The 144,179-nt window shown below is 38.9% G+C and overlaps 1 long non-coding RNA gene across 1 annotated transcript; it reads left to right on the top strand.

Annotated features, from left to right (window-relative positions):
• Positions 1 to 39,331: 39,331 nt before the first annotated feature.
• Positions 39,332 to 116,123, top strand: LOC142105966 (uncharacterized). Its single transcript, XR_012679728.1, has 3 exons — positions 39,332 to 39,441; positions 80,902 to 80,998; positions 116,048 to 116,123. It is a non-coding gene; the product is annotated as an uncharacterized LOC142105966 (long non-coding RNA).
• Positions 116,124 to 144,179: the final 28,056 nt, after the last annotated feature.

Here is a 144,179-nt window from a genome sequence, read left to right as displayed (position 1 = left end):
CCCAGAACTCGTAGCTCGTCGCAAATGGGTTTTGCGATCGCGCCCGTACAGTTTTTGCGTTCGCGAAAGTAAACAGGCCCGGCAGCCGAGCATGCGCACTAAACTTTTGCGTTCGCTACGCGCTGAAAAGGGACATACATTCCTTGATGACTCAGGCCCATGATGTTTTGTGTATGCAATGCAATAATCACAGAAATGTAATCAATATTTTATTAAATCCAAACCATGCATTTAACTACTATATAATATATATAGGAAATATAATAATCTGAAATGATTGATCTTTAAAGCCTTTTGCACGGAATGGTATCAGAGTATGGTAATTAATATTTTTTATATTTTTATATTTTTATTTTTATGACCTGTCTCTTGCCATCAGCAGGATTCTCTACTTTATTACAAATGAATTGTGATATAAATATAAATAACTCATGACCAAAAGTTTTCCTTGTTTCTTATTAGCAAGATGAATAGTACAAGATGGTTTCACTCCCTTTGACATATACATATCTCTTTATGCATATTTATAAACATTATACATAACATTTATGTTTTCAGAATAAATATACTACCAACTGAAGGTGTGTTGTATAATATATGCTAGAGCAAATACAGCATACCACAATAGATGAATTGCCAATAGGAAAAACATAATGCAGAGTACAATTCTTTTTGGAGCCTGCACTATATTCTCCAGTGGAGGGCAAACTTGCATTAAATATATAATCCTGCTTGTTAGAAATTCATCTTTTGTAAAATTTATGTTCATATACATCTGTGAAAGTGTCTCCTGCTGCAAATGTGACGCAATTGATTATTTTTCACCATATATATATATATATATATATATATATATATATATATATATATGAAAAAGCATATTTCAACACAGTTGCAAGATTCATTCATTTGGAAATGGTAGAAAGTACAATGTTAATATAAACACTGTAGTGTAATTAGGGTGCCTATAAAATGATCATGTAGCAATGATTTACATTTGTGCTATTGTGCTATTACATTTGTATTTTACAGCAGAGATGTTGGGCATACTCAACGGTATTGCAGTAGTAATGTAAGATGTAGTAGTTAAGGTAATGCAAAGTCATTTCTCTATACTTAAACTAGCAGAAAAAGCTATTTGAAGGAAACTGAAGAAAGCTGAGGTACCATGTCCTAAATGTGTAGATATGTTTACTCTATCTTCTATAATGAAAACACCATTTTCTGACTCTTTTTGGTTATTACGTGTCATTTTAAAGACTATAGAGCAATTTAATACAGCTTAACACTAAATTCTTCTACTACCTTTATAGAGCTCCTCCCATTGATGTCAAAGCAAATAAAATGCAGATACTTAGAACATATTTTTTTTGCAAATGCGTCTAGTTGAATGTCATGGCATATGTAGGTGAAGTCCTACTTTCCGCTTTCAGAAAGTTCCTCTATACAGATATTTTACATGACCACGATTGGGACTTGTTCCTAGCACACAAGAGGTTTAAAGAAATTGCAGTTATTCTTCCCTGTCCCCACACAGCTGCTTCTTGTTGGTATTTGAAAGGGAAACAGGCAGGGCTTAATGGAGACATTGCAATGATGTCATTATGCCCCACCTCCTCACTCACTATCTCCAGAAAAATAATATATATAGTCATGGAATGGGAGAGGGTACGAAGAGTTGTCTTTCACCACCCATCCTAGCACCTGGAAGCTCATCGGCACCCTTGTTTGAAAGAGGGGTGTCTCCTCTTTGAAAATGTACAAATTTCTCCCGTCCTGGCTTGCAAAAAAATCAATGGCGCCTTATTTAAAGAGGGGAGTCCCATCTTTCAATTGATATGTACACTTAGTAGTTATTGTTTTGTGATCACATGTGATCACCAGACAATAACACCATACACTATAGAAGAAATTAAAGAATCCAGTATAGGGGAGAGAGGCATTGTAATGCACAGGTCTCCCCCATAATGGCATCCTGGTACCTAGAACCCTCATTTGAAAGGATGGGAGAACAATAATACCCTACACTACAGGAAGCCATAAGAAGTACAGGAAAAGAGAGGTAATAATGCCCACACCTCCCCATCTTGCCCTGAGTAAACTGAAGGATACCCTCATTTGGTGTTATAAGCTGTCTTAATTTTTGCAAAATGATATGCCTTGTTAGGCTATCCATATTGATCGTACATTACTTTATGCATTTCATTCAAGATGGTGCACACTAACAAAAACATAATAATTTTCAAGGGCAGAATGTATCGTGAAATTCTGTGTGTAGAATCCTGCCCTTTGCTTGTTTTGGAATGGTGGATTGATGCCAAAGCAAGAACCACAAAGTATTTTTAGTGGTGTTTAGAAAAAAGAATTTTCCTTCAATTTCAATGAAAAAAACACTTTTTGCCCCTTTTGGTTAGATTTGTTTAGCAGCGACAGAAGTTATAAGTAAAATAATGGTAGTTCCTGAAAATGCAAAGTCTTATGAAAAAACAAGGTATAATTTGTGGGTACCAGACATAAAAGTACTGACGATGTTGGAATGCGACCCACCCAAAAAGTGTCAACATAGGCTCAACTGTGAATGGGGTTTAAAACAATCAAAATGTTAGTTGAGATATTTTGTGTAAAATTATTGTAGAAAAATAGTAGTATAATAATGTGTATTCATATATATCTAGTAATCTGTGAAAACTCAAGGATTTTTTTAGTTACGATGTGTTTTCATTAGCAACCATAAAGATTATGACAAGGTGAATGCCATAGGGGATGTTGCATAATGTCAGAATTCAGTAGCATCATTTTTGAAATGTTCAATATGATGTCATCAAATATATCTTTTGATAATATCACTTATTTTAAAATAATGTTGTCATCACTCCTTTGGCCTCCAGTACCACCTCTATGCCGATGACACTCTACCTTTCATCTTCTGATCTCTCAATCTGAACAGCTTCAAACAGGCTTTAAAAACCCATGTAGTCTTGAAAGCCTATTAGTCATTTGCTTAACTACTTCACCTTGCCGGCTACCTCTCCCTCTTATCCCTTCTTTCCCATCCTCCTTCTCTTACTCTCATTCCTTGCGACCTTATCCCGATCTCACCCCTTGTGTCTTGGTATGTCTACCCGAACCATTTGATTGTAAGCTCCCTTGAGCAGAGCCCTCTATCTCCTCCTGTATCCACCACTCTTAACTTTGCTCAACAGCTACTCTGCCCACCTCCTTCTTGAACTTTCTGCCCACCAACTTCCCTCTTGCTTTTCTTTGCACCATTTTCAATGGCTCTTAACCTGTTAGCTGCACCCACACTTGTGGGCAGAGGATTCCAGCTTGTACTGAATATTCCTCTCTCACCCTCTGAGCCTTTCATATTAGCATGCTTTGAGTTACAAAGTTCATAGTGTTACTTGTTTATTATACTGTTTATTTATATCAATTATTTCTGTTCTACCTTGTATTGTCCTACTGTTGTTGTACCCTGAACTGCGCTGTGGAAATTTCTGGCGCCTTATCAAAAAAGTTTTATATTATTATTATTGTTATTATTACTATTATTATTATTATTCATAATAATAATAATAACATTTTAAGATTAGTAATAGCCCAATTCCCTGGTCTGGTCGCTTTTAGTAGAGTGGGTCATGCTAAAATATTGGATAGACCCTTCTACAACTTGCAACTAACCCTAGCACTTAAAAGTGTAGGAGCTCTTTAAAGTCACAGTGGTGTTGGGGTAGTAAAGGAAACAAGTAAGACCCTACGTAAATAGTAACCTAGACAACTCTCTAGGGTCTCTGTGTAACAAGTATGTGATCCGCTTTTTTAAAACACATGTAAATCATGCTTAATATGTTGTTGTATATGGGTCTAGGTGCATTCTGCTCTTGGAAGGGTATGTCCAATACATATGTGGAATATAAAGTCTCAAAAGAATGCACAGAAAAAAATGCACAGAATGCACAGAATGCAAAGAATGCACAGAATGCACAGAAAAAAAATTCTATTAATGTCACCCGTTAATAATATAGTCATTAATACTAAATATGTTTTAAAAAGTAGTTTTTCTTTCATAAAATACATTTATTAGGATATTATGAATGTCTGCAATCAAGAGCAACTGTGAAAATGCATTTTATGTAAACACATGTATACGCAACCGCCATCACTAGTAATCGTCACTGAAACTCAACCTGTAATTGGTGCAAGTGATACGACTGAAAATCACGTAGATTAATTGGATGTTGCTGAGATCTTCTGGTTCAGGGCATATGCCGAGCAATTTTACGCAAAATACACCCCTTAATTAATAAGACCCAAAATGTATATTTGTTTTTAAATCAATTTGAAAATTTTAATTGTAAACAGATGGACTCCAATCAAGTGTATGAATTCTGATCAACACAACATTACTCCAAAGTATTGAGGTGCATCTGAGAAAAGGTAGTGAATGCTTAAGCAATCAATCATTGTAGTTTATTAATTCAAGTGTTTGAATTTGTTTCGAAAAATAAATTATATTGATATTATTTTGTGTTGATCAGTGCTCCCAAATAAAAAATTTTGTCTAATTATTTAATTTGATTCTTAGACTGGAAGCCATTTGGGCAAGGCCATCTTTACCCGTAATATGCAAGCACTTTAAAAATGAAATAATATTAATAAGAAAAAACAAAATTAAACTTGAAAAATGTCAAAGGGTTGAATACTTTTTATAATCACTATATAAAAGAATAATAGAATACATACTTTTACATACAATTAAGAAGGGAACACAACATTATAATTGTTTTTTTATAAATCAATGTGATTTTCTTTTTCTTGAGCCATTGTACTATTTACCCTGCAAAGGTTCCAGAGATAACTATCTAAAATAGTTGAAATATCAGTTTGGTAAAGTTAGTAATTTGGCTACCTATTAGGTTTTGCTAAAGTAAAAAGGTTAAGTGAAGACCATTCCTCAGTTATTAATGAATTTAAAGACTCTCATCATCTGTATGTCCTTAGTGCCAAATGAATTTGAAGAATCCCATCATTTTTATGTCTTTAGTCTCCCTCGTTTGATCAGGCTCTCCCCTAGACTATGTAGCTTCAAACAGGCTCTGAAAACTCACTTATACTTAAAGGCCTACCAGCCATCCGCCTAGCAATCTCTCTATGCTTGATTACCTCACTGTCTCTCATCCTCCCTCCCTCACTGCGCTCTACTTGCCCTAGACCACCCCCCTGTCCTGACTCCCCTAGTGTATGCTTTCCCTTTAATTTGTAAGCTCTTGTAAGCAGGGCCCGATTCCCTCCTGTCCCTACCCATTACTTCTGCTTCTGTTACTCTGGTACTAGCTATGCTTGGGGCTTTTGGAGTTTTAGTGATATCCGTTTATTCTGTACTGTTACACTTTGTATGGTCTATTGTTTGTATTCTGTATGTCGCTACAGACACTTTGTGGAGCCTTATAAATAAAGAAGAATGTTAAATAATAATAAATGCAGAAAACATCACGTTTATTCTCTTTCATCCTAATAGCCCAAAATAGCCCAGATTTGAATTAGTATAAAGATAATCATTCTACATTAAACATTCTCAGTGAAAATGCTGAAACTGTTATGAAGGAACTTGAACACAAGCAAGTCCAGCTCATATTCGGCGCTGCGGAAACCTTGTGGCGCCTAACAAATAAATGATAATAATAATATTAAGAATTATTTTGACATAATTTCAAAATATCAGGTAAATGTGCTTAAAGAGATTATACTGACACATTGCTTAATTTAAAAAAAAAAAATACTTATTTTACAGAGTACTGAATAAAATAATGTTACTTCTATACTCAAGCTGCTGTATAGATTTTCACCAAAGCTATCAGTTACCTGGCTATGTCTGGAAAGTATTCTAAATGTAAAACAATAATCTATTTACCAGGTATACTATGTAATAGATAATATTTATTTCTTCCTAAACTGTAGTAGGTCAGTTTTAAAGTATGCTAATTACTTCTCTATATTTGAGCTTAAATATTAGGCTAATTACAGAAAAACTATCATCTGATTAGATGTTATATAGAAGAAGCATTGTTCCAACAATTATATGCTTAAGGTTTTAGCAGAAGTTCCATTATAAGCCCAATTTCCACCGGTTAGTATCTGTGGCTTAAGACAAATAATCCTCCTTAATTTGAAATAAATATTTAGTCTAAATTCACAGGGGTATTTTATGAGTGGGCAATTGTGCAAGATGTGTCATGTTTCCACCCACCCTAAACTCAGAATTGTATACTATGCAGAATTTTTCCTCCACTCAAACAGTTTCTTTCCATTAAGTCTTCACCACATGGGTGCAGATGTGTGCCTCTGCCCCACTGCACAAGTAGTTCGGGCTCATAAAGCTTTCCACTACTTCCATCCTGGTTTCTGCAAGGGAGGAGTGAGAATGAGCCATCTGAGTTCTGATGACTGGTGCAGTATAAAAGGTGGTTGTGGTGATGATGGAGGGGGCTCATCGTCCTTCAAGCCCTCAAAGGGAATGGCACTTGCTTCCAAAAGTCCTTGTTTTTCCACTGTGCCTGCTCTCCTTAATGGATTATGATCTGGTATTGGTTGAATACCCCATACCTCCTCACATAATTATGTTCTTTGTTACTCACTAGTCCCCACTGCCCCTGTCACCTAATTCATCTGTGTAGTTCATGGACTGTACAATCACTTTGAACAGCAATTTTAAATTTCAGTTTGGGTCAACCAGCAAGGACAAGTTTTCTCCTGTAGCTGCTCAATGCATTGAGGGGGTGATTAGGACTGGCTATGGTGCTGGTCTCCATTGTGGTTCTTCCAAGTATGTGGGGAACACTCCTTAGTTACTGTAAGTTCAGTAGGAACAGGAGGGGTGGTTGACAAAGCTCTTTGGTTTTCTCAAGTTGAAGGTATATTGGGGTTTGACCAGCTACTTTGCTGGTTGTTGAGGATCAATTCTCTCCTATCCAAGGGTACCAGCCCCATGGAACTTAGGAATGGGTTTGGGTATTCTGCTGAATACTTGTTTCATGTTGGCTGCATATTTTTTAGAATCTTGGGCCCCTGGGACTATCCTGGTCTCCTTACTCCTGTGCTATGTTCCCCACCCACAGTAAACTGGCCTTTCTCTGCTCTTTGGAAACATGATGTTTATCTGCTCCCAATTAATTTCCCTGTGCTAGTGAACGGCTTATATAAACTCCTCATCCTGATCCAGCAACTGTGGCTACAGTTCCCTGGGGGCTTTCTCTTAAGCTAAAACCTTAGTAACAGAATTCCTGTTGCAGCTCTTTTATTCTGAGTCGGGGGTACAAGTTTATTTAGAGATTAATTTCTACAGTAGCCTTTATCACTGGTTCTTCAGGGGGAAATTAATTAGTATGGTAATCATTTTCCTAGACCATGTGCTATGAAATTGACGTGTCAGGGTGTTAGCAGTACCTTACCTTATTGATGGGTGCACATTGATTGCAGCCAACATTTAGCACCTGTTGCAAGCCAGCTGAGAGGTCCGATCATGTCATGGTTTCCATCCTAGAACTTCCAGTAGCCCTTGGTATATGACCACCTCAACAGGCTCCTTGCCTTCTTTTTCACCTGATTGAAAGGGCACTACACAATTAGCTGAGTCCTATAGCAGTAGGAGCTTTCTAAGGGATTGTTAGATTTCAACAAACACATTTTCTTGTGAGTGTACCCAGAAACCTAGCTCTCTTGAAAGATTCTTTATCCACCAGGTAGACATAAGGATAATATTTTAATTCACCATCTTGGGGCCAAGGGTAACCGTCCTCGAACTTCATGCTCATAGTATGACTATCTCATCTCGCTCACTATATTACACTCACAGTTCACACAGAAGGAAAAGGAGTTTAGAGAACCTTTTGCTGCTGTTATATGTAATAAGTTGTTGTGCAATGTGTAATCCATTTTTCTCATTTACAAGTAAAGCACACAAAAAACTTTTCAACATCTTTATAATGCAAAAAAAGGAAGTGCAATATGCAGGTGTCAGTGTAAAAACTACAGAGTGTGATGATGGGTTCCAACGGTATCTATCAATATATGCGAATCCAATGCAAAAACTAAAACATATAGCTTAGCTATTAGAGAATGTTTATAGCCTTCTGCAAAGGTAACTTGTGGTGGTGCTATTTCGGGAGTGGATCGGGTACTGTAATAGACTGCATGTTGTGATGTGGTGATTTGCCTGTGTAATTTCCGTCTGAATGTTGTCTCCTGACTCCTGTTTCTGTGTCTCTCCAGCTTCTCAACATCTTTACCATTATTGAAAAATAGTTTATTTATATTTGATGCTCACCAGCTTCTTCTTGGGATGGTTGTTAATTAGTGTCATTGACATTTATCCCTTGAACTAGCTCTTGGGGAAGGATCTGGCGGAGCTCATCCATATATTCTGAGAATTTTATTCTGCGTGGGGGACCCCCACCTGTTCTTGTTGTTGCCGCCTTCCTCTCCAGCCAGGTTTTCTTTTAGACATCTATTTATGAACAAGGACTTCCTCCTACAATGGGACTCAGACCATTTCTAGGCCATCACTGCATTAACCTTCTCACACACAGAGGCCCATAGCTGCTTCTTTTGCCTCATATTGGTCTTAGCAGCACTGCTTCCCTGTAATCTGGTCATAGCAGGGCATAATTGCTGATACTAGTACACAGTTTTCCTTGTGGGAAAACTGAATACTGCGGCCTGCTTTTGTCTTCTGGACCTGGCTTCCTTCTCCTGCCTCCACTATTCACTCCTGTGCGTCCTCTATCCCTTCCTGTGCTGCCTCTTCTCATTGCTTTTACTCCTCCTTTTCACTCTCCTCCACTCTCCTTTAACGCTCCATCACAAAAAAGCACTACACTAAAAGACTAACACAAATAGTACTCACACAACAACACTCACTCACAAACAACACGGACAGTAATAACAGCAAAAGACACAATAAAGAATACACAGTAATATGAAACAAAATAGAAAAAAACAATACATATTTCAAAAATTAATTTAGAACAGCACCACTTACTCACAGATAAGCTCTCTAAGCACTCGCCTATTCTCCTCTCTCCTATCTACTAGCTCCTCACAACCCTATCAAAGTAATGGAGGAACAGCAAAGCCTTTTATAATGCTAGTGATGTCAAAATGAAGGGTGAATTGAACTATCCAACAGAAAAGCACCAAGCCACAGTCTCCATTTCAAATTCAGCAGGATTTTAGAAACTGACACAGTTTATCCACAAACCAACATGGTTTACTAGCGTTTTCCTGTTTTCTAATCCAATAAGCATTACCTGCAGTTTGACACAGGGGCCTCAAACTGCTGGATGCAGCGTTTTGAGGCACCAAATCACCAGCAATTGATGGTGATGTGTGGCGGATTATTACCACCTAACAAAGTGCCGTTTCATACATGTATCCCTTAGACCAGTGGTTCCCAAACTTTTGCAGTTCGCGGCACCCTTAGAGTCTCCATAATTTTTTTCAAGGCATCCCTCCAAAATAATTACTGAGCAGCCCTGTTTTAGAAGTAGTTGAGTCAAAAAAATGTAATAAGTATTCATGTCAGGACAGAAATATATCACAATGTCCCCCTCCTCTGCCCTCCCTCAAGCTGTCTAACTCCTCTGTCACGATGTCCCCCTCCTCTGTCCTCTCTCACGCTCCCTTTCACTCTGCCCCGCGCCAGCCATACAAAAAACAAACACATAAACTTACCAATCCTCGCGTCACCGGGACACAGCATCCTCCTCTCTCACGCAGCTTGTCGCAAGCTGCGTGAGAGAGGAGGATACTGGGTTCCGGCGCCGCGCGGATTGTTAAGTTTATGTGTTGTTTTTCTATGGCTGGGCCACGGCACCCCTGTGACAGCGCCGCGGTACCCCTGGGAGCCACGGCGCACACTTTGGGAACCGCGGCCTTAGACACATAAAAACGCCATTTAAAGCCATACTAGAGAGTATGATTTGAGACCTTTAGTCGTGTTGCCTAGGAACCACTGGTCAAAGTGGAAAATTTGGAGTGGCAGTAAGGACATTTCAAAGTGGCAGTATGAAAAATCTAATGGAAATGTAAGCTAATGGAATTTTAGAGTTTTACAATAAAGGCAGTAAGGGAAGTGGAGGTATGGCATACCACCTTATATACTACCACTTTGACCACTGCTAGGAACGTCATTTTTTCAAATCTACCTAATCATAGCTTTAATAGTAATTCTATTCTAATAATTTAATGTACTTTGTTGAATTTAACTGTTTTTGAATAATTATGTGGGTTGTCCATAAAAAAGTAAATAGATTTATGATGTACAAAGAAGATTCTGTAAAACACTTATGTTGGTTAATGCTTAAAAGGGTTTCATAATAAAGAGTTAATTTTTAAAGCAATTTAACTTTCTTTGCAATCCAAAAATATATCCATTTTATAGCAATTGCCAGATGGAAGAATGTGTTATCTAGATACAACACCACAGACAGGTTGTGATTAGTGTTAATAATATTGGCTTCAAATTAATAGATGCAATGAAGCACAAATGTATAATTTTCTTATAAAAGGAAAGTGCTATTCAGCACCAATTAAGTAATGTCAAATAGAATGTTGAAAAGTTGAGAATGTTCGTTCTTGTAACATCAAATTTTACTTCACACTTTTTAAAATCAAGTCACTTTCTTATTACTCAAAGAATATATAAAATAATGACACTTCGGTATTGTGAAAATAAATCATTAAGAAAATAAATACCGATATAGCGCCTGACATAATTATACATACAGTAAGCTAGATATATTATTATAAGAAATTACTTTTAAAATAAGATGATATGATATTCAGTGTTCATCCTACTAATTTACTATTTATTTTAATCTAAGATGAAAGGTTGAAGACCACTAACATTTTGGAGTTCCATAACATGTGTCTCAAAGAGAAAATATGAGGACTGCGCTAAGAATGGATGTGTATTATCACCACTCTATTATGAAAAACATGTGTTGCAATTCCCCTTCAATAAAATTAGGTCACATTTATTTCTTAATGCATAATGTACAGTTAAAAAACATATTTATATAAAAATGCATGCAAAGTACCAATACTCAAAATAACAACAGAAACAGAGGTAAGCGCTCATCTAATATGCAGCCCCTATAATACAATCGGCAATATATAAAACAGAAAGGGCGCAATGGACATGTATTGTATAAACAATAAAATCGTACAGACAATAAAAAATTGTACAGACAACAAAAATGTTTATAGCTCCTTGTGAAAAATTGTAAGTGGAAGTACCGTAGAGTGGTATACCGGATAGCGTGAGGAGGGGAGAGCAAATAAAACTAATTTGTACCCTAGAATTCCCTATGCGTGATGGCAGTCCTCGGCAAGCCGTCCAGGTAAAATGGTGAGTCTGCTATGGATAGAGACTCCGGAGTGTCCGGGTATCTCGTGTAGCCGCGTCTTGAAACGCAGAAGTGATAGATTGATCCGCACAAGTACGGTGGCTGATTAGGTACAAAAGTGTGAACCAACGCGTTTCATCCGGATAGGACTTTCTCAAGGATAGGGAATTCTAGGGTAAGAATTAGTTTTATTTGCTCTCCCCTCCACACGCTATCCGGTATACCACTCTATGGTACTTCCACTTACAATTTTTCACAAGGAGCTATAAACATTTTTGTTGTCTGCACAATTTTTTATTGTCTGTACGATTTTATTGTTTATACAATACATGTCCATTGCGCCCTTTCTGTTTTATATAATACTCAAAATAAAATGGACGAAACTTCTCAGAGACACTTTGGGAGATGTAGTTTTCTGAATGAGTGAATTCAGTAATATATATACCTGTGATTTGCAGGGTGTTATAGATGCAGGCAGTGGCAAAACGTATGCCATTGCACGGAGAGTGGAAGCTATGGATCCCAACTGGTGGAAACACATCATGTAGTGGGGAAAAAAATACAAATCAATATCACCACCATGTACTGTGTTTTGTTTTTTGAACTCTAATGTATACATGCCTAGTAAACTATGTCTATTATTATTATTATTATTATTATTATTATTATTATTGTCCTAGTGTCTATCCACAGTGCTGTACATAAAGGGGATTATAATGCAAATACATATTGCATAATCAAGTAAAACAGATGATAAAGAAGGCCTTACCTATCTTTCAATTTTCAAATTAATGAGGGGTGAAGTGTTTTTCTTAATACTTTCTGTCTCTGACTAAACAATAGTAACATTTTTGTCTTGCACACTTCTTAAATACTTTTATGTTGTGGGTTCCATCATGACTGCTGGGAGACTATCCCATGGATCCATCATCTTTTCTGTAAAAAGTTATCTTACCTTAAGGCTATAACACATTTTATTTTGTGTTTATTCTCTTTTAGACTAGCTTTATGCTTTTTTTTTTATCTTCCTCTTGGGTCTGTCTATATTTCTTATTTGCGGTGTTCTTAGCAATTCCTTGGGGAACCATAGTGGCTTTTTCTCCATTTTGCTTTTACTTCCAAATTTCCAAATTTTTTTTTTATACTAATATATCCTTTATTGGGGGAATCATAATACAGAAATAAAATGTACTATAATATGAAAAATAAGCTAATAATAACAATAATACATTTATTAGTTTATTCCAGTGTTCTTTCACTCCACCTACAAAAATCCACCTTGAGATTCAGAATGTTACTATTCCTGGCTGATTTTGCAATTGACATTTCATATAATATTCATTTAATTTCCTCATTTGTGTTGGTGGCTTAGAATTTGTTCCTAGAATTTAAAAAACAAAATCCCTCTAACCCGTTTCTAGACACTCTCAAACACTCTCAATCATATTTTAAAAATCCTGTAATAATGTTTGTTATATTTCAGTCTTTACATATTAATATCCACAACCCCTTTTTCTAATCAGAATATGCATGCAGAGGCATAGCTATATTCCAATCAATGTTACCATTGTACCATGACACAATAATAGCTATGTGATCTAAACTATATTTGACATGTGTGTGTAATCATTAGGGAGGTTGTTTTCGAAACTGTAAGCATATATGCACATAGCATTTAAAACCATATCACTTTTCCTTAACTTGCCATTATTACCAATACTCTACTGATCATCTTTAGGGGTGCAGAGGGATCTGCCATTTTTGGTCTCACCCCTTTAGTACGTTTAGATAATCATTAATGATGCATCTGAACGCCTCACTAAAAGCTCTGTACCCTAATATCATGATGCAGTCTCATCTGAACATTGTCTTATCCTTTCAAACTCATTATAGACAAATGCAAATCCTTCCTCCCTGAACTATTTTGTAACCAAGTGTTAAAGTATCTGGAGCAAAGCGTCCCATCTTACTTCATATGACTATAGTCAAAATCTTTGAGAAGGTTACTGGCATCATGTCAGGGCCACCAAGAGGAGTTTTTTGCCCCTATACAGCAACTTCCTCAAGCCCCCTCCATAGTTCAACTGAAAAAGGCTAAGAGAGCGCTTAAACCAAATAATAAAATTTAATACAATCTCATGCTACTAGCAAAATAATGCCACAATAAATCAATATAAAATATATTAAAATGTAATTAAAATGTGTAATTCAAATTGCGTAGGCTCATATAAGAATAAGAATATATAGTGATATAGCACAATAATCATAAACTCAATGATCCTCCAAAATATGTTTTCATATATTCATTGAATTTGTAGAATAAGTAAATCCTTATTGATAACAAAGTTACTATTTGAGAATATTTGCCATATTTGGTGCTATGGGTTGTTCCCCCATTCCTAAGGGTTCTGCATTTTAACAGCTTATAATACCGTCCAGCTGAAATTGTAACTTTGTTATCAATAAGGATTTACTTATTCTACAACTTCAATGAATATATGGAAACATATTTTGGAGGATCATTGAGTTTATGATTATTGTGCTATATCACTATATATATATGGTGTTGTTCATAATAATCTTTTAATATTTTTCTATATATCATCTTGCTTGAATCTATTGTTTTGGATGTAATATAATATATTCTCCATTGACATATGTCTAAACCCCAAACTATACTTATTCTTATATTGAATTACAAATTTTAATTACATTTTAATATACCGTATATACTCGTGTATAAGCCGAGTTTTTCAGCACATTTTTTGTGCTGAAAAAAGCCCCCCTCGGCTTATACTCGAGTCCCACTTACCTGGTCTCCGTTTTCCAGTCTCCCCCGCTCATCTGCAGGCATCTGCAGCCTCTGTGGATCACTGTCAGCCACCATTTTATTGTAGCCCGTTTTTGTGTGTTCATTGCACATGGAACAATAAAGTTAAATGAAAAGAAGCCTGTCAGTCAAAGCTAAAGACCGGGACATTTCCATCTAGCCCCGCTGGTCAGAGACACATGTGAGTACCCTGACTTGTCCACTGCAATTATTTGCAGCAGTTTTATAAAGTCCAATATTTTCATTTTTTGTCACCTATTAATAAGTGTCTGAAGATTCTTTTGCATAACTGTGAAATCATTGAAAAGTCTAAAAACATCCCAAACTTCAAGTATAATAAGGGTTAAATCACACAAAGCAAATTGTATTGTTCTGTTAAAATGTTTCTTCCAGCAAACAAAATCAAACTTATCTTTATCTGAGCTATTATATCAAATTCTATTTAGTGTATGCAGCATCTTTTGCATTACTAAAGCCTAAATTACTATACTGTTCTGAACACTTAGGAGTAACTGCTCATCACCTTCTAAAGGCGAATAAACTTAACTGGCACATGTATTTAGTATCCACAGACTGTCTCATTGATTTATATATTAATGATCTGAGTTGTCTTTAGTGAATGTTATTTATATCTGTGTTCACCTATTAGGCTTGATACCAAGTGCAGAGGATTTAGTTTAACCATTTGTGTACAATTTATTAGGATATGGGTATATATTATGTACTTATAAAATTTTATTGATGTTTAATAACAATAAATTTTGATATATTCATTTACAACCTCACGTTTGTATTATTGGGAGCCCAGTGTTAACGATATCCAGCACTGTTTTTATTTTTGAAACTTACCAGTAGCTGCTGCATTTCCCACCCTAGGCTTATACTCGAGTCAATAAGTTTTCCCAGTTTTTTGTGGTAAAATTAAGTGCCTCGGCTTATATTCGGGTCGACTTATACTCGAGTATATACGGTAATTTATATTGATTAATTGTGGTATTATGTATGTTAGTAGCATGAGATTGTATTCAATTTTATTATCTGGTTTCAGTACTCTCTTAGCCTTTTTCTTTTGTGTTATTGACATTGGATACAGATACCAAATTTATGGTGAGCTGCAGTCCAAATTTAGCACTGTTATTTATTGGTCCTTAGTGCCCATTTCTATTCTATATCTTTTGACCTATCTATCTTGTTTGAGCTGCTTATCCATTGTGAATTATCTGGCTTTTTTGCACATTTAATTTGATTTATATACCATGTCTTCATTGAGATGTGTGGCGGACAGGATTGAAAGAAGACAAGGGTATTTATCCCAATCTACATCTTCTCCATATATAGAAAATAAGGATACCAAGCTTGATATGTATAGACAATCTAATTAGAATCATAGGGGGGTATTCAATTGTTCCTCCGGGCGCCGCCGGAATGAGCGCGTTAAAACTATTACCGTTAATACGGTAATTACTCGCTCCATGAGCTGCGAGATGAAATTCAGCGAGTAAACTATCGTATTAGCGGTTTTTAAGTGCAAGTTTACCGTATAAACGGTAATAGTTTTAACGCGCTCGTTCCGGCGGCGCCCGGAGGAACAATTGAATACCCCCCATAGTGTATGGCCGAAACCAGACATTGGTGGGACCAGATCTCGCTTCAAAAGTACCTTGATGCTAACATCATCCCTTGGGAATTAAGACTATTTAAAACAGCCTCATTTCAAGATTATCAAAATTTTACAAGCGAATGCAATACAGTTCTGGATAATTGTTCAATTAGTTTAATAAAACTCCTCATTAGATATAGAACTTCCAAAGTGGATTTGATCCAAAATAAGATTGAAAAAAATCAAGGGCCTGTTTAAAACTTTTGAAAATGATGAGGGTTTTAAAGATAGGGATTTAAAGATAAACAAAAAGGTGGAGAATTTTGTTTTTTTTTAAATTATGCGTAAAGACAACAAACTAACTAGGGATCAGGAGGATTATAAGAATGATTCAGTAAGAACATACAATAGAAAATGTAGAGGTCAATGAGACAACACAATGAGATCTAGATCAAGAACCAATCATAAATATGCACGGTATGCAAATAATCAATACAAGAACAATTCTAGATTTCATACTAGGTATGGTGCTAATGGTCTCCATACCTCTGGTCCCAGACCCTCTCATTCTGGCATGAGACTTAGGGATAGCACTGGCTACAGTTCTAGAAGGGATTATTCTGATCCAGACCCTGGAATGGGCCATACAAGAGAACATGGCATTCTGCAGATTTACGCGAATCAAATGTTGAGAAAGAAGTACTAGATTCAAGTCATCTAACCCAAGAGACACTTCTAAAATCAGTGGTGGTACATTGGAGACTAATGCCCCTGCTACAATGACTCCGTTATAAGAGGGCCCTCATTATCTAACTTATGCACAAAGAGTCAAAACAAGAAATTTACACATTCCCAAAATAATAAGGCAAGAGACTATAGAGGATGTAGAGAAGGAGTTTTTAAATCATACAAAAAACACACACCGACATTAAGTAAGAAGGGTATTTTTAACCTATCCTCTAAAGTCCTTACAAACTCCAAATTTAAACTCCTGAAGAAAAGACTAAAATTTGCTCCGGAACCAAATTTATTTGATCTCTTTGTTGATCTTAATAGAAGGCTACAATTGCATTTTGCTCATGTCATTGGGATTGTTTTTTGAGATTTATAAACCCAGGGTTTAGAGACAATTCTTTGGACCTTAGAATCTACATATTTACTACTCATTGCATATTCCAGTTTCCCATCGAGAATAAAATTAAAACTCCATTGGATAAGTATTACAAGTTCATTGACAATATTTGCCATATCTGGTGCTGTGGATTGTTCCCCCATTCCTGAGGGTTCTGCATTTTAACAGCTTATTATGCCATCTGGCTGAAGTAGTAACTTTGTTATCAATAAGAAGTTACTTATTCTACAACTTCAATGGATATATGGAAACATCTTTTGAAGGATCATTGAGTTTATGATTATTGTGCTATATCGCTATATATATGGTGCTGTTCATAATAATCTCTTAATTATTATTTTTCTATATATCATCTTGCTTGAATCTATTGTTTTGGATGTAAAATAATATATTCTCCATTGACATATGTCTAAACCCCAAACTATTCTTATTGTTTATATAAACCAATGCAATTTGAATTACAAATTTTAATTGCATTTTAATATATTTTATAATGATTAATTCTGGTATTATGTATGCTAGTAGCATGAGCTTGTATTAAATTTTATTATCTGGTTTCAGCGCTTTACTAGCCCTTGTCTTTTGTTTTATTGACATTGGGTACAGTTCCCAAATTTTTGGTGAGTTGTGGTCCAGGAGAGCACTGTTATTTATTGGTACTTAGCGCCCATATCTTTTCTATATCCTTTGACTCCTCCATAGTTGCCTATGACAGAGGTAAATGTGCCACCAAATATGGCAACCCTCCCCCACATTGGGGTTGAGGCACAGTCACATTGGCCATTGGGGGTGTTGCTGTTCCTCTTTGAGGGCCTGCTTATTACTTAAAAAGCACCAGGTTTATTCCTACAAAAAAAGTACTACATTGCAAAAATATAAAAATAAAATAAAATATTATTATAGTAAGTGACATGTAAATGGACAATTGTACTAAACAATAGATCAGAGAACTCTTCCCTGTACCTAATGTGTCTTTCTCTAAACAAAGTAATGTATTAAAGTCTTTACTCTAGGCATTAATGTTATCATATCATTTGAAAAGGATTTTTAGTAAATCAATTATTCTATACCTAAGGCAGCTCCCTAGCATGGAGTGGCTCCAATAGCCGCAGTGCACCTCCCACAGCAAACTGGAGGAGGCAGTCAGTCACAGTTCCTATCTCACAAGATGCAGATGTCATTGCACAAGTTCTATTATGGAATGACTAACCAACCTGACCAAACAGTAACACCCCCTCGTGACGCATGACAATGTAACCAAGATCCAAATAAATGAATCTTTAGTGCAGACTTGGGATGACCATGTGTGGGCTCCGGTACTTAGTACACCCCACACTTGGTGCTCCTGGGTCCTGCCAAGCGCCTTACCTAACAGACAAAAAGCTCCATGCATTGTTCAAAAATTGACATTTGGACAGTAGCTGGAAATTTCCGTACTTTAGATCAGCTCTGTTTCTACCTCCCACGTAGAAATTTTCCTAGAAATATTAAACTTCTAAGCATTTGTAAAGGCAGTGGGAAATTATTGTATTGGTGCTAAAGAATGTCATTACAGGAAGAACTAATCATTGCTGTTGCCACCTTTGATACTCTATGGTGGTTTCCTCTGTTTCTTTGGTAACATCAGCTGCCACTAACCAAGGAGAATAATTCAGCAGCAAGCATCACACTAAAGAAAAAAATGTACTATGCATAGTTAATCTAAATAGACAGATAACCACAAAACTGCCTGTGCAGCATGAACCAGCAGAGAAAGGATGCTTAGTCATGATAATTGGTAAAGGACAATTATGGTTGCCAGCAGCTTACTGTTTTAAGATTTCTACAGTGACTAGTTGATGTTTTGTGTTTCTGCCTTCTGCTGTTTCTCTTTGCTCCAATAATTCTACACTACTGGCACTGCAAGCTCAGAGCCGGATTTAGACCTTAATGGGGCCTTAGGCAAGAAACTGGTTTGCCCCCCCCCCCCTCCCTGAAAAAAATCCATAGCCCCTCACACACACACACACAATACAAATGCGCTGGTCCCTCACACACACACACAATACAAATACGCTGGCCCCTCGCGCACACAGACATACACACACATAATACAAATACGCTGGTCCCTCACACACACACACACACACACACACACACACAATACAAATACGCTGGTCCCTCACACACACACACACACACACACAATACAAATACGCTGGCCCCTCGCACACACAGACACACACACACACAATACAAATGCGCTGGTCCCTCACACACACACACACACACACACACACACACACAATACAAATACGCTGGCCCCTCGCACACACAGACACACACACACAATACAAATGCGCTGGTCCCTCACACACACTATACAAATACACAGGCCCCTCACACACACTATATAAATACGCTGGCCCCTCACACATACTATACAAATACACAGGCCCCTCGCACACACTATACAAATATGCTGGGACCTCACACATACTATACAAATATGCTGGCCCCTCACACACACTATACAAATATGCTGGCCACTCACACACACTATACAAATACGCTGGCCCCTCACACACACTATACAAATATGCTGGCCACTCACACACACTATACAAATACGCTGGGACCTCACCCACACTATACAAATATGCTGGGACCTCACCCACTATACAAATATGCTGGCCCCTCACTCACACTCACACACACACACACACACACACACACACACACACACACACAAACACACACACACACTACATAAATACAATGCCTGCCCACACACAGAATATGTACATAATATAACAATTTTACTTACCTTTCTATTGCCTTTTTCTCTTCTCTTCTTTTCTGTTCTGTTTTGTTTTGTTCTGTTTTCTTCTTTCTTCTATGTTGCGCTGCCGCTGCTCCTGTCTACTCCAGAAGTGCTCCTCGCCGAATGCTCACTGGAAATGACATTGGACGTGATGACGTCAGGCCCGACATTCAGTGGGAATGAGGAGGAGAGGAGAATACTGGGGCCGCTGCGCGATCAGGTGACCGTTTTGTTTTTTTTCTTTATTAAATTGGCCGTGATTTTTTTTTTACTATGCCGGCGAATGGCAGGCAGAGGGGAGCGCTGCTCCTCCTTGCCTACCCCGCACACCGTCGGCTCTGGGGTGGCCCTCTGGGGACCGTTAGGCCCTAGGCAGTTGCCTAGGTGGCCTAGCAGTAAATCCAGCCCTGTGCAAGCTGCACAAAAATGCTAGTTGCCAATGATTGCTTTATTATTGGAAGCTGATAATGCTGCTACCTAACACTAGCCACTAATACTTTCCCCACTAGCAACTGCTGTTGCAGGAGGACAATATAGCAACTCTAAATCAAACAGTGAAACCTTAATACTTAGAATGTTATATGCATGTTTGATATCCCTGTGCTCAGTAGAAGAAGCTGATTATATTTTCAGATACATATTTAGGATAGCAATAATTGTGTAAAAGTAATGAGGTGAAGAATTCTGGCTAAGGGTGTGGGTTCAACAATTTTTTCTCTATATAATGCCCATTAAATAAAAAAAACTGTTTAAATCTTATCCCGAAAGGGAGCTGGATCAGTTGTGTAAAATATTAATTAAAAAGTTCTTGCCTGAAACTTGGGAAATCATCCAGTCATGAAGTTGTTAAAAACTGATTTGCACTGAACATAATTGTAAAGGAACAGAGAAAATATCCTTGAAGTCTGTTCATAATTATTAAAAGCAACGACTATTCAACTGAAGCCACTTTATTTTGCCATGTAACCCATATTTAATTACCATACTTTTTGAATATTTACTACCTGCTGTTCCAAAGTACATTATGAACACTCTAAAAGTGATGACCCTTTGAAGTGTGGTATAATCTTCACAACATTATGATCAAATTCATTCACAAATTGGACAAGGCACTATTATTCTGAATATACGAAGTGTCACAAAAGAAAAATTATGCAGAAGAACAATTTAAAATAATAATGTGTTGGAAATATCTTAAAGTCCTTTTCTACTTGAGTAAAGTAAAGGCATTGTTCAACACGTGAGTTTTAAATTAGATGAATAAAAGTATGTGACAATAGTGTAAAACCAAGAGTGGTACTAATTTATTTAATAATGGTAGGGCTTTATCCTGCAAGTACTAAAGACCATCCACACTACAGTATCCTCTGTCTGACATAAAGTAAAAAGAAAACCTGAATACAAGGAAAATGGCTTTAGAATTCAGCTGCATTCTTGCACTTTGCATCCATTAAAACAATTATCAAAGTGGCACAAAAGACTGGCTGACCGCTGTATTCTTTGTGAAATTACAATAAATGTAAGCCTACTATTAAATTCATATATAAGACGTTAGTCAAAGGTTTAGCCAATGCAAAGCCATGTTTTTTTTCGAACCATTAACCTTTTTTTTTTTTTTTAATGGAGGTTATTTAAAACCTTTTGCAGTGATATTAGGATCACCGACTTGTAAAAGCATATACACCGATCAGCCACAACATTAAAACCACTGACAAGTGAAGTGAATAACATATGATTGATTATCAATGTCACCTGTCAAGGGGTGGGATATATTAGGCAGCAACTGAGCAGTCAGATCTTGAAGTTGATATGTTGGAAGCAGGAAAAATGGGCAAGGGGAAGCATTGGAGCGATTTTGACAAAGGCCAAATCGTGTGCTTTTGTGTGTGTATGTGTGTTCTCTCTCTCTCTATCTATATATATATATATCTATATCTATATATATATATCTATATCATTGAACGACAACGTGATGAAGGCAGTGTGTCAATTGTGAGAAATTTTGGAGCTTATCTGAAATGTAGATGGACCGTATAAAATCACAAGTCAATTTTTCTTTTCTATTGTCACATGAAGGCACCCCACTGTGTGCTGACTCGAGTCAGCATTTTCACAGTGGGAAGAAGCAGAAAGGGATGATTGCATTATCAATCCTAGCCCACACACACACACACACACACACACACACACACACACACCACGTCCACGTGTGTGTGGTAAATCCCCACACAGACCTTGCCGCTGAGGAGTCTGGGAGTTTCCGGATCTGGACTATAATAGCCAGACCTGGGACTCCTCCTCTTGCTGCCTGCCTGCCCCTGGACGACAAATAGTTTACTACACTACAGAAATGCTCTCTGAACTACAGAAAAGGGTTGGTAAAGTATTGGAATAAGGGAGCTCCCTGCGCTACAGAAAGGAATAAGTATTATATACAGTTATTTGCATATATATATATATATATATATATATATATATATATATATAAATATATTAGACATTTCCCTGGATTACAGTAAGGGAATTTGATAGAGAGAGATTTATATATATATTTATATATGTATTGATAACTGTTTGTCTCAACTATTTATGATACTAATTTAACTATTTATCTGATATCCAACCATTGCTTAATATATATTTCCTGGAATGGTTAAATTAATATTCTTATAAACTAATTATTATTAAAGATATATGTGTAGAGAAAATAGTGCAAGGATAGTGTAAGGTTGAATAGTGTAGGGAATAAAGCTGGTGAGCCAAGGGTTAATTCTTATATTTATATACTATGTTATGGATTTGACTCATATTATAATATATATATATATATATCTATCTATAAACTGTAAATATGAGGTTTTTTGTGTTAACAGTAAAAGACTTTAATTTGAATACATATATATGTTATGAGTATTGGTTATCTATAATTGATATATATTGTGAGGTAAGCTGAGATGCAGTAGCTATTGAATAAGTAATTCTGTTAGGCTTTAGTGTTATTTAGTGTGGTGAAAGGACTGAACAAGGCAGCGTTATTAAGGGAAAGTATATAGAAGTGTGAATGTATAATGAATCTGAGAATAGAATAAAAAGACAGCAAGCGCAATTAATATACCAGAATAAAGTTAAGTATCACTAATATATAAGAATTGGATAGCATTTTACAGGCTCCATTTTGTTGGTGATTAAATATGATGTAGAAACGATTGCCTGTAGAAAAACCACACAGGCAGTCAAATTATTATCACCCACTTGAGCGCATAACAGTCGCCCTTATTCATCATTAAGTTCATCAAGAAACTGATACCATATATTAGTCGGAGGTCAGATAGCATGCATGGGAACATATTTTAGAGCCAGATAACATTAAGCGCCATTTTGTTAAAGACTGAAAAGAGATCAATGGGCGCCATTTTGTTGGTGATAATATGAAGAAAATACATAAACCGTCGCCATATTGTCTAAAATATTATGAATACAAAAGAACATCATAAATTCTAACATAATCCACTAATTAATTATTCTATCTAAGGATCAAATATATACATAATTTTACAATAAGTACATGATTGTACTGTAAATACCTATTTTTTTCAGTGGACAGATATGTATATTAATAGACACATATTTTCATATAAATACATAACTCTAACCTAAAATAAATGCTGAAAATCACTAATTCCATAAGTTGCGTAAAATTTACAACAACATTAATAAATTAGACTAATCAATACACTTCAATAAATAAATATCACCACAGCTTAAAATGAATATGCAGAACAGGGATCCAATTTCACGGTAATATGAAGACAACACTGCAAATCACATCTGAAATATAAAAAGAATTAGATACAAAGTGAAAGAAAAAACATCTTAATATCAATGAGTGAAGGGTTCTATTTCAAAAGCTTCTCCACTGGATTTGTATGGAGGCACACAGATAAGCTTGACTGTTATTCATTCATGTATGGGCATTGTATGTTTTTACTATATAACTGTTCCATTAAAGTTATTTATTCTGGCAGCTGCATTTATTTATATATGTCCCTAATTAGCTTTATTCTGGTACGCTTCTAATGAGAGGAACTCTTTGTGCTATTTTAAGCCTAGAGTATACGCCATTGTGTTTCTTTTTCTGAGTTTTAGCTTCTTCTTGCTGCATATTGCTCGACCAATATATGGGAAAGTTTGTCTTGTGATTCTCTACGACCCATCTACATTTCAGATAAGCTCCAAAATTTGCTGCAATTGTTACGTTTCCCTAATCACATTATCATTCAAATTTGGATGTCATAATTTTATACACTATGGGGGAATTCAATTGACTGCTTGTTATACGTGAGCACTATTATCGTTCATGGTGTGGGGATGTTTTTCTGCACACTGTACTGGCATATTGCATATCATTGAAGGAAGGATGAATGGAAAAATGTACCGAGACATTCTTGATAAAAATCTGCTACCATCTACCAGGATGCAGAAAATGAAATGAGGGTGGACATTTCAGAAAGACAATGATCCCACACAGTCAAGAAAACTCTTAAATGGTTTCAGAGAAAGAGAATAAAGCTGCTAGAATGGCCCAGCCAACCACGTAACTTAAATCCGATTGAAAATCTATGGAAAGAATTAAAGATTAGAGTTCATTGAAGAAGCCCACCTTCAAGATTTGAAGACTATTTGTCTCCGGGGAATGGGGCAAAATCACACCTGAGCAATGTATGCAACTAATTTCTCCATTCAGGAGGCGTCTTGAAGCTGTCATTACCAACAAAGGCTTTTGTGCAACGTATTAAATACATTTCAGGAAGTGTGTTCAATACTTTTTTCCTGTGCCATTTCACATTATTGCACAAAACTTATGGTCTATGGTTTGATTTCTTTGCACGTGTGGAATGCAAGGGTTGTCGCTATTTGGTGTAAATTTAATTTCAATAGTCACATTAAAAATATATTTATTGTGAAAAATGTTGATGTGTTCAATACTTATTTCACCCAATATATATATATGTCTATATATATATATATATATATATATATATATATATGTATATGTGTGTGTATATATATATATATATATATATATATGTGTCTGTGTATATATATGTATCTATCTATATATATATATATATATATATATATATATATATATATATATAAAGAAAGTAGAAAAGGAGAAATAGGCGCTTAGTTACATGTGATACCAGGAAGAGACAACTTAATAATTTCAACCCAGTGTATAAATATATAAACACCATAAAAGTGTTGAAGAAGCAAATATAACATACAACTTTGTACAGTAGGCAGCTCCTTAGTTTTTAGCACTTATTTGCAAGTAGAAAGGATAGAATAGCCTAAATGCGCTCAACTACTGTTGAAGGTCTGGGGTATGACAATATATGTTGCCAGGTGGTGGTGTAAAGAAATAGTAATGTGGAGATAAATCAGTTGGATAACAAAGTGGGTTAACACACTGAATGCATGACATAGCACAAATACATACATACAGGATCCAACCAAATAAAACAAAATGAAATAAAACAAAACAAAATACAAAAACAAAAACAAAACAAGATCAAAATCAAAATTAAATGCAGATGAATGTGAAGAAAAGCAAATGCCAATGTAAATACTGACTGTAGAGATTCAGTATAAATATCAATTGTAACGGGTTTATGGCAATGGAATGAAAGGTATATAGTGACTGTCCATCAAACTTGGCTGTGAGGCTGATGGTAGCTCAGCTATCCTGATTTACATGCCTATGTAATTACCTTATGATAGATGTAAAATCGCTCAGCAGCTGTCTCTTCGGTGCATCATGTGGTGCCTGGTCTCGTTACTGCCAATGTAAATCTGTGGTGGTATGGGTCGGGTTGGGATGTGGAAGAAAAAAAGAATAAAAAATGACAAATTAGGAATAATCTTAAATTCAAAATCTCGCCGTTTTTTTTCCACTTCCTGTTTTGCAAAAGTCACAATTTTTCTGCTTTTTTTCGGAGAGCGTAACTCAGTGTACAGGAGGTCTAAAGACTTGGGGTGTGTTTTATAAGAAAGCTATTAGGGCTGAGGAGTGCCTTTGAGGGTTTACAATTTTGAGAAAGTTATGGTTTTTCCTTATGCACAATCTACAATGTAAGAAAACGATTGAAACTCTTCAATTCAAACTGCAAAAAGCAATGAAATTACGACGATTAAGGCAGAAACCTTAATGGACGTGTTTCTTGCGCAGTACAGACATGGTATGCCATCACATCCTGTGGTTAGATGCAGATTCAGCACTATCATGGAGTGAGATTGCTGTCACTCACAAAATGGGGGAGCTGGTAATTCACAGATTTGTGTGTTCACTGGAATATACAGATGATAGTCCCCACAGCCATCCCTCTTAGTCCTGATTTATGGATGGTAATTTATATTAGTCTGTATGCAAGTTTGGAGCTACATACATACATTTCTGCCTTAATATTTGTAATTTCATTGCTTTTTGCAGGTTGAGTTGAAGAGTTTCAATTATTTTCTTACATAGTAGATTGTGTAAAAGGAACCTTAATTGGACATGTTAAACCGTAAGGTCTTTTGTCTATGGAATATATATATGTATATATTTATATATACATATATATACACGCACATATATTATATATATTATATATATATATATATATATATATATTAGAGTTGTTGACTGACCCCCGTGTTTTGGTTTTGGTTTTGGATCTGGATTAACTTTGTGGTTTTTTTATTGGTTTTGGCAAAACCAACCTCGCGTTTTTTTGGTTTTGGTTTTGAATCCCGATTTTTTTTCTAAAATCCCTATTGCTTGCGAGCAGAGTTCTCTTACCTCTCTGTCTATATGTATTACCCAGTACTGTCTTATTAATGTTTGTTCCCAATTGTAAAGCGCTACAGAGTTTGCTGGCACTGTATAATAAATGTTGATTATTATGATGATGATGTTAATAACAATTTGTATGTATTATTATTAGAGATGTTCACTGACCCCTGTCTTTTGGTTTTGGTATTGGATCTGGATTAACTTTGTGTTTTGATTTTGGCTTTTATTTTGGATCCCTATTTTTTTTTCTAAAATCCCTATTTTTTTTTCTAAAATCACATAATTTGGCTCTTTTTTTGTTCCATTCCTTTATTATTATAACATTAATTTTCAATCATTTCCACTCACATTTTTGTCAGATGACAAGAACTCTGTTACCCCTTCTGTTTCTGTATGAGTAATGGCACTGAGCAATGTCACTGGAGACTGGAGTGTGACAAGAACACTGCTTCCCCTGTTTCTGTCTGATCAATGGCGCTGGATCTCCTGGGGAGGGAGGTAGTTATGGAATCCAAAACCTGTGGGATCGGACAATGCAACAATGACGTTTTGCCTGAATTCAGATCCAAGGATGCTGAAAAGTAACGAGCCGGATCACAAGCCTACTTGGATCCCCTCAGGCGCAGGCTGGGAGAGGGATGGCCGGGGGTTCCTGTCATGTGATGAGGCCGCCTGTGCGCTGGTGAAAATGTGCTATATTGCACCCGGGGGGTGGCCGGCCGGCCTACCCCCCGGCCCTAATAGCGGTCTGACCGAGCGGTCCGGGGGGGGCGCTGCCCCCCGGGCCAGCCCGCCCCTGGATCCCCTAATTTTTAATTAGAGCATCTCTAATATATATATATATATATATATATATATATATATATATATACATATATATAAAAATATATAGGAGTGAATGCACTCAGTTATCAACCGCAAGCAAAACCATGAAGGGGCTGTGCATAGTCCATATAACAAACAGCATATCTATAATTGTTCAAAAGAAATGAACAGACCAGCACCAGCAAAATCATGTAGAATTTTTTTATAGGAAAAAGTAAAAAAAGAAGAAAAAAGGTAATACATTACAAAACATTTCCTGCCCAAGAATTGTTTCTGTTCTAATTACTTTAATCAGAGGTGTTTTTTTTTATTTTTCTGTACCTTTCTATTAAACTATTTCTATATGATTTTGCTGGTGTTGGTCTGTTCATATTCTTTGTCATTTAATTATATTATGGCCATATACAAATTATTATCTAATGTCCCAAATAAAATGACTTTATGCCTGATACAAAAGAAACAAATTTGCTTTTCAATGTTGAGGTATTCAATCCTTATATTTGGACACTACTGGGCTTCATATTAACCCAAAATGAACATGCATGGAGTACCCATATGTCCTGGATTCTCAAGACAGTCCTAGGGGTTAATTTACTAAACTACGGGTTTGAAAAAGTGGAGATGTTGACTATAGCAATCAATCAGATTCCAGGCCTGATTCATTGAGGATCTTAATTTGAGAAACTTCTTATTTAAGACTCCTGGACAAAACCATGTTACAATACAAGGGGTGCAAATTAGTATTCTGTTTTGCACATAAGTTAAATACTGACTGTTTTTTCATGTAGCACACAAATACTTGATAACTTATTTGTACACTGAAATTTAAAGTTGATATTTGTGTGCTACATGAAAAAACAGTCAGTATTTAACTTATGTCGCAAAACAGAATACTAATTTGCACCCCCTTGCATTGTAACGTAGTTTTGTCCAGGAGTCTTAAATAAGAAGTTTCTCACGTTAAGATCGTTAATTAATCAGGCCCCTAGTTATTATTTATTTAGTACATTCTGCAAAGCTATAATCTGATTTGCTCTTATAGGTAACATCTCCACTTTTTCAAATGCACAGTTTAGTAAATATACCACCTAGTTTTTGATACTGTAGCTTATGGAGATCAATTGTGACCTTGTAGTACCTCACAAAGTTGAGCATCTAATTTAGTGCAGTTATACCTCCTTTCATCCTCTGTACACACTTAGGTGTATGCCCAAATGAGCAATTATATAGTATACTTAAAATGGTGAGACTCAAAAACTCTAGCGTTGCCAAGGTTAATAGTGTTTATAGCAAGCACCCCCATTCTTTTTTAATGGTTTTTAGTAAGGGTTGGACATTATAGAGCCGCCACTTCCTCGAATTGCCCCCTTAATGCCGGCTATGTGAATCACACTGCCTGCATTTTCTCCAGTCGCCGTTTATACCTGCCCTGTTGGAAATGTTGCCTGTCAGTGTTTAGTTTTAAGTTTGTAATTCATGTAATCTTACATGTTGGTATTATAGCGATCAGCAATTTAGTGTCACTATAACTATTTTGTTTTGAAGGAGGGGGTAGTGTGTGTTGAAGGGGGGGGGGCAGTGTGTGCTGGTGGTGGTAGCAGTGTGTGCTGAACGGGGGGGAAGTGTCTGTTGAAGGTGGGACATTGTGTGCTGAAGAGGGGATAGAATTTAATGTAAAGGGGAGACAGTGTGTGCTGAAATGGGACAGTGTATGGTGTAGGGGGGTAGTGTGTAATAAGTAGGACAATGTGTGTGGAAGGGGGGACAGTGCTGGTGGGGGGTAGCAGTGTGTGCTAAAGGGGGGGCAGTGTTTAAAGGGGGACAATGTTTGCTGAAGGAGGGGTAGTGTATGCTGAAAAAGGGGAGGAGAGAGGCAGTGTGTGATAAAGAGCATAGTGTAATGAGGGGGGCAAAGTGATAACTGGTACAGTGATCTAATGTCTGGGGGAAGAGCAAGTGGAAGGTATGTTAGGGGAGTTAAGTTGGATGATGAATTGTCTGGGGGGGTTGGTGATGAAATAACTTAAGAAGTGGGTGATGAAATTGCAAGGGGAGTCATGAAGGTGGTTGAGTAAATGTCTGCTGGGGGGGCATAATCTCTGTATTGTGAGGTGTTCATGAGGATGCTCTCTAAGGTGCCTAACCATTGAGGGTTTGTAATCTTTGTACATTTTCAAAAACAGAACCCCAACTTTCCAGAAGACAGCTAAACGACAACAAAGCTGCATGAACAAGCAAGAAAGAACTGCAAGAACTGGTAAGAGATTATGTCTAAATTTGTTTGCTGGAAAATATTCCTGAAATTTCCTTTAACGATTTGAGGGGATGGGGGGATGCTACGGGTGCATTAGCCTAGGGTGTACAGAACCCCTAATCAGGTCCTGTGAGCAACTCACAACTTTCTGGTCCCAGGATATTGAACTGGGGCAAAATCATCATCATCAAAATGTATTTATATTGCACCATCAAATTCCATAGTGCTTTGCAATCGGGACCAAAGACAGTAATAAAACAATACTGGGTAATACAGACAGAGAGGTAAGAAGGTCCTGCTCACAAGCTTACAATATATAGGGGCTAAATGATTGAGAAGACTTATAGCTTAGTGCTGGTTGTCCTGTGCTTCCCTTTTTGGTGCTGGGTTGGAGGTAGGGCAGAATTCCACCCCCCAGCCTAGTAATGTAGAACTATTTCCACACTTCTAGTGCTAGATAGGGGGACATTAAATGTGGCTAAGAACAGGGCATGGGGGTTCTTTTATAGAGATATGGGTCCACACCCCATCCGGTTAGACTTCTGGGCAGAATTTCATTATGCAGACACACGAAGTTATCTAATGGGTGGCTTGACATACACAACCCCAGGATTACAGTGACACTACTATCGTGTTGGGCTTTCTTGCTTTATGCAACCCCACTTTGTTTTATATTTATTTATTTTTGTAAAGCTTAAGTAACCTACTCACTATTATGTAGCTCAATGTTACAAAGTGGCAGGAGAAAAGTTCATTTGAATGTGAGTTTAATTGAATATAATGTAAACATACACAGAAACTGATGATCATATACAGTGAAAGAGGTTGGCTCTATTAAAAGAACCATGAAACCCAAAACTTATTAAAAGTGTTGTCTTTCTTCTGTAATTCATAGCTGATTTTCTCCATTTGAGTGATGAACTAGATGTATGACCTACATCGTGCAGGGGGTAGCAGAGGAGGAAGAACCAGGGATCTTTGGGAACATGGCACTGAAGAAGCGAGGAGAGGAGACCTGGTACAACTCAACTCTCTAATGAGCAGGGTCCTCCATACTCTTTGTTTTCATGTCTGCATTTATTCTGTCTACCTTGTACGTCCCTTTTTTATGTATGTCCCGTTTTCCCTACTGTACAGCACTGCTGCAACATGATTGACAAATTCTACTACCACTACCCAACCCGCATACACATTTACATAGTGAAGTTTTTAGAGCCCCTGTGAATGTGGACGCTACTCGGCAAGAGCAGCAAACTCAGGTGCTACGAGTTGAAGAGGCACAGGAGGAAAACACCTAAGGAAAGCATTAGTCCAGGTGAGGCGTGACAAGAATGTACCACCTGAACCAGCTCTGCAGAAAATGTCACTAGCTGATGACATAGAAGCATATCTGGTGTCCCTTGAGAGGGCAGCAAAGAGGGCAAATTGGTCTACTGAAGTTTGGGCGAAGAGGCTGCCGCTAGCTAAGCCCTGCGAGCTTATATGGATCTGGATAGGGATCAGGCCTCTGATTATTTATTCTTAAGGTCTGAGATATTGGCTCGCATTGGGGTTTCGGGAACAGGCAAAGCACAGCGCTCATACGTGTGGCGCTATGGCAAAGACAAACTGGTCAGAGCACAATTGGCTGAGCTTTTTGAATATTTTTTAAAAAACGGCTGCAGCCAGAGAAGAATTTGCCTACCTGGATTGTCAATGTTTGGCGATTGTTCATTGTATGCAGGGGCTGGACTGCGGTCTTCCAAGATGGGAGCTGCAGTCGGACCCACGGAGTTATGAAGAGCTTACCACAGTGATAGAGACATCTTGAAATTCACAGCAAATTACCAAAACACCTGCATTTGTGCCAAAGTCTATGCCACGTCAAAAGTCAGGTTTGTCAATACTTGCTACAGGGCCCAAGGGTGAAACTGTTACTGACAGTGGGCTGGTTACAATGGGGTCTAATCCGAAGTGCTTTCAATGTGGTGAGCCAGGTAATTTCAGGGCTGAGTGTCCTAAATACCAGAACCCATGGACTGTTGTGCACGTTGGGCCTGCTTATCCAAGTTATTATATTATAAGTCCCTCATCAGGAAGTCCTTGTTTTTATTTCGAGTAACTGTGCTTATCAACCAAATTCTTGTCTGGCCAGACATGCTGGCAACTGATACAACGGTTGGAAGCCTGGTCTTAAAGGACCTGCCAAAAAACCCACAACATCTGGACCTTACTCTTTGGGAATGGCAAACCAGAAAGCTATACTGGAGGTCACAGCAGGAGTTCCTCAAAAGTATCCACGGCAGGGATCCATGGACAGTCCAAAGTGGCATTGGCTGGTGACATCACAGATAAACCCACCCCGCCTGTCAACAAAAATATGGACTGGTCCACAATACCAATTTTGTTTCCTCTGTAGGACTTTGCTTGTGACCAACTTGACGATGCACCTTTAGAACATGCCTTTAATAGTGTGACTGAGGTGAATGGCGTAGCAAACGCCGTCCAGCCTGCAGAAGGTATACCATATTTTGTTGTTAAATCTAACTTCTGCATAGAGTTGCTATTGTACAGGGGTTAAAGGTAGAACAATTAATAGTTCCTCAGGTTCAAGTACCCGTAGTGTTAAAAGCAGCACATACACATGTCTTTGAGGGAAACCTGGGGGAAGATAAAACACGAGAACGAGTTCGTCTCAGGTTTTACACATGTCAGTGAAAAGGTATTGATGGTCCTGTCCCATGTGCCAGAGAACCTGTCCCAAACCCATGTACAGGGTGCCTCTCATCCCAATACCAATTCTACAAGTTCCCTTTGAACGGATTGCCATGGACCTCGTAGGGTCACTGGCACCAATATATACTAGTGGTGCTTGACTATGAGACCCGATATCTAGAGTCAGTTCCCCTATGGAACATAGCCTAGCACCATAACTAAAGAACTGGTATTGATGTTCACACGCTTGAGAATACCAGAGGAAATTATCACAGACCAGGGCAGCTCTTTCATGTCCAAGCTGATGAAGGACATGTGCCAGTTGTAAGGGGTGATGGCTATTCACTCATCTGTGTACTATCCACACACTAACGGCTTAGTGGAGACATGCTCAGAAAAGTCGTTGCGCAGGGAAAAAAAGACAATCTTATCCCCCATTTGTGGTTTTCCATACGTGAGATACCTCAACAGGATTTTAGTCCCTTTGATTTATTGTTTGGGAGACAGCTCAGGATTATATTGGATATGTTAAAGAAATGGTGAGAGCAGCAAGGCCCCAATGAGTCAAATCTGCTATAATTTGTGCCCCAAATGTATGAAAGGCTAGGAAAGATAGGGGCTCAATGTATAACAGAATGTAAAAGAGGCTCAGAAACGGCAGAAGAGAAGTTATGATAAAAGTGCTGTAGTTCTTTCAAGCCTGGGGACAAGGTCATAGTCCTGGTTTCTACTCAGTAAAGCAATTTTTTTGCCCACTGGCAAGGTTCATATGAAGTCCTAGAGGTGTCACTATTTAATTCAGAGTTGTTGTTATTGTTATGAGATCAGTATATTCGGATCATGGACATATATATTTTTTATTGTTACTTATTATTTTACATATTTTATGGGGCATATTCAATTACGATTCCTGGCTGCGCAAATAAAGCATCATTACGGTAGCGCAATATTGCGGATCTCAGTGTGCACCCCTATGGGGTGCGCACAAAAATCCACGATTTTGCGGTACCAGGACCTGTGCGGCCGCGCAATTGAATATGCCCCTATATTTTTTATACTTTGTTATGGCATTTTATGTATTTTATGCTGTACTGAATTCATATATCTTATTATGTATCTATATTATGACCTCAGGAAGTACCTGGTAAAATAAGGGCACATTTTTTTCCCCCTTAATTTTAATGAGCACACTTAATTACCCACATTAAATATGGCTATTCATACTAAAAATGGCCCTTCAAAAATGGCACCTAAAGATATTGTTTTAAACACGGGCATACACACTATTTGCACCTTCCCGGTTGCTCTACTAATAGTAGTCCGGGCCCCTCCTGTTTCAGATATCACTTATACGTTATCTACATAGCTATGATATCGACGCATGCCCGACAATCAAATGATATCAGGGCGCATGCGCAAAATGGCGTCACAGCGGATCGAGGGCGCATATCAAAAATGGCGCCATACACGATATTTATCACGGACACTGTCACTGCACGGTTTATTTCCTCCTGATGAAGTTTCTGCAGAGAAACCAAATACGTACAGGCCGCAATCACATCTATTTGAATTAGGTCACATTGCCTATCTCTTGGGCATTATAGAGAATCTACTCCCTTATTGAGCTTCTGTGCGGAGATCTTTGGGGAACGTCTTTATGTGCCTACTGGGGATGTAATAACTGACCAGTGAACCTGCATTCATATTCAACAGATAAGCTTATTATTTAGATGTCTTCTGTGAGTTTGCATTTTATACTATATACTGATTAAATTGATTTTCCGCAAAATACTACACTATATGGTCTTCTCATCCTTATATTTCCTATTTGGTGAGCGGTTGATATTAATACAAGTGGTGGTATAGTCATAATTCATGACTATAAGAACGTGTATACAGATACCTGACTAACATCTTCTGCGAGCGGAGAAAACACTGTGAGAAAAGGGGAGCTGTAATTCAGTGACCACAGAGCAGTCACACAGATAAGCTGGTTTATTTCTTATCTCTGGTACGCTCATATGTTTGGAGTTTTGGATAACACACCTGTCGTGTCAGCACTATATATGGTTTCTCTATGTCTACATTGGTGGTCACAAAATGAACTTCACTTCTACAACAGATATATGAACTGCATGTCTGGTAACCTTTTGGTGGCACCAATAAGAACTAGTTCGGGTTGTCTTACATCTGATATCCTATTTTTCACTATTATTTATATTTCACTACTGTTATATGAACCTTTTCACCTGAAGGCGCTGTCCTTTACCTCCTAACTATTTAAACATATATATATATATATATATATATATATATATATATATATATATATATATACAATGTAGCAGACAAGATGTAAACACTGGCGCTCAACACAGTATTGTATAAATAGCTAAATCAATTCAATCCCACATATACACCTCTTCCATGTAAGGAGGCAGCCTTCCTTCAAAACACTGGCTGGTAAGGCCGAAAATAAAATGGCATAGGTACAACAGAATGAAGGCGCAATGGTGATGTTAACAGATATTACTGAACAAGGTGGGTAAATAATAAATAAGCATATGGATTCAATTCAAATCTCTGGGTTGGTATTCAACAAGATATACAATTCATCCAGTCTTAATCCAAATGTAAGACAGAGTAACCAGTCATATCAAAACATGAATGTACAGGATTCCACTCTAAAAACAGGGTGGAATAGAAAAGTTCATGTGCAACTCGTACACACTTGCTAGGCTGCTGTATCACAATGGCCATTACTAAGGTTGTTCAGTATGGCCATAGACTTAGAGGTTTATTGGATGTACAAGACGCCCTCTAAAAATTGTGTTTATTGTGTTTTTGTTAACATTTTATATTACTGTTTTTATATACTGTATTTTACAACTTATGCAAATTGTATTTATTAACTGTTATTTTACTATTAGACCGACACATCGGTTTTATATGGCTTTTATATCTCTTTTATATGTCCCTATGTAACACACAATATCCCATATTGCCTATTATTATAATGTGCCATTCCCTTGTCTAAGATGCCCATTGTTGGCCTCATACATGGAAAATCCATGTCAGGCGTCCTCATCCAAGAGGGCCGCCGCACTTGGATTCCCCCAGTCTGCTTTATACACTACAATCTGCCCAGGACATGAATTACTAATGTCCTGGGACAATGACCCCTATGCTTTGATAGCGTAAAAATTATCCATGAGTATCCCAACACTCGCGTGATCGCAAGTGCCCTGCACATGCGCAGTAGCATCCCTTATCTAAGATGGCCACTATTGCCTCATACATGGCAAATCCATGACAGGCGCCCTCACCGAAGATGGCCACCGCACTCGGATTCCCCCAGGCTGTCTTTTACACTACAATCGGCCCAGGACAAGAATTACTAATGTCCTGGGACAGGGACCCCCATTCTCTGCCAACATCAAATTATCTATGAGTCCCCTAGCACTCGCGCGATCGCGAGTGCTCTGCACATGCGCAATAGCATCTGCGCACTGCACATGCGCGGTACAGGTCGCGCACTGCGCATGCGCAAAATGGCCACCGCCTAAACTATATAAACAAGCCCTAAACATAGGCAATAGATGTCTTTTCCTCCTGATGAAGTCTACCCAGACGAAACGCGTTGAGGCATTACTATCTCTGTATATGCTAGTTAGGTCATACTTCCACCCTGACCATTTTTGATGTTATATACCTGATACTTCTGTGCGAAGATCGCCGGTAATACCCAGAAACCTTCCAGGGATCCATACTGGTAAAAGTTGACTAACTGCTGAGTACAGATAAGCTTTTATTTATCTTGCTGAATGTGAGTTTGCATTTTTATGTTTGCTGAATAAATCCATTGTACATAAATTACTACACTATATGGCTCCTTTATTTTTAACATTCTGGCTGAATGGAGTTTGAGAGCGGTACTTCCATTGAGACGTCGGTCCGTGGTTAAGAAATATTGTCTATTGCGGTCGCTGTATTGTCCGTTCCTGACTTATTAGGCGGAGCTGAGATTCCCCCTTGGAGACCCTGATACAGATAAGCCAGTTTTACACTATTTTCTGGTACGCTCCCAATTATTGGTTTTTTTTATATTTATCTGGTATACATAAATTACTACACTATATAGCTCCTTTATCTCTATTTATCTGGTTGATTGGAGTCTGAGAGCAGTGTATACACTTGGAACATCTGCCGTATCTAAGAAATATCGTTTGTGGTTCCTGTTTGACCGTTCCTGATCCACTAGGCGGAGCTGGGATTCCCCCCTGGAGACCCCGATACAGATAAGCTGGTTTTATATTACTCTCTGGTACGCCTTCATCTATTGATTTGTATTATCTGATGAACTGAATTTTTATATACCTTTTGCACATTTCTGTCCTCTGATGACAATGAATTGTAGCTGTGATACAGCAGCCTAGCAAGTGTGTACGAATTGCACATGAACTTTTCTATTCCACCCTGTTTTTAGAGTGGAATCCTGTAAACTCATGTTTTGATATGACTGGTTACTCTGTCTTACATTTGGATTAAGACTGGATGAATTGTATATCTTGTTGAATATCAACCCAGAGATTTGAACTGAATCCATATGCTTATTTATTATTTACCCACCTTGTTCAGTAATATCTGTTAACATCACCATTGCGCCTCCATTCTGTTGTACCTATGCCATATATATATACAAGTTAACCCGTGCATGATACTCATGAATTCTAGTCAAATCAAGATACTTAAGGTCTTAAAAAGGTTCTTGTCATGCATTTGGACCTAGCCCAGGCCTCCTCAGGGGAAGATCCTTACTTCCCGACGCAAGCGCCCTTTTTAATGTGTGTTCATGAGGTAAAATTACCTCACGAAAATGAGTTTGACCCCTCAACTCGTAAATTTAGCCTTTACTACCCCTCCCACGGTGGGAAGGGGGGATGATGGAAGTTAACTGACTTGACTATTCTAATTTTTTTGTCAAATAATGTCAGTATACCAAATTTCAGGTCAATTGGATGAGCCCTTTCTGAGAAAATAGTTTTTTCCACACACACACACACACACACACACACACTAACGCATGCCTCTACACATGTGTGCTCATGAGGTAAAATTACCTCACGAAAATGAGTTTGAGCCCTACCAAATTTCAGCCCTTTTTGAATTTTTTTCCCCACACACACTAAGAATTTAGTAGGTCAGTGTATAACTCTGCCCAGCAGGTAGCGCTGCAACTTGGGTTTTTGTTTTCCACACACAGACGCCACTAAGCATTTATATATTAGATATATATATATATATATATATATATATATAATTCGAGAGAGAGAGAGAATCTACATATGTTTACATTATTTACATCATGTTAATGAATTATTTAAGCAGGAAATGAATTGTCTTTTCATGTTCATAGTATAATGCTTAAACTATGCTCCTTTGCCCTTCGTTGATTCTAAGGATGTTGTAATTATCTTCACTTTAAGCCTGGGATGCTGTCTAAATATTAAACATTCTGGTGTTTCATTTCAGAGTAAAGTTTAGAAGTAAGAATTAATGTGCGTAGGCAGATATGATCTATAGAAAGGACATTGAGACAAGAGCACAAAGCAAACTGTCCCACAACAGCCCAATTTATAATAAAAATAATTACAATTGATTAATCATTCAGTTAGTAAAATGATTGATCAAAAATGTTGCATCCTCGTATTTTGCATCTTCAAAGGAAATGTATATTGTGATCATTTGCTGCCAGCTCTAAATTAACAACATAAATGGTCTCTTAATGGAAGGAGTTGCTCTACTTCCTGATAACTGAAGTTGGGCTGGTGATACTTTGCTGAGCCTTGGCTTGGTCCAGATGTTTCATTCTCAAGCTGAGACATGTTTGCACGCCAAAAACCCCAAATACGTGGAGTGAGCAAAATACCAAGGATATGATCTCTTACAAAATGGCAAGGTCAAATTCATCTCTTCTGCTTTATATAGCATCTGCTGAGGCATAGTGTTGTGTGGGAATGTCCGTATTGGCATAGGTATGGTCCACTATCATCACCATCAAAGGGATATGACAGGTATGTATAAATGAAATGAAAGTAGCTCCTCTGAGCCAATCAGTGAGAAAAATGTTTAAAAGTCTCATTCACTTACAAACATGCGTTCTGCAAGCTTTTCACTGGCAGAGCTCTGGGCCCTGACACAAGTCATGGACCACATACTTGGACCAGCATCCGAATATGTTCAGAATGCGAACAAAAATAAAGCCTATAGGGTACATTAAACTATTTGGGCCACACAGCATTCAGCATGTGGAGTGTTCCGCAGTTACAACACAGATGGAGTGACCTCCGCAGGAGACAACTGCAGCTACTTGCAGACATTTGGAGGGAGATTGCAAGGCGTCAGTTTGCTATTACAAATAAAATAAATTTAGATTTTTATCTGGACCATGTAGTTATCCCACTGTTGAAGATAAAGTAGTATATATAGTAATGTTACTTGTAATACTCTACACACAACAAGGTACAGCACATGCTATGTAATAGTGATATGTCAGTATTTTGGTTGCATGTGTGATTACATACAATTGAAGATATTTAAATAACACCTCCTATGTCAAATCTATATTCAAGTGGTGTAGCGGTGTTTCTAAAAGATTGTGCAATGATGGAGTAATACTCCATGTGTGGTATTTGTTTGTAACCATTTAATGAAAGGTCAATGGGTGTAACAAAATCACATTTTTAAATACACTAATAATCATAAAAACTTTTAAACAAGTTAAAGGAATATCTATTTATCTATCTATCTATCTATCTATCTATCTATCTATCTAAATATCTATCTATCTATCTAAATATCTAGGAGAAAGAGTTCATATTTATTAAAATAAGAGTGTGTAACTTACTTTTTAAAATACAATACTGCCATTGTCGCCACCAACAGGAGGCCAGGGGGAAGGGGACAGAGGAGGAACCCCTGATAGAGCCACAGCAAGAACTGCTGAAAGAGACCCAGAATGCCCAGCTGATAGGTCATGAGGAGACAGGGAGTATCTTGAGTAAGTATGTAGTAAGTAAGCAGTAAGTATCTTGATTTAATAATATAGTAGTATATTTTAATGTGTTGTTTCTGGAGAATATATAGGCCTCACAAATATTTATTTGATAATTCTGTAGTTGCCTAGGCCTAGGCAAATACTGCTATTATACAGGTGCATGAATAAATGGGTCCAATAACTGATTGCACTTAAGTAAAATTGCCCCACCACAATACATCTGCATGTGCTTTCAAAATGGGTAGTACCATGTTAACAATAAAATGAATCTTTAGGATAATTTATGGTAATATTGCTCCTCTGAACTCTGTAGAGCTAGAAAAATGTGTGACAAAATCACACCCAGAGAGCAAATATATGTTTATAATATGTAGCAATGTTGTGATATTTAAATGTAGTATTTTTATGTTTGTTTGTTTCTTGGGCAAGTGTAGAACCTTTAAGAGTTATATGTACATTAAAAATAAAAAAATAGAAAAAAAAACCCAAGCATATTTTCAAAATTTATTGAAGTAATTAAAAAACATTATTTGTAATTTCTTCTTTTTTGCAATTTGTTAAGTGTTTGATTTTAGATGCTTTTTTTGCATAAAAGTTGTGTGTTTAATTTTGAAAAAGCAAAAGTGTACTAATGAGACATATTTCATACTAAATGATGTGATAAATAGGCATTTTTTTGCATGGAAAAGTGCAGGGTAATTATGCAAGTCATTGAAAGGGTTAATATTATTTAATTGCCAGGAAACATCAGCGTTTTAGGATAATTAAAGGTAATTAAGAAAATGCGTGCATGTGTGTTCCGATGTGAATTAGGAGTAAATTTACAGGTAGGGAAAAGTGTGCTATTTCTCTAAATGCAATATAAAAAAAAAAAAACGCAATTAAGCTTACGTGAGATTGATATCTCGTAAGTGATTTACTACCTTATTCACATCAAAATATATTACTCAGATATGTCTGAATTTGAATATTGGCATATGTACGCACCAGTTATGTGCTTGTTTTAAAAATGCAACTTATGAGCAAGTAGCGTCCGGATTTGAATCAATCCGATAAAGTCATATACAACCTCAAACTAAGTCACTGTGACATTTGATGCATAGAAGCATGACAAGGATTTGCAACAACATGTGAAGAAGATATGCTTCTTGTAATTGAGAATATTAATATTGCATAGGAATTTGAGAAACGCTCTAAAACTGTTAGGTATTTTGCACACATATTCTTCATTTATAGTCAGATGAAAGATCAAGGAAGTTACATTATTATCCATTGTACTAGAAAAGGTTAACAATAAAACTGGCAGCATATTGGCAAAGATCACTGTGAAAATTACTTGGAGAATTAAATGTTATTAAAAAATATCAATTTATGAATGTGTTATTGGGTTGTTTGAATATTACTGCTCTACACTGTAGATGGCCTTATTATACTGTTCTATGGAATGTATTAGTAGTCCTCTGCCCATATATTTAATTATATACGTGCCCAGTCTGTTAACACTGTTTTTGTGTGATAAATATTTGTTTTTTGGGAAGTGATTTGGATCACAAATAATGAAGAGCATGTTAACTACACTTCAGATGTTTATACTAAGTTCTAAGTTCACAAGAACATTTGAAACATGCTGATCCTGACAATTAAACAACTTTAGTGCTGAATTGTCCTCTCTGGTGCTCTGCATTTTTTAGAATCCCTTGCAGCCTCATTGAGGTGACAGAGTGTTGTGATTCTGTTTGAATAAAGTAAGTTAAATAAACACAAATAGTCACAATGTCATCTAAAAAGTTAAAACTTAGTGATTGTTCTAAGTGAGCAAAGCATTCAAACCAAATTTATAACTTTGATATTTGAACAACGCATAGCAAGGATGATATCTTCTTTCAGCACCGATACTGTATTAATTCAGTAGGATTAAACTGCCTTTTGTTGGATGTCCCTTAGCAGTGTTCTTTCAACACTAATTTAATAAAAAAAAGGAGGCTTCAGTGAAGAAAGAACCCTAAGGGCCATCTGGAAGACGAGTGTGCATTGTTTCAAATTCTGTATTCATCAAATATCTGGAGAGTAAGGACTGGTGCTGAGTGCAAAGCAGCCATAAAACAGACTTTCCAATTTTTTTGAAGGTCTTGGATTGCTTCTCTTCTTGGCTATTCTCACTCCTGTGACAAGTCATGCTTAGGAGTAATAACTGCTCTGTGAACTAAAGGCATTACACTTGACTGCGTGTAGAATAACAATGCTTGACATATTTTTATATATATTTGCTTTTACATGGTTTTCAATGATTAGCAAATGAATAATACACACACAGATGCAGGCAAACATACACACAATACATTCACTGTATTATTCAATTTTAAACAGCAGTCCACCATCTGAATGGCCCTACCATGAAATGCAACACATTGACTGTCACTCCCATCAATAGTGAAAAGTGATATTAATAAATTATTAAATACTTTTTTATGACATTTTTACTGGTGTTGGATTCATATATTGACATCCCTAACAAATCAGGCTTGAATGACATCACAATGTCAGCAGAGGTGATTCAGCTATAGGATACGTAGGGATGGTCTAGATCAGTGATGGGCAGACTACGGCCTGCAGGCCAGATCCGGCCCACTTAGAGGTTCTATCCAACCCGCCCAGAGCTGGATTAAGGCTTTGGGGGGCCCGGGGCACTTAAGACAGGGGGGCCCCTAAAATCTAAAATTAAGAGCATAGTGTCTTCATTGGGTATAAGGCTGTAAGCATTGACACATCCTGCATTACGACACCTATAGCCCGCAGTACGACATTTACAGCTCTCCCAGAGGGCTCGCCTAGCTTGTCTGCACAAGAAAAGTCATTACTTCCACAAACTAAAATACTTCACATTAAAACAATCATCAAAACCCCCACATTAAAATGGGCATTGACACCACACATTAAAAATGCTACTATACCACACACTAAAACTAGCAATGATACAGCACACTAAAATTAACAAAAAAAAATAAACATTGATAACATAACACCAATTTTGACACACACATATATATATTATACATATATATATATATATATATATATATATATATATATTACTACAATTTTATTCAATATTTATTCAAAATTGCTAATGGGTGTGTTGATGCACCTGCATTGTTGTGTACACCATTGAACGGACACCAAAAATTAGGATTGTCCCACTAGAATCACAACATTTCACAGACTCTGCTGTTCTCTCCTACCTGTTCTTCTCACTTTCACCACCTGTGCTGCAGGTTTCTTTAGTTGCAGCTTGCCTGGATCCTGGAATGTTGGAGGACCTATTTGGAAAAAAAATGGATACATTTAGAAAATTACAGCCTGCCCCGGTGTTAAATCTGTACCATCCACGAATAATAATTAGTCCTTCCTCCAGCCCCAACATTAAAATAATAGTATTCATATTTAATAAATAAACCTATTTCCCTCCCTACAAACAGGTCCAGCAATAAATGAATAGTATTTGCATTTCAGAAATATACGTATTTCCCGAACCTGTCACTGCCATTAAATAATTCATAGGCACATTTAATAGAGACCTCATTCTCCCCAAACTCACCCCCAAACCACCCCATCTTAAATTAATAGTCCCCACTATTGTGCCTCTCTCCCGCACTTTTTCCTCATACTGTGCCTGTCTCCCCATTTTTCTCATGCTGTGCCCCCCCCTTTTTCCTTACTGTGCCTCTCTCCCCTTTTTCCTTACTGTGCCTCTCTCCTCCCCTTATTCCTTACTGTGCCACTCTCCTCCCTTTATTCCTTACTGTGCCTCTCTCCTCCCCTTATTCCTTACTGTGCCTCTCTCCCCTTATTCCTTACTGTGCCTCTCTCCCCTTATTCCTTACTGTGCCTCTCTCCCCCTATTCCTTACTGTGCCTCTCTCCCCCTATTCCTTACTGTGCCTCTCTCCCCTTATTCCTTACTGTGCCTCTCTACCCTTATTCCTTACTGTGCCTCTCTCCCCTTATTCCTTACTGTGCCTCTCTCCCCTTATTCCTTACTCTGCCTCTCTCCTCCCCTTATTCCTTACTGTGCCCCTCTCCCCTTATTCCTTACTGTGCCTCTCTCCCCTTATTCCTTATTCTGCCTCTCTCCTCCCCTTATTCCTTACTGCGCCTCTCTCCTCCCCTTATTCCTTACTGTGCCTCTCTCCCCTTATTCATCACTGTGCCTCTCTCCTCCCCTTATTCCTTACTGTGCCTCTCTCCTCCCCTTATTCCTTACTGTGCCTCTCTCCTCCCCTTATTCCTTACTGTGCCTCTCTCCTCCCCTTATTCCTTACTGTGCCTCTCTCCCCTTATTCCTTACTCTGCCTCTCTCCCCTTATTCCTTACTCTGCCTTTCTCATCTCCTTTTTCCTCATAGTTTGCCTTTCTGCTTAATTCCCTTTTTTCACTTACCTTTCTATTAGCTTTTCTTTTCTCCTCCTCTCTTCTGTCTTCTTGCTTCCTCTCCGCGCTGCTCCTCACTGAATGACAGGCGTGACTTGATGACGTCACGCCTGTCATTCAGCATTAACAGAGCAGAAAGGGAGGAGGAGGGACGCCTGCGCGGCCGCGATTAGGTAAGTAAATCTCTAGGGTTTTTTTTTGCTCCCCCACCAACAAAGAGGAATAGCCCAGAACCGCCAGCAAACCCCCGCCCCCCCCCCCCCCCCCGCCGCGAAAGTAACAAAAAAAATTATGGGCAGAGCTGTCAGACAGCAGGAGCAGGCTAGGTCATACGGGGGGGGGGGGGAAGCCGCTGAGAGAGGGGGGCCCGGAGCGGTTGCTGTCAGTTATAAACTGACAGCAGGAAATTTCATGCAGCGGCGGGGGGCCCTTGGAGAGAGGGGGGCCCGGGGCACGTGCCCCCTGTGCCCCCCCCTTAATCCGGCTATGAACCCGCCAATATTTTAAAAAATTTCATTACAATATGCATAAAATTATTAGGGCCGACCCTGTGTGTCAGAACCTTCATTTTTATGCCTTCCCAGCTATTTCCTCCATTACACTTCATCCTCCTTCCTAAAAGGACACTTCACATGTCAATCACTCAAACACCTGCCCGCCCCTAATGGCTGAAAGTCATGTGATAAGAGATGGGCTGGGCCATATACTAAGGCGGATTTCGATTGGCTGTTGTGTTGTCAGTTAGTTGCTCACCAGAAAGACGGATCTAGAACAACCTGCTGAAATAAGTGCTGTGTCTGTACGATTGCTGCACTTTTAGAGGTAACACTGCTATATAACACCCTCCCGTCCCATTCAAAAAATTTGTATTATATATTTTGATATTTGAGTTTTTTAATAAATTATATTGGCCCGCCTAAAGTTTTTCTTTTTTATTTGGCCCGCTCCTGAAAAAGTTTGCCCATCACTGGTCTAGATTCACCATGAGGTAACACAGAAATACTGAGACAATAAGGAACTGGAACACAGGCAACAGTTTTTACCACCCACTATTAAAAGGGCCTAAAAATTCTTGTTGCGATATCCCTGTGTCACTACCTTGACCTGCTACATTGAAATAACAACAGTATATTGAACAAATAGAAAACAGCAGCTGCCTAATTATTCATCAAAAATACTGTTGGAAGCTGCAGGTGGATTACCTTTGTCTAATATTGATATTTTTTGTGGAAGTGTGCATGGAGAGGTTGGGAGTAGTATTACCAAATGCATCAGGTAGCAACAGTGACAGGAGCTCAGTTGTCTAAAATGATTACATGCGTACAGTGTTATATTTATTTTTCTTACGTCTTTTGCTGTGCATGAAATTCATTTTGTTTTATTTTATTTCAAATATCTTCTTCCAAATCTTAAGCATTTTCTTTTATATTTCAGAGATTGTTTTTAACAACTGTGAGAGTTCAAATTATTTATCAATTTTAAGTTTTAAATGATTTTATTATCCAGACTAGGAGCTTCAAAATTCCATATGACCAATGAACTGGGGGAGAAATCATCACTAGTATAGGAGTTTAATTAATTGGATGAAGGTGGTAATTAATAATTTCTGTACACTGCAGTAATGCGATTTATAGGCAACACAATTATTATTGTAGCAACATTTAAATATGTTTAATGTATTTTCTTTCTTAAAACATAGACTATAAAGTGGTGAAGAGGCTAATTAATGTTTTCAACATCGAGTTTGGTATAATTCTGTTTGCATGAGAATGTTTCCGGTATTATTTATGTATTTATTATCTAGTTATAAAAAATATCACTTTTCATACACAAAAGAGCAAATCCAGAGATGTCATAAAATAACCGGTTTATACAGGTCTAGAGGTTTGAACCTGAGGAAGGACACCTGGCCACTTCAAGGAACAATGAGCAGAGGAATCTACCAATGGCACGTCGAGTTCTTGAAAGGTCATGATCCATCGACCTATCAATGTGGTGATGTCACTGCTTTTTACAACCGTACAGTGTATAAATTGTTCACCTTTGGCTTTAGATACCAGAGCGTTCTGATAGAAGCTTGTGTTAGTGCTAACAGTGCAAGTGTATGCATGCTAAACTTTGTCTTGTAATACTTTGCGAATAAAACCTATGTGTTTTGCAACCACAGCGATCACATCAGAGAATATTGCAAACGATACATATAGATGCAGCACAAGCTGGACATCTATTGAAACCAGGAGACTATAACGGCACTAAGAACCTTGTATTTTTGATAATATGCAGATTTTCCAGCTTGGCTACTGGTTCCCTTTATTTCCATCAGGGGGAACTGAAAAATTGTTAGGCAGGAACTGTGTTCTAATGTATCTTTTTCTAAAAAAAAATCTGGACTTTTCTTTTTTTTCTGTTTCTTTATTAGAATTCTATTGTATTATTGTATTGTGGCTTGCTGGTGCTGGTCTGTTCATTTTACTTGAACAATTGAGTATATGAAACTCACTATATGAACTATGCACAGCTCTTTTTATTACTTAGATAATTGAGTGAATCTCTCTCTCTCTCTCTCTCTCTCTCTTTATTTATTTATATATATATATATATATATATATATATATATATATATATATATATATATATACATATATGTAAGAGAGAGAGAGAGAGAGAGATTCACTCTATTATCTAAGTAACAAAAAGTGCTGTGCATGGTTTATATAGTTCATATATATATTGTGGCAAAGAGGCCTATTTGCTACACCTCTTCTGCATTGGGAGAGGTAAGGTCCCGAGAAGTATTCAGGAGAAGGCTGCTGTCATGTTTAAACATTTGCTGCCATGATAAACTCATGATCTAATAAGGTAATTGTCACTCACCGGACTGTGAGTGCCTCTTCTCCCGTTGTTAGGAACTGTGGCCGCCCGCCATCCTGACGGTCTGCGCATGCGCAGCCTCTATGAACTCTTCAGACCTGTTGCTTTTAGTTAATTGGCTGATCAGGCAACACTCCCTATTTAAAGCACCTGTGGTCAATACCTCGTTGCCTGATCTTGGAGTCTCATTCCCTGTGAGTCTCTGAAGGTGTTCCTGTGTTTCCTCGTGTCTTCAGCTCCAGCTGATTCCTCACTACTGCATTGCCGGTTTCCAGACCGCTTCAACTCTCCTGTGTTTCATCATGTCTTCAGTTCCAGCTGATTCCTCGCTATTGCATTACCAGTTTCCAGACCGCTTCAACTCTCCTGTGTTTCATTTTGTCTTCAGTCCCAGCTGATTCCTCGCTACTGCATTGCCGGTTTCCAGACCGCTTCAACTCTCCTGTGTTTCATCATGTCTTCAGTTCCAGCTGATTCCTCGCTATTGCATTACCAGTTTCCAGACCGCTTCAACTCTCCTGTGTTTCATTTTGTCTTCAGTCCCAGCTGATTCCTCGCTACTGCATTACCGGTTTCCAGACCGCTTCAACTCTCCTGTGTTCATCGTGTCTTCAGTCCTAGCTAATTCCTGACTACTGCATTGCCGGTTGCCAGACCGCTTCAACTCTCCTGTGTTTCATCGTGTCTACTATTCCTGCTGACCTCCGCAAGAATCATCATTGCTCCTCTCGTGTGATGTTCTCTATCTGTGTGCTTCACAGACACGGATTACTGCTACCACTCTCCTGTGGTCTCTACTCGTGTCGGCGTTCAGCCACTCAGCTATCCCTGTGTTTCTCTCGTGACAGCCTGCTCAACTGAACCGCGGTATGCTTATCTTTTATTGACTTCACCAGCTTATTGCATATCCGCTTGGACTGTGTTCTGCTCATCTACGGAGTCCTCTATCTCACGAAGTTATAGATGCTATTGACTTTGTCTCATATGTCCTGGATCTCAGTAGTGACTTTGTATCTCCAAGCAGCGCTAGTCATTTGCTATTGTATTATATATACCATTGGAATCAAGTTCCTTGTGCTCTCCAAGTTACTTTTGATGCTCCATTCATCTACCCTAGTGCCTATCCTCACCTATATATGCAGTGGTACAACTTGCTGAACGCAGACCACTGACTCCCTGTTTCCTATTGGCACCAGTTACAAGTTTCCTCACTATAAGCAGTGGTACAACTTGCTATACGCAGACCACTGACTTCCCCGTTACCTACTTGCACCTGGAACCTGTCCCATCACTAAAAGCAGTGGTACAACTTGCTGTACGCAGACCACTGACTTCACTACCTCCTATCTATCCCTGGACATTCCTCTCACTATAGCAGTGGTACAACTTGCTGTACGCAGACCACTGACTTTCCTCACATCTTCACGTTCATCAAGATCCTCGTGTTCATATTGTTTAACTCATAGCCTGTTGCTGCTAGTCATAGACTTTCCTCTAGCATCCTCTCACCATCTGCTGATTCTCCTATTCCACTAGTCACCCTGCTACCAGAAGACCACTGTGTGCATACACTACTCTGGTAAGACTACATCTGGTGATATCCTGGGCAAAGACTCCTAGTGCCCGTGACAGTAAGATCAGGCCATGACAGACCCAGGATCGGAACCCTCAGCTAAAGAGATGCTGCAGTATCTGGTTACCCGTATTGAACAACAGTATATTCGCCAACAACAGTTGCTGCAATGTTATCAGACTTTAGCCTCCCAAGGAACTTCTGTGCAAAATACTGCAGCCACTGTTGATACTCCTGTGTCATCACCTGTTTCCCCAGTGCCATCCCAGGTGTCTACTGCTTCCACGATACACCTGCCTACTCCTTCAAAATATGATGGAGACCCCAAAACATGTAGGGATTTTTTGAATCAATGCTCTGTCCATTTTGAGCTTCAACCTCACAATTTCCCTACTCATCGTTCCAGAGTGGCCTATCTCATCTCCTTGTTTTCCGGACAGGCTCTTGCATGGGCTTCCCCTCTATGGGAAAGAAATGATCCATTGCTACAAGATAGTGCCAAATTTATTTCCACATTTCGAAGTGTATTTGATGAACCTGGTCGTGTTATATCTGCTGCATCCAGCATCCTCCGTCTACGCCAAGGATCTCGCACTGTAGCTCAGTACGTCATCCAATTTCGGATACTAGCCTCTGAACTTCAGTGGAACACTGAAGCTTTGATTGCCGCCTTCTGGCAGGGGCTTTCTGATAAAATTAAAGATGCACTGACCTCACAAGAATTACCTTCTTCCTTGGAGGATTTGATTTCTCTTTGCCATCGTGTGGACATGAGATTTCGTGAGAGAGATTCAGAAAAAACAACTTTCCATAAGGCACCTCTTCGTTTAGGACCTCAAGTTCGTCAAGCTCCATCTCCAGTAATACCTATGGAGATAGGTCGCTCCAAATTAACTTCAGAGGAAAGAGACCGAAGAGTAAAAAATAGACTCTGTATCTACTGTGCTGATTCTACTCACATGCTCAACTCATGTCCTAAAAAGTTGGGAAATGCCAGACCCTAACTAGTTCTGGAGAGGTGAAGTTAGGGTCTTTGGAGTCCTCTTCAAGTTCCACGAAATTAAAAGTTTGTGCTTTTGATGTTACCATTTCTTTAGCTACCAAATCCTTTGTGTCCCAAGCACTTATTGATTCTGGAGCTGCAGGAAACTTTATTTCTAAATCCCTCGTGAATCAATGGTCCCTACCAATGGTTTCTTTAAAGGTACCTATTATCGTTACTGCAATCGATGGATCACGTATTTTTAATGGTCTCATTACTCAGAGTACGTCTCCAGTAACTCTTCAAATTGGAGCCTTACACCAAGAAAAAATTTCATTTCTAATTCTTCCTGTTACTACCAGTCCTATTGTTCTAGGCCTTCCCTGGCTTCAAATGCATTCTCCTCAGATTGACTGGAACACTCCTCAAGTTACGTCTTGGGGCCCTGAATGCCATCATCATTGCCTTACTCAAGTTGTTCCACTCAAGATACAGCAATCCTCTATTTCACCGTGTCCACCGGGTCTTCCTCCTCAGTATGCTTCCTTTGCTGATGTATTTGATAAGCTTCAGTCTGAACGTCTTCCTCCTCACCGTTCTTGGGACTGTCCGATTGATCTTCAGCCTGGCAAGACTCCTCCTAGGGGTCGTGTGTATCCACTTTCTTTACCGGAGACTCAAGCTACATCTGAGTATATCAAAGAGAATCTCCAGCGAGGATTTATTCGACCTTCTTCCTCTCCCGCTGGAGCAGGATTCTTCTTCATGAAAAAGAAGGATGGGTCATTACGTCCTTGTATAGATTATCGTGGACTCAACGCCATTACCATCAAAAATCGGTATCCCATCCCATTAATTACTGAGCTTTTTGATCGCATCAAGGGAGCCCGGATCTTTACCAAGTTGGATCTCCGTGGTGTTTATAATTTAATTCGAATCAGGTCCGGTGACGAATGGATGACAGCTTTCAACACCAGAGATGGGCACTATGAGTATTTAGTTATGCCCTTCGGGTTGTGTAACGCCCCCGCTGTTTTCCAGGGTTTCGTTAATGAGATCTTCCGGGACTTGTTATATGTTTGTGTCGTCGTCTATCTGGACGACATATTAATCTTTTCCCAGGACCTGGCTTCTCATCATCAACACGTGGCAGAAGTCCTTTCCAGGCTCCGAAAAATTAGTTATTCTGCAAGTTAGAAAAATGTTCATTTGAGTTGCCCCAGATTCCATTTCTGGGATATATTGTCTCCGGAGTCGGTCTTCAGATGGATCCAGACAAGGTGAATGCTGTATTACATTGGCCTCAGCCAACTACTCTTCGTGCAATTCAGCGTTTTTTAGGCTTTGATAATTATTACAGACGCTTCATCCAAGATTTTTCCTCGATTGTATCTCCTATTGTGGCCCTAACCCGTAAAGGGGCTAATACGAAACAATGGTCCTCCGAGGCCCTTCAAGCTTTCCAGTTTCTCAAAGAGTCCTTCTCCTCCGCTCCTGTTCTTCGACAGCCTGATGTGACGCTTCCCTTCTTCCTAGAGGTAGACGCCTCTAATGTTGGCTTAGGAGCCATTCTATCCCAAAGATCGTAACAACAAAAATTCCATCCTTGTGCCTTTTATTCTCGGGGTCTTCTACCTGCAGAGAGAAATTATACCATTGGGGACAAGGAGTTGCTGGCTATAAAAACAGCATTAGAGGAGTGGAGATATTTGCTGGAGGGAGCTCGCCATCCTGTGACAATTTTTACAGATCATAAAAATTTGTCATATTTACAGTCTGCTCAATGTTTGAATCCTCGTCAAGCAAGATGGTCTCTTTTCTTTTCTCGTTTTAAACTTATTATAACCTTCAAACCAGCTGCTAAAAATAAAAAAGCAGACGCCCTATCTCGGGCATTTGTGACGTCCACAGACGTTGAAGATGGTCCTAACCACTCAATATTAGATCCCAAATGTGTTTCTCTGGCCGCTTCATCCACTAAGGTGCTACCGTTTGGGAGAACTCTCGTGCCTCCATCCCTTAGGAAAAGAATCCTGTCGTGGTTTCATTCTTCACGTTTTTCTGGACATGCTGGTGAACGCAAGACTTTCGAAATTCTTTCTCGTAGTTACTGGTGGTCTTCCATGAGGAAAGATGTCAAAGATTTTGTGGCTGCCTGCGAGTTGTGTTCCCAGTTCAAGACCTCCCGCAGAACAACGGCGGGTCTACTTCAACCACTACCCGTTCCTTCCAAGCCTTGGACCCATATTAGTATGGACTTTGTTACTGATCTTCCTCCTAGTAAAAAGTGTAATACAATTTGGGTAGTGGTAGATAGATTTTCGAAGATGGCACATTTTGTTCCTTTGACCGGTTTACCTTCTTCATCTACCCTGGCTGATCATTTCATTAAAGAGATTTTCCGTATTCATGGATGTCCTTCAGAGATCGTTTCAGATAGAGGGGTGCAGTTCGTTTCCAGATTCTGGCGAGCCCTTTGTAAGACCTTGGGTATTCGATTATCACTTTCATCCTCCTACCATCCTCAATCAAACGGACAGACCGAGAGGGTCAATCAAGATCTTGAGACTTTCATAAGGATGTTCTCTTCAGCCAACCAAGATAACTGGGTCGATTTGCTTCCATGGGCTGAATTCGCCCATAACAACATGTATCATGAGTCATCTTCTAAAACTCTGTTTTTTGTGGTTTATGGTCACCATCCGTCTTTTCCGGAATTTCCTGCCCTCCCGCCCACCCAAGTTCCTGCTGTAGAGACTGTTTGTCAGACCTTTAAAAATATTTGGTCTCAGGTCAAAACCTGTTTAAAGAAGACATCTGCCAGATATAAGTCCTTTGCAGATAAAAAGAGATGGGCTATTCCACCACTTAAAATTGGAGATCGTGTATGGTTATCAACCAAAAATATTCGTTTGAAGGTCCCATCTATGAAGTTCGCTCCTCGTTTTAATGGTCCATATAGGATCATTCAAGTGATAAACCCAGTTTGTTTCAAACTTTTACTTCCTAAGAACCTTCGTATTTCCAATGCCTTCCATGTGTCATTGCTCAAACCTCTCATTATCAACCGTTTCTCTGCTCCTCCTTCAGCACCTCGGCCAGTTCAAGCTCTTCAAGAGGAGGACTTTGAAATCACACATATATTGGATGCAAAAATTTCGCGAGGTGTTCTTCATTTCCTCGTTCATTGGAAGGGCTTTGGCCCTGAAGAGCGTTCATGGATTAGGGCTGAGGATCTCAACGCCCCAGCTCTTCTAAAAAAGTTCTATTCCAAATTTCCAGGAAAACCCGGTTCCATGTGTTCTGTGCCCACCTTTAAAAGGAGGGGTACTGTCACTCACCGGACTGTGAGTGCCTCTTCTCCTGTTGTTAGGAACCGTGGCCGCCCGCCATCCTGACAGTCTGCGCATGCGCAGCCTCTATGAACTCTTCAGACCTGTTGCTTTTAGTTAATTGGCTGATCAGGCAACACTCTCTATTTAAAGCACCTGTGGTCAATACCTCGTTGCCTGATCTTGGAGTCTCATTCCCTGTGAGTCTCTGAAGGTGTTCCTGTGTTTCCTCGTGTCTTCAGCTCCAGCTGATTCCTCGCTACTGCATTGCCGGTTTCCAGACCGCTTCAACTCTCTTGTGTTTCATTGTGTCTTCAGTTCCAGCTGATTCCACGCTACTGCATTACCAGTTTCCAGACCGCTTCAACTCTCCTGTGTTCATCGTGTCTTCAGTCCTAGCTGATTCCTGACTACTGCATTGCCGGTTGCCAGACCGCTTCAACTTTCCTGTGTTTCATCGTGTCTACTATTCCTGCTGACCTCCGCAAGAATCATCATTGCTCCTCTCGTGTGATGTTCTCTGTCTGTGTGCTTCACAGAGACGGATTACCGCTACCACTCTCCTGTGGTCTCTACTCGTGTCGGCGTTCAGCTGCTCAGCTATCCCTGTGTTTCTCTCGTGACAGCCTGCTCAACTGAACCGCGGTATGCTTATCTTTTATTGACTTTACCAGCTTATTGCATATCCGCTTGGACTGTGTTCTGCTCATCTACGGAGTCCTCTATCTCACGAAGTTATAGATGCTATTGACTTTGTCTCATATGTCCTGGATCTCAGTAGTGACTTTGTATCTCCAAGCAGCGCTAGTTATTTGCTATTGTATTATATATACCATTGGAATCAAGTTCCTTGTGCTCTCCAAGTTACTTTTGATGCTTCATTCATCTACCCTAGTGCCTATCCTCACCTATATATGCAGTGGTACAACTTGCTGAACGCAGACCACTGACTCCCTGTTTCCTATTGGCACCAGTTACAAGTTTCCTCACTATAAGCAGTGGTACAACTTGCTATACGCAGACCACTGACTTCCCCGTTACCTACTTGCACCTGGAACCTGTCCCATCACTACAAGCAGTGGTACAAATTGCTGTACGCAGACCACTGACTTCACTACCTCCTATCTATCCCTGGACATTCCTCTCACTATAGCAGTGGTACAACTTGCTGTACGCAGACCACTGACTTTCCTCACGTCTTCACGTCCATCAAGATCCTCGTGTTCATATTGTTTAACTCATAACCTGTTGCTGCTAGTCATAGACTTTCCTCTAGCATCCTCTCACCATCTGCTGATTCTCCTGTTCCGCTAGTCACCCTGCTACCAGAAGACCACTGTGTGCATACACTACGCTGGTAAGACTACATCTGGTGATATCCTGGGCAAAGACTCCTAGTGCCCGTGACAGTAATTTGATTAAGGGTAGGAGCTTTGTGTATTAAAACCTGTCCGTTTAGTTGTCATATATGACCGATGCTAGAAGACCCGAATGGTGTCCAGTTAAGGGACTAAGGGCTAGATTTAATGTCAGGCGTGATGCATGGCGGCTTGAAGCCACCATGCATCGTGGCGGTTTTCCGGCGGGTTTGCATTGCAAACAGCTGGATTTACTAATGGGCGCATTTCAGCTTCAATTTGAAGCCGTCGGCGATGTCACGGCGGGATGTAATGCTCAAAGCCGCCGGCGGCTTTAAATAGAACATGGCGCTTTTGCTTTAAATGACGGCGCTTTTGTGTGAAGGCGGTTTTTTTGAAAATTACACCTGTCTCCTGGCCTGTTACTATTGGCTATTTTCAAAGTCAGGAGATTTGACATCACAAGCCCTATATAAACCACTGGCCTGACACTTTTTTCTCTGATAGGGTTTTGAGGAGTTTTGTGAGAGGAGTTTGGAGGATAGTGGTTTGCTGAGAGTTGGTGAGAGTTGGACTTTGGTGGATTGGTGGAGCGATATCTGATTGAAGTGTGAGTAGTCCTGTGGTTTTTTCCTGTTGTGTACATTTATTTTCTCATTTATTTTCTGTCTTGTATTTTTTGTATTTGACTTGTCCTTTGTCTGTGTTACTTGTGTGTGACTGTGTGGAGAGTGTGTCTGTAGGTAGTGTAGTTTGTTCTTTGTGTTTGTAAGTCCTTCAGTGTTTTGTGTTTTTCTGTCTTCTGTGTAAAAATATCCAGAGATAGGAGGGGAGAACAGGCTGAGGAGAGGGAGATGGAAGTTGAGGGGTCAGAGGAGGGAGAGGGAGAGGTTGAGGAGACAGGACAGGGCAGGAAGACCAAGACAGGGAGGAATGTGCGCTTCTCATATGATGAGAATTGTGTGTTGGTGCACAATATCATTCCCTACTACGAGGTCATCCTAGGCAACCTGGCAGCCCGGACTCCTCTAAGGCGGCGTCACCAATTGTGGGGGCGTGTCTGTGATGCCGTGAACGCGGTGGGCCCACTGAAGCGGAGAGTGGCGCACTGCCGCAAGCACTTCTCTGATATTAAGAGGAGGCTTAAAGAGAAGATGACCCAGGAAAGGAGGTCTACAAGGCGCACGGGTGGTGGCCCCCCACTTCGTATGGAGTACACCACGTACGAGGAGGAGCTGCGCCAGATAATGCCGGCTGAAATTGTAGAGGGCATAAATGTGCAGGACACAGATTCGCCCTCTTTTGGCCAAGTAGTTGGTGAGTGATTTGTTTTTTTTACCCTAACAGTTTTTTTAATGTTTTTCTCTTTTTTAAAATGCTTTTTTCTTTTTTTAAATGTTTTTCTCTTTTTATAAATGTTTTTCTCTTTTTTTAAATGCTTTTCTCTTTTTTTTAAATGTTTTTCTTTTTTAAACTGATTTTCTCTTTTTTTAAATGCTTTTCTCTTTTGTAAAAGGCTTTTCTCTTTATAAAAGTTTTTTTTTATTTGTTTTGCATTTTTTTTCGTTTTTAAAAGTGTATTTTTTACTCTATTAGTTTGTAAAGGATTTTTTTTTTCATAAAAATAATTTTTTTTATTCGCAAACACATTTTTGAAATAAACAGTATATTTGTAAATTGCTTTTTGCTGCAAATACATTGTATGCTTTTTGTAATACATCCAGATTCGCCAGGACCGCAGGTAACTCCCAGTCCGAGGTCTACACCTCCACCTTCAGCGAGAGATTCATTCTCTGAAGAGCAAGCAGATGCGTGGTCTCTGTTTGGGGAAGAAATAATAGAGTTAGATGTTTTTCTGTGCAAATGTTGGTGTCCATGTTATATTTAGTGATTTTTATATGTTTTCCAATGAGAACATAGGGCTAGATTTACTAAACTGAGGGTTTGGAAACCTTGAGATGTTGCCTATAGCAACCTATCAGATTCCAATTTTTTTTTTTTTTGGCCATTCTGCAAAATGTCAGCTAAAATCTGATTGTTTGCTATAGGCAACATCTCCACATTTTCAAACATGCAGTTTAGTCTATGTTCCCCATCATGTACTACACAGAGGGAGAAGTAAAATAGTATTCGCTTACCCCAAAGCACGGCCTTGCAGCATTTTGCTACAAGCACCCTCATTGTTTGTATTTTAAATTATTTACATTTAGATCCCTTCACTGTAACGCATAGGCAAAATGAGATTTTACTCCTAAAACATATGAGGAGCATCCTTCAGCAGGTCGCAAGAGGACAACTAATCTGGAAGGTAGACATTGTTAACCATTCTTTAGTTGTTAAAGGTTTTTGTTTTTGGTACAGTGTCCAGAATTCAATTGACAAACATGTTAGTTCCTATATACTTACCTTGGTTATTTCACCACAGGAACCTTATCATCTCTGCAAGGCCAGCGCCAGTCTGCGCATATGTCACCTCCTGACGACACACAGGAAGACACAGTCATCACTTTAGAGATGGTAGATGTCTCCGTGTCTATGCGCCAGGAACAAGCAACTGCCCCTGCGGAACAGTCATCCGAGCATCAAGCTGCAGCTCCTCGGATGGATACAGGGCGAGAAATGGCCCAATCCATTGCAAATTTCCAGGCACAACAGTCTCAGTTTATGGACAGCCAAACAAGACACATGTCACAAATTGCGGCCCATTTGAGGCGGATACACCGCTCAAATAGTCAAATCCCTGCTGGAATCAACCGTCTGGCAAATGCTTTGGAACAAACCAATGTGCAGCTGGCACAAATGTCTGGGGCTGTAGAGGCCTTACATTCCACAGTACGTGAGGGGAATGCCAATGTCACCTGGCTGGCAGGGCAACTACATTCTGAAATTGTAGCCCGTTTACCGGCACCTATGTCTTCAGCCACCACCAGTGCCGCTAGTACGCCTAGCACATCTCTACAGAATACTCCTCCAAGGAGAGGTGCTCGCACCAGGGGTGGGCGAGGGAGGGGAGAGAGTGGCACCAAGCATAGCAATATGCCTGCAAAAAGGCGTCGCTAGTACAATGTTTATTATTGCTTAATGTTTTCAAAAGTTACTGTAAGCATTATACGTTATTATTTATTGTGTTCTGCAATAAATGCAGTTAAATTTCTGTGGTGTCAGTCTTTCTTTTCTGCACATTAAACAAGAGTATACAGATGTTTTAAAAACTATGCACTAATTTCACTTAAACATTGACCTCTGACTGTCACATTCCAGGGATGTTCATATTTACCACATGAGGAGTACACACTATCCTCTTTTTAAAGGTTCCAATTTACAAAACATTTTACATAAAAAACAAACATTGCACTCACATAAAACACATTTTAGTGCAATAAATTGTTATCATACTATGTACTTACACGTAAAGTAGTTTGTAATGAGATGGTCTCTAATCTCCCTTCCGCTCTCTGTGCTCTGCACATCACCAGATGTGACATGGAACCTTTCTCCTTCACTGTCTACTGCAATAATCGGTGGGGTAAGTTGATGTAAAGCCAGGTTATGCAGCAGACAGCAAGCCAGGACAATCTCAGATACCTTTTCAGGTGCATACATAAGCACCCCACCAGATTTATCAAGGCATCTGGTTTTTTAAGAGTCCAAACGTACGTTCTATGACACCTCTAGTGGTTATGTGTGCCTCATTGTATTGGTGCTGTGCAGGAGTCTTAGGATGCAGCAGAGGAGTCATGAGCCAGGAGCGACACCCATATCCTGAATCTTCTGCAATAAAAGTAAAATGTTAGCTACCATTTAATTTGAGCATGTTGTACAGCAGTTAGCATATGTGAGGCCATTTGAGCAATGATAAGGGATATATAAAACATGCAAAGTACATACCCAAAAGCCATCCCTCCGGCATTTCACCTCTTTCAAATTTGGCATAAAGGGTAGACTGTCTCAGGATAAAGGCATCATGACATGACCCAGGATAGCCTGCAACAACACTCAATATACGCTGGTTAGCATCGCAGACAACCTGCACATTCAGGGAGTGGTAATGATGGCGATTAACAAAAATCTCTGCCCTGTGGTGAGGTGGTCTCAGGGCAATATGAGTGCAATCTATTGCACCCATTACATTAGGGATACCTGCGACCCTATAGTAAGCTCCCTTGAGCTCATGCCACTGTGACTCCTGGCTGGGGAAGCTGATATATGTAGGGCACACTCTTTTATGGGCACCTAAGACCTGTCCAAAATGCCTGGAAAATGTCGGCTGCGTTATGCCAATCACTCTGGAGGACACAGATTGAAAGGAACCTGTTGCCAAAAAGTGAACTGCACACAGTAGTTTGTGTAGTCCTTACACTGCATTAGAGCGGCTGGTTGTAGGCTCCAAATCATCCTTCACTTGCTCATACAGTGCCATGTGGTTAGTACAATTGAGCCGAAACATTTGAACTACCTCCACATCAGCCAAAGACTCCAGATTCAAACGCACTGGAAATGCACGTGGAGTGCGGGGTCTCTGCAGGCTCCGCGGAACAGATGCCAACTGCTGTTCATTGTCCTCCTCCTGGCGCCTTTCTGCCTCCATCAGATAAAAAGCTGCAAACATACACTGGCAAGAATGCACCACATTACCTGCAAAAGCCATTCTCCAACAACCCCAAACCTGCCAAATAATGAGGGGCCCTTTTTGTAAGCATCATGATTAACTGCTGCCCAATAGACGGTGATTGTCTGTGATTGCTTCAGGCAGAAAAAACATTTTTCACATGTGGATTGCATTAGCATTAAAATAAGGGTTAACTATGTAATGCAACATTGCCCATCCTAATTTCTTTGAGGCAACAGTATTCTAGTGGATTTTTGGAACGTAAAAAACAACTAGAAAAGGAAAGGTGAAATGAGATTTTACTATGCAATCATACTGGGTGAAAAAATAATGCAAAAAAAACATAACAGTAGCCTGAAATTTCATGACACTTTGCCCATTTTCTATACACAGTCCTAATGGGTCATTGGACATGAAATAGGCCTTTCTCTTATGGTCTGATTGGCAAAATACCTGAAACAGCACACTGTTTGAACCATCACGCCGCTCACAAGCAGCGCTTTCATTTTGGTCTTTTGAATGGTGGTTTTCCGGCGGCTTTATAAACCCCCTAATAGTAAATCCGGCTGTTTCTATGTTGAACATTGTTGAAACCGTCATGGCGCTTTACACAGAGGCGGGTTTGAAAACATCTTTTCTGGTCGTTTGGACGGCGGGTTTAGCCTTAGTAAATCCGGCGATGGCTAAACCGCCGCCAAACCCGCCGAAAGTCGGCGGGTTTACAAACACGCCTGATAGTAAATCTAGCCCTAAGTGTCTAGCTGGCATTAGGGTCACCAGGAGGTGCAGGCAACTGGACTTTGGTGTCATCCTTACAAGTGCTGTTGTTTACTGTGATGCAACCAATAAAAGTATGTTTGATTTCAAGCAAGAAGCTGTCGGTGTCTGATATCTTTGGGGAGTCAGTGTCACAAGGTGTCAGAAGTGCTATATATATATATATATATATATATATATATATATATATATATATATGTTATACTTATTACAGAAATATTCAGAAGTATGTCTATATGTCTATACTGGCGGCTTTTATTTGTCCTTTTGCTACGGTGTAGGGATCTATTTTTGTAGAGCTTTTCAGCAGGATACAGAGGGTTTTCATTAAATTACTGATTTCAGTTCTCCAGGATTAAAGCAAAACAGCAAGTGTTCAAGCTTCAGTACAAAAATGATATCCTGAGTGAGTATACTGATTACTTCTTAGTCTCATTTTGTGGACACAAACATACAAAGTCACATATATTTCTCTTTCTGTCCATATACAAAAGTCTGGGTAATGTTCCTATATATTTGTATTTATCTAAAGTTTTCTACACATATCTAGGTAGACTGTTTTTCTGTTGACAGAAGAACATGAATGTACTGACAGGGTATACCAAAGACACTTCCTATTTTATCTATAATTTGAATCCATTTGGCATAACATAATTATATTTGTTTCAGATAAAAAAGTAAATCACATAAAAATTGATTAGATTTGTTGGCTTTATGAAATATGGGAATAAAATTTGGGTTAATGCATTGGAGGGTCTTGATATAATGAAATTTGCTGCATCGATCAATCTTACTTCTGTGAATTATGTTGGGGTTTTTTTTCGTTTAGTTTGCCAGAAGCTTTTGCTAAGATAATTTATATTAAATCCCATTGCAGTGGTACAAATCAGGAAACATTAAACAACTCAGATAAATGAGTTTTCAAATAGAGTTCAGAGTTTGAAGCTAATTATCAAATTTTAAGGTACATGCATGCACATTCTGGGCCCGATTCATCAAGGCAAGCAATCTGAGAGCAACCTGCATTTTCTTTTACAAGCACATATTTAGGTTTTGTATACTTCCAAATTCATCAAGGCTCGGATCTCAAGATAGGTGTGCTGTTGAAAATGGGGGCAGGTCTGCTGTGCTCTACTGCACAAGACACTGCAGGGTATGTCCAATAACTATGTGGATTATAAAATCGTCAAAGAACAACCAATAAAAAAATATATATATATACAAGTTAACCCGTGCATGATACTCATGTATTCTAGTCAAATCAAGCTACTTAAGGTGTTAAAAAGGTTCTTGTCATGCATTTGGGCCATAGCCTAGGCCTCAACCACCAACCACTCCCCACTGTCACCCCGGCAACCACCAATCACTCCCAACTGTCACTTCTCCTTCAAGAAATATATATATATTTTTTTAAATCTTTATAAACACTTTTAACAATTAACAAATTAAATTAACAAATTAAAATCATCTTAGTATACCAAATTTCAGCCCTTTCTGATTTTTTTTTTCCACACACACTAAGAATTTAGTAGGTCAGTGTATAACTCCGCTCCAGTCATTAGCCAAACCCAGACTCACCCAACTGACTGCCAAACTGAGTAGTGTGATTCGTCACTCCACAGAGCACGTTTCCACTGCTCCAGAGTCCAGTGTTGGTGCGCTTTACACTGCTCCATCTGATGCTTGGCATTGGTCTTAGTGATGTGAGGCTTGCATGCAGCTGCTCAGCCATGGAAACCCATTCCATTAAGCTCCCATCACACATGTTTTGTGCTTACATTAATACCAGTGGAAGTTTGTAACTCTTCAGCTATGGAATCAGCAGAGCGTTGGTGACCTTTATGCACCATGAGCCTTAGCAGTCAATGACCCCGCTTTGTGATTTTGCGTGGTCTTCCACTTCGTGGCTGAGTTGCTGTTGTTCCTAAACTCTTCCACTGCACCAGTGGAAGCAGTTCTGGCATGAGACAAGAAGTAGGCCATTGTCATGCCTTGACATAAGACCAAAAAAGCCACTTCTTATGTGTGGAATTATTTCTACCAAAATCCTGACAACAGTTGTCTAGCCATGTGTAATGGATGTAAAGCCACACTCAGTCGAGGGAGGGACCTTAACCATCTTGGAACCTCATTCATGTTACGCCATTTGACGAGAGTTCATGGCAAGGTGTTGGGAAAAGCTGAAAGTTATGGTAAAAAATAACAACAAGCAGTCCATCATCAGCTAGGACCCTTCTCTCACCTACATCCTGACGCCTGCAATCTACACCCACAACACTGTCCTCATCAATATCCTCAGTAGCAATTGGAGTTAGCCCTGTATCCAACTTGATAAGGCTCGATGACTCCTTCACTATCCTTGATTTCTATGAAGAATTCTTGAGCGTTAGTCCAACTGCTGCTGCTGTTGTTGCTGCTGGGGGTGAATTTTCATCCCATAAGCAGTCCAAGAAGAAGAGCATTAGTACTTTACAACAATTAACTGTGAAACAATATTTTGCTAGAGGAAGCAAGTATGACAGCAGTCACCCAGTTCCAAAGCGGATCATAGATGCCATGGCTACTATGCTACTGTTAGATCTGCGTCCAATATCCATTATAAACGCAGCTGTTTTTTCACAGTTAATTGAGGTTTTGTGTCCCCATTACAAAATTCCATCGCACACCATTTTTTGAAGAAAAGCTATTCTTCAACTGTACCAGAACGTTCGTAAAAATGTATTCATTGGGCTCAAAAATGCCATTCTACCCACTGTACACTTAACCACAAATATGTGGACAAGTGAAAGTGGCCAAACCAAAGATTATATGATTGTGACAGCCCATTGGGTTGGTCATTCACCTTCTCAAGCAGGAAGAGCAGCAGCATGTACACCACTACGTAACATTTCTCACAGGCAGGCTACTCTTTGTATCACCGGCTTCACTAACAGGCATACAGCTGATAATTTGGTACTAAAACTAAGGGATGTCATTGATACATGGCTTATACCACTTGGACTCTCCCCAGAATATGTCATTTCTGATAACACCAACAATATTGTGCAAGCATCACAGCTGGGTGAATTCCATCACATTTCCTGTTTTGCTCACACAATAAACTTGGTGGTGCAGAGCTTCTTGAAAAATAACCGTGAGATGCAGGAAATGCTTTCAGTGGCCCGTAAAATGTCGGTACATTTCCGGTATTTTGCCACAGCATGTAGGAGATTGCAGCAGCTCCAAGAACAATTTAACTTGCCCTGCCACCAACTTAAGCAAGAGGTGTTAATAAGGTGGAATTCCACCCTGTACATGCTTCAGAGGATGGAGGAACAGCGCAAAGCCATACAAGCGTATTGCACAAGCCATGACATTGAGAAAGGAGGGGGAATGTATTTCAGTCTTGCACAGTGGAGAATCCTTTCTGTGCTGTGCAAGGTGCTGAAACCATTTGAAGTTTTCACATGTGAAGTGAGTTCAGACTCTGATAGCTTGAGCCAAGTCATTCCCTTATTCAGCTTTTGGAAAAGCAGCTTGACAAACTGAAGAGGTAGATGAAAGAAAGCAATTCCGCAAAGTATGTTGTCCTTGTAGATCAAGTACTTAATTCGCTTTGCAATGATCCAAGAGTTATTAAAATTTTGAAGTCGGATCACTATGTTTTGGCGACTGTGCTTGATCCTAGGTTTAAGACCTACATTGATTCTTTGCTTCCAAATGACCGAGATCTGAACTGATGCAAGAAGATCTTGGTCAGCAAGTTGACTACTGAGCTGGTCCTTGGCTTGACGACGTCTCCTCCTTCAGTTTCTCAGGCAGCTGCTGCTCGTAAGAAATTGCACTTTCCAAAGAGAAGTATGGATGATGCAGGAGGCAGACCACAACAGTTTGACATCTGGTATGGTTTGAAAGATTTTACAAAAAAAAGTTTGACCTCAGCCATAACTCCATCCGATCCTACTATTAACATGCAAAGGATGGTGGAGGATTATTTTCAAGAGTTAATTGAAATGGAAATGTCAGACAGTCCCTTTCCATATTGGAAGGAAACACAAGCCATTTGGAAACCCACGTGCAAACTTGCTTTGCAATAAGCTGCCCACCCTTCAGTGTGTACTCAGAAAGAGCTTTCAACACAGCCGGGAACCTAATCAATGATCGACGTAGGAGGTTACTTCCTAAAGATGTGGAAAAGATGATGTTCATCAAAATGAACTACATCTTCCACGAGGAAGGCCTTTACCGGCAAATACATCCAAGTACTGACACTTCTCTAATGGCGGATTCCAGCGGAGATGAATTAATAGTCTGTGATGATGATGTGCATACTGATGAGGGTGAGGATGGTGCTGAAGATGATGACGACATCATCTTGACAGTGTAGAATTCATTTCACACCACTGTTGGTCTAACATGCCTTAAGCCAATGATAGCTGGTTTAGTGGGTGCCCAAACAAACCAAGCACTTCAGCCACAAAAGTGGCAGCCCTCGTCGCTGAAGTGCTTGGTTTGTTAAAGTGTGCATGTCCTTTGTAAGATCCAACATATGGGTGAGTGGGAGGGCCTAAAGGCAATTAAATCTTGCACCATTAATCTTTCCTGGCACTGATGTGTGTTTCTGCCATTACTCTAACAAGCCCTTTGTTAGCTTGTTTAGGGAGGGCCATGTTGGACTTGCACTTCACCCACAAAAGTGGCACTCCTTGTGGATGAACTGCTTGGATTGATCAATTGTGCATGCTACCTCACGTAATTGTGGGTGACATTGTTATCTTGTTTATTGGGCAAAAGAAAATAAGCACTTCAGACACAAAAGTGCCACTTCTTGTGGATGAACTGCTTGTCTTGATCAATTGTACATACTACCTCTACTAAAATTTAATGTAAATCACTGGAAATTAGTGTTAGGGAGGTTAGTAATAATGTAAGTACAAAATAATAACGAAATTATGTAATTTTACCCCAAAAAATGAAATTTAGTAAAAAAATTGCTAAACAAAACCAAAACATGCAAGGGCGGTTTTGGCAAAACCAAAACCAAAACACGGGGGTCAGTGAGCATGTCTAGTCCCAACAGGTTTTAGTTGCCTTAGCTAAACGTTTTACAGTATCGCCAATCTTAGAATCTATTTCATTGGCAGGGTATTTTTTTTATTAAATTGTGAGTTCTCATTAAAACATTTATTAGAAAATGCAAGCTGTTTTTGGCCTAGATCCTGAGTCAAGATGTATAACTTGTTTTACCAGAAAAAAATGATTTTACTAACAGAGATGATCTGGCACCTAGCAAACAAAACTTATATAGTCCTTTATAACAAGAACAAACAACAAGGAACAAAGGAGGGTGTATTACAAGCAGCCAATAGGCAAATTTTTCCGTAAGAATGACAAATTTCAAATGGAGATTGTATTTCATACCATCCTATCACTATAATGCTGCCCAGTTGCATTAGAGAATACAAAGGTTCTTAAAGTATCTGATATAGAAGGACAGCTAAGTTAAAGAATATAGAAAAAAGTAAAGTGTGGTACTATATTTATTTTTGCTAAATATATTTATCTATTGTGACATTATTTAGGAAGTGCCCAGAATGTTGGTGCACAGAAGGACAAAATGGTGTCCAACTAGCAAAATCAGGCTTTTTAAACAAAATTATCTTTAATTATCAGTCGCTTATCAGCAAAAATAATGAAAACAATAAACATCTTTCCATTCAAGTCACTACTTCACTGCTTGACCCCTCCTAACCAGTCGGCTGTTGAGTCACTTGCCACTATTTTCATGAATGACTCAGTTCTTATATTTCTGAGATCATCTTCTGTCAGTCACTATAATCACTTTACTTCACTTTATTTCTCTTCATGGCAGGTAGACTTCCTTCACCTAGTCTTTTTCTATGATTTTCCTGCGTCTTGCAGGACATACAGTGGCACCACACTTAGCTGGGCCTTTCATTATAACCTTCAATTTAAATGGGTAATATCTTTTGAATAGTAAAACTACTGCATCAAAATTTGAATATTGGCAATATTTGTCTTTCTCAAATTAGAAACTTAAAAAGTCAAAAAAGGTTTCCATGACATTTGGTGGTATCCATTAAGCTTTTTGGGTGGTTTGTGTGCTATTGTTTGAATGAAGTTTCTAACATTTACCAAATTTAAGTGTAAAAATTAACATTCATACATCAGTGCGTGCTGTTTTAACTGTCAGCAAGAAGACAGCAAGATGTGAGCAAGATGAGACAGTTTGTCACCGGGTAATGCCCTGTCCGCCTGCTCAGCATACAACTACTTTATGCTGTTGGTGCACAGTCCTCCTTCCTCTATCTCTTAGTCTGTGGCTTCCTGCTTGCCTCCATTCTCCTTTCTCACATCATGACACTGACTTAGTCACATGTAGATCTGCCCATATTTACACAATCACACAAATGAGGTCATTGGCTTTCACAAGATTAGCGCAGTTATCTTTTTCTGATCTGAATTTTCTGATATCTAATTGGCTATAGATTGTTCTATCCACATCATCTTCAAAACCGAGGAGATTTCACACATGAAAGATAAGAAGATTGACTACATTATGGTGCTCAAACCTTAGTCAGATTGACCCTAAATTTTTTAGCACTTACATAGTACATAAGCTTCTTAACACTTACAGACTCTCTTTAAATGTATATGCAATCATTTTCAAACAACTTACTTTCTGTAACTTAACAGTCCTTATTAAACTATAAAACCAAAAGGAACAATGTCCACCACAAACATCTGTTTGTCTAGCAGCTATTACACATTGTCCACATTACACCTATTTCACATGAAAACTTTTACCATTACAATAAAAATATTAGTTATTTTATACAGGAGACATTTTGACAAGTGATGGTGGTTATATAACTACCATCTCATGAACTCAATTTCTCTAGAACAAAACTGCATGCCTGAAATCTAGCCCTCTTTGAAACAAAAACACACATTCCAAAGAGTTGTTACAAGTACCTTGTTATCTTTTCCCAAATAACCAAACAACATCACTTAACTTGTCAGTCACTATTTTCACTTTCCAAGTAATAATTTCCAATCACTTAAATGACTTAGAATTTCACTTTGTAATCCAGAAACTATCTTTCTCATCAAAGTATCAATTTCCAATCACTTAACAATCTTTCTAATAACCCATTCACACTCGCTAAAAAACATTGGTTTTTGCCGGGGCGAGCTCCCACGACCCGGGTCGAGGCTCAGTGTGAAAGGGGGTCAGTGCAAAATCCTGGGTCTGATGACCCGGGAATTAGAACTTTTGCAAGGGTTATTTCTGTGTCAGTCCCAGGTCGCCTGCAGTGTGAACTGTGCGACCTGGGATTTCTCTCACATAAAGAAGCTGATTGGAGGGATTGGGAACACTGGAGGATGATGTCATTTCAATGCTTCAGAGAACAGAGATAGGAGAGAGCATGGCACACTGGCTAGAGGAAGAGGTTGCGTAGCTGCTGGCCATTAGAGGAAAGAAGGAAATCAAAAAAGAGATCACAGGCACTATAACAGAGCAAAAATACTAATAGATAAATTAATAAAATAAAATAATACTAACAGATATGGCCATGATTAATGTAATGCTTTGAACAGTCACCACCCACTTTAGCCTCGTCTTTGTGTGCAAAAAAAAAGTTTCCTTTAAATGACCTCACAATTTTTCAGCCAATCAAGCCTCTTGTGATGACTCACACTTATTGCCAGGGCAGAACCGGGTTCAGTATAAATGGAGGCAACCTGGGAAATTCCCTGGTCCACGGTACAGTGTGAACAGGGTCTCTGAGCTGGGATGCTCTGTGACACGGCAAAAACTCGGCTTGAAAAACCCGGGATATTATCATGGCAGCAATTTGCAAGTGGCATAAGTACACTTCTTAAACAACCAGTTTCTAAGCATTCAAGTCACTAACAATCATTTTCTAAGCATTCAAGTCCTAGGCCTTGAAAAAGACCTATTTTAAAGGTTGAAACTCATTGTCAAATCTATTAAGAAAAAGCGGAATCCTACCAGTTCAGGGACTTATTACATCCAAGAAAGGAGGAAATGAGGTCTTATAACTCTTGCTTTCAACCTCCAGAGTCTGGTAGGAGCAGACTCTGGTTCCTTCATCATCCCAGTTGCCTAGGCAACTGGGACGAAGGAACCGGAAGTAACGCCCCGGTCGTCATGGAAATGGCCAGGACGCCACCAGCAGGGCACAGAGAGTCGCGGCGGTGCCCACAGCCGCCCAGACTGCTGACAGTACCTCCTCTTGAGGAGGGGTCAAGGTACCCCAACATCCAGGCTTCGTGGGAAATTTCTTAAAAAATTCCTTAATGAGCCTCTCAGCGTTGTGGTATCCAACATCGCTCTTCTGGGCCGTAACCATTCCAGTGCACTAAGAACTGGACCTGACCTTGAACTTTTTTTTGAGTCCAAAATTCTCTCCATGATGAACTCATGGTAGCCATTCAGAAGCAGAGGCCGAGGCCTATTCAAAAGAGGCTTATTGAGCTGGCTAGGGGACACAGCTATTTTTAGAATACAGCAATGGACGATGCAGGGAATTATTAAAGAAGGTGGTAGCTTAAGTCTGAAGGACACTGGGTTGATCTTTTTCTCAATCGTAAAGGGTCCAATGAATCGGGGTCCTAGTTTCCTACAGGGTTGCCTCAATATGATGTTCCGTGTAGACAACCAGACTCGATCCCCCACTTTGAATAAACATGGACCACAATGACGGTCAGCAAAGGATATAGACTTGTAAGAAGCTTGACGTAGTGCGGAGTGCAACTTTTTCCAGACGGACTTTAGCCAAGATGTAAAGGCAGGAGTCCCGGAATCACCAGCAGAAACAACAGAGGAGAAGGAGTTCGCTTTTGGGTGGAACCTGAGGTTACAGAAGAACGGGGATGAATGTGTTGCAGAATGGCAGGAATTGTTATATGCAGGTCTTTTTTTCCCATTGAACGTTGGGAACGGCATTCCGGCACTTTTTTTTTAACTTTTTTTTTTTCTCTGCAGTGCTGCTACAGTGCAGCACCGCATCTGTGTGTGTCCTGCTTTCGTCAGCTGGAAGCAGGACAGCGAGAGGAGCCACGATCGAACTGAGAAAAATGAAAATGCCTAAGTGGAACTGACTCTGCAGAGCCGGATCGTTCCACTCACTATAAGTTGACCACCGCCGGAATTCTGCACAATACTCCTCAGCAGAGCGATGTCCTTGCCTTAGTGCCCGAAGATGGGACTCAGCTGAGGCCACTCTGTCTGGGTCGTCATTTAGCATACACAAGGCCAGGAAGAAGGCATCCACAGTTTGTAAGGAGGGACTTGCTGGCGGAAGGGTGAAGGTCAAGGACTGGGGATCGCACTGGAGTAAGGAGATTACGATACCGACTCTGCTGTTCAGAGCCTGAGGAGCGTGGTCTCAGGCAAAAATATAACTTGCAACTCTCCTTAAAGTTGCAGAAGGCAGATCTGCACCCAGAGAATCGGTCGGGCAGGTTCAATTTTGGCTCTGTAAAGACGCCAGAGGAGGCCTGTTGAACCTGCAGGTTTCTGGAGGACTCTTCTTGTGCTGACAAGCAATGAAATAAACTCTGTACAACTTGTGACAAGGCCTGGATCTGATTTACCAGGACCTGGGCTGGAGAAAGGTTCGGCTTGCTGTCGTCCATGACAGAATTACCTCCAATCTTAACGGCCGGTTATAATGTTATGGCAACCAGTGTGGCATAAACTTGTAAAACTATAGCAGTAGTGGTCTTCACCTATAGCAGTCGCCTTTCCCGTAGAGACTGGATATACTCAAAGGAACTCAGATACCCCCAGGACTTAAAATTGTACTACACTGAGTGTATGTTCACACGGCAGCGCACAGGTACAGGAGGTAATACAAAGAGTAGGGACCGGCCATGAATTCTGCAGAGTGGGCAGAGCACAGGTGGAGATGACAGGTGCTAGCTGGATAAGGGCCACAGGCAAATGTTCTGAGTCCGGGTACAGACAGAAGGTCAGGGTCACAGGCAACTATTCAGAGCCTGGGTACAAGCAGAAAGTCAGGGTCACAGGCAAATATTCAGAATCTAGGAACAAGCAGAGGTCATACACGGGAGAACAATCTAAGGTTAAACACCAAAACAGCACAGAAGCAGGCAGCAATGCTGAAAACAGAAAGCTATAATCGACAGTGAGGCTCAGTCCTCACTGCCCTAAATAGTGCTAAGGACCACAAAGGGCAGAGCCCTGCAAGCCTGATGTGCCCATAGGCAACCTGAACGAAGGAACCGGAAGTGACGTTCCGGTCGTCATGGAAATGGCCGGGATGCCACCAGCAGGGCACAGAGAATCGCGGCGGTGCTACTGACACGGTGCTAACAATTTCCAAACAAAACAACCATTTTCTACCAATTACAACTCCTATTGCTAAAAATACTTACATTAAACACTGAACATATTAAACATATTAAGCCATTGTATATCCCCTCATGATCAAATATTACCACGGCCCACAAAGGCTTATGAAAAACTCCTCTTGTCCTGTCCATGGTGTGCTTAGAGTGGAAATGTTCCTGTCTCTTTCCAGTGTGTCTGCCAAAGTGCCTTTGTCATAACAGATGTTAATCACAAAAGACCTCTGTTGGCGGAGCCTCTGTACAGCATATAAGCCAGGCCTATTCTATTTTAAGATATGCTAATTATAAAAGGCCTATGCAGGTCATATTTGTATACCAGAAAAACTGCTTTGCTAAAGGTGTTACTTACCAGAAAATAATTAAGAGGGGGAGAGCTCATCATCAGTGTCAGTCACTAACAAAGTGATTTGACTGTTTAAACTTGCAATAAATAGGAAATATGCAAACATCTTGCCTGTTACCAGTTGTGAGGGCGGACATAGTTTAACCCTGGTTTAGTGTAATAACCAAACAGTAATAATAATAATAATAATAATAATAATAATAATAATAATAATAATAATAATAGTAAAAACAAAATTTGTAGAGCACGTTTAGTTTTAAAATTTAAATGCAAAATAAATAGTTTCCAAATTGGACTTTTAGAATTGAGTATATAGATTACTCAAAACCGATATAACACATTCTGAAAAAAGCAGTAGTAATGTTTTACTTTAAAAGCTTGCAAATGGCCTTCAAATGTTAATTAAATGATAATACATTAAAATAAGTATGGCATAACATGTTTTCTACTTAGGTAACTGGAGAATGTCCTTTATAATCCTATTACCTAAATGACCATTTTGTCATTCAGAGAGTGAAGTACATTGGTGTTTATTAATCACTTAAAATCAAATGTGGCATTTTCAATTTTGCAAACTCAGATCCCCAAATTCAAGACATCAGCTGGAAACCTATAAAAGGGATGTAGAGGTTCTGCATGGTTACATTTTAATAAGATTGAAACTATACAGGTTTCACAGGAATATTAGCTTGCTTGGCCATCTAAAGATTCTTTTGACATCATAAAAAATAGTTGTGCAACTTTAACAATTTTATGTGTTTTGGTTTTTATACTAACTGAAAACTTTTAAGGAAGGATCATCTTGCGTTATATACATAGGCTGTTTATATGGTATGTGAGCAACTCCATTAAATTACATATATGTTTTCAATATAATTGCCTACTCCCCTTAATTGTCCTTGATTAGGGTTAGATTGCCCACACTCCTGGGATAGCTGACAATTATATCAGGAAAGTGCTTACTTGTTTGCAAGGTGAATGAGGACATACTATGATTTTGCAAGTTGCATCATCAAACTTCCCCCACTTCAGTGAAAACTGAGTGGGCGGGAGAGTGATGACTCCATTAATGTGATCATATGCTTTGCCTGACCATTTGTTGACACAAATCACATAACTAAACAGTGCCCATCTTTTCTTTGCATACTTTGTATCTACATTTCCTGGAAACAAGGTATAAAAAGACATACATATTTGCCTATACAACATGGTAACTGTGGCCTTTAGTTTAGAAGAATTGGTCTTCTGTGGCATATCATTAATTAGGTTTTACTGATTAACAGACACTGCTATGTAGCCTTTTCGATTGGTCCATTCCCTTTCACTTCGCACTTCATTCTTTATTATATTCTCTGCAAGATGATTCAAATACTAATTGTCCCAACCATGCTGCAAGCAATATAGTGATTACAGGTGGTGGTCACAAGAGAGACAGATGCTGCAATGCATCATTGTATATGTAGTTCATATACAGAATCAGCAGAATTTTATAATTACTACTTTTGATTTTAAGATAGGATGGGAAGGGGTAAGTACATTATTGGAGTGTTCATGTAAATGGGGAAGAAGCAATCGCAGATAAGCCTGTCAAGAGAAATATCGATTGTGGGTGCTCGACACCTGGCTCAAGATCCAAGCTGATCATGATCAAATAAAAAATAAAACATAGGGTATCATCCAAAGAAAAAGTAATCTAAGCCCCAGTGCTCATAGCCTGTGCTAGTTGCAGCAATTGCATTGGGATGAATAGCATGGGTCCACCCCCCCCCCCCCCACAACATTTGTATACTGTAAAAGGAAAGTTAACAGCATGTGGTCCCCGTGTCATAATGCAACACAGCCCCAGCCAATTCAGCACAAGGCTGAATTAAATAAAGGAATCCAACCCCCATAAAAATGTGTTACCGATAGGAAAGCACGGGGACTCATCATCAACATCAACTTTTATTTATATAGCGCAAGCAAATTCCGTAGCGCTTTACAATTGGGAACAAACATTAATAAAACATTACTGAGTAATACATACAGACAGAGAGGTTAGAGAACCCTGCTCGCAAGCTTACAATCCTCCCCTTACAAACATCCCTAGCTGATGGGTGTTGGGGCAGAAGTGTAAATTATTTACTACTGGTTCCAACAAGCCCTGCCAGTCATAAACTGCTTGGGTATCCTGCCACTTGTTGAACTTCATGTGCCGGCATACCCGTGGCTGTCAGCACATGAAGAAGCTTGTAGAAATACAGATCCCAATGGGCATATAGTGCCCATTGAGATCTGTAGTGCTACATACAAAAAGATTGTTAAGAAAAAACATCAGAACACATAAATACTTTACTTAAATAAAGACTTCCCCAATCCCTAGTTAACAATTTTTTTATTCACCCAAATCCGTCAGGATACTCTTCATCCTGCAGGCTTTCAATACATTGGGGAAAAAAACTAGAGATGGGCGGGTCCGGTTCTCCGAGAACCGAACCCACCCGAACTTTGGGTATCCGAGTACCGAGCTGAGCAGCTCGGTACTCTCCCGCCCATTCCGAATCCAAATCGAGGCCGAACGTCATTGTGACGTCGTCGGATCTCGGGACTCGGTTCTCGCGATACTTCAACTTTATAAATACACGCCTCCACAGCAATCCATCGCCATTTGACAGAGGGAGAGAGCAGGGTGTAGTCATAGGCTAATTAGAGCAGGGACAGAGAATACCATATTGTTCTTGCAATTGCTCTAACCAAAATCGCTAGTGCAGAGAGGAGGATAGAGGTTTATTATTTTTTCTTCATATTTGGCACTCCCCAGCGCTTTTGGGGTGTCCCCCATAATTGTGCATTAATATTTCTGGCTGTCAAAAGTCATATCTGTCAGCAGTATCTACTCAATAATTTGTAGCACACCTCAGTGTTTTTGGGGTGTCCCCCATAATTGTGCATTAATATTTCTGGCTGTCAAAAGTCATATCTGTCAGCAGTATCTACTCAATAATTTTTAGCACTCCTCAGTGTTTTTGGGGTGTCCTCCCTAATTGTGCATTAATATTTCTGGCTGTCAAAAGTCATATCTGTCAGCAGTATCTACTCAATAATTTGTAGCACACCTCAGTGTTTTTGGGGTGTCCCCCATAATTGTGCATTAATATTTCTGGCTGTCAAAAGTCATATCTGTCAGCAGTATCTACTCAATAATTTTTAGCACTCCTCAGTGTTTTTGGGGTGTCCTCCCTAATTGTGCATTAATATTTCTGGCTGTCAAAAGTCATATCTGTCAGCAGTATCTACTCAATAATTTTTAGCACTCCTCAGTGTTTTTGGGGTGTCCTCCCTAATTGTGCATTAATATTTCTGGCTGTCAAAAGTCATATCTGTCAGCAGTATCTACTCAATAATTTTTAGCACTCCTCAGTGTTTTTGGGGTGTCCTCCCTAATTGTGCATTAATATTTCTGGCTGTCAAAAGTCATATCTGTCAGCAGTATCTACTCAATAATTTTTAGCACTCCTCAGTGTTTTTGGGGTGTCCTCCCTAATTGTGCATTAATATTTCTGGCTGTCAAAAGTCATATCTGTCAGCAGTATCTACTCAATAATTTTTAGCACTCCTCAGTGTTTTTGGGGTGTCCTCCCTAATTGTGCATTAATATTTCTGGCTGTCAAAAGTCATATCTGTCAGCAGTATCTACTCAATAATTTTTAGCACTCCTCAGTGTTTTTGGGGTGTCCTCCCTAATTGTGCATTAATATTTCTGGCTGTCAAAAGTCATATCTGTCAGCAGTATCTACTCAATAATTTTTAGCACTCCTCAGTGTTTTTGGGGTGTCCTCCCTAATTGTGCATTAATATTTCTGGCTGTCAAAAGTCATATCTGTCAGCAGTATCTACTCAATAATTTTTAGCACTCCTCAGTGTTTTTGGGGTGTCCTCCCTAATTGTGCATTAATATTTCTGGCTGTCAAAAGTCATATCTGTCAGCAGTATCTACTCAATAATTTTTAGCACTCCTCAGTGTTTTTGGGGTGTCCTCCCTAATTGTGCATTAATATTTCTGGCTGTCAAAAGTCATATCTGTCAGCAGTATCTACTCAATAATTTTTAGCACTCCTCAGTGGTTTGCGCTCAGAATGGATTCAAAGCAGTCCACATATGATCTAAATGAGCAACCAGGTTCTGTCACCAGTCCTGATGTTAGTGTTCCCAGTACGTCATCTGGCCAAGGCGATGTCAAACAACAGAGTGTTTTCAAATTAGTGCAAAAAACAAAAACCAAAAAAAAATTTACTGTATTGAAGCGAAAAAGAAGTGTAACTGAGCAAAAGTTAAGTGACGATAAAAAAAAATTGCAAGCATGCCATTCTACACACGCAGTGGCAAAGAGAGAATGAGGCCTTCACCTTTGGCTATTAGTGGCAGATCCCAAAAAGTTACCCAGGCTACAATTGGTGCACAACTACTGTTACGCGTCAAAGCTGAGCTGCAAGATACCAGTGAGGCATTACAGGAGAATATTTGCTCTGATTCACAAATGACAACAATCCCTGTGGAGAGTCCATCCAACAGTGGGATGTCTAATCGTGAGCATTCTGCTGATGTGTGCCTTAATAGCCCGAGTGTAGCCGGTGATACCCAAATTGAGGATGCCACTTTGGAATTAGAAGAGGATGAGGGGGAGATTTGTGTAGGCGACGAGGGCGCTAATGAGGATGTTGATGAGGATGAGGTTGTTTGTGTAAGTCCTGCACCAGTGGCAGCAGTTCTGGCACGTGACAAGAAAAAGGCCATTGTCATGCCTGGGCATAAAACAAAAAAATCCACTTCTTATGTGTGGAATTATTTCTACCCAAATCCAGACAACAATTGTATAGCCATTTGTAGTGTATGTGAAGCCACAGTCAGTCGAGGGAGGGACCTTAACCATCTTGGAACCTCGTCTATGTTACGCCATTTAACGAGAGTTCATGGCAAAGTGTTGGGAAAAGCTGAAAGTTCTTCCCAAAAGAATACAAGCACTCCCTCATCAGCTAAGACCCTCCGCTCACCGACATACCGACGGCTACAAAATACACCCACCACACCATCCTCATCAATATCCTCAGTAGCGCTCGGAGTTAGCCCGGCATCCCACTTAAGGCTGGATGACTCCGGCACTATTATTGATTCCTCTGAAGAAAGCGTTAGTCCTGCTGCTGCTGTTGCTGCTGCTGGGGGTGAATCGTCATCCCAGAGGCAGGTGAATAAAATGAGCAGTCCTACATTTCAGCAATTAACTGTGAAACAATCATTTGCGAGGGGAAGCAAATATGACAGCAGTCACCCAGTCGCCAAGCGAATCACAGACGCCATGGCTGCAATGTAAGTGTTAGATCTGCGTCCAATCTCCACAATAAACGCAGCTGGTTTTTCACAGTTAATTGAGGTTTTGTGTCCGCGTTACAGAATTCCATCGCGACACCATTTCTCCCGTAAAGCTATTCCACAACTATACCAAAAAGTGTGTAAAAATGTAGAGATTGCGCTGAAAAATGCCATTCTGCCCACTGTTCACTTAACCACAGATATGTGGACAAGTGGAAGTGGCCAAACCAAAGACTATATGACTGTGACAGCCCACTGGGTTGGTCATTCACCTTCACCAGCAGGAACAGCAGCAGCATGTACACCACTACGTAACATTTGTCACAGGCAGGCCACTCTTTGTATCACCGGCTTCACTAACAGGCATACGGCTGACAATTTGTTACGCAAACTGAGAGATGTGATTGATGCATGGCTTATACCACTCGGACTCTCCCCAGGGTATGTCATTTCAGATAACGCCAACAATATAGTGCGAGCATTACAGCTGGGTGATTTCCAACATATTCCCTGTTTTGCTCACACCATCAACTTGGTGGTGCAGAGCTTCCTACGAAATAACCGTGAGGTGCAGGAGATGCTTTCGGTGGCCCGTAAAATTTCAGGCCATTTCAGGCATTCAGCCACAGCATGTAGGAGATTACAGCAGCTCCAAGAGCAGTTTAACTTGCCCTGCCACCAACTTAAGCAAGAGGTGGTAACTCGGTGGAATTCCACCCTGTACATGCTTCAGAGGATGGAGGAACAGCGCAAAGCCATCCAAGCATATTGCACAAGTCATGACATTGGGAAAGGAGGGGGGATGTATTTCACTCTTGCACAGTGGGGAATCCTTTCAGTGCTGTGCAAGGTGCTGAAACCATTTGAAGTTGTGACATGTGAGGTCAGTGCAGACTCTGCTAGTTTGAGCCAAGTCATTCCTTTAATTAGACTATTGGAAAAGCAGCTTGAGAAAATGAAGGAGGAGCTGAAAGCAAGCAATTCAGCAAAGTATGTTGGCCTTGTCGATCAAGTACTTAATTCGCTTCACAATGATCCTCGAGTTATTAAGATCTTGAACTCGGATCAGTACGTTTTGGCCACTGTGCTTGATCCAAGGTTTAAAACCTACATTGAGTCTTTACTTGTAAATGAGCGAGATGTGAACTTTTGCAAGGAGCTATTGCTCAGCAAGTTGGCCGCTGAACTGGGCCTCGGCTTGACGATGTGTCCTCCTTCACTTTCTCAAGCTGTTGCTCGTAAAAAATTAAATTTCCAAAAAAGAAGCAGGGAAGACACAGGGGGCAGACGAGAACAATTTAACATCTGGGCTGGTTTGAAGGATTTTTCAAAAAAAAGTGTCACTTTGCCCATAAGTCCATCCAATATGAGTATAAACATGCAAAGGATGGTGGAGGATTACTTTCAAGAGGTAGTTGATATGGAAATGTCAGACAGTCCCTTTCCTTACTGGGAAGAAAAGCAGGCCATTTGGAAACCCATGTACAAACTTGCTTTGCAATACCTAAGCTGCCCACCCTCCAGTGTGTACTCTGAACGAGTGTTCAGCACAGCAGGGAACTTAGTCAGTGATCGCCGTAGAAGGTTACTTCCCAAAAATGTGGAGAAAATGATGTTTATAAAAATGAACTACATCTTCCACGAGGAAGGCCTTCACCATCCAAGACATCCAAGCACTGACTGTTCTCTAATGGCGGATTCAAGCGGCGATGAATTGATAGTCTGTGATGATGACGTACACACTGATGAGGGTGAGGATGAAGCTGAAGATGATGCCGATAACATCTTTTTAAAACTTTCTATGTAAGTGTAGGGTGCAATCTACCCCCAAAGAGGAAAGGGACTTGTGGCATTTCCATATCACATACCATCTTGAAAGGCTGCTGTTAGGGCAATTTATCCTTAAGGGTAGGGTGTCATAGACAGAGTGACCCTAAACTGGCTTTGTCCATTTTTCATAATATTGTACAGTCTATAATGGCTGAATTTTTTAGTATTTTATACAAGTGGAGGGGGGCCTAGAGAGACAGAAACCAAACTGGCTTTCTCCATGTCAATTAATATTGTACAGTCTATAATGGCTGAATTTTTTGGTATTTTATACAAGTGGAGGGGGGCCTAGAGAGACAGAGTGACCCCAAACTGTCTTTCTCCATGTCAATTAATATTGTACAGTCTATAATGGCTGAATTTTTTAGTATTTTATACAAGTGGAGGGGGGCCTAGAGAGACAGAAACCAAACTGGCTTTCTCCATGTCAATTAATATTGTACAGTCTATAATGGCTGAATTTTTTGCTATTTTATACAAGTGGAGGGGGGCCTTGAGAGACAGAAACCAAACTGGCTTTTTCCATTTCTTTACATATTTAACTATAAGTGTAGGGTGTAATATACATTCAAAGACGATGGCTGCATTGCCAATATGCATAGATGGAGAGGAACACAATCTGTTTTGTGTGTAGAATAGGCCTACCAACGAAGAATTAAACTGTTTTTTTGGATGATTTATTACCTCAACAATTAGATTACTTGTCTCTAAAACAGTTGGAGCACTAAATTGGGTTAATTTAGGCCCAAAAACATGGATTTTCCCAAAAAATAGCAAAACAAAACCAAACAAAACCAAAACCAAAACCAAAACACGCAATGGCGGTTTTGCAAAACCAAAACCAAAACCAAAACACGACGGTAATCCAGATCCAAAACCGAATCCAAAACCAAAACACGGGGGTCAGTGACCATCTCTAAAAAAAACCCAAAGCACATTGACATCAGTGACATGCTCCTTGCTGAGCTGTGATGCGAATAACCGGGAGCCCTGTCATAAACTAACCAATACAGAATGGCTTCGCTGTGATTGGTTAGAGAGGGAGAAAGCTGCTCTTATTGGTTTGCAGTGCTTAGACTCTGATACAATGCAGTTCATAGATACATTATACCCACACTGCAGGTTTCCCTGTTATCGTGTGACCAGCTCAGGTTGTCATAACCTTTGCTGGTTCTGGGTTTGAAGGGAGATAATCACCCCAGGCTATGAGCGCTGGTCCTTATCACTTTTAGGAGGAGGGCACTACATTTTTTTGTAAAAAAAAAAATTACTTGGTTATTCTCTTTTTATAAAACATTATTAACGCCAGTCACCGTCATCAAGCTGATATTGACTACTCACATGTGTACTGAATTATGATACGCTTAAACTGTATGATACATTTACAGTATATGGTGCGCTTTAACTATAACTTCATGAGGCAGAAACATTTAACATAGCATGCTGAGTCGCACATACCTGATGATTCTTCTAACTAAGAATGATTAATGTTGGTGAGAGTGAACATAGAGGACCTCATTTGCAAAGCACACTTGATGTGCACTGCAAAAAGCCTTGAGATGGTCCACCCAGTATACATCAAGAAACACTCTCACTCTCTGCACTTGAAAGAGGAGCACTGTACATGTGAATAGCACAAGAAATCCCAACCTTCTATCTCTAGACTTATCCCTGTAATTAAATTTAATAATCAAACTATTTTTCTCATTTAATAATCTCATTCCTCAAACTATTGTTATTTTTATACTGCTCCATAAAGTATGTGCACCAGTGGGACCGCTCCATATTTTGTAAAGAATGATCGGAATCTGCCCAACTGCTCCTCTCGGCGTCTGAAAAATACTTCTCTGTCATTTTGCTCCACAAACCTTGAACAAATTAAGACACGCAGTGGGACCTATACTGATTTTTACACTGTGCTGTGATGCTTTGCTTTTCGTGAATAACCAAAACTCTATGGACCTGAGTCATTAAAGAGAGCAAAGCAAAAAAAAAAGAGTAAATTCGCACCTTGGCAAAACAATGTTAAAAGGGTGAGGTACATTTAAAATGTGAAGCCAGATTTATAGTTGGAGTAGGGCATGTCCTAGATCAACTTTAAATTTTAGTGTAAAAATAAGGTTATCAAGTATTTGTGTTCTACATGACAAAACAAACAGTATTTTCGTTATGTGAAAAATAATAAACTAATTTTCACCCCTTGTATTGTAACATGGATTTGTCCAGGAACAAATTTACTCCTTTTTATGCCTTGCTCTCCTTAATGACTCAGGCCCTATTTGTCCATATTCATATTTAATAAGCCAATCAATTTAGTAATTTAATTAGGGAATACATGTGCTTGCAGACACTACTACAGAAACAAATATCCGAATCTAACAAAATTTATATTTAATTAAAGACATAAATGTGATTTAGAAACATTTTATTGTGATTCATAATGAGGGGTCTTTACTACTATTTTCATGAATCCACTTTTATTGTGAAGGGGCTGCAAACCAAATCACTGTGATTACTGAAGACTTTCTTTTTTATGCTATACAAAGCCCTATTTCAAAATAAACACCCAGCCAAACAGAGGTGTAACAGTGTATTGTCGGACCCCACAGCAAAATTCTGGAATCCTCAGCTCCAGGTCACACCCCCTATAGTTCCACCACTATATAGAACTACAGTCATAATTTGGGTTCTGGAGCAGCAAATAAGTCCAGGGGGTAAATTTATCAAGCTGAGAGTTTTCCACCGGGTTTGAAAAGTGGAGATGTTGCCTATAGCAACCAATCAGGTTCTAGCTGTCATTTTGTAGAATATACTAAACAAATGATACCTAGAATCTGATTGGTTTTTCAATCCCGCCGAAAAACTCTCAGCTTGATACATTTACCCCCAGGTCTATATGCACTTTTATCTTCTCTACTCTAGCACTCTAAAGTGTTATTTATCAGTTGTATCTGGAAAAACTTTGCTTTGAAGTAAACTGTAAGCGCTGCAGGCATGTTTTCATAGCTGTATAGAGTCTAATACACAAGCCGGACTTGTCACATTTATTACTGAATTTGTAAAGATTTCTATATTCTACCACTTCCTGCATACAGTTCTGCAAAGGTTCTGAATGTGTTTCAACATTTTAAAGTACATTGGAAGATTATTTTCCATTAAACTTTGCTGGCAGTTTAAATTAGCTTTAGATGAATGTTTGGCACACTTTTTCTATTCTGACTATTATTCTTATTGTTATCCTTTATTTTTAAAGTGGAAATTTATTACGCAGCACCATGCATTGAGAGGATCATAATATAAATAAATAGCATGCAAATACATGAAGCAAAATGTAAAGATGCTTCTACCCAAATGAGCTTACAATCTAAGAGGTGTCGGGAACAATTGATACTCAAGGTAGAGGAATAACAATTGTAGCTGTTGGTGGGGAAAGTGTATATGACTACTGTAAGGCAGAAGCATTATCAGCCACCAATATTAAAGCATAGATTAGTGACTGGTTTTGCTGTGCAGCTACCGGTCATATATATGGGTGGAGACATGAAAGATGAGCTACTCATGAACTATTCATTATAAAGATCTAAAAACACTTTTTTTTGCTTTGGCACTAGGCTTGCAGTTGGATACAGAGGCATGAAACTTGCTACGTGGCCGGTGGCCTGTGTCCCCAGGAGTTGTGACATCAAGAAGGCCACAGATATCACCAAGGTAAAAAAAACTCTGCCTTTGGTGTCATAACACCAAATTTGTAACTGTTTTGAATTTGTGATATCACTAAATTATATTGAGCCGAATGATAAACATCAATTGTAATATCTGTCACTGTGAAGATATCAGGTTTATCTGGCCCAATGCTACCCACGTCATGCTGGCTGGCCACGGGTGCCTTCCTATGCAAGGGAAGACTACCCAGTACCTTCTAGGATTCGTATAGTCACTCAGGCAAATGCACTTTTAAAGTAAAGCAATATATTTCTTGTAATAAAAACACTAGATTATTAGGTACACACAGTAATAAATGCCAAGCAGGTTTACCACATCATCTGTCCCTTACCCCACTAGCTTAAGGAGCTACAGTCACCTGAATGTCCTGACTTGATGACCCGTGGATCTACCGATGTATTTCACTGGTAGAGAACGGCAACTCTAAAAACCAGCCACCCTGCAGCTTCCAGTCTCAGAATGCATCTTCTCCCCCCTGAAGTGGCTCCTTATATCTAGGGTCAAATTTCCACAGTCCTTTCCCCTCCATCGGTTTTTTTTTCAACAGTGGTGTTTGCTTTTCCCTGTATACTAATTAGGTTACCGCTAGCAATAACCCTGTTTTCATGTACAATAGATTTTTGACAAACATTAATAACATGGACCAGTTCTGAGGACCAATTGCAGGGAGATCCTGAATATTGGGAAGACAGCCATTTAGAATGGAATACTCATTAGATTGACCTTTTAATTATTTCTGTCCGGTTTGCTAAACTTAGAGTGAACATTGTTTATTACATGGGTAGGTTATGGTGGATCATCTTGGTCCAGATGATCAAGGGATTTAGAGAGAGCACCATCTGTAATGTTTTTGTATACAAGGCAATAGGTGAAGATGAAGTTTAATGAGGAAAATAAAAGATTCCAATTATGTGCAGACATAGCTTCTGTGAAGAGAATATTGGCGATTTTTTAATTCATGAATACAGTAATGATATGAATTTCCCCTTTAAGAAGATGTGTAAATCCTCCAAGGCAAGTTTCACAGCCCAACGTTCTCTGTCTACCATGCAATAAGTATGACATAATTATTTTCAGTAGCCATTAATGTCCACATGGATGGTATTTTCCAGAGTTTTTGTGCTGATATAGAATTGTTCCAAATTCAAATAAGGGGACACCAACTTTCACGAAGAATCATAAGATGATGTCAGGATGTTTTGGCATAGAAACATTAGTGAATAAATTATTCAAGAATAGAAGGCAGAAATTTCTTCTGGAGGACTCAAGTGAGACTTTGCACCCCTCAGCTTTTAGGTCAATGGGCTATGGCCAAGTTAACATTGTAAATACTTTCTCTGCATGAATCCATTTTCTAAGTTCTTCTAACACATTGCAATACAGCATGACAAGTATCAAAACAATTTCAAGAGAAGACTTGACAGACTGTCATAGTTTATTTACATTTCTGTTGGGCCTGATATATTTGACATATATGAGAGCAGTATGCATAATGACAAATAAAGGATACAGGTGAGCAGAATACCAACTCCATAGATGCAATTGATAGAACAAATTGCATGGCATACAGAAAAAATACAGCATAGTACATGACAATGGACATATGAGTGAGCCCAAAAATAAATACATAACATAATAAATCACATGGAATACAGAACAATTCAGCATTAGATATGATGGAGAGTGACAAACATTTGAGCTAAATAATAAATACATGGATGCAATTTACATAAAAATTCACATGACAAACAGGAAACATTCAGCATCATGCACAAGGACAATAGATAGAGAAGACCCTGCCAGTGGGACCTTACATTTTAGAGGGGGGGGGGGGGGGGGGAGACAGTGGCAGTGTAGCACCAGCTCTCTGCTTAAACTCCCTAATTAAAAGTTAATGCAAAATTACAAACTATTGGTGGAAACTTAAGGGAGGAATCTGTTACAGCAGTGATTCTGTTATACTGTCTGTCTATTAGATCTCAGTAGTATTGGATTAAGATATTGACACTGATAATAGGCCATTTGCCAGGCAATTTGACAAGAAAATGTGCTGTACAGTATTCTCATATATGTATTGAAACATCTATGAACAAAATAATACTATCTTTCTTAAACATGCACATAAAGTATAATATGTGCCTGAATGATGAAAAAGCACCAATCTACTTCAACAGTGCAATCACAAGCAGCCAAGTACAATTGGTTCAATAAGACTGCCATCATCATTGTCCGCTATTTACACCTGCACATAACCACCTACAGATATGTCTTATATTTCTGTTCTGCATCTGTTCGCAATTGCATGTATGCACTCCCACTGTATTTGGTCTACGTTACAGCCCAGGCACAGGCTGGCATAAATGGCAGAATCACGCAAATCTGCATGGGTGCACACGAATGCACTAACTTTCTGGGAGTATACAGAGTGATTTCACGCAGGCTACGTTGCACAGACTGGCATACATAAGTCACTATGTCTAGTAAACAAAACATTTCTAGTTAGCTCCCTCCTTTACCTTCTTAAACTAATGGTTTAAGAAGCCCTTAAAGCAACCCCTGACTCCTGCCTCTACCGCCAGAGCTGCATCAAGTTCTCTTCCTTTGTCTACAGAAGAGAAAGGGGAGAAGCAAACAATTTAATTTAAATTAATCTCTTGAGTTGTCAACACAGGAAGAAGGCCTATTGCAGTGTGGGTAAGTTTTCCTGAACTCCAATGTTCCCTGGTATAAGACCCCAAAATCCTGTTAGTTTTAGGAAAGGACGTTATTGACTACAAATGTAAATACAAATGTAAGTTTAACTTAATAAAAGTACTTTAAATAGGCATAGAGGGAAGTTCTTGTCTTTCTAACCATTGGGTTTTAATTTACATAGTCAGTCACTGCTTTTCATATTTAATTATGTGTAAATGAATAGGATTGAGCCAAAATAAATTTTGCATATTATTAGTAGATGATCTTCCACCTATATATCAAAATGTGATACAAAGAATTTTGCTTTGTTTTGAAATACAGTGTTATAAAGCTTCAGAGCTTCATTATTTCATATATTTATATACAGAAATTTTCATTCCTATAACGGTGATGATATGTTTCATGTTGCTTTGATCCCTTTTATATCTAATAAGTGAGATTGCAAATACCAAACTTCCTTTACATAGGTCCCATCTACAGGGCCGCCGAGAGGGGGGGGGGAGCGGGTACAGTTTACCCGGGCCCGGCCATGCCAGGGGGCCCGGGCCGGGCCCTCGCTGCTAATTAAATTTATTTTTATTTTTTTATTATTTTTCTCTGTTGCGCTATTTTTTTTAAAACTTTTTTTATTTTTTTTTCCCGCGGGGGGGGGGGGGGGGGGGGGGGTGGGGTGGGGGTTCATGGGAGCTGGAAGAAAAAAAAATAAAAATAAAAAATACTCACGTGATCGCGCGGCGCCGTGTCCCTCCTCTCCTCCATTCACACTGACTGCTGGGCGTGACGTCATCAAGTCACGCCTGTCAGTCAGTGAGGAGCGCCGCAGCCAGCAGGAAGAAAGAAGACAGAAGAGGAGACAGAAGAGCAGAAAAGAAAAGAAAGAAGTTGACAAAAGGTAAGTAAAGAAACGGAGAGGCAAGGGGAGGAAAACAGGGAGGGACAGTATTATAAAGAAAGGGGACAGAGAAACAGAGGAGGAAAAAAAGGAGAGAGCCACAGAGTAATAAAAAAAAAAGTGGGAGAGAGGAACAGAGGAGGAAAAAAAGGAGAGAGCCACAGGGGAATAAAAAAAAATTGGGGAGAGAGGAACAGAGGAGGGAAAAAAAGTGGGAGAGAGGAACAGAGGAGGAAAAAAAAGTGGGAGAGAGGAACAGAGGAGGAAAAAAAAGTGGGAGAGAGGAACAGAGGAGGAAAAAAAGGAGAGAGCCACAGGGGAATAAAAAAAAATTGGGGAGAGAGGAACAAAGGAGGGAAAAAAAGTGGGAGAGAGGAACAGAGGAGGAAAAAAAAGTGGGAGAGAGGAACAGAGGAGGAAAAAAAGGAGAGAGCCACAGGGGAATAAAAAAAAATTGGGGAGAGAAGAACAGAGGAGGGAAAAAAAGTGGGAGAGAGGAACAGAGGAGGAAAAAAAAGTGGGAGAGAGGAACAGAGGAGGAAAAAAAAGTGGGAGAGAGGAACAGAGGAGGAAAAAAAGGAGAGAGCCACAGGGGAATAAAAAAAAATTGGGGAGAGAGGAACAAAGGAGGGAAAAAAAGTGGGAGAGAGGAACAGAGGAGGAAAAAAAAGTGGGAGAGAGGAACAGAGGAGGAAAAAAAGGAGAGAGCCACAGGGGAATAAAAAAAAAATTGGGGAGAGAGGAACAGAGGAGGGAAAAAAAGTGGGAGAGAGGAACAGAGGAGGAAAAAAAAGTGGGAGAGAGGAACAGAGGAGGAAAAAAAAGTGGGAGAGAGGAACAGAGGAGGAAAAGAAGGAGAGAGCCACAGGGGAATAAAAAAAAATTGGGGAGAGAGGAACAGAGGAGGGAAAAAAAGTGGGAGAGAGGAACAGAGGAGGAAAAAAAAGTGGGAGAGAGGAACAGAGGAGGAAAAAAAGGAGAGAGCCACAGGGGAATAAAAAAAAATTGGGGAGAGAGGAACAGAGGAGGGAAAAAAAGTGGGAGAGAGGAACAGAGGAGGAAAAAAAGGAGAGAGCCACAGAGGAATAAAAAAAATTGGGGAGAGAGGAACAGAGGAGGGAAAAAAAGTGGGAGAGAGGAACAGAGGAGGGAAAAAAAGTGGGAGAGAGGAACAGAGGAGGAAAAAAAAGTGGGAGAGAGGAACAGAGGAGGAAAAAAAAGTGGGAGAGAGGAACAGAGGAGGAAAAAAGTGGGAGAGAGGAACAGAGGAATAAAAAAAGTGGGAGAGAGGCACAAAGTAAAAAAGAAGGGGGAAAAGCAGCATGGAGGTCGCAGTGTGAGCATAAGGGGGTACAGTGTAGTTGTGATGAAGGGGCACAGTATTGTGTGTGTGATGGCACAGGGGGCTTGTTGCAATGTAGTGTGTGTGAGGTAGGTGGCGGCTAATTAATGGGCGCTATTTTGTTTGTAGGGTGATGGTGAGCCAATTTAATAGTAGGGACTATTAATTTAAGATGGGGTGGTTTGGGGGCTATTGAATCTTGGGGTGAGTTTAGGGAGAATGAGGTCTATTTATTAAATGTGACTATGAATTATTTAATGGCAGTGATGGTTGCGGGAAATAGGTATTGCTGGGGCTGTTTGCAGGAAGTGAAATAGGTTTATTTATTAAATGTAAATAGTATTATTTTAATGTTGGGGCTGGAGGAAGGCCTAATTATTAATCGTGGGTGCTATTGATTTAACGCCGGGGCTGGCTGTAATTTTCTAAATGTAGCCATTTTTTTTTCAAAATAGGTCCTTCAACATTTCTGGATCCGGACAAGCCACAACTAAAGAAAGCAGCAGCCACAGGTGGAGAAAGTGAGAAGAACAGGTAGGAGAGAGCAGCACAGTGTGTGAAATGTTGTGATTCTAGTAGGGACAATACCAATTTTTGGTGAATGTTGTGCCCAATGTAAGGTGTAGGCCAAGACTGAACTGTTTGTGTACACACTGCATTGTTTGTATACTACACTGTGGTGGTAGATGTCCTGAAAGTCAGGAGTGCTTGAACATATGTGACGCTCCGGCGAATTGAGAGCCTAGTGGTTTTTATGTTAGCCACGCCCCAATGGCACGTTTGCCACGCCCCAAAATGCATGACCACACCTCCCAAAATTTTTGCACCGCCGTTTGGCTAGCTACGCCACTGAATGCATGACCATACTTCAAAATTTTTTTGCGCCGCCGTAAGGCGGCGCAAAAAAATTTTGGGGCTTATTTGACTATGAGGGGGGCCCCATGAATTTGTTGTACCCGGGCCCTGAATTCTTCTTGGCAGCCCTGCCCATCTAAATATAAGCATTGCAGATTTTTTTATTTATTTTACATTTCACACCTTGAAAGATCATACAAAGGTTGTATGTGATGGGCAGTTTTGAATACAGCTATATTCTTAACAGGAACACACAGCCGTCTAAAGAGATAATACACTCAGAGCAACAATTAAAGTGAATAGTCAACACTGATCTCCTGCTACACCAAAGGAATTCCTCTGTTAAAACGCTGCATGCAGTAACCTCATTTTAGAACGCTGCTGCTTCCTGACCAGATAACCATAGTGTTTTAACTTGCCTTTCTAACATTGTAAATTGCATTTATATAGCAACATATATCTCCAATGCTTTAAATTTATTTACAAATGCTAAGAATGTTCTCTTTATTTATTCCATTTAAAACATGAGATAAGTAATAAAAATGGGTGATTCTTTTTATGTAAAAAATAAATTAGATAGGATTGACCAAAAAAAAAATAATGTCTAAAAGTGACTCTGTTTTGCAATTCAGTCAGTTTAATCAAATTGTGCCCTTAAATAAAATCTTTCAATTTCCAGTGTTTCAATTGATGGATTAATCAAATTAATACTAAATTAGATGTGATAAATTCCTCACTTCTGTTTAAAATCTTTAGATACATATGAATACTGAAACGGTTTAGTATAACTTTAATGTGGGGTTCTCAGATTTACATTAGCTAACTAAAATAATTCTACACGTGGCATACTGCGATCGCACGGTAAAATATGCACGCACACACTCGCATTACAACATTTAGTTATTTATATAATTCATATTCGTATTGGTTCCGTTATACAATGATTTATGAGCAGATAGTATTTAGTTTATTATTAGTTTATATATTATGATTATATGTACACTTCAGTGTTATTTAAGGTTCAGGTTATAGGAAATGTGTCATGTCTGATATCATTTTAATCCCCTATTCATCAGCAGCTGTCCGGTTCATTCGCCGAAGAGATCGCATATTGCATAGTTATTGATGTTAGGGAATAAATAGGTCAGAGTGATACCAAACTGTAAAATGCTAATGGACTAGTTGTAACTGGTTTCTGGGTGGGAAAATCATCTGGAATGTTGACCCACATTCTTTGAGGGGGTTATTTGAACTAGCCTATGACCTGTTTACACTGGACCCACCTGAAGTCTGGACCTATAGAAGCAAGCCACGTCATCTGCATTGTTCTCTCTGTAACACTGAATCTATACAATCATAGCTGTGCTCCCACTAGCTTCAGTCTACTCTGAATCGTATCTCTCCAATTAGCCTATCTACATGTAGATAGGTAGAATAGGGAAGGGAAGGTCCAAGCTAGTGTTGTCCAAATACAGTAAGAGTGTGTTCACTTACTATGTCGTGTGAGAGCTTGGGATTTTGTATCTATAGGGAACACATTGGAAGATGTATGGATATGATACAAAGAAAAGTTGTCCTACCAGAATACACTGAGGTGTTAGGCACTGTAGGCAAAATTTTGAGGGTACATCTGAGTGCACAAAATGTGGGTGTTTGGTAACATGCAAGAGTACTCAGCATTTGTAAGCACTGCCTGGGCAGTACGTTGCTTATACTAAGGTTTCTGAAAGTGTTGGCACTGGTCGGACAGCGAGTACCGTGCAGCAATTGTAGTAAGTACAGATAAGAATAACTAGCAGATGGGTTCCCCACCAGACTTAACTAGAATATATGTACATCGCTCAGTGAGGACCCAGGTCGAGGTCAAATGTATTTAATTCCCTCTGTGGAAGCAGAGTACATAGTTGGTATGAGGATTCTGCCAAATACACCACAGATGCAAATGTGGGTATAGGTGTGCTGCTATCAGGGAGACTGGACACAGAAGTTGAAGGAACCCGAATAGCTGCTATACTACCTAATATAGTTCTGGGGGTAACTGTATCAAGCTGAGAGTTTTCTGTCGGGTTTGAAAAGTGGAGATGTTGCCTATATCAACCAACCAGATTTTTGCTATCATTTTGTAGAATGTACTAAATAAATGATAGCTAGAATCTGATTGGTTTTTCAAACCCGCCGGAAAACTCTCAGCTTGATACATTTACCCCCTCAAGTGGGGTGTATCAATGTTGGATACCATTGACACGCATTGAAGAGTACACTCAACAGGTTCTTATAGTGGCTGGTTGATTGGTGATGCCCTGCATGTGTCATCATAGTAACATACATGGTAAGATAGTTGAAGAGGTTGAAAAAAAACACTAGTCCATCAAGTTCAACCTATATTGGATGTCCTGTGATCCATCTCTTATATTTAAAATTGAACCAGATGAAGAAAACGTCAATCTGTTTCAATCGGGTAAAATCCATCCGGAGCAAATATTGCAGTCCTATTTCTCCCTGGAGCCACTACTACCTTTCATTTTAATTAACGGTCATAACCCTTTTCCGCTGAAAGTTTGTCTTTGCCTTTCTTAAACATATCAATTGAATCTGCCATCACAACCTTACATGGCACTGAATTCCATATGGTGACTGCCCTTACTATAAAGAACCCCTTCCTTTATTGATTGTGAAACTTCCTCTCCTCTAAAGTTAGGGGGTGACTGTGTGTCCTGTGTACAGTCTTTGGGGCAAAAAGTTCCCATGAAAGTTCTCTGTATTGACCCTTAATGTATGTGTACAAGGTGCTCATATTCCCTCTTAGACGCCTCTTTTATAAAGAAACATGTCTAAACTAGCTAACCTTTTCTCATAACTTAATGACCATTGTTCACATTTCTCGCAGAAGTAAATACCTTGGAACAATTTCTCCAAGTGTGCATATATGACAAGATATGTATTGAGTGAGAATCTTCAATACTCTACCACTCATCTTATTATGACTAACTTAACCCCTTATAACCTATAGTGGACTTGAAACTACTAACCTTTGCTAGCCCCTTACAAGATTCAACCTTTTCCTGGATTCATAGGGTTACTAGAAATAACTCTCCAGTATTGGAGGTTGATGGTAACACCTGAGAGTGGTGTTATATCATCTCTAGCAGGTTGATCCCAGCTGGTTTCTGTTAAGGATTCTAATTGGGAAGGCCAGCGATCACTGGAGGACTGATGAGTATTGGAGGCAGGTCATTTATGTTTAAGACGGCTGGTATTGACGTGTAGAATAGGAAGTAGCTGTAGATATGCCTCTAGCAAATGCATAAAATGTATAGGAATATTGTAGAATTTTTTTTTAAAAAAAAAATTAACAAACCTTCAGCATTAAATGAGGATACCTCTGGAATTATTGAAGCCAGGATCGGGGAGGCACTATAACTGGACCCTATTTCTGGACTTCTTAACATTATATATATAGTGTAGAGTGTTATTGCTTGTTGATAACCAGACAATAACTACTAAGAGGACACATCATTTAAAAGAAGGGTTTATCCTCAATTGAGGGGGCCCCATAGTCTCTTGGAGCCAGGACAGATGAGATCTAGGTATCCCTAGGTAACCCCACTCATTTCAAGTGATCTGATGCTTTTTTTATCACAACTGCAGAAAGTGAACAATTTCAAAACTAACAAAAGCCTACAAAATCAGCTGAAGGCCATAAACAATTTCAGAACATTGTCTTATGAATACTCTTGTTTAATATTACAAACTATTACAACAAATGGTTATGGTGCTCTAAAAAGTGTGTCACCAAGTACACATAAAGGGGAGACTCCACTTGACCACCACATTAACAGTCAAACAAAGAAATTATATACTTACATCAGACGCCCACTGAAAAGATACCAAGGTGGTCTTTTGTCCTTCATTGGAAGGGAAGGTAGCTACACACACAAACACTTCTTTTTAGACACACAGTATATAACTGAAAATTAAACTCACAGAACAAAAATATGCAATATATGGTAGTATGCTTTTTTGATACATATAGTCCAAAACCACAGGGTATAGTAGAATAAAAGATCCCTCTTCCACAACAAGTTGAGGAGCCAATTTGAGAAAATCTCCACTGCGTGCTCTTTATAGATTTTTTTCCTCCTAGAGACTTATGATTACAGATGTTTAGTTATGGTATTAAAATACAATACATACATGTACAATATCTAAAATACATAATATAAAAATTTTCTTTGTAGATACATCAGTAGATCCCAGTTGGATTACCTCAAAAAAAATGGGACTTTTCTTGTTTGTTAGATTACCTGAACTGGTGATGATGAAAACTTCACCAATTGCAAACCCCGTTGCAACGGTACTTGATATATTTGTACTTGGTTGTCCTCAGGACTTATTCTCAAGTAGCGATAACTTAACAGAGACGGGTTGGCACAATGAGATAAGATCAAAGATAATAGACTGACCTGAGAGTACCACTTTGGGTATCACAACAGCTGGGATGGATGATGCTCTAATGGGATACTGATGTTGCAGGTAAGAATGATTGAACAGGAAGGATGCAGTACCCAAGTTCAATCAGTACTAATATTTGCAGTAAAGTGTACTGAGTAGTATAGTTACTGAGTAGTATAGTAAGCCACAAAGTAATGTGCAAGTTGTAATTCCAGTATTTGGCCAGTACTGCTGTGACAGTGTAGAGCAGCACTAGTAGTGGTGAAACTTCACAAAGCAAGTACAGAAGGAAAAGCAGCAGTGTCAGTAAAGTAATGTTCATGCACAGCAGAAGTAGAGGTCTATACACAAGGCATGCAGAGTAATGTGGTTCAGAATCAAGAAAGCAGAACAAACAGCAGAGAAGAGACAAAACATGTACTAGGTAAAATCTGGTTTAAGCAGTAAACATGGTCACAGGCTAAGATTCGGTACATGCATCAAACAGAATAAACAGGGTCACAGGCTAAGTTTCGGTCCAGGCAGCAAGCAGGATGAAATGGGGTCACAGAATAAGGTTAAGTTCAGACAGCAAACAGAATAGATGGGGTCACATGCAGTGCCGTAACTAGACATTTTAGTGCCCTGGGCGAGACAGGGCACCGCGGCGCCCCCCATCTAAGTGGGAGTGACATTTGCCAAGTGGGTGTGGCCAACCTAATGTGGGGGTGTGGCTAGCACTTTACTGAATGAATTCTTTTGCATTGCTGTGTAGTTGGTAGCCTCAAAAATACAGGTGTAACCTATACAAATTTCTCTCACCATAGGGAAGAAATATAAGAGCCCTTGGCTACACCTGTATTTTTTGCAATAGACACTATGTGGAGGAAAATAGAAATCATAGATTATGAATATGAAAATGACAAATTTTCTATTTCCTGTACTTTACACGACATTCACTATATAAATTTGGATTTTTAAATACATATAAACCCAGTGCTGGAAGTGGGCTGCAGGATGACAAGTAAGAGGAATAGGGGAGAAGATGGTGCAAGGGGGTAGATGAGAGGGACAGGGGAGAAGGTGGGCCTGGGGACAAGGTGGCACAGAGGGGGTAGTAGATGAGAGGGCCTGGGGACAAGGTGGCACATGGGGGGGGAGTAGATGAGAGGAACTGGGGAGAAGGTGGCACAGGGGGGTAGATGAGAGGGACTGTGGAGAAGGTGGGACAGGGGGGTAGATGAGAGGGACTGGGGAGAAGGTGGCACAAGGGGGTAGATGAGAGGGACTGGGGAGAAGGTGGCACAGGTGGGGTAGATGATAGGGACAGGGGAGAATACATAAATGCAAAATACCAAAAAATACAATACCAAAAAATAATCATTATACATTTTCATGTCCCCTGCCCCCATAGCTTTTGCTTCCCCACTACACTCCCTCAGTTTTTGCTCCTGGATGGAGCACCCTATTTCCTATTTTTTTTTTTTTAAATATATATTTTAATTACAATATAACATTTACTTACCTATTTTTCTTCCCTCCTGGATGGTCAGCATAGCAGTCAGCAGTAGATGCAGGGGACTCACTCTCTCTGCTCAGCAATGGCCGCTCCTCACTTTCTTTTCAGAGGAGGGGGTGGAGCGGAGCACAGCATCCTGGAAGGGGAGGGGGCGGGTCCTGACAAATAACTTTATACACACTGTCTGAAAGACAGTGTGATCATTCTTTGACCAGCCACCACACTAGCCCCTCCCCCGACTCGCGGCACCCGAACCCCCCTCCCCCGACTCGCGGCAACCGACCCCCCCTCCCCCGACTCGCGGCACCCCCCCTGCATGAGTCGCGGGGGGGGGGGCAATATTTTTTTATTTTATTTTATTTTTTTTAGATATTTTTTTTTTACTTTGTGCCACAGAGGGGAAGGTAGCGGGTGGCTGCTGCGCCCCCTCGGGCTTGCGCTCGGGGCGACGGTACCGCCCGCACCACCCTAGTTACGGCTCTGGTCACATGCAAGAGTCAGATACCAGAAACTGACAGGTTTCAGGACAGCATTGAACAGGATTACAGAAATGTTAGCGTGTAAATGCTATAACCGAGAATGTTTGTCAAACACAGGTAGCTGATTAAAGCACCAATGAGAATCATGCCAGGGTCAACCTCATGGTGACATAACAGAGCATGGATTCAAAATGCACAAATAAAGACCTGAATGCTAGTTAACAGCACCAGTCAGTAAGGCAATTAACTTATAAGTTACCTGCTGTTCCTAACACATTGGGCCCCCATTTACAGTTGTAGGTAGGTTCATTTGTGGGACATACAGTACATATACAAATTTCACTGGAGATGTAATCTAATGAGAAGTTGATGCTTCCCCAGATATACTTCTTAGCAGGCGTATCTTTTGTGGCTACTGGAGGCGAGGTGTAAAGATAATTGATGATAAAATCAGCAGCTCTATAATCAATTCTTGTCGGCTACTCTCGTATTGACCCTACTTCATTCTTTAGCATCTCATGTCAAATTGCGGCTTTCTATTCAGAGTATTTACTGTCCTATCCCTACCATTCCAAACAAAATTAATTGACCGCCATAATCACATTTCTATTCACAGACAATAAGTGTAGTGAAATGCAAGGTTACAAATAAAGTACAAAATTATATTCCACCAAATTGCAAAGCAAAATCAGAACTAGAAGTTTGTATAACTGACAATGTGCACCTCTGTGAAATAACCTATTCTGCTGTGAAACTTGATTCACTCAAAATTTCATATACTTCGGCAGTCTGTTGTCTAATTAATCAGGTGGAGGAAATGTGCGTGAGAGTGTAACTTCCTTCAAAGGTACTCAATGGTATGGAAACATTTTTGTAAGTCGTGGGGAGGTTTGGATTGCCATGGTTGATACGGGGACCACCAAAAGGCTGATAATGATAAGGAGGCACAATCAATGGCAGATGTAAGGGTGGTGATAAGAGAAAGAATTGAGTAAAGAGAGTCTCTAAAAGGTAAATAAGGTGAAAAAGGTGATAGTGAACAATAGAACAGGAATATATACAGTGCTAGTATTGTTATAGCCTGTTGTTTTAGATAAAAAGGATAATTATCAGAAGTGGATTGGCAGACAACCAATGTCACTGTCCAGTCCTCTTACTCCCTCGCCTTCTAGGATATTTTTGCAAACCAACGCACTCCACTCGAGAGGTAACAGGTCTTTAGAGATGCTGGGACCACCACTGATCCCAACAGTGTGGTGATCCCTGGTTTTATTTTGCTGCATAAGCCTATAATTGAAATTGCATTACCCAAAAGGATATAGACAATAAAAATGAAAAACAGAAGTTAAAACAAAATATAAAAAACAACCTTCATTCATCAAAATTATGTAAGTACTGTATAATTATTGAAAGTGTAATTAGTGAAAAGTAATTATTATTATGCCACTTTTATGTTCCCTTTTTCTCATACACAGATGATGCTGATGAGGAAACTCCTGCTTTACAAAAAATACAAAATTTTTAGCCTGCAATTTAAAATAACATGGTCATAAATTCCACCCTGCAAGCTCACTGCCTAGGTGTAATCCTTGACTCACAACTATCATTTATTCCCCACATCGACTCTATATCTAAATCATGTTACACACATCTAAAGAACATTTCCAGAATCCGCACATATCTCACACAAGACACTGCAAAAACCTTAATTCATGCACACATCATCTCCCGCATCCTCATTGGTTTACTGTATTTCAACGAATCCAATCTTAAATTCTTCTACTAACATACAAGGCCGTCAACAAAATTGCACCGATACATCTCCTCACTTGTCACAAGATATCTCCCGACTCTACACCTTCGTTCTGCACAAGATCTGCGTCTCTCCTCCACTCTCATCACATCCTCCCATTCCCGGTTACAGGACTTTGCACCCGCTTTGTGGAATTCCCTCCCTCGCACTGTAAGACTTTCCTCTAGTCTTCAAACCTTCAAGTGTTCTCTGAAAACCTACCTCTTCAGACAAGCTTATAATATTCCACAAACAGCATCTTAATCTCCCTAGGTTACCCTATTACCACCCTCTACACAGCTAGCACAAGACAACAACCCTCTGACCAACATTGCTGTGTGACTGATCCCACAGCCCACTGAATACTTTTTAACTTTGCATTATAGCTGGTCCAATGTGCGTAATGTGATGTAGCATATGCCCCTGTGTTTCAAACTCTTATTGTCCCATAGATTGAAAGCTTGCGAGCAGGGCCCTCTTACCTCTCTGTGTGTATGTATTACCCAGTATTGTCTTATAAATGTTTGTTCCCAATTATAAAGCGCTATGGAATTTGCTAGCGCTATATAAATAAATAAATAAATGGTGATGATGATGCAAGATTGTCTGGGCCACATGCTAGATTATCTAGATTATCTAGATTTGTTTAAACAAAACAACTGTAAAAGTTTATTCAAAATATAAATATTTTATTTTAAAAAATGATTCTAAATAAACATCTTATTTTTGTTCAAATCTTGTTGATTCATTTAACATAATTAGTATGATATTATTCAAATTAAATGCATGCATTAGTAATAAACAGTGTGATTAATTTGTGTTGCAGTGATAGTACAGTATATATATATATATATATATATATATATATATATATATATGCAATAAAGTGTTAATAAGTGTAAATAAGTCTAAAAAGTTAATTATAAAAGAGACAGACTCATAATATTGTATGCATGTAATTCGGTCATACACACGTTTGTATTCAACTAGACGTGGATCTGAAAAAACATCTCTTGTTGAATACAGGTGTAGGTGCGCTCTACTCTAACAGACAGTACACTGCAGAATATGTGCAATACATAGGTGAAATAAAAAGTCTAAGCAGAACTCACAGATAAAAAAAAAGTATTAGATTATTGTCACCTGTTAATAATATAGTCATTAATGAAAAACATTTTTAAAAAATATTTTTTTATCATTTTTTTCCATGATGTACATTTATCGTGAACTAGGTTACTAATTACTATTAGGTTACTAATGTCCTCTGTACCTAAAATGCATTTTTACAATTGCTCTTGTTTGCTAACATGTTTTAGCATGCGTATGCGACCGTCATCACTATTACTCGGCACTTACATCTGGCCTGTAGTTAGTGCAACTAATACGACAGAAATACATCTACCTTAGAGATGCCTAAAGCCTGACTAAGGCACTGCTGTGTGCGCTCGATCTTGTCAAGCCCTTACTGTAAATTAACTATGTGCATATGACCATTCCCTTCCCCATTCCGCCTGTGAAATTGTAGGCTGTCGTAAGTGTACTTTGTGCTCCAAGATGAATTGCATGGAGTATAATTCATTTTTGGGCATGTGCAGAGCAAGTTAACACAAGATACCGCATGTATCGGTATTTACGATCTTTATTGAATCAGGTCCTATGTGTTAGGGAAAACTTCCCAGTTTACTTCTTAGCTCAATTCCTCTGAGATTTATTTGCATAGGAAAAAACATTTATTTGTGCACAAATATCAATGTAATAAAAACATTACAATGTACAAATATGACGCAGGAAATTAACTCAGGCCAAACATCTCCTACGTTTTAAAGCTTGTTTACGATGTAAATGAGCCTATACATGCCATGTTTTTAGGAGAAATTATGGAAACTTACCAAAAAAATAGGTCCAAAAGTTATTATTGCCAAATTGTGGAGTAAATATTTTGAAACTACTGTGTTTATATTGGTATGTGAATTCCTACCACGAATACAAAAAAAGAACTTCTGCAGACTTGCAAGCTAGCAGGTTTGAATTTATAAATGAATGTACAATTCTTTGTCAAAACTTACAAAGACATGAACATAGTAAATCAAATGTCCTGCTTTGAACTGTTATGTAGTTTTGAAATTTGTACTTAGGTTAATATAAGTAGAAGACTTTACATAATGATTACATATACAGCAATTCACAATGTTTCAGAACTTGTTAGTGAATGTCTTAATGTTATGCATGTATTTTGACAGGAAATTATAAAGCTAAACAGCAAAAATATATTTTTATCCTACCTTTTAGAATAAGAATATACAGTTGTATTAATTGCTTTTTTTTGCATTTTAAATTTTTTAACATTTATGACTATAGCAAACTAATGACAATGATAGTAGTTGTGTTATTTTATTGATTTACACAATAAATAAAAATAGATTATATAGGTGTACTATAAAAATAATAATTTTATCTGCATTTGCTGCATTGTAAGTTTTGAGTCTATTTAATAGTAGAGGATCACAGTAGATATTGAAGATATCTGATGCAGGTCAAGCCTCTTCAATTAGAAATCCAGTCTACATAGGTGGTGATGGGGACTGAGATTTTTCGCTATTTATTAAGTTCTGAAATTTGGAGCATGACCCCAGTAGCTTACAGCATCTGAAGACGGCATTAACCATTATAACCTTTAGGGAGTGCATCCCATGAGAGGGAACTTCAGGTTCCTCCTCTGCAAGCTTCGTGCTGCCCCCATCGCAAAATCAGTGAGACCATTAAGAACCTTTTATTAAAGTGATTGTGGTTATGATTACTTTGCTAAAGATTATTTGCTGGGACAGGCTCCTATTAGAGTCGCTGCCCCAGCTAATCAATTTCAATAAAGTTCCATGCTAATTAATTTCTTATCATTGAGATACAAAATTAGCGTGAACAATTTGCAATTGGTCATAAATAGATCCTTTTATCTTCTTTAACTATGCTTGTTAAGTGAATCCTGACTAAACTGTTTCAGAGTGCTTTCATCACATGTATTTGTTTCTGTGTAGAGCTTATGTAAAGTCAGGTGGCACGGAGATTATATGTTTTTGGGAAATTTATAGTACTAACTAATAGGTCATATTATAATTGCACTACAAATATGAATTATTAAACATGAGATAAATAATTGACAATGACAGGTATTCAACTTAGGTATCTGTAGTGTTTTGTTTGAGTTGTTGATTTGTCCACAGGTGTGTTAATGTCGTTTAAAAGAAATTAGCAAACAGGTTTGTGCCTCATTGCTAATCAACAATTAATGGTGATAGTGATTCTTGACTTTTTTTTTTACAAATTCTACGAAACGGTGTTAGGAAGTTTTATGCTATAGGCAGTGCTCTAATTGGGAATTTAAAAGTGCTGGTATGAAAAGTGAAGGTCCGGTGGCCTGGGGACCGCCCAGGCCCCCAGAAGCTTTAAGGACTTTTATAGTGTGAAATTTTAGATACTTTTTAACACTATACAGCATAATATAAAATATATTAATTGGTGCAAGGCTATACTCCCTGTATCACCCACTTCTTCTTAATGTCTTCCATGTCTCTTTTGTGCACTTGCATTTTCCCTCATATCTCTTTTATCCCTTTAAGTTTCCATAATGTCTTCCCTGGGTTTCTTCACCTCTACATTATTTCATCCATGTGGCCTTCCCCTTTTGGTTGTTTGCTCTCCTTATCTGCTCTCCCCAGGTGCCCCTATCTTCATCGCAGGTAATCCCCTCTCTCCGTCTCCACTTGCTCTCCTTTGTGCTTCATCCCCTGGTTCTCTCATCCCCTCCATTTTAAACTACTTCTGTCTATCTATCACTGTTCTTATTTTTCCCTCTCACCCACAACAGCCAAGATAGGGATCACCACTGTATCAGTAATCCATTTTAAAAGTTCTGATTATAGATCTCCATGTGCTTCATGTGTGTAGGTAGATATGCAATGAGGCTGATATGAAGACTAAGCACATCATGTATAACACCTGCTCCACATTCACTAGCTGTGGTTACCCGAATGGAGGGCTCAGGCAATGATGAGGCCTTTTAAGTTAAGTGCACACTAACAGATCAGTCCTGGTCCTAGTTGCTTATGCAGATACCACGCTGTGATTATCCACCAAGCTGTCTCCGTCTCCCATTCCCTGGATCCCCCTCCTACAGAGGAATCTCCATTATCAGGCAAACACTACTGCCCAGCACTGCCTGGGTCTCAGGTTACCCACTATCCATTCACACATAGACTGACTGATACCTCCTGTCCAGCACTACACAGATACTGTCAGACATCACCCAAACCCCCCTTTAGCCTAGTGCTGCATGTGTCACTGTCTAAAATGGTCTGTCACACTTTCACTGAACATGTTTCTCCTCCATCAGCCAAATATGACATCTTGTATCTCTCTTAAGAAATACTGTATGTATTTGTAAAGTTCCTATTGCATCCCGGCTACTGTTCTTGTTCTTTCAGCTATATATGCAAAAAGTAATATAAGAGTAGCCCAGCATGCCTAGGTCACTGTCACACATCATCCAATGTTCTCCTTCCCTATACAGGCTGATTCCCTGTCACATATTAACCACTACACCTATTGGATTTTCAAGCTCTACTGGCTGACTCCAGGGGGAATATTTACTAAACTGCGGGTTTGAAAAAGTGGAGATGTTGCCTATAGCATGGTGCAATCAGAATTTAGTTATCATTTATTTAGTACATTCTACAAAATGACAGCTAGAATTGGATTGGTTGCTATAGGCAACATCTCCACTTTTTCAAACCCGCAGTTTAGTAAATGTAGCCCCAGATGTGACAAGTGGGAGAAGTGGCGGTATGTCATACTGGCATATACTGGCCCACTTTGACCACTGGTTGCAGATATACATGATTTACAAAGCTGAACATTTGTGTGTGTATCCAGTACATTTCCTTTTTGGCTAACCTAGCAGCTATCCCTATATTTCCAATTAGTAGACACCTTAGTGATACCCATAAACACCACAATACCCATAGTTGAGCAAGTATGGTTTTCTGCAAAATGTTGGGACAGAGGGTGACTAGAGCATCCTTTTTTAATGTTATTTAAATGCTCAGACATTCTTATCTTTAAAGGGCGAGAGGTTCGCCCTACATAGTATTTATTATATTCACACTTAAGTCAATATATTACATTTTTTGTGTGACATGTAATAAACTCATCAATAGTATAATAATTATCACTTATCTGAAAATATGTATTTTTGCTCTTGTGTGTGTTTATTATAGGTATTTTTACACATAGCACAGGTCCCGCATCTGTACAAACCTTTAGAGCAAATACCTTTTGTCTTTTCAGGTAATGGACCTTTAGCCAGTTTGTCCTTCAAATTTAACCCCCCATTGTTTGTAAATAATGTGTTCAATTTACTTATGTTGGCCATTGAATATTGTAATAAAGGACCATTGTCTATGTTCATTATTGGTGCTTTTATCTACTTTCTATTTCAGGCACAATTTTCTATCTAATTGTTGAAAATTTTCTGCCAATACATTAACTTGAGATACAAATTCTGGCCATACGGGATATTATTCAACCATCTTGAATGGTGTTCACTTGTGAAGGGGATAAGAGAGTTAGAATCTGTAGTTTTATTACATATACAATCTGGTTTGTTGATATAGATCATCAAATCAAGGACATAGACACTACTTTTGCTAATATCAAAAGTGTTATGTTCTATCCTGATAACTGCTGCCATCTTAGCTTCCTATTGGATGATCATATCACATGATCGGAGTTCCCATAAAATGATTTTATGCTGAGTTTTGGAACAACATCATAGTCATGTGATCTGTTTAACTCCTTGTTAGATAGTTCCCGTGTCGGAAATATAGGAAACCCTGAAGTGACGTATCACTCGGGAATGTTAGACGCAGGGACGAGAGGTCACATGATCGGAGTAATGAATTAAACATTTTGAAATATTTTCATAGTTTATGGTGATATAGGACACAGCCCCAGACTAGATGGTGGTAGTGAGCATCTTATTATATGGATTCTTATAAGTTGGAGGGAATATATTAATATATAATAAAGCTCATGAGAGGAAGTTTTATGATCAATTGTAAATATGTATATTTTTTTAATGAATTTTGTTGTGGACTGTATTAATATATGTTTCATATGCTATTTGTTGCATATTATTGAAAAATTGCACTTACTATTCTTAAAGCAAAATCAGTTGACATTAGTAAGTCACATGATATAATATTTTTACTATATATACATGCTCCAATAAAGCAATTAAAATATGCCTTGATAAAGACCTGTGTAAGGTTGAAATGCTTCGGCTACATCCAACCTCCAGCCTGGTACAAACCACTCTACCTATTCTGAATTTTCTGCCGATCCAGTGAACCCTATGGAATACAAGTACTTTGTTATGAGCCATTTCCATCTGCCAAATTTGGTAGGCGGCCATTACCGGGCATAATTGATGTGTTACTTATATTGTTTGACAATGTTTTATATATTTTTAGAATACATTTTGTATTAAGGTAATGCACTATTGTATTATTTTGTTTCTTCCACATATATCTGCCTTATGAATATGAGCACTTCTTGAATGATACCTATAGTGCAAAGAAGAATACGTATTACTGTGTGGATTGGATAAAGAACTATTCCATAATTTATTGGACTTATTTTACCACATTTTGGACTTATGTAATGTCAGTCCTATACATTTTGCTATAGGTAGCGCCTTATGATGTTTACCTTCTTTGTTTGAATGTATCTATGTCTTTGGTTTGTGAGTGACATCCCAGGTTCACATCTTAGGCAACCACCGCTTAAAGCGATCTAGGTTCTACATTTTTTTGTTATTGCCTACACTGATCAAAGCTAGTACTGTGCTTGGCCTGTTTGGGGATTTAGTGAGGGACCATGCGGCCCGTTTTTAAATGTTTTCCTTTTTACACAGTGTACTGTATTTTTGCCTCAAGCCCGACCACGCATCATTGCTTGCATAAACAAAGGCTTGCAACCATTCCTATGTCTGTCATGTCATTGAAATATAGTTCCAAGCCATGACACACAGAGTAGAGGGGAGAGAATATGTGGCAACACATTTCTTTCTTTACAGAAACAATGATTTGTGAAGGGGCATGTGGTAAAGCATTTACCACACAGAGTAAACATCCCCCAAATCCTTAAATAGTCCCAGGGGTAGACAGCTTGCTTTGGTTTCCAGTATAATGAATAGACCGCAGGTGCTTATATGGGGAGTGGGTCTGAAAAAAAAACAGCATGCTCTCCCCAACAAAGGGTATACCATACCCCAATTAGAAAAGAACTTGGGCTCTTGCTGGCCCCCTTGGGGGCCAGGTTAATTAACAATATTGAGACCCCTTTTTTGTTTTGAAAGCCTGGGAACGTGCGATCAAAAACCCAAAGTGCCCAAAAAAGGTGTAAAACCATAAAAAAGTGCACAAGGGGTACGGTACTGGCCCCTTCTTTAAAAAGAAAGGGCCCTGGTCCCCGACCCCCGGAACCAAAAAGGTCCCTTAGGGGGCAAGGGTCTTCAGACCCCCTTCGCTGCGAGGCTAGGGGGGTCCCTTTAGCCCCTGGGATCCACCGAAGCTTCACCCAGGGCTTAACAACTAGTCCACCCCCTAAGGGGAGGACCAACGTGGGTGTTCAGGGAGGCCGGAGCCTAAGGGCCACACAACCTCCCCTAGATCGTCTCGGGGACAGGAGCCCAAAAGGGCCTACCCGTACCCAATAAAATCCAGAAACGTGAACACAAAAGAAAAAGTGACAAACGTGAAGAAAAATAAATAGTGCCAAGTGGGTACGGCCCCAGCCTAATGGCTGGGCTTGGTATAAAAATTTTCTCGCCCAGCCATAAGGCCGGGGCAAAGAATAGAGCGAGTGCTTAAAAGAAAGTGGTCAAAAGTGCGTGGGTGCCAACATAATCACATTGTATCTATTTCAAGGTGCTACTGACCTGTGATTTTTTGGCACCCCCGGGGTCGCCACTCCCGGAGGCACATTTGTCCCAGGCTTTCAAAGCAGCAATCCCAGCCCCTGGCCAGAGGACCAAGTGCAGCTCTGCCACAACTGCACTTGATCTTAGCCAAAAGGCCGAGAAGCAATATTGAGACCCCTGGTACACCTGCTTTGCACATCAATGGCCCCAGCTAAATGACAGCAGTCCCTAAGACCAGTGTCCATTATAGCAAAAGAGCAAAAAGAACAAACTCTATGTATTATGCTTGTTTTTATTTATTTATTTATTACACTTATAGAGATCTCCCTCCAGAATTATTTTGTTTTGCACTTGACATATGCTTGTTTAACATATTTTTTGTTGAATTTAAACTTGTACAGATACTACTACAGAACGAAATCCCAAAGAAAATGATGAAATTTACCATCTAAGTCATTGCAAAAATATGTCTGCAAGATTAGGCTATGTTATAATCGCTGATTATCACAACTTAGTAAACATGTTTTAATTTTAGAATTGATCTACTTCCAGGTTTGTATGATTTCATTAATAAGGGTTCTGCCAGGTTTATCACCTACAGTTCATACAGGAACACAATTAGCCCAGGTGTACTTGAGACTTCACACAGCATTTCAACTTATACATTAGTATCATTCATTAGTATAACTGCAGCATTGTCATTTCCATAAAGAATATTTAATGATAAAAGTAAAAAATAACTTTTCTACATTTTGTACAACACAATTTTAAATAGTTTCACTACTACAAATTCATATCAGCACACTTAACCATTTCAATACCAATGTAAAACAATGAATAAATCACCAATATATTTTAAAAATGATATAAAATCAATTCAATTTGTGCTGTCTCCTCCAGAAATATCCAGAAATAAAGAGACTTACCTGGTGCTTATATATATGCGTATCCATACACAAATGGAGCTGTATATTACTACTTTATAGATTATAAAACATTAAAGCAATTACTGCTAGCAAAAAGTAATGGAAAGGCTTAAATTATACAATATGATCAAAGTTGCCAACATTTTATTGACCCTTTACAGATGAGCCATTCCTTTTATGCTTGCTACATTTTATAATGTTTTGGCAGGCCTTATAGCACTACAATCCTCAACATGTCATGCTTTCTGTATACGATAGTAGTGTATTTATTTACATTTTAACAATTTTAAGTACATGTTAACTTCTAGGTTCTATAGAATAAGGAAGAATTGTAACAATTGATTCTAACAGGAAAATAGGAATTATATTGTGAAAATAGAAACATTTCCAGGAACAAGAATTTAAAATTAGAGATTGTCCCTTAATTGAATTAAAGAAATTATACTATATAATGACAACATTTAGAGTTAGGAGCAAATCCAATTAAAGAGTAAAATTTTCACCTGGACCAGCAAATGTTGCAATACAAAGTGATCAAATGAAAATATTTATTTTGCTTGCAGGAAAAATACTACCTGCTTTTGTATACAAATACTGGGCAGTTTTATTTTAACACTTCGATTTAGAGTTGATCTAAAATGTGTCCTTCCCACAACATGGTTTTTCTAAGGTGCAAAATTGCACAATCATCCCACACCCATTCCGCCCTTCAAGTCGTAGGCAGTTGTAAGTGTCACTTACGTTCGGACATGAAGTCCTTGTAACTGTGTACATTGGCATAAGTTCTGTTTCTGAGCATGCGCAGAGCACTTTCATGCAATATACAACATGCAAAGGGACGTATGTCCAAAGATAAATCAGGCCCTCTATCTGTATTTACTCCCTACTTCTAAGGATCCGCTTTGTGTACAAATAAAGTTTAGTTATAGTTTTGTATACATCTGTGAAGCACTTTCACTGAATGGCAACAAACAGTACAACTCCTATTCCAATCAGCCATCCAGTGATATATGCAAGAAGGACTGGGTTAAAATCAATTTCCTGCAGCAATCAATAGGAATAATTAACTCTGCTTGGCTGCAGTGCTGAATTAAAATGCTTCTGGGATGTTTTTTTGTGCATAGATATGACCCTTTCTGTCTGCCCTGTGCAATGTAGTGGAAATGTTATTTTATTGAATACATTAGAGAGAATAGACAGAAAGCATCTATGAAGCACAAGCTGTAAATCATGAAATAAGCATTTTCTAAATAATGTTTGTAAATATAAGAATGTCAGCAGAGATTATTGTTATCTTTCATTTATAAAGTACTGTCATATTACGCAGGACTGTACATTTAGGGAATCATGGAGCAAATGATATACAAAGACATGAAACAGAATGTAAAGATGGCCCTACACAAATTAATTTACAACCTAAGAGGTATAGAGAACACTTGATACATTAAGGTAAAGGAACTAAAATTGGGTCTGCTGCTGGGGGAAGTGTGTGTGGCTACTGTAGGCCAACAGCCAACAATAATAAAGTAGTCATTGGCAATAGGCATTTCTGTGCAGCAACTGCAGGAATGAGTAGAGACAGTATAAGCAGAGATGTGAAACATTAACCAGTCACTGCAGAAATCTTAAACAGTCATCTGATTTCCCAACTGAACTTCCTTCATCTTCTGAATCTAGAAAGGCTTTTGTGCTGCACTGTTATTATTGTCATTATGAGATGAGTGATTTTGATGGTGGCATAGACTGTTTTGCAGATAAATAGAATAGAATTCTAGTTACCTACCAAAATGCTACCAGTAAATACATGTTTCATAGATATTCAGATTGATGCCATCCATCTGCTTGGCACCTAGACAAAGTGTCTTGCAGACATTGTTTGGATAGCCCTATAAGAGTTCTTTTGATAGGAATCCTGTTTGTGTTTGTGCAAATCAGTTATAAGGATCTATGATGCAACTGTTTAATAAGATTTTTTGTTAAGGCCTCATGAAGCCTTTATTCAGTCATTTTTGTACAGATATATTATTTAAATTTAAGAGGTTATTCATTTTCTGCTAAAATACGGTTTTGCAAGATGTAAGCCCACGACCTTGAGGTTAAGCTGACAAAGAGAATTCCTGTGAGAATGTAACAAGGTTTGTGTAAAAGAAACATACACAACAGGTGGATATGACAGACAGGAGATAAACCTCCAGCCCCCCTTGGGATAAGAATAACTGGCACATCTGGCCTGAGAAGGAAGAGAAAGTTAAACACCTCAAGAATATGTGAGATAGTTAATCTGCAGCGCATCCCATAGACTATTGTATGCTTATGACATGTACATCACATATATTCAGAAGGCTATAAAATCATCATCATCATTTATTTCTATAGTGCCACTAATTCCACAGCGCTGTACAGAGAACTCATTCACATCAGGCCCTGTCCCATTGGAGCTTACAGTGTAAATTCCCTAATATAGACACACACTCAAACACAGATACAGACAGACAGACAGAGACTAGGGTCAATTTTTGATAGCAGCCAATTAACCTACCAGTATGTTTTTGGAGTGTGGGAGGAAACCGGAGCACCCGGAGGAAACCCACGCAAACACAGGGAGAACATACAAACTCCACACACATAATGCCATGGCCAGGAATCGAACTCATGACTCCAGTGCTGTGAGGCAGAAGTGCTAACCACTAGGCCACTGTATCTTTGTATCAATAAACAGAGAATATTTCATGTATATAGAACCATGGTCTGTGTCTATTCTCTTCAGCTGATTGAAGTGCTTCCAGATATACTTGACACCACAAGGCAAACTCAGAACAGATTTTTGTATCTAACAACTTGCATGTGGTAATGTGACAAGAACAAAAGAGGTATTGAGACCAAATCCCAAGAGATTGCTTGAGGTGGCACAGGAAAGTTAAGATATCTGCAAAGTCACAAAATATGTGGATATGCTAAATCAGAAGCTGAATGATGAATCAACTGTTCAAAAACTGATACAAATGATACGTGAAAGTTGTAGAGAATTTGTGTAAAATACTTTAGTGTGAAATAAATCTTGGAGAAGGACTCTGTTTTTATTATGCTGACTAGTATTTAGTTTAATGCTGGGACTTGTAGTTCCACGGCAGTAGGTTGGAAGATATCTGTTAATTTTTCTTCCTCTATAAGTGAGTTTTTATTTTTCGTCTTACTGCGTGTGAGGGAGATCCGTGATAAGTTCACGCTGTTTGTTCTCTGTCTCAGCGCTCTGTAAGGGAGAGGTGTGATTTGGTTTAAACTACACTGTTTGTCTGTCTTTTCCGTCTTACAAGAGACATGTTTCAAAGTAAAAAAAAGTTGTACATTTGTAAATGTAATGCCTGCATTGCTTAATTGTAAACTTTTGAAGATATGCAAAACAAGTTTTAAAATCTTTGGTACGTTGCTGTCCGAATCAGCGAACTGACAAAACTTTAGATAATGTACAGATAGTGTCAGAAGAAAGCATTGACCTCCAGCTGGTTGGGGTCCAACAAGCCCTTACTGTATTCGAACAAAATTATTTTGTCTGTGAATTTGAGAAAAATAGCTTTCACTTTAAGTTAAAAAAGAAAGGTAGGAGTGAGATTTTACAAGCCGATATTACAAGCGATTTCAATCTGTGTGAAAATGGCGTTGATGAATGTTCTTAGAAATCAGGAGGGTTTGTTTTGCCCATAAAGAAATGTTACTAAATAAAATGCCGTCTGTGAGCGAGACTTGTTTAAGTGAATATATTTGTACTTTCGACATGGAAATCACAGAATCTGGAAATATGTGTGAATATTTGTTGATGGGAGATTCTGTTTAGAAAACGCTGAGTAATTTGCAGACACAATGCAAGGTGTCTAACAAGAGTAGTCTGATTTATGAGAGGAGCAGTTGTTGCTTTCAAAATGGCTGAATGCCTGGAACCATTTGAGGGCTGGTTGATGAAACGATTGAAAACGAGGAAGACACATCAGAGTCATTCAAGGAGGCTGTAATAGGTGATGATGAGAAAGGAGTGGCTTTGAACACTAGCCCACGTCATGTCACTTTAACAATCCCTGTATGTGAGATTAGGGACTGCCCTTTTGTGGAAATCATATTTTCATAACATGGAACACATTGTGTCACAGTTACGCTGCACAGAGAAACAAATAAACAAGTGTCTTATTAGCAGCTGTCACTGCACAAAAATGTTCCCTGGATACCTGATAATGGTGTACTGATACTGACAAGCATGTTACATGTGACAACACACACTGATTGGGAAATGTAAATTAATGACAGTAACTGTAATCCCTAATGAATAAATGTTAATCTCTATGCAAAGTTTTTTTCTCTTCACAGAAGGTCTCCAGCTACAGAGAAAGACCCTTTAGGCAATTTAGATTGAATTTATCCAACTCTCAATGAATAGAAGTTTGCAATATGTTTTGGTCCACAACCACAACAAACATAAACACACACTAATGAAGGATTTAAATAATGTAGACTCTGCTGAGTAATGCCTACTGTGTTTTGGAAAGAGATTTTAGACTTTATGGGCTATTCGCATAGCAAATGCATAAACTAGGTGGTTTTTCTGTATGTCGTAGACAGTATGTTTTTGAAAAGAAAAGGAGAAATGGACTAACATAGTTGAATATGAAATGGTGTTTGGTTTGTTTTTTGCTTTTTAACCAAATTTTATATTAGATGGTTTAAAAGAAAGTAATGCAATGTAATGTTAAACTGTGATAGATAACAAAAGGTTTTTATTTTTATCCTCATAATAGTTTTGAGTCAATCAGTGTTGTAAACATATTCACTGTCCTTATTTACTGTACTGTAATCGTCATATACTGTAAATACTTCTTTGTATCTTGGATATGGTAATACATTGTTGGGAATTCAAAGTCTGTACATAAGTGAAAAAAGACTTAAGACTTTATTATCTATTATCAGTGCTCCTGCATTAGATTAGATGATAGCAAGCCATTTACACTCTCCTCTGAGCAGAACTAAATGTTTAACCAATTTAAAGCTGAAGTAACTTCAGCATCTGCGCTGGCTTTACCAGATTATGACAAGCTCTTCACATAATTTTTTCATGAAGTCAGTGCACATGCACAAGGGGTACTGACACAGATACATGGTCGCAAACAGAGGCCACTTGCATACTACTCTGCACAATCAGACCCAATCATACAAGCAGCACCCATCTGCGTAAAAGCAGTAGCTTCAGCTGCTGTAGTGCTTTAAACGACTATAGATATTGTGCTAGGAGACCCAGTTGCCTTAATGGTACCACATGCAGTAACAGAAATTTTAAACAAAGCACAAACAAAACATTTGTCACTGTCCAGACTTACTAAATATGAAGAAACACTACTAACTCCCAGTAATGTTACACTTAAACGGTGCACAATGTTGAATCCGGCTACATTATTTTTGCATGTTTCAAAAGATGGGAGGACACATCAGGGATCCCCTAGGGATCTGGGGGAATCCCAGTTTGAACAAGAAGAAAAATACACACACAAAATGTTTCTGAACATAATTGTGTAGAACTAATGAGACAAGAATCTCTAGTTTTATCTGACATTAAAGATACACAATTATCAGATGCAGACATCACTTTTTTTGTTGATGGTTCATGCCATTACATAGATGGTCTTCCTCATACAGGATGTGCTGTAGCCACATATACAGAAATAGCAATTCAACAGACTCAGCCAAGTCACATGTCAGCACTAGAAGCTGAACTAAAGGCCCTGACACTTGCATGCATATATGCAGAAGGACAGAAAGAGTAAATAATTACATTGATTCAATATATGTGTTTGGAATTGCGCATTACTATGGCCCCATATTGGAAAGTAAGGACTTTATGGGTTCAGCCAGAAAACCAGTCAACATGCTGAACATACCAGGGCACTGTTCACCACATTCCAGCTGCCCTCCAAACTGTCAGTGATGAAGGTGAAGGCCCACACAGACACACTACCCAAGAAGCTAAGGGAAATAGACTGGTAGACCAGGCCGCACGAGAAGCTGCCATAACCCCAGTACTCCAAGGGAAGTATGTTTATTTACATGGTGACCACTGACCCCAAATTTGACCGTACTACACTCCAAATTATGCAGAGACAAGCCACAGAGAATGAGAAAAAGGCTTGGGCAAAACATGGAGCACTAGAAGTGCAAGGAGAGTGGTGTAAAGGTCAGTGTTTGTGTCTGCCAAAAGCACTTTATCCCATTATGGCCAATATAGCACATGGGAAAGCGCATCTGGGGAAAGATGCTATGGTTGCACTCACTAACAGGTTATGGATAGCACCAGAGTTTGCCCAAGTAGCAAAGGCGTTATTGGCAGGTTGCCTCATCTGTGCACAGAAAAATCCAGGTAAGTCTGTCCTAACTCCATGGAAAAGCACAACCCAGATACAGTATTCCTATAAGGGAATACAGATCGACTTTATACAACTTCCCAAATGCTCGGACTTTGAGAATGTGCTCGTCTGTGTCGATCTCTTTAGACATTGGCTGGAGGTGTGGGCATGTAGGAAAGCAAATGCTAAAACAATTGCCAAGAAAATTATGAGTGAGGTAATCTGCAGATATGGGGTACCGGAGGTTATTGAAAGTGACAGAGGAACACACTTTACGGTGCAAGGATTCCAGGAACTGTTAAAAGACTTGGGAATCATATCTGCCCTTCACAACCCCTACAGACCCCAAAGTTCGGGATGTGTGGAGAGTCTTTATGGTACTCTGAAATTGAAAATGCAGAAAATAATGTCTGAAACAGGCCTGCCATGGATCTCATGTATACCTATGGCCCTGCACTCACTAAGAAACACTCATAGGAAAGACACAGGTTTAACAACATATGAGATCCTGTTTGGCACAGCAAACAGAACAGGCCATTATTTTCCACAACAACTACGGTATGTACATGGTGATTTGTTGAACTATGTTGCCTTATTACAGAAACAACTAACTGAAATACATGGTCAAGTGTTCTCTTCCATTCCAGACTCTAATTTTGATATAGATACCCACAGACTGCAACCAGGGGACTGGGTGGTCATGAAAAGCACTTCAGGAGAAGTCTTGAACCCAGATACGAAAGTCCTTATCAAGTCCTGATAAGGACTTCAAATCAAGTGAGTCTTGTTCTGATACATAGAAATTAAACTGTTTTATGGTATTAATATGTCTTGCCAGAATAGTTGTGACTGAAGTAAGGATCAAGCCCCCCCCTAACCCAGTGTGAAACAGAGAGTGAAGTGCCAAATTGCTTATGCCACTGTGTGAAAGGGGAAGGAGTGCTCAACAATTTGCACTCATAGGAGAGTAAACTCTGAAAATGCCTTTGTGTGGATGCATAACCTCATTGGCAAAGTTGTCAGTAATGATTCATGTTTGATATTGGAAATATTAGCATTAGTAGCAAGGGGTTTGGCACTCCTGTTAATTGTATATGTGCTAATAATAGTAAGGCAATTGGTGCAGTTTCTCTCTGTCCCTTAGCTAACTTTCCCTACGCTTCACCCTAGTTGTCATAGCTCAGTTCAGCAAAACGGTATAATAGAATATTCTTCAGGCCTCCCCACCTGTTTGCTACCTGACTGATAACACAATGTGCAAATAAATCAACAGCAAATAAGCATTGGTTATTTATCCCCACGATTGATCAGCATCTGTATCCAAGATGACTCCTCTTAGTTCAGGTTTCTGGTAAGATATCTCACTCTTCACTGTGAAGTCTTATTCAATTTCTCAGGGTGTCTTTCTATCTCTCTTTAATCCCACTGTCTCTCAGACTCCCGTTTTCCTTTCTCTGACCATCTGCAGGGAACTCTGCCAGGATACCTGTCCCTCTAACTCCCTCTCAGAATTCCAAATGCTTTTTGTAACTGCTTATCCACAAGCTCCTCCTCCTCACTGAATGCTGGGATATGCATTTCTTTACCTGCTGGAGAGGCATCCAAACTACACATGCAGCTCGCTCAGGTCACTGGCGCCACATATGTAACAACAATAACAATACAAATAACAATGTTTCATGTCAGACAGACATTAATACTAAGAAAAACAAGCAGTGAACCAGGGTGCGTTTATGTACATGTGTCAATGTGACCAAAGTGAGCCCAATAATCATTGGCCCATTCTGGCCAATGAGATAGAGAGATGTGCACGTGAACCTGCCTTGCTGTGTTACGCTCACAAGAAAGAGTAAGCAATTAAAGGGAGCATTAAGTGGTGACGTTGATGGGTGAAGTAGGAGAGAAAAGAGAAAAGAGTTAGTAAGGAGCTAAAATTAAAGAGACGTTAATGAAAGAGATTTGAGGGCAAAAGAAGAGATAAAACATTAAAGTGAAGATGAGAGTCAAAGAAAGAAAATTGACTGGCAGGTAACTCTGAGGTAACAGGAGAGACAGATTGCAGTATTGCAGTAAGTAATGATAGTGAATTAAGTAACAATAGTCACAGAAAGTGAAGTAGTGTGTGAGAAACATTATAGTGAATGAAGAAAGTCACAGAGAAGTGACAATTAGGGAAGTAATGAGAAGGAGGAAATAAAGTAAGGAGGAAACTACCAGAAAAAGAAAAATCCAGAGATTAAGAGGAAGAAAGTAGGGGAACATTAGGAAGGAAAGAGAAGGTGAAAGGATAATAGAAAGAAAGAAATATATAAGCAAAAATCATTGTGGGGAGAGAAACAGTTAGCTAAAAGCAGGTGAGGGAAGGAAGTGAGAGACAGTAAATTATGAAGTAATAGTGACCAGCGGAGAGTAAAAAAGATAGTCACATTGGCAAGTTTATATGAGTTGGTTTAGAGAGCAAAAGCAAATGAAAACAAAGATCCTGGATACTGTGACAAAGGGATATATACTATATTCTCCTTGATTCACTACCCCAAATTGGCTGTATGACTTTAGTGACATTCAATTTGGACTATGTATTGCTCTGGGAATATTCCAACATCTAATGGAACATTGTATGGTGAGCAAGAATTCTCAAAATGGTACTGTTGTACCTAGATAATATTATTGTCCACTCGAAATTATATGCGTGAATCATCAAAAAGATGCCTTTGTGTGATTGAAAACAGGCATTTCAGGTGACAGCTCCTGATAACTAAAGATGGATTATTTGGGCATATGGTCAGAGGTAAAAACATCATGCCCAATTTTGGTAAAACAGAAGATGTGAAAAATTGTCCCGTTCCAGAAAATGCAAAATAAATATGCAAAGATCCTCAGGCTTTGACACCTTGATTTAAAGAGGGATGTAATAAAAATTACAAGTTCTAGTTCTTGGATTGGTAAACAACAAGTAGCCTTTGATGAAATTGGACATTTGTTGTGGAAGCAACTATCTTGGCAGATTACAGTTACATATTCAATATTTACCCAGAAGCCAGTCATAAAGGAGCTGAAGCATTACTGGCTCAACAGCAGAAAGGAAAAGAAGAAGTAATAGTGTTCATAAGTAGGCTCCTATGAAGGTCAGACAATAATTACAAATGATACTGCATAGTTTGGGCAGTTACTTTGACTGTATTCATTGACAATAACCATCTAGCTCACATAAAAGTGCCTAACCTGGGTGCTTTGCAACAGACTGGAACATCACTGGGCATAATGCGAAATATTGCTCTGGAAAATCAAATGTCAATACAGACACCTTGTCAGGTGTCAAAAAAGGAACATCAGGGGATAAATACAGAATCATACAAGTTGAAGGAAATTTCCATTAAGGTTCCATTTTAGTAAGGTAAAATTAAGGACAGATGGGGAGCAGTGTTGTTGAGTCCCCATCCCACATGCAAACGGAAAATGGAGAATTTTTTTTTTTTTTAGCCTGTTTGAAACATATCAGTGATACGTGAAAAGAGGAGTGCAGCACAGGACCATTGGAGCCTTCAGGGAACCTGCTGGGTCAGGGTAACACTACACCAAGCAAATGTTTAACAGTAATTTTTGTATGTAACTGAACTGATTTTTAAATTTGAACAGTCTTTGATTCCAAAAAGTATGTGTGCCTTTTTTGGCAGGTGACCAGACCATTTTCATATTAATGGTCTATGTTTGGGTTCAAGTGGGAATATTATTTGCCTGTCGTACTAAGTTTTAGCTCAATGGGATATATTTTAATTTTATTAAGATTATATGAGGAAATGCATACTTGCCAACTCTCCCTGAATGTCAGGGAGACTCCCTGAAATAGGAGTGATCTCCCTCACTCCCTGATGAGTCTGGTATTCTCTCTGATGCTGAGCCAGTACAAGATGTGGTTGGCTTCGCCATCTGTGGCATGATGACACAGTTCAGAAATTGTGTCCTATGTCCATGTATTGATGCCTATGGAGGCAGCCATTTTCATGGAGACCAAGATTTAATCAAAGACTGACAGGTAAGACAACATGACTTCAGTAATGGAGACAGAAATGTAAAAGACACTTCAGTCTCTAGAGATTCATTAGCTGCTTTTCTTTAACACATAGTTGCCTACTCTCCCGGAATGTCTCCAGACTCCCGCATTTCTGGGCGACCTCCCGGGAGATCAGGGCAACCTCCCGGGTTCTCGCCCCGCAATAGATAAGTGGCGGGAGCTGGGCTTAATGACACAAATATTGCGTCATCTTAGCTGTAATTAGCCAAAATTGTGTCAATCATCTAGGGGTGGAGCCAAAATGATGCAATTAGAGAAGCCCTGCCCCCGCCTGCTCACCTCCACCGAAATCTCCCTGAATCCACCGAGGAAAAGTTGGCAAGTATGAGGAAATGTGAATAGTATAAATTGCATTAAATCATATCACCCTCTTGCAGGGAAACCCTGGAGAAGAAATCACCAAGATTGAAGAAGATAGTAATAGAAATATGTTTTTCAGTGTGATCTGAAAGTTATCTTGTATGCAAATCCCATCCTATATGTAAGGTGCAGATAGACATTATTATATAAGTGCTATGTCTTGAAAGCTGTACAGATTTTTCCTTATTATAGTAAACAATGCACCTTTGTTTAGTGCTGGGAAAAACATTAAAAATAAAGACATTAATTCAATATTTTACCTCTGTCATATTTTAAAGTGAGGTTTCACTTTAAAAACAAAATGTATTTTATGAAGCAGCACAAATGCACAGAGTAAATGACCTTTCAGTCTCCTTTTGTGATATCATAATACTATTTTTGTGAGTCCGATTGTATGGGAAAGAGAATGCATTAGTGAAAGCGAATGCAAATGTGGGGGTGCAAATATTTCTTTGAGGGAGAGTTGATGGATAAAATAATTCATTGATAAATGTGGTGCAGTTGCAATAATAACTATTTCCCAGTTCCTGAGTCTTTTTACTTCTGCAAATGACTTCTTGTTTACACACCATCAACAAGGAGACACCTAAGTGTATGCATGGTGATTAAACAGGCAACATTGACAAAAAGTATGAGCTGTGCATCTGCGTTTTTCTATTCTGTAAATGTTCCATTGTAAATCTAACCTTTCTCTTTTATTAAGTACTTGACCTGATTTAATACAATATTAACTGATTTTTACACATGTTGCAGTTTTTCCAGAAAGGAATCAATAATATTTTGTTTCAGGAAATAGAACAAGAAATACAATACAAAACAGCATAACTTATTGTTGCTTTTGTTTAGTGTCTGTCATTGCCATTTGAATAATTCATAAATGTATAATTATCACTTTGTATAAATAGATTCTACTAATGAGGAAATCAATTTTGCTTTCAGATGTTCTGCCTGATGAGATCATAATGGTAATTAACCCAGATTTTTACCATAGCGTTCGCCATGCTATGTAGAGTAGGACACACAATGTCAATGAAGCAATACATACATAACAAGTGTTTGGAATTAATGCTGTGTTGTCCATCCAGAGACTAATGGTACGAAAAGAAGGCTCCTGAAACACATTTCTTTCATTATTTCTCACTTTTTGGGAAAGTACATTTAATAAAATATAAATTGCAAAAAGAAGCCATTTTTTAAACTAACATTTATGTCAGAAGACATGCAACAAATCATACATACAAAATATAATTATATACATGAACAAAATGCTAAAAAGTCGCCCAGCTTAATTGTTAACATGTTTTTCTTAAATTGCAGGGAATAGCGATTTTTGGTAGCCTCGGTAAACAGTGTGCCTTTAACAGCATCTGTGAGAGTGCAAAAATCTTCTAAGGAGAGTCAGTGGGTGGATCAGGAGGACTAATAACTATTTGTGAGCTAAGAACACTTGTATACCTCATAATACATTCAGAGATTTTGTTTTACAGAACAAGATACACGAATGAGATTTCAGAGCTAGAGAGGGGTGATTTACAGAGTTCCATGGTTTGCAGGCAGCCACAGAGCCTTTTTTCACCAAAAGCTTAGTTCACACTAAGAAGTGATGAAATCAGACCTCAATCTATATGAACAATGAAAATTACATTTAAATGTGCATTTATACAATATAACAAGAACATTAAAATGTACATTAGTGGCACATTCAATAAAGACTATCTTGATGTAGTCTCATTCTCCTTGAACTATATGCATTACCGACTTTACCTGAAAACTTGCAAATGAATATATATATATATATATATATATATAGCAATTTTATGGGGGCGGTTTCAAAAGTAGGGCATTTGTGTGGTCTTTCTTATGGGCTTGTGTGCTGCATAGTTTGTGGGTAGTAATAAAGGACCTTTATTTTCTTTTTTTAATGAAATCAGCTGCTTTACCTTTTAAAAGGTACCAAAAATATTAAATACGATATAATATGTAGTATCATTTATAGTATTCTAGTTCATGCTACGTTTTCAATAACCAGTACACATTGCATCTCATTAAACTGCATATTCTTTCAATGCATCCTTATTGATTTGCCATTGGAGTCACAATAAAATTTAACTTCATGCCTCAATACAGCTATCAAACAATAAAACTTCTGGACATGTGCTGTTCAACTAGGGAATCAATCATCTACAAAAGTGTTAGGCAATCTGTTAAACTTCAAAGGCCGCATGTGTGGCCCTCTAACCTTCAAAGGGGCTGCACATTATCCTTAATCTCAGTCATAAGTTAAAACAATATATTTAATCAAAGAATATAAGAACATATCAGCAAGCATTTCAGTTTAAGACAAACAAATGTTACAAATGCACAAAGGAACAGCGCTTGATTACAGCTATAAAAATCACATATAAGAATACACAGATATCAGCTTCATCTGTGCCAAAGCCATATAGCATAGTTTCAACCAGTAGAAAACTGAAAAAATTATGTTATTATTAGAGTATAACATGAAAATACAAATAATTTGCATATACATAACCAATATAAAACAATCTTTAATTTTCCATATAAAAACACATAATCAAAGAAAATGAGTACAACAGCAATCTGTGATGGTGGTAATGTGGTAATAAGAAACTTTTTTAAACAGCACTACAGCTTTTAATATATATATATATATATATATATATATATATATATATATATATATGTCTAATTTTATAGCTAAGAAGATTCTAATATCTAAAAAGTATAACATGAATACCAATACATCAATTTTAGCTGTGATGTACAGTATATGTATTTTGTGTTTAGAGATTTGAAATCACATATGTTCTTTATTTAAATTGCCTTTATACTATGGGTCTGATTTTGAGTTAGGAGCAAAGCAAAGCACAGGACAACTTTGCACCTTGACAAAACCTTGTTGCATTGGAAGAGGGAGATAAATTTAAAATGTCGGACAGATTTATAGTTGGGATAAGGCATGTCTTAGATAAACTTTAATTTCATTGTAAAAATAAATCTAACAAGTATTTGTGTGCTACATGAAAAGACAGTCAGTATTTTCCTTGTGTGCAAAAAAAATAAGTCAATTTATACCCCTTGCATTGTAACATGGTTTGTCCAGGTGCCAAGTTGCTCCTTTTCTTTGCTTTGCACCTAACTCAAAATCATGCATTATGTGTCTGATTCACAGTGTCCTCCTTTGCCTGTAGAATGAGTTTGACTCTGAAATACATAGAAGAGAGGACAATGGTTGAACATGCTTATTTTACTTCAGAGTTTGTAAGTGGATTTCATTTTATATTTGCATTAATAGATTTGTTGCCGCACTTCACCTACCCAAATTAGTGATTGATATTCATGGCACTGAATAGAGTTGTTTTCCCCACCTGTAGCTTATTCATTCTGACAGGGGCTGTGAGACAGCACTTCCCTTTTTCTCTGTCACTTTCAGTTAGTAATCACAATGTTTGGACTTTTCAACAGACAAAAACAAAAAGAAAACACAGCGTAACAGGGACTAAGTTACTATGATATAGTATCTGTATGTTTGACAGGACCACCATATCCTTTGAATGAAGAGGACATTTTTGGTCTTCTTCTAATTATAATCATTCAAAACATAGAAATATTTTTGCTGTGCTATATTGTAATATATTGGTGTCTTAATATGTACATGAAAGGGATTTATACATGTAGTAATGACATGGTCATCAGTCAAAGACTATTAAAAAGTAAGCAATACAGTAAAGCCTTTGGAAGTTGTTAGTAAAGGTCTTCGTTTTGCCTTTGTGGATATTACAAAACTTAGGGGGGTATTCAATTGTTAGCGTTAACGGAAAAAAACGAGCGCTCCAAAAATATTACCGTTTATACGGTAATATTGCGCATGAAAAGCGTTAATACAGTAGTTTACTCGCGGAATTTCAGCTCGCCGCGCAGGGAGCAGCGAGCTGAAATTTCGCGAGTAATTACCGTATTAACGCTAAGATTTTTTGAGTGCTCGTTTTTTCCCGTTAACGCTAACAATTGAATACCCTCCTTATAGTACTATTATAATGATTTACAATTTATATATGTCCATCATTCTTCACATTCTGGCTAATTTGTCCATATAAGTGATATGACAATTTATTTGACTACTGCGTTAGAATATAAAGTTTTAAAATATATTTACCTTTTTACCTCCCATGTTCACTATATCCTTGCAAATCTATCTCACTCATTCCCATATTTTGCTTTCCTATATAATGCTATGGAAACATCATGCAAGTATATTGCCATTATTCACGTTAATATAATTTCTAGGAGCACTCTATTATTATTCATTCCTGGATTATATTCAAAAAATGTTTGTTTCACTTACAAAACAAAAATAAACAGTGAAGAAATATTCTCTGCCCATAATAATTGCCCATGTGTTTCACCAAATACATAAAAACTATAAATAAAATAAATTTGTAAACAAACCCTATAACAATTTGAACATATTGCCTTAAAGCAATCAATAAAAAAAACATATATTTTATTCTTTATATTTTATGATGCTAGAAAAATGTAAAGGTTAAGACATTTTGTTTGCATCAAAATAAAAAAAAATATTTGTGTTGAAATAAATGATAGGATACTTCTGTCATGCTGGTTTATTGGATTATAGTTCACTTGCAACATCCTAATTGAGAAACAGAAAAACATAGCCAATTTGGATGCCAAGTTGCATATAATGAAGTTCGAAGAGAATGAATGCGCACACAGCAAAAATCAGAATCTGTATATGCATCCTATCATTTCATACTAGGCTATTTTACTAATCGTTTTCAAAGAAATATACTAATCATTTTCTCAGATTTATCTTGGATTTATCAATTTAGCAACATTAATACAAATGTCACAGGGTGATTGACACTCATTGTAAGGTGCCATATGCAAACAGTAATCATAAGGCTTGTGACATATATTTAGAAATAAATCATGCTTTAACAGTATACCAAGATTATAGAGATCATGTTTACAAACACTGATTAGAACATATGAGCCATATGGTGTCATTTAGAAATGATTTAAATAAGCAAAAAAAAAACCACACAAAAAGAGCACTCTATATAAATGGGAGCGAGCAACGCTTCACTTAGCACAACATTTGTATGCAGTTTATATTTTTTTTTACACTTTTATAGATTTTTTAGCTTCAATAATTAGGTCATATTTTAGCTGCTGGTTCTTGGAGATATTTTATTTCTAGATTATTTTGTAAAAAAAAAAAACCTCACTTGACACCTGGACATGCGTGACATGTGAAGGGATTAATGAATACACAATCACCTGGTCTGCATAAATGTGACTATAAAATGTATCTCACACTCACTAATAATCATAAAGCCCTGCCACCACTAAGATTTAGTTCAAGAGCTTGATGGAATCTGATGGTTGTGGATTCTCTGATATCAGCCAAGGTTAGCACTGGCAGAAAAGACATTCTGAAGTCCTACAAGATACCAAACCAGGAGGCAGAAGGAGAGTCTAACAAGATAGTTTCTGGAGTGCTGAGGAGCCAGGAACAATCATTCTTAAACAAAATACAAAACGTCTGCACAAGGTTAGGGCTTTTCTCATCCATATAATAGTGTAAGTACAATTATTGTAGGTGAGGAGGTGCTCTTCCAACTTATGAACATTAAAGAAAAAAGAGATTTCAATTGGAAATAAAGAAGGCACTCCAGTCCCACAAGGACAGAAAAAAAGTATTACTTTTTTTGGTATATATCTTTATTTAGTTTTCCATTAAAATATTTATCTACCCCAAACAGTATAGTGTGGACCCTAGTCCATAGCCATGAAGCATTGTTAAAATATAGATAGAGAATGTGTACAAAGAAAGAAAAATGTGTAAGTAAAAAAATTGTCTCAACACTTACACATTCTCAACTAATTAAACCTGGGAATGAAACCTTCGCCGCTGGCAGTAAACCAGAAAAAACACAAATGTAAATACAAAAAATAATAATAAACATATATATAGGAATATAAAAACACGTGAATAACAGAAACACTGCAACTCATACATATATATATATATGTATATATATATATATATATATATATAATTTAAAAGCCTAGTGGCGTGTGTTAGTCTGTGTGTGTGTGTGAAAAAAAAAAAACAAGCTGCAGCGCCACCTGCTGGGCGAAATTATACACTGACCTACTAAATTCTTAGTGTGTGTGTGTGAAAAAAAAAACCTCAGAAAGGGCTGAAATTTGGTATACTAAGATGTTTTTAATTTGTTAATTTAATTTGTTAATTGTTAAAAGTGTTTATAAAGATTTTAAAAATATATAAATATATTTCTTGAAGGAGAAGTGACAGTTGGGAGTGGTTGGTGGTTGCCGGGGGTAACAGAGCGAGAGGAGTGTGATACTCAGGACCGCTGAGAGAGATTCCTGTGTCTGGATAGACATCTGGATGGATGTGGCGATAAAGATAAAGGATGAGGTGATGGAGAAAAATGATGAGGTGGTGACATGTGGACAAAACCACGTTAAAAAAGGGCGCTTGCTTCGGGAAGTAACGCTCTTCCCCTGAGGAGGCCTGGGCTATGGCCCAAATGCATGACAAGAACCTTTTTAACACCTTAAGTAGCTTGATTTGACTAGAATGCATGAGTATCATGCACGGGTTAACTTGTATATATATATACTAGCAGTTGTATTGTATTGTATCAATCAAGTAATGCGTTTATGTAATGCGCTTGTGTCGCTCTTTTTGTTTATATATGTAGTATGTTTTGACATAAAAATATCTCATTACCTCATGAGAGATTTAATCATGAGGTAATCATGAGAATAGACTCTTCCTATATACATATATGTAGTGTTTCTCACAGATCTTAAAGTATAATGTCTCTTATATGATATTTTACATAGGTCTTAAAATGTAATGACCAATTAATAATCTGAGATCATACTGTTCATAGAATCCAGGGTATATTGGATTTCCATATATAGTCCAATGTGACGTTTAAAAAATGAATTAGGTAGCCCTAATCCAAATTAGTACATTATAGCATAGTGGGCTCCTAGTTAATTGCTAGTACTAGTTTATATATATTCTCATGAAGCATTTATACATTAAGCTTTTTCCTCTTTCTTATAAAATGAACTGTCTACTTAAGCTTAGGATATCCCACTCTGTATTACCAGTATCTATCTGTTATCCCCTCTGTGGTATCAACACCCGGGTCAGTATATCAAATATGTCACAAATAGTTCAGAAATTCCGTATGGCTGCCTGAATATTAAACTACCTTGTTTGTAAATGACTGTGGAGTAAACATGGCACTATTCATTCAGGAGTGCATGTGGCACTGCCGCTTGCTGGCCCCACTTCTAGGTTCTTCTTTGTCAGGGGAACCCTTCGATCCGTCCTTAACGCTGCAGCTAGGCTTATTTTCCTCTCTCGCCGCTCCTCTTTTGTCTCCCCCTCTACCTAGCCCTTCACTGGCTCCCATTCCCCTTCAGAATCCTCTTTAAGCTCCTCACACTCACCTACAAGGCCCTCGCCAACTCCACTGCGCCCTACATCTCCACCCTCCTCTCTATTCATGCTCCATCCCGCCCTCTCCGTTCTGCCTCTGACCGTCGCCTCTCTTCCCCCCTTATAACCTCCTCCCATGCGCGTATTCAAGACTTCGCCCGCGCTGCCCCCCTCCACTGGAACAAGCTCCCTCCCTCCATCAGAACTTCCCCTAATCTGTCCAGTTTCAAACGGGCCCTAAAAACCCACCTTTTTCTTAAAGCCTTTCTGTCTCCCACTTAACTTCATACCTTATCTTCTTCCTCCGTCCCCCTACTCTCCCTCTCTCCCCTGCGTCTCTCTGTCTGTCCACCCCTCCCCTTAGATTGTACGCTCCTCTGAGCAGGGCCATCTCTCCTCCTGTTTCCACCACTTCTAACTCTGCTCTCTAGCTACTTAGCCCTCCTCCTCGAGGGTCCTCCACCCCACGTCCACTCTCACTCCTTCCTCCCCCCTGGGGGTCTCCCTGTCTTCCGCGCCCTCCTTCTTGGGCCCCGTCATTTGCGGATCCTCCCTCCCCCTTCCCCGCCCTCTCTAGCTGTGCATTGAGCTTACTGAGTTGCTGTGTTTACTGTCCTGTGCTGTCTCCCATTGTATTGTAATTTTGTTTGTCTCTGTACGGCGCTGCGGATGCCTTGTGGCGCCTTATAAATAAATATTAATAATAATAATAATAACCCAATCACAGGCAAAAGAGTTGCTTTTAAGTACATACCAACCAATCAGGTCATTTGATTTTTATTGACATTCTTATCAACCTATAATATCAGTATGAGATAATTTCTCTTATTTGTAATCATATGCCATAATCATGCAAAAAAAAAAACAGGTAAAGGAAGAGGAAAAATGGTAACAAGGATAAATCATCTGTTCATTATTTCAATTAACATTATTACACGCATATATATTATGAATGACATTCTTGAAGTCTGTTATAACAGCATGAGATCATTTCTCAAAAGAAAATATGAAAAAAGAAAAAGAAGAAATATATTAACAAAAGCAAATTATGTTTATTCATTATTAAAATTACCATTATTACATGTTCATAATGCTATATTTATAGTTGTTTTATGATCCAAACAATTATTAAACAAGATCCTGTTTTCAAGATGTTCAAAATGTCCCTATAATAGAAATAATGTTCTTCCATCTGAATATAAATGATATGTATCTTTTTATCACATACATATATATGGAACAATATTATTACTTGTAAGTGATCTTATAGTGATATTTTATTCCCAAAGTAATCACTTTTATAAAATGAATAGTATAATAGTGTAATAAACTATTTGAAATGTTATTAAAGATTTACAGATAGATTGATTGTGTATTATTGGGGTGAATAGCTTTGATACAGTTAAGAGTAAGGTGAATAAATACAATCTTCTGCCAGAGGTATGCACTTCGCAGCCCTTAGGTTAGCCCACTGACGTAATAGGTGATAGACGGTAGATGGGAGATCCGGCAGGATTAGGAAGAGCAGGCTTTGTAGTGGTTGTGTAGTACAGCACAGCAGAGCAGGATTGGTTAGCAGAAGTAGCACAGCACACAGAAGAATCCAAGCCACTACAGTGGAACACCAGGTCGCATACACTGAAGATTCAAAACACTCAGGAGAGTTGCCTGGTTGGATACACTGGTGCTCAGACAGCGGAGTGGTCAGAAAGGATAGCCAGGTCAGATAAACAAGGGCACAGACAGTACACAGGAACACTGGCAGCAGCGTAGTCAATTTGGATAGCTGAGTCGGATACACAGGAGCACAGGCAAAAGCATAGTCAATATAGATAGCCAGGTCGGATACACAGGTCCTCAGGCAGCAGAGGGTCCAGAATCAGCGGTCTAACAAGCCAATGGTCATACACAGGGAAACACCAGAAAGCAGCACAGGATACACAGGGAGAGCCAGATGCCGAATGGTAACTTGTTACTCTGACACGGGCAGTGTGACAGAGCATGCTAGATATAGCAGAAGGGAATTCAAATTCCCCGCCCCTGTGTCACCCGGAAGAACAGAGCAGCGGCTGCGGTCCTTCCTCACTGCCTTTCCAAAGGGATCAGAGTCCTGTTTAAATAGACACACCTGATTCAAAACATCAGTTGAATGCAATAATAAAAAGCCAGAAGAGCAGCACATCCATCACTAAGAGGCAGATCATGGAGCTGTGCATAGACACAAGGGAAAGAATGCCAGATGCTGAGTCTGATAAGTAGCAGCTATATGCTGGATCCAGTGTCTGACACACTGTTGCTTTTAAACATGTTCCTTCCTTGCCCAAACCATCCCTCTCTGTGACCTACTGAAAGGTATGCTGGCATGCTAATCTGTTTTGCAATTAAATTGTTGCCTACTTATCCAGTATTTCAATGTGTCCCAAAGATACACCAAAACTTCTGAAATGTAGCACGGGTATGGCTTTCATTCCACTAAACATGTACATTGTGTCCCTTTCCTGTGAACTCTGACTGTTTACTATTTCTTGCTACAACACATTTATTCATTAATGACGTTTTGGATTCTGCAAGTTAAGGGAGAGAAGGCACCACTCTTTCTCTATTTTATTTGAGAAAGTCATTGAAAAATGACGAAAGTAAGAACCACAGTCTGGCTGACCTTTGAAAATATACTACCAGCGCTGGAAAAAAGGAAGGCTAGCTTTCTTTTTAATATCTGGGAACTGTGACAATTGAACTAGGACAATGGAACTAAGATAAAGTACCACTGAGTGGTATCTATATGTACTAAAGAGAAAGTATTTTGCGCTCCTACTTTTCTATAAATAATATTGTATTAGGAATTGGAAGCACATCAATTCTCTAGGGAGCTGCATCTGTCTCCTTCAGGACATAAAAGTGGTGGCTATACGTATATATTTTTGTGTATATTTTTTATACACTTATGTTTACAATTATTTATACATATATATGGTTATATTGATTTTGAAACTGTTTTTTGTGGTTGACATCTAAGTCAGCACCAGAAGATACCCAGGAGGGTATAGTGCTTGTGTTTAAGAAACAATACAGACTTATTCATTCACTGCTTCCAATAAAGTGAACTGGCCACTCACTTTAGGAAGAAATCATTTGTTCAATATATGAGCTCTACACGATTGCAATTTGAGTTTTGGTTGGAAGCATCAAGTAACAGTACACATTAAACATAATCAGGACTGAAAACCTTTCTCATGAGAGGCCAGTGTTTGATGTTTAATATATATTATATTCTTATTCTATAGCATTTATATTCTTTTTATTGAACATTCATTCACCTCTTTTTAAATTTATTCTACCTGTATTCATCATGGTGATTATTTTATTTTAAAATTTGTCTCTGTCGAATGTTATTGATTTATTAATAAATTGAGACTGTATATAATAACATACATGCTCCGTTCATCTTCAGTTGAGTATCCATTTTACAAGTATGAAGTTAGACTTCTGACATTCCTTTTACAGTATTGCTTTCCTGGTTACACATTTTGGAAGGTGTGGAAATCCTCAGATAGAGAACGACATTAGACCACTTTGTAGAAATACTTACCAGTATTTTCTGGAGTAGGAGTGCTCTGGTGTTAAAATAATTGTTTTCACTATTTCCCTCTGCCCTGCCTTACCCTGAAATTGTTATACATTATCCCTTCCACAAATTCAATTATACACTTTTGTCAAAGTGGATGAGAGTTTCACAGGTCATCCTTTTGTGAAACTCTTATCCACAATGACAGTTTGCATGTGTACTTCTGGCTCTTTTGGGGTCTAGCAAAAAGCAGTTTTATCTCAGAAAAGGTATCCCCAATGCAGGGTGTAGGTTTTTCCTTCTATGAACAAGTGGCACTGAGGTGACCCACCTTTTTGCAAACAAAACATCAATGGGTGTCTTCCAAAAGTGGCTTTGCCCCCACCTTCCCATTCATCATGCATGCTTTCGCATCTGTTGTGCACAGGATAAGAAACTGCTCCTGGATCATCAAATCTTATAGACCATCAACTCTGGTGATTTATTGCACCCCAATCCACTGTTTAAAAGTAGTGGAAAAATGGCCCACCACTCCAAAGTAGGTGATAGGCAGGGGCGGACCTAGAAAACGACTGTACCCGGGGCGATTTAGGGGGGGGATTTAGGCCCCGCCCCTTTCTAACAGTTTAGGCTGCCGACGGCTGCACAGTATGTGCAGGTCCGTCCAGCCGTGACAGGCAGGGACAGTGTGCTGCCCGGCTGCTCTGATTGTGTTTTAAACACAATCAGAGCAGCCGGGCAGAACACTGTCCCTGCCTGTCACGGCTGGACGGACCTGCACATACTGTGCAGCCGTCGGCACCAAGTGTCTGCTAGGGGGGGCGATCGCCCCGATCGCCACCCCCTGGATCCGCCACTGGTGATAGCCGCACTAAATTTCAAGTCTCTGAACTTTTGTCAATGTGCCTCAGGGTGATATTAAAAAACAAGAGCAGGGGCCCCATATTCCTGATCTTATTCAAGGAAATTCTGCAAATGGTCATAATACTTAGCTTTTATTCCTGGTCATAATTCCATCACAGACTCACTGCAGAGCAGCTGGTTCTGACTGCAGTTTTTTCCACATAGTCATTGACGTGGTCTGGTAAGGCTAGATTCTGGATGGCTGGAGAAACTGGGGCAGCACAATGGCATAGTGGTTAGCACTTGTGCCCTACAGCACTGGGGTCATGAGTTCAATTTCCGACAATGGCCTTATTTGTGAGGAGTTTGTATGTTCTCCCCGTGTTTGCGTGGGTTTCCTCTGTGTGCTCCGGTTTCCTCCCACACTCCAAAAACATACTTGTAGGTTAATTGGCTGCTAACAAATTGACCCTAGTCCGTCTGTGTATGTGTGTGTGTGGTTATGTGTGTTTGGGAATTTAGACTGTAAGCCCCATTGGGGCAGGGACTGATGTGAGTGAATTCACAGCACTGCGGAATTAGTGGCGCATTAGTGATGATGATGATGAAACTGTAGCTGGTACTTTCTTTCAGACTCACAATATGCATCTTCTCTTTGCTTGCCATTCTGCAGTCAGCCATTCAGCTACAGACTTTGCTTTGCTGCTTCTCTCTTCTTATACCTCTGTAGAAGTAGCATTTTGTGTTGCATTGTTCATGGAACACTAGTATTTTAAAGCAGTTTAGTAATAAATGTTCACAGCAGCACAGTGGAACTGTCAGAATCTTTAGAAAGCACCAGTCCAGTGTCTTGTGCAAGTTCCACTGCCAATCTGCTATCTGCAGTAGGGCTATGACCCTCATGCAAGAGAGCTTATATTACCTGATTGTTGCTCTTGTTAAAGATTGGATTTCCTTAGTCCTCACATTGTGCTGCAGGTACATAATTTGTTTGGTGCTTATTGTGCAAAAATAAAGATAAAAAAGAAAACAAGAAAAGTGAGTACAGCATAGTGGGACAATGGCAATCATGTTTGCCTCTCAGTTCTGGGACCATGGGCTCAATTCAGGGAATGGCTGGCACATTTCAGCTCAGAGGGCAAGATTTGACTCAGGTAAATTTTAAAGTGAAAAATAATGCAGTTGGCCCAGTGACCCAGCCCAAGATAGCACACTATGGGACTGGCCCAGGGGGCAGATGCCCCCTGTCCCCCAACCCAGCCTGCCCCTGGCTCATTTCCAGTCAGGGCAATATTGGCATAGAGTTTGTGTTCATGTATGTTTACTCCAGATATATGGTTTTCTCCCACAAAACAGAAACATGCCCATCCTTTAATTTGCTTCTAATGAAATTTACTCTAGCGAGTGAGTCTGTGTGTGTTAAAGAATTTAGAATGTAAGCTCTACTGGGCAGAGACTGATGTGAATGAATGGAAATTCCATGTAAAACACTGCATACAAATTTGGCACTAAAATAAGTAAAGGTTACTAATAATAAAACAGCAAAGTCAATTTTCAGGACTTTGATATACCTTTTTAGGCATACTGTCAAACATTTTTTATTTACATAGAAATCTGAATTTCATATATTTGCTTAAGTTATGATGTTATTAAGGAAAACAAATTTTGTTTCTTTTCAGGTTAAATGTTTGCAGCAAATTATATAGAGGCTGAAAGTTTCTGTAAATTTTAAAAGGTTTCACTTCTACAAGGTATAATGAAATTATATATGTGCAACTCCCAAAACATTTAAGACCAGCACGATACAGTTTGGTTTTAGACATGATAGGGTCCAGGGCAGAGTTTATAAACATAATATGCAGGGGTGTCAACCTGGAAAAATTGAAAACGTCAACATAGACTTTCTGATGCCCAAACTCATTGCACAAAAAATGTGCATGACCTAAAGTAATTGCTGTGGTTTGACACAAGTCAGTATTTATTTATTTTAAAAATAATTAAAATAGTTATATACTAGTTCAAACTGCAGAGACCCTCTCCAATGACCAATTATAAAATGCATTTTCTATTTTAATCACCAGTTTACAATGTACATCCCCTGTATTTCCGATTGTAAGCTGACCTTTGATGTCTGTATAGCAAGAAGGGACAAGCAGCACAACTCCTTGGCAAAATTAATAACAATTGTATCCAGAATGAACAACAACATCCAGTGATTCCAACTAGAAAGTAATTTCATTCACCATGGTTACATTAGCTATAAAGACAATATTTTAAACCGATAGGGTCCTTTATCACTTCACAAAATGAGTGCACCCCTGACAATAGAATTCTCAATGTACATAAATTGCCTAAAAAAATTATTGTATAACAAGTGCATGTGTATACTGGCACTATGTAACCATTGCAATGTAGTATAAACCAGACCATAGCAGAAACAACCTCACCACCCTCAATGCTTTCTTCTATGCTTTGACCAACACTTTAATGTAGTTAAATGAGATGTATGAAACCACAGATATTGTAGTCATACTGAAATATTATTACTATTATCATTTATTTATAAGGCATCACAAAAGGCTGCAGCACTGTACAATGGGGGATAAATCAAAGAACTAGAAACAGCAAATTACATAAATCAGAGCAGGGTAATGAGGACAATCTGGAAACAGATTAGTGTGAGACAAGAATATTCTTACAGGAGCATATGCACAATTCAGATTGACAGAATGTGTTTTAACAGGAACGGGCAGTTAGACAGGGAAGGGGTAAGGGGAAGATAAGATAAAGGAGGGCCCTTCATGCAAGAGGAGATTGCAATAATCCGGACTGGAGATAATGAGAGAGTGGATCAGAGTTTTGGCTGTATCTAAGGTGTATAAGGTCCTGGAGATGTTGCAAAGGTGGGAGGGTTGACAGAGGGATTGAATGTGGTGAGTGAAAGAGCGAGTAGAATTGAGGATGTTTCTTAGTCAGTGAACTTGATGAACAGAAGAGAGGATATTGTTGTCAATGGTGAGAGACACTAGCATTGCAGTCATGGGGTGAGAGGGAAGATGATGAGTTCCATTTTGGACATATTGACTGAGAAAACACTGGGACATCTTGGAGGAGATTGCAAGAAGACAGCTGGACACATAGGAGAGAAGGGAGGAGAGCTCAGCAGATGAAAAGTTAATTTGGTTTTCATCAGTGAATAGGTGGTGTTGGAGGCCAAAGTAACTGATAAGTTCACCAAGGGAGGAGGTATACAGAGAGAAGAGAAGATGCCCAAGGATGGACTCTTGTGTCACACCAATGGGCAGAGAGAAAGGAGAGGAGGATGAGTCAAAGGTAACGAAAGAGGGTGCAGTTAGAAATGGTGGAGGGCTTGAGGAAAGAGCTGTTTGAGGAAGGGGATACCAGAGCATATTTGAAGGAGAAGGGGAAAATACCAAAGTAGAGGACAGGTTCAAAAGCCAGGATCAGTGGCAGCAGGCATTGGGGGGAGAGAGAGCAGAAGAGGTGAGAAGGATAGGGCAGAAGTGACAGGTGGAAAGAGGAGGAGGATGAGAGAAGGTCATGGACCTCCTCCCAAAATACAGGGGAGAAGGAGTGCATGGTGGATTGGCTGGATGGGGACGGTGGTATGGAGGGTTAGCAAGAGGCGGAATGTGGTGGTGGGATGAGAGCAAGACACAGTCAATATTGGAGGGAAATTGGATGGCAAATTCCATGAGAAAGGGGGGAGGAGAGTGGAGGTTGGGGGCAGAGGAGGGAGATGAAGGATGCAAAGAGACAATGCAGGTTTAATGAATTGTAAGAATTAAGAGATTTGAAATAGGATAGTTTAGAGAGGGAGAGGTAAAGTGGAATTGTAAGCAGTGAAAATTAATGTGAAGTGGAGAAAGCATGAGAGCAGGCTTTCTTCCAGTGGTGCTCTGCTGTGCAAGTGCCTTTTTGCAGGCATCAGGTGATTTAAAGGTGATTTAAAGTGCCACAGTTAGGGGGTGGAACGGCACAAGCAGAGAGCAACATCCAGGGCACTGTTGCCCAGAGCAAAAGTAAGAGTTTGGTTGTAGGTGGAGGCAGTCTGGCCAGGTAAAGAGAGGGTAGTGATATCGAAGAGAAGTGAATCAAATGAGGAGAAAATGTGGGCATCAAGGATATGGAGGTTGCATTTGGTGAAGGTGGTCATAGGAGAGGGGGGCAGGTGTGGACAGATGCTAAAGGAAAGAAGTTGATGAGAGAGGGAACGGAGAGTTGGAGAAATTGGGCACACAGGTGTGTGAACAATGGATCAAGGGAGTTGAAGTCCACTGAGCAAGGCCAAGTGAGGAGGAGTGGGAGGGTCAGTAGGATTATCAATTGGGATGTTGAAGCTGCCCAAGAAAAGGGAGGGAAGGTCTGAATATAGGAAGTGGGAAAGCCAAGTATCAATGAAAGAGGTAAATAGCAAAGAGACTGTGACTAAATGGAACCTCACTGTACTGAGGATTTTTTACCCATTTCTCACAGTTTAATGTACTTTTTAACTTCTGGCCCAGTAAAGTATGTACACCAGAGTAATGTAGTATGTGTATTGTTATTTCATGTTATTAGGTACATTAGGTACATTTTGTTCTTGCTATTACCTGCAATATTGTATATATTAGAAATATAAATACTGTTGCAATATTGTGTGACAATAGCAGGACAGCAGAAGACATCTTGATTGTGTTAGCTTAGGTATTTACCATTTGTCTCAAATGTCCATTGTTATGAGGTATGGCATAGACCTTGGTTGTTAATAATGTAATCAGAGCGATATCTGAGTGACTGTTAAGATAGCTATATGGAGGTACTTACACTGTCCCAATCTGAGAATAGAATATTATCTAGAGTTTGGAAAAAAAAGGAAAATCATTAATTACAAGTGGATATCAAGCCTCCGCAGAGACCAAGTTTACAGCATTATTTATGGCCTTAGGGGATAAAAACTTGTGAAAATTATATGGGAACAGCTTAGTTTCCTACTGTTATTTAGACCCAGGCATTAGCTGTTTATGAATTAGACTTGATATGTGCTGTGTTTGACTGTTTATTATATGTGTCTATACATATATCTTTATTGATTGCTATCACATTGATACTGCTATTATTTGATTGTGGTATTTTAACCTTTTATTATGTATTGTATGTACTATTTCTTATTGGTTTATAACTAAATGTGTTTTTTACTTGGTTTCCTGTTTATATAAATTAATAGTAATATACAAGCTTGATTAGGTTGGTTTTTGTCAGTGTAATTTAAGAAAATTTAAAAAAAGGCTAATTTTTGCACTGTTCACTTTCTTTATTGTAGTTGACATGTCTCTTACGAACAGCTACAATTTAAACCCTTCTTTTCATTGGTTTTAAGTTTAAATTCTCATTGCCAGATATTCTATTTTCTTTTTTCTTCTGATCAGGAATGAGAATCAGAAAATAAAGTGATTGTTACCACCAGACAGTGTTGAAAATAGAGTTATGGAATTAAAGAATTATAAGTTACAAGATAAGAGGTCAAACAAATAATAGTATAATGTAATTATTGTTTTGAAATAGAGGTTCGTAGGGCAACAAGAAGGTGACTGCCAGTTGATGGTGGAAATGGTTGCAGGAGGGTTAACTGCATAGTAGATCACAGAGACTGACAGTGTGTAGGAGTGTATGCGGCATTTGATTGAAAGGTATATGGAAGGAGGCAGCATAGATGGTAGTTGTTTGCAAGCAGTTAATTGCAGGTTAGCATTGTGGATAGGAGGGAAGTTGGTATTTGAATGCAGACTAGACATTGAGTGGCAGTTGATTGCAGAGTCGCAGATGAGAGGGAAGATGGCAGTTAAATGCAGAGCAGATGGGTACTGAGTCAGGGGAATAGAGGCTCGTTCTGTGTGCTCCGGCTGATATATTCCACAGGATGGTGTAGATGTTTTTGTACAGGGAGGTAGTGCCTCTGATGAGGGGAGGCAGCAGAGCAGGATGTCACTGCAGAAAAGTATGCTGGAGCTCCATCTGAGCAGCTCAGGGGTCCAAATCATGGGATTAGTTTCCAAGGGGAAGCTGGCAAACTGCATTAAATCCCAGAGGGACAAAAAAGCCTGACTGTAGTGGAGAATGCTTGATGAGAGTCTCGTAAAACTAAAATCTAGTGTTGGTGTTTGAGTGCTGGAAAGGCTGACCAAGCTCGGTCCACATGGCCAGTAGCCTTGGTATGAGCAGGGCCCAAGACATACCCAGCCCGGAGTTCAGAGGGAGTCCAGACCTTAATCCATCCCATGGGATGCTGGAATCCTAGCTGTCAAGGTCTGTGAATGAACACTGTCATTCAGGATCTTCAGGTGGGAGACTAGTCCAAAGCCATGGCCTTAGGTAGTGGCAGAGCTGTACAGAATAAGAATTTGATCAGAAGTAGAATGCCCCTTGGTGATTATGATATCACCAATAGTGATGATATTTGTAGTGTCATTCATTGTGATGTCATCAGTGATGTCATCATCAGTAATGACTTCATGTAATGTCATATATTGATATGTCAACCACTGTAATGTCACTAAAAGTGATTATATCTGTGATGAAACCAATTGTGATATCATCAAATTTGAGGTTATCCATTGTGAGATCATCTGTGATGTCAAACATTGTGATGCCACTGGCCCACTTTGAAGCAATCAGTTATATCATTTATTATTATGTCACCAATTAATATATAATCCTTTATGATGTCATGTATTGTGATGCCACCCGCTGTGGTGTCTAAAATTGGGATGTTGTATTTGATGTCATACATTGAGGATGTCACCCATTGTGAGGTCACTGTAATACTGCATATTATGATGTCATTTGTGATGTTGCTCACATATTTGTATGACATCAATGATGTCATCTATTGTGATGCTATCAAATTTGAGGTCATCCATTGTGAGATCATCTGTGATGTCACACATTGTGGTGTATTCAGTGATATCATTCATTGTGATGTCATCTGGCAAGTCACCCATTTTGATATCATCAGTTGTGATAGTGGTCTACAGAGCAGTGCCTTAGCAATTCCAAATGTATTTGGGGCCCAAAAGATGGAAGATATTGGGCCCTGTGGTCTGTGTTGTCTGGAAGTTGATTCTCCTGACTTTGGACACAAATTTACAAATCATTTACCTGGTTAATATTTTTTTCTTTGCCCAGTTTTCAAAGTTGAATTATTTTTGCAGTTCGGAAATAGATTTGCGCCCTTCCACAAAGAAAATGACACTCCTAAAAATGTGTAATGTCCACCCTTATAGTTCTTTTTACTAATCTCTACACAAAATTAAATTTATTTTTTTGCAGTCCACACTTAGCAAGGACATTCCAGCTCCTCCCTAATGCAAGAGCCACCATCTTATACAGCATACTAACAGGGCCGCCGAGAGGGGGGGGGAGCGGGTACAGTTTACCCGGGCCCGGCCATGCCAGGGGGCCCGGGCCGGGCCCCCGCTGCTAATTAATTTTTTTTTTTTTAATTTTTCTGTCTTGCGCTTTTTTTTTAACTTTTTTTTTTTTTTTCCCGCGGTGGGGGGGGGGGAGGGGGGGGGTCTTGGGAGCTGGGAGGAAGAATAAATTAAAAAAAATAAAATAAAATAAATACTCACGTGATCGCGCGGCGCCGTGTCCCTCCTCTCCTCCATTCACACTGACTGCCGGGCGTGACGTCATCAAGTCACGCCTGTCAGTCAGTGAGGAGCGCCGCAGCCAGCAGGAAGAAAGAAGACAGAAGAGGAGACAGAAGAGCAGAAAAGAAAAGAAAGAGGTTGACAAAAGGTAAGTAAAGAAACGGAGAGGCAAGGGGAGGAAAACAGAGAGGGACAGTACTATAAAGAAAGGGGACAGAGAAACAGAGGAGGAAAAAAAGGAGAGAGCCACAGAGGAATAAAAAAAAATTGGGGAAAGAGGAACAGAGGAGGGGAAAAAAAGTGGGAGAGAGAAACAGAGGAGGGAAAAAAAGGAGAGAGCCACAGGGGAATAAAAAAAAAAGTGGGAGAGAGGAACAGAGGAGGAAAAAAAGGAGAGAGTCACAGAGGAATAAAAAAAAATTGGGGAAAGAGGAACAGAGGAGGGGAAAAAAAGTGGGAGAGAGCCACAGGGGAATAAAAAAAAAAGTGGGAGAGAGGAACAGAGGAGGAAAAAAGGAGAGAGCCACAGAGGAATAAAAAAAAAATTGGGGAAAGAGGAACAGAGGAGGGGAAAAAAAGTGGGAGAGAGGAACAGAGGAGGGAAAAAAAGGAGAGAGCCACAGGGGAATAAAAAAAAAAGTGGGAGAGAGGAACAGAGGAGGAAAAAAGTGGGAGAGAGGCACAAAGTAAAAAAGAAGGGGGAAAAGCAGCATGGAGGTCGCAGTGTGAGCATAAGGGGGTACAGTGTAGTTGTGATGAAGGGGCACAGTATTGTGTGTGTAATGGCACAGGGGGCTTGTTGCAATGTAGTGTGTGTGAGGTAGGTGGCAGCTAATTAATGGGCGCTATTTTGTTTGTAGGGTGATGGTGAGGCAATTTAATAGTAGGGACTATTAATTTAAGATGGGGTGGTTTGGGGGCTATTGAATCTTGGGGTGAGTTTAGGGAGAATGAGGTCTATTTATTAAATGTGACTATGAATTATTTAATGGCAGTGATGGTTGCGGGAAATAGGTATTGCTGGGGCTGTTTGCAGGAAGGGATATAGGTTTATTTATTAAATGTGAATAGTATTATTTTAATGTTGGGGCTAATTATTAATCGTGGGTGCTATTGATTTAACGCTGGGGCTGGCTGTAATTTTCTAAATGTAGCCATTTTTTTTTCAAAATAGGTCCTTCAACATTTCTGGATCCGGACAAGCCACAACTAAAGAAAGCAGCAGCCACAGGTGGAGAAAGTGAGAAGAACAGGTAGGAGAGAGCAGCACAGTGTGTGAAATGTTGTGATTCTAGTAGGGACAATACCAATTTTTGGTGAATGTTGTGTCCAATGTAAGGTGTAGGCCAAGACTGAACTGTTTGTGTACACACTGCATTGTTTGTATACTACCCTGTGGTGGTAGATGTCCTGAAAGTCAGGAGTGCTTGAACATATGTGACGCTCCGGCGAATTGAGAGCCTAGTGGTTTTTATGTTAGCCACGCCCCAATGGCACGTTGCCACGCCCCCAAATGCATGACCACACCTCCCAAAAATTTTGCACTGCCGTTTGGCTAGCCACGCCCCTGAATATATGACCATACACCTAATTTTTTTTGCGCCACCGTAAGGCGGCGCAAAAAAATTTTGGGGCTTACTTCACTATGAGGGGGGCCCCATGAATTTGTTGTACCCGGGCCCTGAATTCTTCTTGGCAGCCCTGCATACCAATACACTTTTGTGGAAAGCAAGGCTCACCAGCACTGAGACACTGAATCACTGCAGTTTTGAACATCATAAAATTATCTCATAAGTGTTCACTTTAACTTGTTTTTGAAAAGGTTCTTCTGAAAAATGTGAAAATTTTGCCAAAAATGTAATTTTCAGTTTTAAATGTTATGGAATCTACTTTCTATGTGTAGCAAAATAAATTATTTATATATAATACATTTATACCACTACAGCAATCACCAGGCCCCATAATAAAATTTGTGGGTGGAGGGGTCCCTTGCAATACCTGCCTTTCCTTTCTAGAGGCTCATAGTCTTTTCTACTGAGCATGCACATTATCATTGAAGCCCCATGTGGGCTTCTAGTTCTGGATGAAAGCTGAAGTGGGGTTTCACTGTGCATGTGCTGGACTCCGCACACATGCTAGCCTCTGTGTATGCTTAGAAAGCAGAGTTGGGGCTTCTATAGCAGATGGGCATGCATTTCCAGCCTTCCTCACTTCTTGGCACCACAACACATCCTGCAACCATTATAGTTCAGCCCCTGTACATTCTGTAATTTTTTTGTATGAGATACACACGTTGCTTGTACTTGTTTTAAGTAGGGATTAAATGGAAAATGATTTCAGTTTTTCACAATATATCTGTAATATCATAACAGTTTCAATGAAAGCCCCAGTCAATTTGATGGAAAAAAAAGTTGTATCCATCCCTTTAAATATTTAACAAATATGTAATTGCCTGTGACAATATACTTGATAAGTCCATAGTCATCAATCAAGACCAATGTTCCAATGCAATGTAGAAATCTTGAATTGATGTGTACCATTCTTTTGTTTTACCTTTGTAAGTATAATAATTAATCTCTTGTTGTTTGCTGTCATTTGATCAGACTCACAAGCAGGTCTACAAGATGCAAACTCTATTGTGTGGATAATCTAAACATGAATGTCTATAGCAATTTTATAGATTCTAAAGGATTCAGAAAATATCTTCTGAATAAACTATGCTCAAACTTAACATGTGCAGGAAACATTATGTACAATGAGTAAAAAAAAAAATATTGCTTTGAGCCTCAATAAATAGTTTGCAAAAATACATTATTAGGGATATTGGGACAACAGTAAGGCATGTTGCTAATCAATATGTCTTAGTTTACACCATTGTTATTTTTTTTATTATATGTGCCAGTGATCATTTTTATCTTTTCTTTTGGTTTGCTCATTCTGTTGCGCTTGCTGCACTCCCAAACTGCATTGGCTGCACGGGTAAAAAACGACCTACTTTTAGAGCTTTCCTCCTTTCTCCTTTTTTCCTTAATTTAATAACTCACTAAGGCCTGATGCTGAGTTGGACGTATGCCCATTTTTGTAGCGTAATATCCACAAACTTTTACTATGCATGCCCACAAAACAAGCAGCACGAATATATGCATATGCTTATTGGCACGCATCTACACTTGCGCCTGCTTGCTACTGGACCGGTGAGAGTGTGTGGGAAGGGGCAGTCTAACTTAGGCGAAGTACAGTAAAGTTATGTTTGCTTAATTGCGCACAGATGCAGTTCCATATGGAGAAGCAGATGCGCTGCACAAAGCAGCAACAATTGCAGGTGCCGGGGGCTGATGCAAATACAGGCTGATCATGATGATTGTGGCCAGCACGAGCTAGCGGCATACATCCCAACTGTCCCTATTTTGGAGGATGACCTGAATTGCGGCACACAAAAGGGACATGGCTTAATGGGAAAGTGAGTGGGTTTTGACCAAATATTGCCATTTATGGGTGTGATTTGTGCGTGACTGGGTGGAGTTTTGATGAGCCAGGCTTATTTTACCCTGCTTTGGGGATTCTGAATGTTGGGCGCCATGTGATTGTAAATTCACATACAAAGCTAATAGGTGCTTTCCTCATTGTTTTTGCATATATTATAGAATTTTATGTGCACATTTTAGATATTTTTTTTGCTTCCTCCATTTGCATGTGAGAAGGAATAAAATGTGCTGTATTACAAAGAATGTTCATTTAAATCAAACCTAATAGCAAATGCATTTTTAGCTATCAAAACAAATATTAACAAACTTTTCTTGTGCTTATGACCTGGTTGTGTGTATGCATATGTGGGTATATGCCTTACTCAAACCTGATGCATATGCTACAGATGCAGAGCTGGACGTATTTTGAGACTATTAAAGTGGAACTTTTTTAGCATAAATTACATCTGACGTCCAATTCAACATTAGCCCCATGGTGACTAAGAGGATCACTAAATCTTGGCTTATATAAAGCAAGGTTGCATGTAATAATTGCAGGAGCATATTCAAATTTAAGATATTTAAAATAAAGTTTTTATTATAGGGCAAAACAGTCTTCCAATACACGGCAGGTTTGATTTCCATAATCTCATTAATATACCCTGCAGACAGCAGGCTGATTATAGGAAACTGTATATAGCTGCATAGCCAATCTCACTAAAAAAATTAAGTATTTTCTATTCTGACAAGTTACTGTATCTGAACTTTTAATTTATAGATATAAAAACATGAGGAAAAGCAGGAAAAAAGGTAACGGACACAATCATCTGAGTTTTCTGAAAGCCATCACAGGTAATATAAAAATATGTTTAGGATGTATATACCACGTACAAGACACAATTAAGCACAAAGTATAAGAAAATCACTGGCATTTGCATAGTTTAAGAGCTCTGGTAATATCATGAAAATTAAGTAACTCCATCAAGTTTCCACTTCTCATGTCTCGTTTTAATAATATGCTCTCAAAGCTAAAACTCATTTTAACAATTTAAGAGCACTTAATATATAATTCCAATTCCTTCCCAATATTAACACCCTCATATGTCTATCACACAGAGCAAAACATTGTATGGTAAAACAGTTTTCTTCATAAAAAAAATATAGTTTTGCTATTTACACAACTTAAGAATAACTAAAGAAAAGAGTGTAATGGGTGCACAGTAATGACTTTGGAACTCCAATGCTGCAGAAGTATTTTTGGCAAAAATATTTTATTAAATAAAAATTTAAGCAGTGATCAAACCCTGATATTGAATGATCTGATCATACACATGTACCAAGTGATCAACCCTGTGACCGTTCCTTCAAACAAAATAATTAGGACTGTAAGATCATTTGAATATGGTCCTCAGTCCTACTGTTTCTCCATGTATGCCATGAAAGATGAAAGAAATAGAAGAATCACAAATGGCTTACTTCAATTAGATAATAAAGCTGTTTTTTGTATCATAGGGCGCACTCTTTTAGAACTTAATTGAATTTTAAAGGATGCTTTAGCTTAGGTTGGTAAGGGTGGCACACTGCCTCTTGTTGTATTATTTTAACCTTTATTTTGGTAAAAAAAAAATTAGCAGGATAAACCTATATATTTCACTTATTTATTTTATACAGCTGATATGGCGATGGAGAGGGAGAGGGTGGAACAATAATGTCCAAGGGAGAAATGCATAGCATGTAAAGAGGCAGTGAGGGAGAGCTACAATGGGTACCACATTACCATTCCAAAATAATAGGCTAATATTCTTTTATTGGCTAAATGAGGTCTTGATAAGTAATGTAGTTTGTTTTATGAACATAGAGAAATATTTGTTGTTCAGGTATTATTGTTATTATTGTTATTAAAGGCTATACATTGCACCACATTTCCACAGTTTTTTGCATTTTGAATTTCCAGGCAGACTTTGCCGGTGGGCAGGTGCAGCTAAGTGAATGATTTCTCGATTAGTATATACTCAAGATGTAATATGTCAGGCACTTTTTATTATTCTATTTATTAAAAGGTATTTATATAACATGAACATATTCTGTGGCACTTTACTAATGCTCAATGAAAATGTAACATACTTGTAGTAATGCCCATCAAGATGTAATATACTCAATATACCCTCATTAGAGTGTAATACCATTATATTCTGATGTAATGTGATATCCCCATGACTGAGCTCTCTATACTATCATACAGCTACATTCTGAGGTAGTCTCTCCCTCAAACCTGTCCTATTTCACTCACATTATCGCTGCTATGCCCTAATGGCAGCAAGATCCCTGGACCTCCTCCCGTCCTTCCCAGGTCCCTGGATGTCACTCTATCATCACACAGGTCTTGATCTGCTTATACCAACATTATGTTGCTAAGCAACTGTTCTTGGTTTATCTCTTCTGTGCCTTAGTGCCAAGGTCACACACATTCACTCACTGGGAGGTGTGAATAACAATGCCAAAGAGAACAATACATATTATATTAGTGATAATGCATTTAAAGATACAATATTCCATTGTCAATAGCTGTGAGAATGTATTATACAAGTGATAAAGCTTACCAATATAATGTAATAATGTAATATTTGTAATATGCCAGTAATAAAGGCAGGATGCAGTAAAGCTTGGCAGTACTAACCCCCCTTATTGCTGCTGCTTTATTCTTGTTCTGCAGTGATCTCCTCTCATCACTATTGTTGACTAATCAGAATTAGAAGACCTGATATAATCTAATTTGACATATAAGACTTAGCACTATTGCCGTTCCACAGTATTACAAACTGCTGCCCATTCATAGCCATATAAGCTGGCTGTTATGACTACATTTGGGGTGAAACATGGCTGCAACAACAAAAAAGGTTTGATGGCCCTCAATGACAGTGGAGGGACCTGCCCAGGACTCGAATGCCAGACTAGAGAAAAGAAACAAGGAAACAGGATAAAAAAAGCATACCGGGAGGGACCAACACAGAAAGGGCCGGTGAGTGCTAGAGTTTGTGTGCATGTATTTTTGCACTGCCAGATTAATTTTTTCAGTGTATTTGGACTGAATTGTCCCCCCCACTTATTTCGACCTTGTGCAATTTGGGTACATCTAATGTCAAATGAGTCTTCTGGTCTGCAAAAAAATTGTTTAAATATATTTTTGTTCTGGGCTGTGAATGCTCATACTTTATATTTCTTTAGAATTTTTATAGCTTTTAACATTTGAATTTGAACTTAATTCTAGTGCCCCTACCTGGTAGTTTACAGCAATGGTTTGCAAAAACTATGCTACATACACTATATGTAATAATGCTATGCATAGTATTATTAATAAACCATCTTCAACCATCTCTTTAATTTAAATGTATAACAAAATGTTGTGTGTGTTCTTACTAAGACACTGATTTTGACAGAATTTGTGTCAAGAGCTGCTAGACTTGTGAAGTATACAAAGGTTGAAAATATTGATCTTGAATTAGACCAATGGGACATGAAGCAGAATCCATTTCAAGGAAAAGTGAACCCATTAGACTCCTCAGGCATTCAATTAAACTATTATTTTATCTACCTTAATTGATGCTCCTAACAGTATCATACATAATTGAACAGTAATTGCATGTTAATGAGTGTTAGTTAATTTACAGAATAAAAATTGAGGAATGACAGTAGACCTGTACATTAGTATACAATTATCCTGTTAGTGAGAACAGAAAGTCCATGTTTAATTTACATAATTTGGGTTTAGAAAGATATAATCACACATAATCAAGTAATTTAATTTCCACATTCAAAAAGAAGAGCAAAAATTTATATTTATACTGTGTTTAGGTCTGCACTCGGTGGCAAAAGAAATAAAAAATGGCAGCGTATGTTTAAAAAATGAAAACATGCACACACACACACACACACACACACACACACATATTTGGCGGGAGTTGGTCAGCTTAACATACATTGCAATATGTGGAACCAACATTCCCTGTTTTGATATAGAAAAGCAGTTAGTACAGCATTTATGTGTTTGGTTAAGTGCAGAGTATCCCTGTTTTTTGTCTCTCCCTCTCTCTCTCTCTTTCTCCCTCTCTCTCTCTCTCTCTCCAGGGGCGCACGGAGCATTTCTAAGGGAAGGTTTCCACTCCACCGGAAAAAAAAAGAAGCTAGAGAGCTGCCGCGCATGCGCAGCAGCTCAGTTTAGGCAGCACTGTACTATACAGCAGCCGTGGCGCTGTCAACGAAGCGTCCTCGGTGGTGCTGTATACAATACAGCACCACCGCGGACGCTTCTTTGACAACACCGTGGCTGCTGTATAGTATAGTGCCGCTATATAGGGCACTTTTTTAGCGGAGGGGTGTGCCACTGCTCTCTGTGTATATATATATATATATATATATATATATATATTTTTTTTTTTTATTTTTTTTTTAAAATACAAGTACATACATATAAAAAACATTAAACACAAATCTGACAATCCTCCATGAAGAAATAAAAAAGCAATAGCAATCCTCTAATAGTACTTTAATAGGACAGGAAAAAAAAAATTAGCGGACGCTTATACATAAAAATGTAATCTCTGCAAAGTACTAATAATATGGAGGAATTCTGCGCATGTAATAATAATGGACTCACTTAATTGAATTTGTTATAATATTCAATTGTGTCTAAAAAAATGCAATTATAAGCTAATGTATAGAAAAATCTGCATATGATTGTGTTACATATTATGTACTGCAATGGTATGAGAATAAAATGTTTTAAATATAGGATCCTTAGAATGGTCAATAAACTCTTAATTAGCATTTACTTAAACCACCTTTACATATCACTGCATCGTATAATTGCATGTCGGATTGAGAGTTACGACAATGTGAGCATGTTATAAAGTGGCATGAAGTTAGCTCAAAAAAGAAAATTGGAATTAAGCGACAAACTTAAGCAGTCAATCCTCTCCTTAAGATGGCATCACAATATTGGCACACGTCAGTATGTGGCATCAATATAGAGCTGTTGCCATAAAGTAGATGTAATATATATATATATATATATATATATATATATATATATATATATATATTTATATATATATATATATATATATATATATATATAATGTATAAACCCAGAAAATATATAAAAAAGATCTAAGACCTGATAATGCAAAAGAAACCTCAGAGAAGGTACCCTTGAGATTACTTCATGAAAAACCTAAAAAGTGTTAGAGTTAGGACTGTCAGATGCAACAGCATTACATTCTGCAGGGGTTGTCATTGGTTAAGTCAACAGTGGCTTAGTTGAGTGCTGTAAAATTGTGATTGGAGGGTCAGTAATCAGAAAACATGTTCAGATCATTTTAACCCTCACTGTCAGCAGATTTTAATGAGACCACACCTAGGAGCAAGTGAAGTTAGTAAAGAATAAAATGTAATATTATGTTATAGGTTTACTGTTTATTTGTTCTGGAGCCATGAACTAGCACTGTACCCGATTCCATCATCTACCAATAGCCAGGAACTAGCACAAATCTTGTAATCAGCAGCTACACAGTGTCAGGAACTAGAACAATATCTGTAACCACTAACTGCAAAAGACCTGGAACTAGTACTGTAGCTATAATTAATCGTCAACTTTCAAGACTTAGAAACTAGCATAGTGACTGTAATCATCAACTGCCCAGTGTCAGAAGCTGTCACTACCAGAATGCACCAACTGCACACAGCCAGGAGCTACCACTGTATATTTAATCATCAATTGCCTAGAGACAGGAACTAGCACAGTACCAATATCCATGAACATGTATCCCCACCAACAACCCTCAATTGATATTCCCCTTCTTTGTTTATCAAGTGTACACCACACCTCTAAAATTGCAATCTCATTTGGGCAGGGTCATCTTTACCATGTGTTTCATGTTATTGTATGTAATGTGTTTGATCCCCACAAAGTACAACTCTACATAACATGTTGGTTCTTTTCAAATTAAGTGAATATTATATGTATAAGACGCACCTTTTTCCCCAAATTTTTGGGTCTAAAACCTGGGTGCGTCTTATACAGGGGTAGCGGGGATGCAGGGGGGTGGAGCCGGGGGGAGGGGGATCAAGGGGGAGCAGGACAGTGTTACAGGGGCAGCGGGGGGGATCGAGGGGGAGCGGGGCAGTGTTACAGTGGCAGCCGGGGGGGATCCAGGAGGAGGGGGACAGGCAGAGTGGCAGCGGGGATCCAGGAGGAGGGGGACAGAGGCACAGTGGCAGCGGGGGGGGGGGGGGGGGCTGATTGCAGGGAGAGCAGCCGGCCATTACACTCTCCCTGCCTTTTTTGACAGCTACCGTAATATTTTTTGTTTTCAAATTTCGGGGCCAAAATTAAGGT

The sequence above is a fragment of the Mixophyes fleayi genome, chromosome 1 (genome assembly GCF_038048845.1).
Source record: "Mixophyes fleayi isolate aMixFle1 chromosome 1, aMixFle1.hap1, whole genome shotgun sequence".
Classification (NCBI taxonomy): Eukaryota; Metazoa; Chordata; class Amphibia; order Anura; family Limnodynastidae; genus Mixophyes; species Mixophyes fleayi.
This window is presented reverse-complemented; position numbering and strand designations above follow the sequence as displayed.